The sequence below is a fragment of the Enhydra lutris genome, unplaced genomic scaffold, assembly GCF_002288905.1.
Source record: "Enhydra lutris kenyoni isolate GAN:26980312 unplaced genomic scaffold, ASM228890v2 scaffoldscaffold22, whole genome shotgun sequence".
Taxonomy (NCBI): domain Eukaryota; kingdom Metazoa; phylum Chordata; class Mammalia; order Carnivora; family Mustelidae; genus Enhydra; species Enhydra lutris.
In genome coordinates, this window is record NW_019154106.1 from 6,441,147 (window position 1) to 6,563,042 (window position 121,896).

A 121,896-nucleotide genomic window follows, 5' to 3' on the forward strand; every position below is an offset into this window, starting at 1 on the left:
CGCGGTGCTCCAAGCCGGCGGGCACCTCCGAGGGACCAGAGGAGCAGCCGAGCCGAAGGCTAAACCAGAGCGAGGCCTCACGAGAGGGACGACGAGCTCAAGGAAGCGTGTGACCCCTTGTTGGCTTGTCCTGAAACTGTCACCAATAGCTGTCCGCTAAGGCAACTGCTGGCCTTTTCCAAGACAACTTAAAGCATCCTTCTCTTCTACTTAGTGTTCGCTTTCGTTCAACACAAACCCACGAACCACCCGTGAGCCTGGCGTGCACCTGGGCCTCGGTGGGGGCAGGACACAGGGTCTGACTCCATGGGAGCCACCGGTCGCCCTGCCCGCGATTCGGGGCTCCAGCACATCCCGGCATCCTTCGGAGCTCACCTCCCTGGGAAACGGCACACGGGACAAGTCTCCATGCAGACCGAGCGCAGGGCGGCACCCCCGCGCAGTCCTCGGCCCAGGGCCGAGATGTGTGTAGCAACGGAGGCTGGGAGAGACCAGGGTGACTGAGGCGCCAACAACACCTCCACTTCTCACCTAAAGCCAGCCATGCGGGAGACAAGGTACGACCGACCTCTCACAACCCGCCAGGACCCGTATGACAAAGCCAAGGGTGGTGAGGAGAGGGGGCAGGGAAAATAAACCGACTGGCTTCTTTGGCTGGCTGGGGCTCAGGGCGGGTGGAGGGCTGTCCTAGAGGATCTGGAGGGTTCTCTCCCTCTTTTAGTTATCCGTGTCCTCAGATGGCCGGGTCGTACTGAGCAGATGCCAGACTCGAAGCCACCTCGAGGAGTCTGGCTCACCTCTGAATGACAGGAGGATGAACGAATGAACGAACTCATTTAATCTTCACGGGACTTTCTATGAAACAGACGTATTTTGACTATACGAACACAGAATTAAGGCTCAGAGAGGTTTGGTGACTTGCTTGAGGTCACACAGCAAGCAGGGCCCACCTGAGGGCGTGTGTGGGTGCTCCTCCCGGCACCGCCTGCCCCTCCCTCCTGGGTCTAACCCTGGAATCGCACCAGGACGAAGGAGGAAAAAATAAGGAGGGAACTTTATTTAATATTAAAGTCAGGGAGGGGATCAGAAGGAAGATCGGCTTCACTTGGTGATGGTGTTCCTGCAGAGAGAAGAGGGGCATGAGTCTGGAAACCGCAGGCCTTCCCACCCGTCAGGCCCTGTGCTGTCCCCTGTCCCTGCCCGCTGCGCCTCGCCACTCACGCGTTCATGCTCTTGCCGCTGCCACTGAGCACGATATACGGCGTCTTCTGGGCCTTCTGCTTCTCCTGGAGCAAAGCCACCGTGCCCAGGGGGGTGTCGCTGGAGCTCATCTTCTTCAGGAGCTGCAGGAGGAGGGCCGATCAGCACAGGGCGGGAGCAGGCCCCAGGCCACCAGCCACTCCAATGCCAGCAGGTGTGGAAGCCACCCCCCGTGTCCCTGGGCACCCACCGCCTCCTCGTCCAGCTTCTTCATCCGCCGCTCTGTCTTCATCTTGCCCGAGCCTTTCCCGTGGAAGCGGTGGGACAGCTGCCGGAAAGCCTAGGGACATGGGCGGGACCGATGTCAGAGCCACCTGTGTCCAGGGGGCAGGGAAGGGGAAAGGACTCACCCAACCCGTGCTGGGCTGAGGGGTGGTGGGAAGGCGCTGGGAGAAGGCCCATGACCTTGGCACCTTCTAGGAGCTCCCTAGAGTCAGGGAGACAGGTTCTGGGACTGGATGTGCTGTGACAGGGGCGCTTGGGATCCTGAGTGGGACCTGCACATGGACACTGAGGCAGCCAGTGGGCTGGGGTTGGGGGGGGGGAGCACACCCAGCTGGGGACAGTGCCAGGAGCACGTGGGGCAGGGATGCGGGACAGCGAGCATGACTCAGCCCACAGCCCGGACGTCACCCCCAGAAAGGCAGCCCCAAGGGTAGGTCAGGCCATAGGGGGGCAAGTGGGCAAAGGAACCGGGCCTGTGACGGGGCCCACCGGGCCCACCAGAGACGGAAATGGGGGCACCGAGGTGCTCACACCTTGCCAGTCCCCCAGCGCCAGCGGTGGGTGGAACCAAGGACCCATGGCGCAGCTCTGCGTCACCTGGGAAGGCTGGGGCCCCGCGTCTCTGTGACTCCGTCACCCCCAGCCCCGCTCACCTCCTTGGGTGTGAGCTTCCGGCCTGTCTCGTCCACGTACTCGATCTTCACGTCGGGCTTGTACCCGTCCTTCTCCTTGAAGTCCTGGGTGAAGCCGCGGTACTCCTCCCGCCGGCTGTACTTGTCGTCGATGGCCCTGGGCCAAGAGATGGGGCGCTCAGGGCCGGCAGCTGCCCGCGCTGTCCCCGTGGGCTCCCCCAGCAGCCCCTCCCGCCGCCCGCAGCCTCCCCCGCCCGCCCCGCCACACTCACATCTTGTCCTCTATGCAGTACACGGCCGACGGCAGGGACTTGTTGGGTGCCTTTACCCGGGCCACCTTCTGCACCGTGGTCTCCAGCAGCCCTGGGGACAGGCGGCAATCAGACTCCGGCCACCACCCTCAGCGGGGGTTCTTGCCGGCCTCACTTCCAGCCACGGCCCCTGCCGCTTCCATGACCCAGTTCCCACCCCCCTACCCGGCCACACCGCGACCTGAAGAGCAAAGCCGTCACCAACAGGGTGACATGGAGCACAAAGGTCAGATGCGGCTATGACCACCCCAGGGTTGGGTGCAGAGGCTCAGCTCCTGGCCCCCGGGGGAGCAGCCCACGGTTCTGGGGGAGCGGTGGGAGCTGCCTAGCCCCTGCCCCGCTGATGCCCGCAGCCCCTCACCTTTGTTCTGACACAGCAGCAGGGCGGCCGCCAGCCCTCTGTTCACGATGGGCTCCTCGTCCAGGATGGTGGTGGACGAGGCAGAGAACTGGGGTGCAGCACACGGGGAGGAAGGTGGTCAGCGGCCGCATGGGCTCGTCTCACCCCCTCCGCCCCCTTGTCCCCGGCACACACAGCCACAGTCCTTCCCGGGCCCGGGCGCTGGGCCAGACTCGTCGCCGCCACACCGAGCTCTGCAGACCCCAGCCCAGCGTGGGACAGCCAGCCCCGCGGTCACGGTCCCCCAGCAAGGAAGGGGCAGGGCTGGGCGGGAGCGCCGTGGGCAGCCAAGCTGTCCTGCTCTTCCCCCCCACCGCCGCCGTGCCCCTCACATCCTGCTGCTGCTTCTCCTCGTCTAGGTTGACGGTGCTCCAGCCGATGTTCTCCTCCCCGTCCGACTCCGAGCCGCCGTTGGCGGAGCGCTCCTCGTCCCGTTCAAAGTCCTGGGGGTCAGAGACCAGGGTCAGCCCAGGGAGCCTCAGCGCCCCCCGCAGCCAGCCTAACCCGCCGGAGCACCGAGGCTTGTGACCAGTTATGGAGAAGCTGGCCAGGACCTGACAGGCAGGGGGGACCCCAAGCAAGACCAGAGGGGAGCTAGAGAGGAGGGGAAGGTGGGGAGGGGTGGGGAGGGGCGGAGCGGGGAGAGGCAGGCTGTCCGAGGACCCACCATGAGCTCCTCCTGCTCCTCCCGGTTGCCCGCCAGCCCGTAGGTGGGGATCTCGCCCAAGGTGCGGCAGAACTCCGACGTGGCATTGAACACGATGGCCCCCTTCCGCTCCGGGTCCTCGTCCTCCTCCCAGCCCCGCTGGCGGGACTCCAGCTTCTTCACAATCTCCACCACCTGGGGGAGGGAGCAGCTGTGGGCAAACCCAGAAGTTTCTGGGGAGGTGCCATCGAGACCCAGAAACCCCAAGTCCTCCCCCGACGGCAGGAAGACAAGCCCTCCGACCCACCGTCCACAGAGCACCTCCGACGGCTCCCCGCTTCCCGACTCCCAGCGGCTCTCTGCACCTTCACCCACCGCAGTCCTCGGCTCCAAAGCCGTCAGTGGCTTCCTGCCGCCCTTTAAATTAATCTCCAAATTCCACCTGGCCCTTCTCCAAAGCCCCAAAGCCTCACGTCTTCCTCCGGGACCGAAGCACACTGGGGCCTCTTGTCGCCCTGAGGCCACCCTCCCTTCACCCCCACAAACACCTGTTTCAGAACTCAAGGTAAGCCGCTTCCAGAACCCTGCCCTGAGGCCACAGGGTGGGAAGAATCTGCCTATGCGGCTCCCACAGGCTTCCAGCACCCGCCACACCTCTGCCTTGCTCCTCCTGTGGGCCACCCTCCTGCCCGGCGCGGCCCCACACGACTGTCCCGGCTGTCCCCTCGACTGCGCCATTCCCAGAAGCGTGCAGGAATGCCCAGGCTCTCCGCTCCCTCCGCCCCGCTGTCTCACTGCCGTCCGGACAGCAAGCTCCTCAGAGAAGTTTCCAGTTACCACAGCCGCTCAGCGCCCCTTCCTCCCATGTTATTACATTATGTGCATGTTTTCAGCGAATGGCTTCATAAACATAAACATAAAACGGTTCTACGGAGCGCACGTGTGTTATTAAAGACGGTGACAGCCACACACACCCAGGCACCCATCGCCCAGTCCGAGGAACGTGGTCCATACTCCTTCAAGCCTCACAATCTCCTCGCCCCTTATCTATGGTCATGATTCACTGGCTTCTCTTCTGTTTTTTCCACATAAAGTCCTATTATTTTGTTGTGCATTTTAAAAACATTATATATCTGAATCTGAATCCCCTACGATGTGATGTAAATATAAATAAATATATACGTATATGCATATGTATCTCACACACACACACACACACACACACACATACACACACACACACACACACACACACGTGCGGCTGGGTGGCTCGGTTGGTTAAGCGTCTGCCTTCAGTTCAGGTCATGATCCCCGGGTCCTAGGGTTGAGTCCCATACGGTGGGGGTGGGGGGGGGGGGGGCCCCCTGCTCAGCAGGGAGTCTGCTTCTACCTCCCCCCCCACCCCCCCGCTCATGCTCTCTCTCTAGCTGGCTTGCTCCCTCAAATAAATTAAATGTTTCAAAAAAAGAGAAAAGTCTATTTTCTAAAATCCATCTTGACCCGAGTGACTGCACTTCTTAGCTTTTCACTAAGGAACCACATTCCACGACAGGAACGTGTCCTCATCTAGTTCCCCCGCACGCCCTGCCCTCATCTAGTTCCTCCTACTTCCCGCCATCACAGACAAGGCGAACACAAGCCATCGGATGCCTGTCTCCCCCAGCACGCGGGCAGGTGTGTGTCCGCGGTACCCACGCAGGAGTGGGCATGCTGGGCCGGAGGGCACGCGCACTTGCCGCTCCAAGAATACTTCCAACGCCTTCCCGAGCTTGTCGGACCCCTCCGTGCTGCAAAGTGCATGTAAGAATTCTGGCCGCTCCAAATCCTGACACTTGTTATCGCCAGACTTTGACGTTCTTGTCCAGTGACGTGGGTATGACTTGGTCCGTCACTGACCTGGCTGGCTCTTCCTTGACCATTCACGAAGCCGGGCCTCACTGGGTGGTGGTCTGTTCTGTTTTGTTGTTTGTTTGTTTGTTTTAAAGATTTTATTTATTTATTTGACAGAGATCACAAGTAGGCAGAGAGGCAGGCAGAGAGAGATGGGGAAGCAGGCTCCCCGGTGAGTGGAGAACCCGATGCGGAGCTCGATCCCAGGACCCTAAGACCATGACCTGAGCGAAAGCAGAGGCTCAACCCACTGAGCCACCCTGGCGCCCCTGTTTTGCTTTTTAAAGAGTGCGCGTGCATGAGAGGGGCTGGGGGGCGGGTGGGGGAGGATAAAGCAGAGGGAGAGAGGATCTCAAGCAGATTCCACGCCCAGCACGGAGTCCGACTGAGGGCTCCTTCTCACAGCACTGAAATCACGACCTGAGCTGAAATCAAGAGTCAGACAAACCACTGAGCCACCCCGGCGCCCCCTCTCATGGGGTATTTTATCGACCATCTAACCTGCCACTTCTGTGAACGGCCCATTGAGGTCTACTGCCCCTTTTTCTGTTTTGCCAATTTGGGTTGTTTGGATATTCTTGGCACCAACCCATTGATAATTATATACACGTGGGCAAATGTCTTCTTCTGGTGACTTTTTAAAAAAAACTGAAGTTCTTAATTTCTCAGTAGTTATTGGTTTTCATCCTCATGGTTTATGCTTTACTTTCAGAATTTAAAAAAATTTTCGCTTGAAATAATCCAGTCACAAAAAAACCTTCTGTGATTGCCCTTATAGGTTGTCCCTAGAGGGGACTTTCTGTCCCAGCGACAGAAGTAGGACACTGGTGGCCAGGGGCAGGGGGGACGGGAGCCAGTGTTTAACAGGGACAGAGTTTCAGCAGTTTCAGCTTTTCAAGATGAGGAGAGCTCTGGGGGTGGCTGTGGGGATGGGTACACAGCACCAGGGGCGCATTTAACCCTTCAGGGGAATCAGACGTCTAAAAATGGTGAAGATGGTCAATTCTTTGTTCTGTGTATTGTAATGAAATTTGCAAAGAGAAAAAAAATCTTTCTCTGCCACAAAGTCACAAACATCATTTCCTTAACCTTGTTCTGGAACATTAATTTGTGACTTTTCAGTTCTTAATCTATCTGTAAGTACATCTTGTGTGAAGTACAAACCCAATTTCACTTTTTTCCAAATGGGTAAGTGTCCAGAAAGCACTTGCTGAACCGAGCGCCCATTCCCACCAGCGCAGCAGCTCTCCTACTCAGGAGTCCGTGCCTGGGCCTTCTACTCGGTCTTGGCCCTGTCAGTCCACCCTTAGGCCACTATTTTATCACCTCAATTACCACAACGACCTAAAGTGAGATCTGTCAGAGCAAAGCCCACCACTTTGTTATTGAAAGCATCTTGGATTTTTTTGGCCCTTTGGTCTTCCAAATAAATTCAAGAATTAGCTTTTCAGGTTCCACAAAAATCCTTTTGGGAATTTTCATTGGAATTGCATATAATCTCTTTACGGAGTCCTAGCCACAAACACGGACATTATGGACTGAACTGTGTCCTCCCAAAATCTGTATGTTGAAACGCTGCCTCCAGTGTGACTGTATTTGGAGATGAGCCTTTAAGAAGATGATGAAGATCAAAGGCGGTCATAAGGGCAGGCCCTAATCCAGTAGGTTGGTGTCCTCATAAGAGAAAGGGACACTGAAGGCTGCAGGCACCCAAGGGAAAGGCTGAGAGAGAACAGAGCAAGAAGACGGCCCCCCGCAAGCCTCAGGGGAAACCAAACCTACCGACGCCTTGATCTTGAACTTCCAGACTCCAGAACTTTGAGAACTAAACTTCTGTTGCTTAAGCCACCCAGTCTGTGGCATTGTGCACGGCGGCCCTAGCTGCCTAACACGACAGTCTGTTTATGTCTTCTTCACGGTCTTTGAAAGATGGACTGCAATTCTCCCCATACGGATCTCGCACATCTTATACTTTTAATTTTGTTGCAATCCTTAATTTAATCCTTTAATTTTGTAGCAAGCTTATCTCCATCCTGTTTTGCTTTGATAGCTTTACCCATAAAACTTCCCCATCCCTACTGCTTTCGTGAAAATGATTTTTTCCAAAATTATACTTTCTACCTCTTCCTTGTGTATGGAAACACCACCGGTTCCCGCCTGGTAATCTTATCCCCAGTGGCCCTGCTAGAGCCAGCGTGGTCTGATCGTCACTTCCCACCACGCCCCGGAGGCCACTTCAGACGAGGGCATCAGGGACCGCCATGCTGCCCGATCCAAATTCTCCGCGACACGTGTCACAAATGCTTACTTGCTTCCTCGAAAGAGCTTCTTGTCATGGGACTCCCAGGGTGACGTCCTGTCCTCTGCTGTCCTCACATGCTCTCCTTCTCCAGCTCTTTTCCTCTGTCCAGACTCACTGTCCCGGTGACTCCAGCCCATCCCGTGGCTTTAACTCCCATCTACGTGCTTACTGACGTCCGCCAGTACCTCCAGTCTCAGCCTCTCCCTTAAAGTTCAAACTCACACATCCAACTGCCTGTTCCGTATCATCACCGCTATTAAAAAAGCACCTTAAGGGGCGCCTGGGTGGCTCAGTGGGTTAAAGCCTCTGCCTTTGGCTCAGGTCATAATCCTGGGATCGAGCCCCGCATCAGGCTCTCTGCTCAGCAGGGAGCCTGCTTCCCTTCCTCTCTCTCTGCCTGCTTCTCTGTCTACTTGTGATCTCTGTCAAATAAATAAAATCTTAAAAAAAAAAAAAAAAGGCACTTTGAACTTAACCAAACCGAACGCTTGGTTAGCTCCCCCAACCTGCTCCTCCCCAAGCTCATCCCATCTCAGGAGCAGCCCTGTCTGTTCCTCACCTCAGCAAACGGACCGCTGTTCAAGTCAGAACTTTCGGGAGTCATCCCGAACGTCTCGTACCCACGCACGACCTTACACACGACCCACTGACAAACACTGTTGGTTCTACGCTCAAAATGCATTCCAGACACGGCCACTTCCCTGTCTCCACGCCTATCACCGCAGTCAACCGTCACTCCAACTGGAGGACGACAACAGCCTTCCCTGGCCTTCCTCAGAGACCGAACTCCACCTGCCAAGTCCACTGCAACGGCAAGCGTCTGCCCGACGTGGCCTATGACCTGCTCCTTCCCTGTCACTCTCCCCACAGCTCCTGCCACATCAGCCATGCAGGCCTCCGCCAACTTCCTGAGCCAGCGCGGTGGCTCCCGCCTCGGGGCCTCGGGGGCCAGGTGCTCCCTCATCTCGGAACTGGGCCCTTACATGGCTCTGAGGCTCACTGCATCTGATCTCAACTGTCACCTCTTCGGGGAGGCCCACCCTGACCAGCTGACTTAAAACGAGCGCGCTCCTTCGCTCCTCCTCTCCCCACTACCCTCTTCCTGTTTCTGCTCCCAGTGGTTCTCCCGCCGGACCTTGTCTTTGTCTTTCACGTCCCCTCAGTAGAACGAAAGCTCCATGAGGAAGGACTTCTGCGTTCTCGGCTATGGCCACCCGACTCTGACCCGCTTTACGGCAGGGGCAGACGGCGGGTCGCCCAGCACCAGCTCTTCTGATTCCCGCTGTCCTGGCTCGCAGCCGGGCCCGCTCACCGAGTGACCCCACTGCTGCTGCTGCTGCTGCTGCGACGGTAGAGCGGCCAAGACCCGGGGGGGCCGACTCCTCCGACGCCCCAGCCATCTGCCCGCGCCTGCCCAGAGGGACCGTCCCAAGTGGCTGCCCCAGTGTCCTCATGGCCTCCGTCTTGCGGACTCCACCGTGCCAAATCGGAACCACCTCTCAGGAGCTAGAGGACTCCCTAGCCCCCTCCTTACAAGCCCTTCTTGGCTTCTGTGCCGCCTTGACCTCGGGGACTGCTGCTTCTCCGCCACCTCTGCAGAAGCCCCTGCCACTTGACCCCACAGGCTGCCCCCGGGGCTCCCTGCTCCCACCTCTCGCTCTCCCAGTGTTGGGGGGGTGGGATGACAAGCATGGACCATGGAGTCAGGCTGTTCAATCCCCAGCTCTGCCCCTTACCAGCCACATAACCCTGGTCCCACTTGCCTAAGGCCTCTGTGCCTCAGTTTCCTCATCTGTAAAACGGAGAGAGCAGAACCTTCCTCACAGGTGCTGCTCTGAGCATGAACGAGGTGGCCCACAAGGCACGCAGGCAGGGCCCGGCTCCGGCTGGCACCCGCCGCAAGAATCATGACCACAAGGCCCCACCGGCCTCTGTTCACCTCACACCACCAGGCCACCCCTCCCAGGACACCTGCCGTCTCCGCTGCCCAAGTGCCCGGGCTGCCTGCCCACCTGCACCCTGAATCTCTGCGAGGTCAGCTCCTCGGTGTTATTTAAGTCTCAGCTCAAAGGTCGTCTGCCACAAGGTCTCCCCGGGATGGCGGACGCAGGCCAGCCCTCCAGCCACCTGCTCGGCCTTCCTGCGGCCGGGCTGCAGGCTCCAGGGGCCGTCGGGAGTGTGGTGTGTGCACGTGTGCACCTGCCGCCCACTGTCCAGCTGTCCTGCCGTCCTGCCCTCTGGCCGCAGCTAGAGCGGAGCACAGGGCGCCTCGCTGGCCGGCTCATCAGGGACTCCCCTGGCCCCGGGACAGCGCACTCTCGCGGCAGGCGTGCCACACCCAGCCACGGAAAAAAAGAAGACAGCGAAGGCTCCAACCCTGAAATATCTTGGAGCAAAAGTACTGCTTGAACTTAAACGGATCCACTGACAGCACGACGTTAAACAAAAAAGATGACCCAGACTAGAAGGCAGGCGCCACGCTCGGGGGACAGGTCACCAGAGACGCGCCTGTCCCGAAGGCCCCGGGGAGGGCCCGCCGCAGCCCTCACCTTCTCAGCGCTGTCCCGCAGCTGCTGCAGCTGCCGCAGGCGACGCCCCTTCTCCAGCTGCTTCTGCAGCTCCAGCTCCGCCTCATCCTCCTCCAGTACCTCCGGGGACCCGGACTGCGGCGCTCCAGCCTCCTCTGGAGGAAACACAGGAGACCCCTGCTCGGACCACCTCCTCGCCCTGGGGCACTCGGCCCGGTCCCTGCCGCCCACCCGCGGCTGCCCGGGCCCTCACCGTCATCACTGATGTCCATGTTCTCCACGCGGGTGTCATCGGACTGCGGGGGCTGAGGGGCTGGCTCCTTCTCCTCTTCCTCGGGGGCCTCCTCGTCTGCCTCGGGCACTCGGCGCCGGCCTCGGCCCCGCAGTCTGCGGAAAGGGACCTCTCCCATGAGTGCGGGCCCCTAGGCCAGTCCATCCCCGCACCGCAACCCTGTTTCCAAGCCCACCTGGAACCGAAGTCCCCATCCTGAGTCTGGTCTCCCAGAGGCAGCAAGTCATCGGCCCGCACGACCACCTCCTTCTCTTTCTTGCGGATCTTTTTCACTCTCCGTTTGGTCTTTTTAAAGGTCACCTGAGAGGAGGAGAGGAGAGATGAGACTTGAACTGGGAAAGTAGGTCCCCATGAGCCCCCAAGAATGAAGACTTAAAAAAATGTTTTCTTCACTAGAGGTGGGGGAGGAAGGGACGGATGGAGGAGTGGGGGAGAGGAAGAGGGAGAGAGAGTCTCTTAGGCAGGCTCCGTGCCCAGCATGGAGCCCCACGCAGGTCTCCATCCCCCAGCCTTGAAATCAAGACCTGAGCCGAAATTAAGAGCTGGACGCTTAACCAACTGAGCCGCCCGGGGATGCCAAGAAAGAAGGCTTCTCTGGCATTCCTCCAGGCCAGCCTCCAGCCACTTCGCACACATACACAAAGTGTGCAACCCGCGTTATCTCATCCCACTTGCAAGATGAGAAAAACCCCGGCACAGAGAGAACAAGTTCCTTGCCTGAGGTCACCCAGCTCCTAAATGGGAGAACCAGGATTGTGAACCTTCTCTTCAGGCTCCAGAGTCCTGCTCTTAATCACAAGGCCCAGCAATCTAGCCATGGGTCTACCTCTGTGTTCATAATCATCCCAAATACGAAATCCACACCCAGCCGTAACGTTACCAGTCAGCCACACCGTCACTAGTCCTCGCACCGGCCCTCAAGAGATGGCTGCTGCCACCCCCATTCCAAATCAGGTGCCTCAGGCTCACAGGTAAGGGACTCCCCGGGGCACAAGCTGGCGATGTTGCGGAGCTCGACTCAAGCTCAGAACCATCCGTCCCCGCAGTCCCTGTTCAGTGTATGGTCACTGTCCCCCCACAGCACCTCCCCACAGCTGCCATACACCACTGACCACGAGGACCAAGCCCCCACACTCGCCCTTCCTCCGTAGCGTCCCCGAGCTGCACATGACCCCAAAGAAGGAGGAATCCCCACCCCAATTACGAGGTGCGGGGGCAGGCCACGGGTCTCACCATCTCCTCAGGTGTGAGGTACTCGGAGGCCAGCCGGGGCCCCACAGTGCTCAGGGACTGGGCCTGCAGCCGCAACTTGGCCCGGATCTCCTCCAGCTCCCGCTCCCGCAGGCCATCAGCAGTGCCCCCCTGCTCCAAGCGGAACGAGTGTGGCCGCTCGCCCTCGAGCTCCTCGTCATACTTGGACAGGATAGAGCGGGGTTTTTGCTGCAAAACAAGAGATACTGGTTGGGACCCAGCTGGCTCCTGAAAAGCCATAATAGAGCCCCCATCTCGATGCCCCGCCTGCCTGTGCCAAGTCATCCACGCTCTCATCCTCTGCGTAGGGCAGGTAGTCGGGCTTCTTCTTCCGCAGCTCCACGTTCTTCTCTGCCCGCTCTTTGTCTAAGAGGTTCACGTTCACCAGCACATCCTCCTCCTCCTGCAGCACACCTGTGGACAGGGCAGGAGCAGCGGACCTTCAAGCTTGCCCTTGACGCAGCAGCGCCCACGCCCCCCACTGGAGCCTGGAGCTCAACCCACCTTTGTCCTTGAGGGTGAGGATCAGAGTCTCCCCTTCTCGGAAGGAATCGATAGCATGTTCCACGGTGAGGCCCTGTAGGTCCCGGGCACTGTACAGGTCCTACAGGGGAGGGGGACCGTCCAGCCAAGTCAGGAGCCCTGACCCGCACAGCCCTGGGATCCCAGCACCCGGGACAGCAGCGCTCCCATCCCCCGCCCCCAGCTACCGCAGGAGCCTCACCTGCCGCCTCTGCCCAAACTCCTCCTCCACCAGGGTGCTGACACCGAACTCCTGGTCCATCTCCTCCAGCAGTTTGGCCTGTGGGATGGGAAGGGGGTGACCTATGACCTCAGGCCATTCAGCATCACTGGAAGACACATGGGGCTTTACCAAGTGGGAGTGCAAAAAAGGGAAGGAAGGCCCTATGCGCCAGCTGCTAAGAATCCAGAGCAGATGCCAGTGACCATGGACCTCCGACCTCTCTGAGCCCGGTCCCCTCCCAAGGACAGGTCTCCAGCCCCACCAGCCAGCCAGGTTAAGAGGCACTAAGCGACCACCCCCAGCTGCCCAGGCGCTCACCCTCTTCTCTGCCAAGTCCTTCTCCTTCTGCAGCTGCCGGCTCCGCTCGATCCAGGCTGCGGTGTCATCCAGCCAGGGGTCGTCCTCCCCCAGTGTCTTTATCTTTCTGAAGAGAGGAGAAAGCAGTCTTCTGGGAGCCCCACTCCTGTTCCCTGCACCCAACTCCAGAGCTCCTGGGCGGCCTCCTCAGGGCCTTCCCTTGCCCACCCTGCTGACCCCCTTACCCCAGCTTTTGGTTCAGGAGACGCTTTTCTTTGGCGGCCGCCAGCTTCTCCCGTAGCTCTTCTCGCTGTCTCAAGGCCATGGGGTTGATGACATCGGCTGCCACGGGCTCCTCCTTGGTGCCCGCCTCTGGAAGGGGGGCCCAGACGTGAGGCTATGCCTGCCCATGGCTGGTGGGGAGAGGAGGGAGCCACTCACCCTGCCCCTTTCCAGTTCAAGGGGCCGGAAGGGGCCGGGTTGGGTGGAGCGAATCCTTCACGTCCCTCCTCCCACTTCAGCCCACATTTCCATGTCACCCCACACAGCATGATGGGATCCTCCACCGCTTACAAGCCTCACCCCTGCCCCCCCGCCGCAATCACGCTTTAAGAAACAAACCCAACACTTGCACAGCCCAGATCAGTCTGCGGCACCTGTGCACGTGTCTCGGCCTGGCTAACTCGGTGCAAGCACACGGCACCAGCCACCTGAACTTAAGAGAATCCCTATTCCCAGTCCCCCATCACGACTACAAGGAAAGGCCTCGTGCCTACCAGCAAGTACGTACGTACGTGTACACACACACACATACACAGCGACTATATGGTGCTAAACCTGAGCCATAACCCCACCCTCCTCAAAGACCCCTTCAGATGGTCTTTCGCCTCCACCCAAAGGCCCTCCCTCAGCCCCATCCACCGCCCCACACTCACCCTTCTTGACGGCATTGACCTCCAAGGGTTTCAGCCCCAACTTTGCCCGGAGTTTACTGAGGACAAGAAATAAGAGTGTTAAGAGCTGTCAACGAAATAGGGACATCGAAGGCATTTCTGGACAGACAGGGGGTGAAACCAGGATGGAACTGAGAGGTCCTAAGGGTCCCCAAAGCAGGGACTGACCCAGGCAGCCTAGGACGTTGGGATGGACACTGGCCTCCAAATCAGGGAACGTGGGCGCCGGCCCGGCCTGCCCCTCACCAGCACAAGGCCAGCTTTCCGCTTGGCTCTCGGCGTCCTCTTCTGTAACTCAAATGGTAATGCTCCAATTCCAGTGAGAATGCTTTGGTGGGTGAAAGACACCCCCCTCCCCGGAAAGCTGCCCCAGAAGCCCTCTGTCTTAGAATATAAAAGCAGAACATGAGCGAGAACCAACTTACTTGGTCTCCTCGATGCTGAGTGACGAGGCATCTCCCGAGCTAGGTCTGGAGCCGGCGGCTGGAACAAGAAGCAGGACTCAGGAGCCGCACGAGGGCCGGCGGGCCGCGTCTCTGGCTCCGGCTGCAGGCTCCCCCTCACCAGCTCCTGGGCCTTACTGGGACACCTGAACACAGCAGTCCTCCCCGACCCAAGCAGCTCCTCTTACGTCAGGCCTAGTCTCTTGAGACCCCGACTCTCTACGTAACCTTCCTCTCCTGAGCCAAAAGGTCCAGCCTTGCTGCATCGTCCACCTCGGCCTCCGCGCCACTTCCGTACGCTCCATTTTCAGCCTGCGCTGCCCTCCTCGGCCTAGCTCTGATCGACAAGATCCTGTCCAAATGCAGAGACCAAATGCCACCTCCTTCTCGAACTCCTGCTCAATTACTGATCAGAATGAATGGCTCTCCCGAGTGCCACAGCCCCATCACTCACTTTCAAGTCTGCTTCCCGCCACAGGTCGGTGACCATGTTAGGAGCAGGACTGTGTCCTCTGTGCAGTTCATCCAGTCAAGAGATACATTTACTGGTCCCTGATTTGTGATGGATGTTGAGGATGCTGAGATAAAGAAGCATTTCACACCTCCACTACCCACATCATGATCAGCAAATACTTCACGAAATGCCACAGACAGAGGCAGAACCCCATCAGCTGGGGCTCCCTCACCCAGCTGCCACCACGGGCTCCTCCTTCCTGCTTCCCCGCCCCACAACCTACCTCCTCCCCTATAGCTCATCTGGATGCTGTATCCCAGCCTCTCCAAGCTCTCTCCAAGGTCACCAGCCTTATTTCTAAATCCAGTGGATTCTTTTCTGTCTGATTTTCCTTCATTTTCTGTGGCGTGTGACACCATGAATTACTCCTTCTTTATCTCTGTTCCCATAGACCCCATGATACAAGATTCTGCGATTCCCTGCCTTTCTGGATACTGAACCACCAAGCATTTTTGTAGCATCGTGCTCCAACTACTACTAAAATGTTGGCATTTCTTAGGTTCTGCTGGCCACTCCTCACTCTCTCGGTGGGATTCATTCGCCACCTAAATACCCACGACTTCCACACGGCTCTATCCAGCCCCAACCCTGTACATCAAATGCAACATTCTCCAAAACTGAACTCTTTCCCCTCAAAAGTCTGCTTCTCTCCCAAAGTCCTCAAGGCCAACAGACAACAAAACCACCCACCCAGTTGCTCAACCCAAAATTCAAGGAGTCCTCCTTATTTCCTTCTTCCCACGCTCATCCAAGTGTTAAGCTCTCTTAATTCCCCCTTCAAAACAGTTCAGTCTGTTTAGGTCTCCCCACCCTACTGCTACTGCCTGGCTGCAAGCCACTATCAGCCCTCATGCGACCTCCAGTCTTGACTCCTCTTGAGCCGGTTCTCAATACAGTGATTTTTGCACAATACGATCAACTCATTCCTCAGTTCAAATCCATGGCTCCCGGCTACCCTCGAGACAAAATTCCAATTTCTATAGGGTCCTTTGTGGTCAGAACTGTTTCATAACTCTCCTACGAACCCTACACGATCTGCCCAATACCAGGTTTCTTTTTGGTTCTACACATGCTAGTACAACTTCATTCATTCATTCATTCACTCAATATTTATTGAGGGCCCGCGATGTGCCAATTTTGAGAAAACAGAAAAATCTCTGCCCTCGCGAAGCTTAGTAGACGAAGACAACCTTTAATCCCAAATAACCGTAGGAACACTCTTTAATAAGGGCTGACGAAGACAGCCTCGGGGTGTCTCGGCGGGCTGAACCCCCAGACCAGCCCGCCCGCTCTGGGACCCCCCCCCCCCCCCCAGCCCCCCCCCCCCCCCAGGCCCCGCCCCTCACCGGCCTCGTAGCCGTCATCGCGCTTCTCTCTCTTCACGCGCCGCTCAGAAGGTTCTGCTTGGCTGCGCTCCCGCCCGTGCGCGCCGCTGCGGGCCTCAGCTTCGGCCCCGCGCCGCCCGCCCCCGCGCTCGCCCCCACGCTCCCGGCTCCGCTTTCGACGTTCGCCGCCGCTGCTGCCGCCGCCGCCGCTCCGGTGCTTGTGTTTTTTGTGCTCCCGGTGCCGCGGCGGCTGCTCGGTGGCGCCTCCAGTGCTGGCCGCCGCCGTCGTCCCGGACGCCTCCTTCTCCCCGCGGTGCTTCTTTGACGACCCCATGGTGGCACGTCCGCCCCGAGCCCGGCCGCCGCCGAGCCCCGACGACGCAAAATGAGAACACTTCCGGGTCGCCCGGCAGCGGCTGTCGTGTTGCCGGAAACCAAGAGTGGCTGCTTCCGTCGTTCACCTCAGAGCCTGCCCCAAAGGTTCATGGGAAGGCCGGGATCGGGGCCCAACTGCGCAGTTGCGGCCGTCTTGGTCTGGGCGGTGGTCTTTAAGCGGGCAGCATGACTGCGCATGCGCCGCTGGGGGTGTGGACGCCGCCTCAGAGCTGCAGGTCTCTCAACTCTAAGCCCTTAAAGCCAGCAACCTGGAAGCTGGAAGCACTTCCTGGCGGCGGGACGCTCCGTACTCATGGTCTTGCAGTGGACGGCACCTGCCGCTCCCGTAGGCGTCCTCCTAGTGGTCTCCCCCCGGGTCGTGGCTCCATCGGGTGTGCGACGACACTTATGTTTTGAGACCCTCCCCCCAGACTTGCTGCTCTGCAGGCCAGCCTCCGAGCCCCTACAACCAGTACTGTCAGCAAATGCTGCCCTCCCTCCTTTATTGGATTTTTTTTTTGGGGGGGGGCTATTTATTTGAGAGAGTGCACAAGCCGGAGGGGCAGGGAGAGGGAGAGAAGCCCGGAGCTGGACCCTGACATCACGACCGGAGCCAAAACCAAGAGTGGGAGTTTTAACTGACTGCCACACCCAGGCACCCCCCGCCCTGCATTAGGTTTTTTTTTTTTTTAAAGATTTTATTTATTTATTTGACAGAGAGAGATCACAAGTAGATAGAGAGGCAGGCAGAGAGAGAGAGAGAGAAAAGCAGGCTCCCTGCCGAGCAGAGAGCCCGATGCGGGACTCGATCCCAGGACCCTGAGATCATGACCTGAGCGGAAGGCAGAGGCTTTAACCCACTGAGCCACCCAGGCGCCCCCTGCATTAGGTTTTTTAATCTGTACTCTGCACGTCCTGCAACTGAGTAGAAAATTCAGCATATCTGTGTATGTGAGCTGCCTACCTCCCTGGGGTGGGGGGGGGGTCTAACTTGAAGTTACTTGAAAGTTAAAATCCCAATTCACATAATCCCTCCTCATACCCCCACCCCACAGTTGCTAGGTCTGGAGGCCCCTGTGCAACCCATCTGTTACAGTGTGAGGTATGCACCCCTTTAAAGGTCCAAACTCCACCCCCCACCCGCCCCAGTTCTCAAAGACAGAGGCCATTAGGTCCTGTGTTCACTCTCCAATTCCTAGGACCCAGCCTATATGTTGGAAAAGGGGGTAGAGGAGTTGTGGCTGTTGCTGTGTGAGATGAGCCCCTCAGGGGCAGCTCCGGAACCGCACTCCTGGGTGATGGGACAAGCTAAGCCCGCTGCCCACCTGCTACCTCCCGCTCCCAACCTGCAGCCTCTCCCAGCAGCACCAGAAATTACACGCGGTATTTTCCATAAAGCATTTAATTGTTTTCTTAGGGGCTGGACTCTTGGTTTGGGCTTGGAGTGGAGTGCCTGTCAGGCTGGCTTCCAGTGCGCTCTGTCTTTGGGGTACTCTCAGAAGAGTGCTCCATTCTCGCCCGCATTGACCTTTGGCTCCTTAAAGACGGAGACACAGATAGAGACCATGAGCTCTAGCTCCCCATGCCCATGCCCAAGGACACCAGGCTTTGGGAGAGGAAAGGCCATTATTGCCCATGTGGGCTCAAATTTGCCTGCTATGCTGTGTGGACTCTGAGCAAGTGATTTCCCCTCCTCAAGCCTCAGTGTCCTTACGAATGAGCCTCAAAATCACTGCTGTGCACCAGGTTGTCCTAAAGCATAAGGGACACTATTTGCGGGGTGATTAGTGTGCCACTCATAACTGGGCCTTGGTGTGTGGTCACTCCGCTGGCCACTCTGTGGCTTACTTGCTCCTGTGTCTTCCAGGAAGCCCCTGCCCCTCGGGTCCTTAGTTTTTTTGTTGGGATCTGGAGAACATACCCTGATCCTGCCTTCCTGGGGGGACATGAAGGACAGGGCCTGGGGAAGGACTTGCTGGCTGCTAGAGCTAGGCAGAGTCCTTCAGGCCGAGTGGGGCAGACCAGGCCAGGACTGAGGCTTACATTTAAGGCGGATCAGTGTGGTTGCCCACGAGCTTTCTCAGCATTTTCCTGGGTGTCCAGCCCAGGCTGGAGGTGGGTAGGGAGACAGCTCAGGGAGACCCTATAGGGCCCAGAGTACTGGAAGTGGCATCCCTTCCCCTTGTACTGGGCACAGCCGGCTCTTTGGCTAGCTAGGTGGCCTCACCTGGGTTTCCTGGAGGTGCCCTCTGTGTCCCCCTTTCCTGCCTCAGCCAGCAGCTGCTCCTCATCCAGTCCCAGTGCTGACAGCACCTGGGAGAAGCGCCGGGTGACCGTGAGCCGGGCGTTGACCTGAGTGGAGAGAAGGGTTCCTGCTCTGCACCAAGGCTGCTGAGGACAAACGGTGCTGGGATACTGAGAGGGTCTCGGGGTCTCTAGATGGACAGTGGCCCAGGGCCCCGTCAGAGGGGAGCCACTCTCATCTTACAACCCTACCCGCTCATCCCACGAGAAGCACCGTTCCCAGGAAGGGAGCATGCTTGTCCCGGTGCTAGCCCTCACCTGCATGGCCTGCTGGAACAGGTAGGGCCGGGCCTGCACTCTGTGCTGGATGCCTCGCAGCTCTGCCTGATACTGAGCACAGCGCTGTCGCTCCTGCCGCCTGAGGGGAGGGAGACGGGCCTCTGGGCAGCTAACCGTGAGCACAAGCCATCCCCACCCTTAAGTGCACCCATCCTCACTGAGGATACCTCATCCTCCCCACCCTTACCTTGCAAAGCAATTTCACTCCCCTCCTTGCCCTGGATTCCTCCTGAGGTCAGGGGGGTGGAAATTATATGCTCCATTTTACCCATGATGAGCCCGAGGCCCAGCAGGGTTGAGGGACTTGGCCAAGGTCACACAGCTGGGAAGTGAGAGACTGAGCCCAAGTCCACAGGCCGTCCAACCAGGGCTCATCCAGGCTCCCAGCCACCCCCAAAGGAGAGGGGCCAGCACTGTCTTCGAAGCAAATGGGCATCTGCTTGCACAGCCCCTCCTCTCCCTGCGTTGACACCCTGAACTCTCTCACACTGCTCCTGTGAGCGAGAAACGGGGGCCGGGGACCGTGGGCCGTGGCTTAGGGCAAGACCCTGCTCTGGGCTCTGGGGTCAGTTTTTTCTGCACTGTGGCAGGGTTTAGACAACTTTGTCACCATTCTCTGTGGTTCTTGTAAGCACACAGCTTAGAAAATGGGGTGGAGGAACAACAGAATTATGTTGCAAAGGAAAGAACACTTCCTGAAAAGATCAGGGTTCCCCAGGGGAGGCACACATTCATTTACAAAAGCCTGGTTTGTGCGCTTGTCTGACATGCGTCTGCTCATCAAGTCCGATATCGGGGCAGCAAGAGGGACCTTCTGGCCACACTCCACAGGGGGCCAGGAATCCTGTGAAGCACGGGAGAGAGGTCTTGGGGTGTGGTGGCAGCACCCACACACAGAGAGGGAGGGGAGAAGCAGACAAGGCTCCAAGACCTCAAGCAGACGTGCAGGGGCCCCGTGGAAAAACACTGCCTTACTGGGCCAGGACCCTTGGCTCTGTGCCAGAAAAGGAACCCTCCTAGTCTTCAAAAAGTAGATGAACTTGAAAACCCATGGCCAGGAACAGAAGTTATTGCAAAACGGAGTCTTCAGCGTTCAAGAAGTAATTTCAGCAGTTACAAAAGGCGGGGGTGGGGAGCGAGCTGGCATTCAGCCTCCGTCTTGCCTATGATGTCATGCATATTTTTCCTTCTTGATTCTTGATGCTGTTTGTTAGCATTGAGAGGACGTCCATGTCTTGGAGCCCCAAGCAGAAAGGAAGCCTGTGACTGGATTTCAGCCCTGTCCAACATCTGTGAGGAAAAGGAAGGCACATAGCCTCCCTACCACAGGGCAACCTCTCTTGAGCCCGCCCCTGCCGGGCAGGGCAGAGCCTTTGCAGCTCAGAGAGAGCAAAAGTCACAGGATGTAAGGGCTGAGAGCCCCGTGGAAAACATCTGCGCTCAAATAGAAAATAAAAAAGGTGTGTGAGAAACACTCCACCTACTGACATCTGTCTCTTGGAGTTCTGAACCTTAGGCTTCCTGCCTTATTGAAAAAATAAACACACAAACCATGAACTTGAGGTCTGGCAAGGATTCCTTTAAAACACTCCTGACTTCTTAAGAGCCCTGGTTTTCTCATCTTCAAAGTTGGAGACGATAAGACTGAGCCTCAAAGAGGAGGTGATCAGAACCCTGTTGAGTCCTTGGTGGCCCAGCTGCAGGGCAGGGACCCTCTGGTCTCTTTGCAGTGCTCCACTCAACCTTGACCTAGCCCTTCTCCCAGGATGAAAGGCGATGAGAAGTGGAAAGGGCTACCCTGCTGCCAGCTGCCTCCAGTAGGTACTTAATGTCTGTGGCACTGGCGATCGTATTTGTGTTATCTGTCTCACTAGGTGGGCCTTTTGGACGAAGACGCTGGCACACTTTCTCTACAGTCCGGCCATTCGAGCACTTGGAGACAGGGTAGAGGGTGGCTAAGTGGCTGTCCAAGTTGGAATCCTAGTTTTGCAGCTCATTTGTGAACTTTGGTAAATTATTTGAGCTTTCTGAGCTCCATTTCCTCCTCTGTCGAATTATGGGACTGACGGTAATGCCCACTTTGTGGGCCTGTTTTATGAGTCTAAAAAAGATTTGCTTTTAAATACACATTTGCCTGGTTCTTTTTTTTTTAATTTTTTTAAATTTTTATTTTTTATAAACATATAATATATTTTTATCCCCAGGGTTACAGGTCTGTGAATCGCCAGGTTTATACACTTCACAGCACTCACCATAGCACATACCCTCCCCAATGTCCATGACCCTACCACCCTCTCCCTACCCCCCACACCCCCCCCAGCAACCCTCAGTTTGTTTTGTGAGATTAAGAGTCACTTATGGTTTGCCTGATTCTTTTTAATGGTCAATATATAGGAGGAGAATAAGAGAGGACCCCACCTGATGGCAAACCACGCCTATTGCCAAGAGTGAGATCAGAGGCACTGTTCCTGTGCTCTCTGAATGATTTCAGTAATATCTGCATTTTTTTAAGTAATATCTGCATTTTGATAATAAGCATGCCTGGCTTTTGAAATCGGAAGAACACCTGTAAGCCATTTTAACAGTGAGCTTCTGACAGCTGCAGGATTGGTACTGTTCATGGGATGAGTGACCTTGTCTCTGCCCCTTCTCCTCCCCTGCTTCATTGTCTTCATCAGTGGCCCGGCCCGCCTGCCAGGGCTGGAGGATGGTTGTGGAGACTCAGCCCCAAGGAAAGTGAGAGCTAGGTCTCTCCTTCGTCCTTCCTCCGGCATCTGATATCTTGCAGTGGCCTCCCTGCCCTCTCCCCACCAGGCCCTCCCAAGCCCCGGCTTCCTACCTCAGCTCCTCCAGCTTGCGCTGGGTGGCCCCCGGCCCCTGGCTCCCTCTGGGCGCATAGGCCGCCAGGCAGCGAGCCACCTGCTGCTGGACCCGCTGCTCCCGGGCCCTCCGCAGCTCGGCCTGCTGCTGCTCCTCCTGCTGCTGCCGCTCCCAGGCCTGCAGCAGGCTTCTTGGGTAGGGAGAGGGAAAGAAGAGGGTGGGAGAAATCTGGGGGGAGCAGTGGTCTCGTGGAGGCCAGGGGCAGGGAGAGGTGTATGGGGGCCTGAGGGAGGGATGGCAGGCCTGGGGGTTGGAGTTTGTCATGGAAGTCTGACATGATGAGGGCTGCATCGGGGGCTCAACCCTCAGGCCCACCTCAAGGCCTTTCCTTACTCTTCTGGAAGCCTCCTCCCACTCCAGCCAGCTGTGTACCCCAAACTGAACATCCTCAGCCCCGTGGGGCTTGGTGCCCCTGTGTCCTCACCCATACGGCTGACTTCTCCTGGCAAAGCAACTCTCCTGAGGACGGGGCCAGATCTTGTTCTTTCCTCTGACCCCCCATCTCTGGTAGGAGCTAGGTTCATGAGTTTTGGTTTGAGGGACAGACAGGCAGATGAATGGGTGGGAAACAGAAACAAAGTCGTGATGGGTCAGTGGATGGATGAATGGTTGAGTAGACACGTGGCTCCACCTGGAACATTCTGCCCCTAGCTCTGGTGGCCGGTTCCTTGTCTATGAGGTCCTTGCTCAGATGTCAGAGAGAGACTCCCTGACCACCCTTTCTACCTCCCAGGTATTTTCCATTTCTAGCTATACATTTTGTTCATTTCTTTATTAATTACCCTTCATTGCACATAAAGTGTATGTGAGAGTAGGGTTCCTTGCCCTGCTCTTTGCCACCAATGTCTCCCCAGCCCCTAGGGCAGTGCTTCACATAAAGAGAAATTCAGTGTTGGTGAATTCATGCATGATCCAATCACGGTTGGACAAATTGGAGGGTAGATGCGCTCATTCACTTGGCACGTATTTCTTGAGCACCAACTAGGTGCCATGTCCCATGTAGGGTGCCAGGGAGGCTATAACTGATAAGATCTGACACCTATCCTCTCAGAGAGCTCTAAACCTGTACACAAGGAGAGACAGGCACCCTGGCACCCCAGTGCAAGGCTGTGTGGCAAGAGCTGTGTCAGAGGCAAGAACAGGGGAGAGCTTCCTGGAGGGCATCTGACTTGGAAGTCGAAAGATGCATCGAGTTAGCTGGGTGAATGAGGGAGAGGGGCAGTCCTGAGAGAGGAGGGAGGGAGAGCATGGGGCATTCTAGCCCTTCTGACTGGCTGGTGTGGGAGATAGGAGCCTCCTTACCGAGAACTCTGGGCTTTGTTCTGAGTGCACTGGGAAGCATGGGAAGCAAGCAGGGGTGACAGAGTAAGAACTGAGGGGTGCTATAGAATGCGGCAATGGATTCTCACCTGCCATTTCTAACCAGTCACCAAGACCTGCTGAGCCAGCCCCCAGATATCTCGTACATGGATCCCCTCTCCATTCATGTGGCCAGTTGGTTCAGGCCTTTATCATCCCTCACCTAGACAACACAACAGTGCCCCTTCCCAGGCTTCCCCCTCTGCTTTCATTGTCTTTTGTCCAAGCCCCAAGTACAGCCGTTGTCTAACTCTGCTGCCCTCATGGCTGTCTTGCCCATCTGTCTCTTTTTCCAGCAGACTTTGACTTTCTTAGGGCTGAGGCCAAGTCTTTTTGTCTTTACCTCCTAAGCATCCATGAGTAGATATTCAACATATGTTGCATTAATCATTTAGTGAATAGGCTAATGGATGGATAGAAGATGGGAAATGGATGAAAAGTGGTTTGTGTCAATAGACACCTGGCCAAGCAGACAGATGTGGATGATGGATGGATGGATGATGGATGGATGATGGATGGATGGATGGGTGGGTGGATGGATGGATGGATGGGTGGGTGGGTGGATGGACGAATGGATGGATGGATGGGTAGGTAAATGGATGATGGGTAGGTAAATGGATGGACGGGTGAATGGATGGGTGAGTGGGTGGATGGATGAATGGGTAGATAGATGGGTGAATGGGTACAGGTGGGAGGGTGGATGGATGGTTGGATGAATGGATGGATGGATAGGTGGATGGGTGAATGGATGAGTGGGTAGATGCATGGACATATCCACAGAAGATTGGATGACTAGAAGATTAGAGAATGGATAAATGAAGGAGTGAATGATTCAGTGTCTCTGGAGAACTGGCTTCTCCACTACTCCCAGCCCTTTCTTCCCATCCTCCTTTTTCTTCCACCTTACCTTGTGGCCTCCTGTCGTTTGTGGAAGGTACGGTTAGGAAAGTTGGCAAACAGGAAAGTCTCCTCATCTTCCAAGGCATAGGTCTTCCCACTCCGATTGGAGGTCTGGACAGCAGTCCGCAGAGCCTTCCAGGGCTGCTTTTCATGGCCTATCCACAGTGGGACAAGTCAGAGAGTAGCCTCCCTCCCAAGTTACTGGGCAATCCCACCCAGAAGCTGGAGCACAGCACAACCCTCTCTTCCCAACTCAACCTCTCTTCCCAACTGTGTGGTTCCCTTGGGACCCAGGCATTGAGAGCCCATACTCACCACAGTCCAAGTCTTGCTGTAACTGCCTCTGCAGCTTCTCCAGGTCCCACGGCCCCTCCAGGTCCTTGGCCCTTGACTTCCTCCTCTGTGATCCTCTGAGGTTGGAGCTTGAGCTGTTCCCCTTGCCCTGCAGGTCACCCTCACTGGAGGCCTCCTTGCAAACGTTGGGCCCCTTTCTCTGAGAACCAGCCCTCCTTCTATAGGGGGCCCTGTGCTCCCCCTCCTCAGCCTCCTCTGTCACCTCTGCAAACCGCTCCTCTTCTAAGATCGAACCCCTCCTGAGGAGGTAGGGCAGTTCCCCAAGGCTCAAGCCCCTCTCTGCCTCCTCAGCACCCAGGGCTTCTAGCTCAGTGCCTTCCTCAGACTCGGATCCTGACCCTGACCTCTTCCCAGATGGCTGGAGGTCCCACTCACTGAGCCCCTCCCGTTCTTGGCTCTTCCCTTTGCCGGGAGAGATGGGGCTGCCACCGCGGGCCCTGAGCTGCTGGCTCCTCTCCAGGTTTGGCACTTCTGTCTTCCAGCAGAAGCCTTGGGCCTCTGGGAGGGTGGCTGTGGACTTGCACCTGGTCTTATACTTGAGAAGTGCTTGGGGCAAGGATGTAACTTGGTATCCAGGGACCGAGAAGGAGCTAGGCTGATGCAGAGCCCGGCTGTCAGTGGTGAAGCTCTCCCAGGCCCATTGGAAGGGGAAGGAGGGTTTCCGAGGAGAAGAAGGGATGAGACTGAGGAAGGAGAGGACAGGGAGCAGGGGTCAAGGTCAAGGCGCCGGCCCCCCATGGGGGACCCAGCATCCCACCCAGCCTGTCGCACAGCTGCTTACTCTTCAGCCTCAGCAGAGCCATGCCCTTTCTTGTTCCGGGCCTGTGGCCTCCGGTCCTTCTTTGTCATCTGCCCTGCGCTCCGAGACCTTGGCTGCTGGCCCAGAATCACACCATCGCCACTCCCAGTCCTCCCCTAGGTGAAGACAGGAGAGAAGGCCCAGCTCCGAGCAGCCTCCTGGACGGCTTCACACCTTCCCCAGGGGACCCTCCTCACCTGTGCCCCCTGGCTGGCCCGCCGGGCTCTTGTTACCACTAAAACTGACTGATCATTACTACTTCCAATATGCAAAGATGCTACTTACTGAGTACCTGTTGGGTGCGTGGCATTTTCATGGGTCACCTCACTTAACTTTCCCAAGGACCCTCTGTTCCACTGTTATCCCTGTGAGATCTCATCTCATCCCAGATGAGAACACTGAAGCTCAGAGAGGTGACATCACTTGACCAAGGTCACCTGGCCAGTAAGTGGAGTCAGGATCAGAATACGTTGAGTCTGTCCCCAGAGCCCAGATTTGTCACCATCGTACAATGCTGCCTCTGGGTCTGGGATGGCTCCTCTGAATGCCCCGTGGGGACATGTCCCCATGGGACTGTCTAAGTCCAGGTGGCAGAAACTCATTATCTTTCCCGAAACCCTCCTCCTCCTGCAGGGATCCCCACGTCGCTCCACTGGGAGACTGGGAGCCTGGGAGTCACCCCTGGGTGTCTTCCTCGTCTTCACCCCGAACCCTTGAGGTGTCCCTATGGTCCCTGCCTGCCTTGGGCCTGGCTGTCTCTCACCTGGCCTCAGCTCCAGTCTCCCTCAGCCCTGGCCTCCACGCCCCCACACAGCCAGCCTGCCTCCAGGCAGTTGGAAGTGACCCCATGGGGCCTCCCTCACCTGCTCAGCCTGGGGGGTGTCTGACAGAAACTTGAGCAGCCCTATGGTTGTCCCTGGAGCCTGGAGCCGCGCGTCCTGCCCTGGTCTCGCCGAAGTGGTCCTGCTCAGCTGCTGGTGGGTGTTTCGCATATTGGTGTCCTGCCCCGTCCCCCACCCGCACCTGCCAGCCTTGGAACTGCCCGCCCCACCATCTCTATGGCAACCAGTTCTCGGCCAGTCTCAAGGGCGCTGGCTAAAGGCAGGCCAGGGAGGGCCAGCCAGGGCAGGCGAGGCCAAAAATGTACGTGGGGCCGATTCCTTCTGGGGTGGGGGAAAGTTCAGCAGGAGGCTAAGGAGTAGTCTAGGCTGGGAGTCCCGAGGCTTGGGGCCAAGCTTGGCCTCTACGGCACTCTTCACGCACCTGGTGTGAGTCCCCTGTCCTCACTCGGACTGTGTTTCCCCACCTCTCTGTGCAAGCGACCTCTAGACTTGACCATCTGGAAGGGTCCTCACGCCCTAAGAAGGTGGCCAGGTGGTGCCTAGGTGGGGCCTCTCCCTCCACCTACCTCCTGGGCTGCCACCCACCCCCAGCCCTGATGGAGGCCTTACAGTAGCCAAGCCGAACTCTCGCTTGGCCTCCCAGGTTCTGATTGGGCAAAAAAGGCCCGGAAGTTGAACACCACGCCCAGGGGGAAGCAGCAGGCAACCAGTGCCCAGAGAAGGCTCTGGAGGGAGTCAGAACTTTTTTTTAAATTTTTTTTGAAGATTGTATTTATTTATTTGAGAGAGAGAGCAAGGGAGAGTGAGCATGAGCAGGGGAGAGGTAGAGGGAGAAGGAGAAGCAGACTTGCCAACGAGGAGCCCAACATGGGGTTCAATCCCAGGACCCCAGTCTCACAACCTGAGCCACCCAGGCGCCCCAAGGGAGTCAGAGCATTTAAATCTTATCCCAAACTTCTAAGCATCACCAAAATGCCTTGACATGATAAATCCCCACGGGACGCCTAGGGCTGACCCGTGTGACCAGAAGCTTAGCGATGTAGGGCCAAGCTGAGGCCCTAAAGACGGAGCAGCAGGGCTGGAGGCCTGGCTTGGCCGCTCACCAGCTCTGTGACCTTGGCAAGTCACCTCTCTCTGCTGCAAACCTGGCAATCATAGGTCCATGCCATAGGGTTGTTGCAAGGATTAAATGAAATCATCAAGGCAGTGCACTGAGCAAATGTTTGTAATGATTATTGTAATGATTACTTCTAACAATAACGGACCGTTACTGGGAGGCAGCAGCCCACAGTGGTTAAGAAAACAGAGGAGGCACTGATGTTCAGATCCCAGCCCAACTTGTGCCTCTGTGTCCTCTAGGACAGCGTAGGGCTGGGTATAATGGCGCCTACCTCCTGGGGTCACGTTCACAGATACATCGATAGACAGATGCACGTACATAGATACATTCATTCATAGATGCAGATCCACAGAGAACATTCCCACAGCTCGTCCTAACTGCTATGAAGAGCTGTTGCTTCTTAGGCAATGGTGCAGCCCCAGTGAGACCAGTAAAGGAAGCAGATCCCACCAGATTCCCTACCTACAGGCATGTTCTTCCCCGAGCTTTGTTTCTGTGGACTCTCCTCTGCTCTCAGACCCCAGCCCAGCTGACTTCCCGGATGAATTCTGGGCCACTCCTTCCCAGGCAGGGAGCAAGTATGGGACTGTAAGGTCGGTATTTTCATGAGATGTGTGCAGACCTCTTCCCTTCTCTAGACACTCTCACTTGTCAAGGGAGCTCCTTCAGTCTGACACAAGCCATCCTTCACCTTGCATCCACCCCCAAGTTTATACATGTCAGCCCTGACTTGTCTCACAAGGTCCAGACGCCTGTCCACCAGCCGCTTGACCTGCCCCTTGGATGATGAGTGAGCATCTTGGCTTGGCATGTTGAAAGTAAGTCTTTCCCCATCTTGGCCAACGTCATATCCATCTTTCCTGTCACTCGGACCAAAGCCCCTGCAGCATCCTGGATTCCTCTCTCACTCCACACGCCATGCGCTAGCAAACCCTGCTGGTACCGTCTTCAGAAATCATGCAGAATCCAACCACTTCCCCCCACCGCCTCCAGGAACACATTCCCCCAGACCCCCACTGGCTCTCATCTGGATCACTACCATGGTCCCTTCACTTGGCTTCTCCTCTTACCCAATTCTATTCTTTACTCAGCAGCCGGAATGATCCTGTTAAGACCAAAGCCTGTCATGCCTTTGTTCAAAACTTTCAGATGGATCCGGTCTCTGATAGAGTAAAAGCCGAAGTCCCATGGCCGCCTAGGTCCTGCTTGATTGTCTGCCCCACTGCCTCCATCACGCGCTCTGGTCCAACCACACTGCTCCTTGAGCATACCAGCTGGTGCCACCTCAGGGCCTTTGCACTTGCTGTTGCTGCTTCCTGAAATTCTCTCTTTCCAGAATCCCTGTGGCTCGCTCTCCCACTTCCTTCAGGTTTCTGCTAATATGTTCCCTGCCAAAGACTGCCTAAGTGGCACTCTGCCCTTACTCTCCTTCACTTCAAATATATTCATATATTGCCTTCATATATATTCACTTATTGGCTGCCCAAGGATGGTTCCAGCAGTTGGCCCCCTCTCTCCTCAGCCACCTTCCACACTTTTCAGAATCACTTCTGTCAAAGCAAATGTGCTATCATTTCTCTCTTGACCTCACTTCTCCTTCCCCAGCACTGCCCCCATTTCTCCATTCCCCTTTGCAGCAAAACCTCCTGACGGGGTTGACCTGAGCCCTCTCCGTCTTAGCCAAGTGGTTATCTATCCTCCCAGTTCTCGAGCCAAACCCTGGACTCTTCTTCTCTTCTCCATCCTATCCGGCAGTTAATCCTCCTCAAAGTGGATTCAGGATTGGAAGACTTGCCCCCATCTGAGCTCACACCACTCTCAACCCTTATCCAAACTTACCATTTTACTATTTTTAAGTGTGCCATTCGGTGGTATGATTATATTTATGAAATGTTGCCCAACCCTCACCACTATCAATCTCTGGAACACTTTTTATGAAAAGAATGAAACTCAGGGTCGCCGGGTGGCTCAGATGGTTAAGCGTCTGCTTCCAGCTCAGGTCATGATCTCCAGGGTCCTGGGATCGAGCCCCACATCTCCCAGCTCAGCGGGGAGAGCCTGCTTCTCCCTCTCCCTCTGTCTCTCCCCCTGCTTGTACTATCTCTCTCTCTCTCTCTCTCTCTCTCTCAAATGAGTAAACAAAATCTTTAAAATAAAATGAGGGGCACCTGGGTGGCTCAGTGGGTTAAAGCCTCCACCTTCCGCCCAGGTCATGATCCCAGGGTCCTGGGATCAAGCCCTGCATTGGGCTTTCTGCTCAGCAGGAAGCCTACTTCCTCCTCTCTCTCTGCCTGCCTCTCTGCCTACTTGTAATCTCTGTCTGTCAAATAAATAAATAAATAAATAAATCTTAAAAAAAAAAAAAAAAGAAACTCTATACCCATTAGATAATAACTCCCCATCTCCCCGGTCCCTGGCAGCCACCATTCTATTTTCTGTCTCTCTGTCTTTGGCTATTCTAGGGACCTCCTATAAGTGGGATCATAGAACATTTGTCCTTTTCAAACTGGCTTCTTCCACTTAGTATAAAATCCTCAGGATTCACCCATGTTGTAGCATATGTCAGAATTTCCTTTTTAAGGCTGAATAATATTCCACGAATGTATTTTTTAAAAAGATTTTATTTGCTTATTTGACAGAGAAAGAGACAGCGAGAGAGGGAACACAAGCAGTGGGAGTGGGAGAGGGAGAAGCAGGCTGATGTGGGGCTCGAAGTTCTGGGCTCGATTTCATGACCTGAGCCAAAGGCAGATGTGTAACGACTGAGCCACCAGGCACCCCATCCACGAGTGTATTTACCACTCATGGGTTTACCCATTCACCTGCTGATGGGCGTTTGGGTTGCTTCCAGCTTTCAGCTGCTGTGAACGGTGCTCCCGTGACAAGGATGTAGAGACATCTCTCCGGGTGCCTGCTCCCCATTCTCCCGGGGAGGCGGGGGGGAACTCAGACGTGGAAATGCTGGGTTAGACGGAAATTCTATGTTTAATTTTTTGAGGGATCATCATACTGTTTTCCATAGTTGATCCCGCCGTTTCCTACATTCCCACCAGCAGTGCCCAAGGGGACCAATTTTTCTATATCCTTGCCAACACTTGCTACATTCTTTTTGTGTCGGTGTTTTTGTTTGGGTTTTTTTTTTTTTTTTTTGGTGGATTTTTTTTGTTCGTTTGCTTGTTTTTTGTTGATAGAAGCCTCCGTGTCAATGAGACCTGTGGTGGTCTTGAAAACTCAAGCCCCAAGTCCTGCAGTGGCCTGTGGGGCCTACGCACATGGCCCCACTCCCCTGTCTCTCCTGCTTCATTCTCTAGTGCTCACCCCACCCACCCCCTTTGCTTCTCCCACGGTCTCACCTCGGCCCTGGCCCTTCCCTCTCCCTGGATGCCCTCCCTGAAGATACCTGTGTGGCTCAGTCCTTCACCTTCTTGCAAGGTAGTGCTCAAATGTCAACTTTTCAGAGACCCCGCTCGGACCACCCTATTTAGGACCACAGCCTGCCCCGTAAACGCACACTCGCCCCTTCTCCCTCAGCTTTTTCCCACGGCACTAGTCGCTTTCTCATCTTCCCCTCCTGCTTTGGGTGATGTCTTTATAAGAGGAGAGCAGGGCGCCTGGGTGGCTCAGGTGATTAAGTGTCTGCCTTCGGCTCAGGTCATGATCCCAGCGTCCTGGGATCGAGTCCTGTGTCAGGCTCCTTGCTCTGTGGGGAGTCTGCTCCTCCTACTCGTTCTGTCAATCTCTCTCTCTCTCTCTCAAATAAATAAATAAAATCTTAAAATGGAAAAAAGAAAAGAGGAGATCAGGACACAGACACACCCAGAGGAAAGCCCGTGTGAGGACACAGAGGACGGTGGCCACCCACCAGCCAAGGAGAGAAGACTTAGAAGAAACCAAACCTGCCAGTATCTGGACCTTGGACTTCTGGCCTCCAGATTTGTGAGAAAATAGATTCCTACTGGTTAAGCTTCTGCCATCTCTAGTGCTTTGTCATGGCAGCCCCAGCAAGTGAATACACCTTCGACTGAATCAGCTTCCTTGCTTGTCCGTCCTTCCCAGCAGCTCTAGGCTCCCTAAGGGTCCTCGTGTTTGTTCACGGCTGTATCCTCGGCACCTGGCGCAGAGCCCACACATCCGGGACCCTCCATAACCGGTTTGTGAGCGACAGGATGAACAAAAACACTCTGCGGGGTGCGGGCCTCTCAGAAACCTTGCGGGAAGAATTTACAAATGTTTTCAGGTCCTTGCCTCTCATGAACCTTCCTTTGGCTTCCAGATTGGGCTCTAAGAGCTGCTTATTAGGTGATGTGAATGCAACGTAATCTTTCAGTAACTGACAGACACGGACACCAGCATCTTTTTTTTTTAATTAAAAATTTTTAAAATTTCATTTATTTATTTTTTTGTGATCACTATATACCCAGTCTGGGGCTCACACTCATGACCCTGAGATCAAGACTTGCCTGCTCTCCTGACTGAACCAACCAGGGGCCCCACACATTTCCTTTATTTTATTTTTTAAAAGGCTTTATTTGTCAGAGAAAGAGAGAGAGAGTGTGTGTAGAAGCAGGCAGAGTGGCAGGCAGAGGCCGAGAGAGAAGCAGGCTCCCTGCTGAGCAAGGAGCCTGATGCGGGACTCGATCCCAGGACCCTGGGATCATGACCTGAGCCAAAGGCAGCGGCTTAACCAACTGAGCCACCCAGGTGTCCCTTATTTTATTTTTAAAGTAGATTCTATGTGCAGCGTGGAGCCCAAACTCACAGCCTCGAGGTCAAGAGTCACATGTTGTGGGCTCCATCCCAGGCCCCTGGGATCATGACCTGAGCCGAAGGCAGACATTTAACTGACTGAGCCACCCAGATGCCCTTAGGAAATTTCACCCAAAGCTGTCCCCCCAACCCTGACTTCAGCCATAACCTCTGGCATGGGGAGCTTCCCTGCTCTGCACCCAGAATGCCTTTCTCCACATAGTCTCCATCACCCCCATTACCATCAGGCACTCCCTCCCACCAAGCTGGCCCTGGCCTGGCTCCCTACCCCCAGTGTCTTCTGCCCCTTGAGACTGGAGGGCTTGCTTCACTCTTGGATCATGGGCAGCCGCTCCCTGTGCAGCTGTCACCAAGACAGCAGTGGCTGCCCCATGCGTCACCTTTCCACTTCCATTTCCCTGGGCACAGTTGGACTCCAACCCTTGGATCTTTCCAAATTTCTGGGAACCAAGTTTTCTGAGCCCCTCTCAAAGCCCCTCCCAGGACCCTGAGATCATGACCTAGGCCGAAGGCAGAGGCTTTAACCTAGTGAGCCACCCAGGCACCCCTGAGCACTATGTTTTTAAAAGCTATGTGCTGATTCTGACTGTCACCTGGTGTTCCATAGTTTGCCAAGGTTGCCTCCTGTTTCCATGAAGGACACCGCAGCCAACGCCCTCGTACATTTCTCTTTGAACACCTGCGCATGAATTTCTGTGGCTTATTTGCCAAGGATCGAAAGTGTAGAGTCTTGGAAGAACTGTATACCTCATTTCATAGTGCTCTCGAGAGACTCTACCAACTTACAGGCCTACAGAAATGACCAAAGATTTCTGTCTGCCCATACCCTCATCAAACATTGGTATGATTCGTTTTTTGAATTTCCACTCAACTGGTGGTCATAAAATGGTACCTCATCGTAATTTTAATTGAATCACACGATTACTTCTTAGACCACATCGTCTTCAGTTTCTTGCCATTTTCAGCCAAACCTTCGGTGAGTTGCCTGTTCATATGGATCGCCTATTTCTCTATTGCGTTTCTTGTCTTTTCTTTATTGACTGGCAGGCGTTCTTTATTCGATAGATTGCAACTACCTATCTGTCAATGTTAGCTCTGACGGTCTTTGTGGAATAGAAATCCTTAATTCTGATGTAGTTGGATCCATAAATGTCTGAATAGAGGTTTGTATTTTGCATGTCTTAAGAATTCCTTTCCCAGGGCACCCAGGTAGCTCAGTCGTTAGGCATCTGCCTTCAGCTCAGGTCATGATCTCGGGGTCCTGGGATCGAGCCCTGAGTCAGGCTCCCTGCTCAGCAGGGACCCTGCTTCTCCCTCTCCCACTCCCCTTGCTTGTGTTTCCTCTCTCGCTGTCTCTTTCTCTGTCAAATAAGTAAATAAAATCTTTAAAAAAAAAGATTTTATGTATTTATTTGACAGAGAGATCAGAAGTAGGCAGAGAGGCAGGCAGAGAGAGAGGAGGAAGCAGGCTCCCTGCTGAGCAGAGAGCCCAATGTGGGGCTCGATCCCAGGACCCTGGGATCATGACCTGAGCCTAAGGCAGAGGCTTTATTTAACCCACTGAGCCACCCAGGTGCCCCAAATAAAATCTTTGGGGGGGAAAAAAAAAAGAAGGAGAAGAAGTCCTTTCCCTACCCCTAGGTGGGGCATTCTCCTATATTTTATCCAAGTAGATCATAGTTGAACATCTGTGTTCAGAGTGAAATACTCTATACTTTCCTTTTCTGACACTGTCCCTAGCTAGTTTGGGAGTCATATGAGGAACTGGGCAGCTTTCTCTCATTCTTTGTCTTTTGGAACAACTGATACATGATAAGGACCATTTGTCCCTGGAAAGTCTGCAGAAGGTCCATGTGAAAGCGTCTTAGGACTCTTTTGTGTTGGTGTCTTAGATGATACTTTTCCTTACTGGTTACTGATCTATTGAAATTTTTGATAATTTTTGTGCTAACTTTGACATTTTGTATTTCTCTGGAAAGGAATTCACTTTGATTGTCTTTATATTGAGTAATATCCGACTATTTGTAACATTCTTTGATATTTCATTTTTTTAAGTTTTTATTCATTTAGGTAATCTCTAGATCCAACGTGGAACTCAAACTCACAACCCTAAGGTCAAGAGTCACACGCTCTACCAACTGAGCCAGCTAAGTGCCTACTGATATTTGTATTTTAAACTTTTGTGGGGCTCAGGGATCAGATCATACGGGGCCTGGTGGCCATGGGAAGGACTCTAGATTTGTCTTAAACATGATGGGAAGTGTGACAGGATATTGGAAAAACCCATTTTGCCATTTTGGGTGGGGGTGGAGGTGGTGAGCAGAAGGAGAAGGAGAGGAAGAATCTTAGGTAGGCTCCACGCCCTGCGCGGAGCCCAACTCGGGGCTTAATCTCAGAACCCTGAGCTCATGACCTGAGCTGAAATCAAGAGTCGGATGCTTAACTGACTGAGCCACCCAGGCACCCCTTCATTTTGTCATTCCTGAAAGACCAGGGCCACCTCAAGAGTACAAAGGGATAGAGTGGATCCTGAAAGGGAACCCTTTCGAGGAGATAGATTTGGGAAGGGAGGCCCAAAACTGCCCTCAGGGTGGGGACCAGGGCCTGCCTTCTAATCTCCGAGTCCAGGGAGAAGGGCTTTAAGGAAGCTTCCTGGAGAGCTCAGCAGGGGCTCCCTGAAGCCATGGCAGTCTGGGGGTCAGGGTCATGTGAGACTTCAAAGAGGCTGTGGAACCACAGAGGGACCTGGCCTGCGGCCAGGGAGCAGGAGTCCTATCCAGAGGGCTTCTGTCATCTGACAGGGGCACCCGATGGAGCTGGGTGTGTGCCAGGCCGAAGAAAACTGGAACCAACCAAAAGAGAGTCCCTGCCCACTTTCCAGGGGTTACAATCGCGGAGGTGGCCTGGAAAGGAGCTGTGAAGGACCTGCAGGGCGAGAGCCCATTTCCAAGAGCTGCCATGCATGCGGCAACGGGCAACCGGCTGTCTTACCCAGAACCAACCAGGGAAGAGCTCTCTGCAATCCTCGTCTCTCCCTCCTCTCTGTGCTCCAACTGCAGCTGGTTCTCACGCTGGGGGAGCGGGAGGGAAGGGAGAGGGGCTGACCTGACTTCTCCCCAGCCTCATCGGCTCAGCAGGGGGCCATAACGGCTGGGGAGGGGAAAACTACATCACCAAGGTTGGAGACTTGGCTACGGCACAAAGCTGGGCCGTCTAACAGAACTTTCTGAAGGACTTCAGGGGGTCATAAGACTGTAAGCAAACAAGGCACAGAAAGTCATGACTTCATTTGTGGGCAGAGAGAGAAGTGCTCTTATGAGCTTTAGAGGGACAGTGGGAAACAGAAATAATCTTTAATTATATCCCATGAATCTTGTTTGGTGAAAGTAGCCCTCAAGTAGAGGGTTTTGAGAGGGGAACTGACGTGAGCTCATTCACGTTTTTATTTATTTTTTTAAAGATTTTATTTATTTATTTGACAGACAGAGATCACAAGTAGGCAGGGGGGCGGGGAGTGCGGAGAAGCAGGCTCCCTGCTGAGCAGAGAGCCTAATGCGGGGCTCGATCCCAGGACCCTGGGATCATGACCTGAGCCAAAGGCAGAGGCTTTAACCCACTGAGCCACCCAGGCGCCCCGTGATTCACGTTTTTAAAAGGTCCCTCTGACTGCTGGAGAGGTTGGGCAAGGGGGCCAGGATGGAACGGGGGACTGTCATCCAGGAAAGGTACTGGAAGTCTTGTGCCCGGAGAGGCAGGGGAGGAGAGGAGAGGTCTGGAGTCTACACCTGGGTCTGCCAGCATTTAGAGGTTGGGAGAGGTCAAGGAGACACGGCCATGGAGCCCAGACAAGAGCCCAGTGGGGAAGAAGTGGAGGGAGTGAGGGATCTTAGCCAAGTGAAGAAAGTGTTTCAAAGAGAAGGGAGTGACTAACTGTGACTAGAGCCACTGAAAGTTCAAGGCAAGGCTAACAGAATTAACGACTAAACTTGGCAACCTTACTTGTTCCCTAGGACCCTACTCTGAGAACCAGACGCAGGAGGCTCATTACAGACTTTGCCTGCTGGAATGTGGTTGGGGTCGGCCTCGGCCACACCACCCAGTACCCCCAGTACCTCGTCACAGAGCCCCATCTGAAACTTTTCCTTTAGTCTAGGACAAACTTTCTTTTCCCTGAAGAACTTAAAGGCGCTCCCCTCTCTTCTCCTTCGAGTTGAGGGGGCTGGGGAAGCTAAGTGACTATACCTCCCATCTTGCTCTGGCTGCCAGGAAGCTCAGAGATGAACATGATATGCAGTTAATAGGGCCAAGAGCATTTTATGAGCTTCGTCTTTATTTGTTTATATTCTTTTTTTAAAAAGATTTTATTTATTTGACAGAGAGAGAGAGAGAGACAGCAAGAGAGGGAACACAACTGGGGGAATGGGAGAGGGAGAAGCAGGCTTCCCGCCGAGCAGGGAGCCAGACATGGGGCTCGATCCCAGGACCCTAGGATGATGACCTGAGCTGAAGGCAGACACTTAACGACTGAGCCACCCAGGCACCCCTATTTATTTATATTCTTCATCTTGATCTTCATGTTCTCTTTTATAGTCTGTTTTCACATTTTTGACTTACCATGTCTACTTTTATCTTCCTGCTTCTTGTTGGAAACTACCTCACATGTTTTGAGTATGAGGTAAGTGTGTGAATTAATTCCGCTCACTCAGCAAGTGTCTAGAGCTGATTTTACTTGTCAGGTCCCTTTGATTTGCGACTGACAGAACTATATTAAGACAAAAAAATAAATAAAATAAATGACCGGTTTATTTTACTAACTCATAAAAAGGGCAAGGGTAAGCCTGAGCTTACTCGGTTTTGTCTGGATGGTGGGACTCAGGTCCCCTTGCCTGTGTGTGTGTGTGTGTGTGTGTGTGTGTGTGTGTGTGTGTGTGTGACTCTCCCCATTTCTTTTCCATTTCCCTCTCTCTGTCACCTTTATTCTCTCTGATGGGAATGTAGGATTCAGAGAGTGCCAGGTTGCTGTCTTTGGACCTTTGCCCAGTGTGAAAAGAAGACTCTTCTTGGGTAGAAAAATCCCAGGGATGGGGCGCCTGGGTGGCTCAGTCATTAAGCAACTGCCTTCCACTCAGGTTGTGATTCCAGGGTCCTGGGATCAAGCCCCACATCAGGCTCCCTGCTCAGCAGGAAGCCTGCTTTCCCCTCTCCTTCTGATGCTCCCCCCACTTGTATTTCCTCTCTCGCTGTTTCTCTCTCTCTCTCTTTCTGTTAAATGAATAAATAAAATCTTTAAAAAGAGAGAGAGAAACAGAAAGAAAAATCCCAGAGAAAGGCTCTGATATGTCCTGCATCGAGTCTCATGGCCATCTTTGCACCAATCACAGGAACCCAGTGGGAAGGGGAGACTGACCAGCATTTCTGGCATTACCCCCGGGTTGGAGTGTGGGGAGGAATTCTCTGAGGTGGGGATGTGATCTGAGGTGGCCTGAAGGAAGACAGACAGGGCAGATCAAACACCCACCACATGTGTACCATATGCCAGGCAACTAGGAGGGATGCAGACATGAATAAAACAAGCCCTCTGCCCTTGAGATGGTCCCAGTCCAACAGGGGAGGTAAAACTCGCACTGACAATTATGATAAGATCAGAAATGGGAAGAACCTTGGAAGAGCAACAGACAAAGGACTTGGAGTATTCCAAGGAGGGCGAGGGACTGCTGATTCTGGCCATGAGGAAGTAAGTTGGAGCAAAATGATCTTTTTGCCACAGACAACTAAGAAACTGGACAAACATAAGAAACAACTACTTTCAGATATTAGAAACCCGGTAACACACAAGACTGTAATCCATGAGACAAGGGAAGCTGGTGAGCCTTACCATTACCTGGGTCATCGACATGTGCTGTCTGCCTAGAGGGGAACCCCCACTGCGTGCAGGGAGGGGACCCCAAACAGGGTCCATCAGTCTCGCTGATTAAGGAGTCAGAGGCCAGACTTTGGACAGGCAAAAGGCAGCTAGAATTTCTGAGATAGAACATTTAAGAGGAGGTACCTATGTAGAAAAAGAGCCCCAGACCCTGTCAAGGGATCTCCTGAAGCTTTAGGAAGGATTCTAGTCTGCACATGGCACAAGGTGAAACCCCACAAAACTGGACCAGAACACATTTCAAGAGAAAAACAATTACTGCAGAGCTGAAGACAAATAATTCCCAGAGCGCACATAGAATTAGAAAGCTTGGTAAGAAGATTCTTGCCAGTCACAGTAAAGAAATCTCACTGAATACATAGAAAATTCAGTAAAGAACCAGATGGGCCATGCCTTAGAGGTAGACTTAAATCAACCCTTAATGAAAGCTACCCTAGACCCACTATAAAAGAGCTTGAAATCAATCTTGAAACGATCAAACCTAACCTTCAAGTAACTCATTTACCAGAAAAAGTCCAATACTCTTCAAAGGGATTCAATAAAATCCAGATTAATAATGTAAAGTTCACAATGTTTGGCATCCAAAAAAAAAATAAAAAAATGTAAAAAAAGGGGGGGGGGGAAATGTGATTAATAACCAGGAGAAAATCTGACCACAAAAACAAACCCAGAAGATGGCAATACCATGTAAACTGATTCAACTCAGTCCCCATCAGGATCTCAGCTACCTTTGGCAGATATTGACAAGCTGATCCTAAAGTTTTGTGGAAAGTCAAGGGGCCCAGAAGAGCCAAACAATCTTGGAAAAGAAGAACAAAGGTGTTAAGACTCACCTTCTCCAATTTTAATACTACTATAATCAAGACAGCATGGTACTAGCATTAGGACAGACACAGAGATCAATGGAGTAGAATTGAAAATTCAGAAATAAGAGCTCTTACACTGATGGTCAGTTGATTTTCAACAAGGGTGCCATGACCATTCAATGGGAAGAGAAGAGTTTTTTTAAGAGATGATACTAGGATTGCCAGATTTTCACATGCAAAAGAGTGAAGTTGGACCCCTACCTCACACCATATATGAAAATTAACTCAAAATGAATCCCAAACTTAAATGTAAAAGCTAAAACTATAAAATTCTTGGGGGAAAAAAAAACCCATATGAATGACCCTTGGATTAGGCAATTGTTTATAACTTAACAGCATTAAAAGCACAAGTAATAAAAAGAAAAAAATAAATTAGATTTCATCAAAATTAAAAACTTCTGTGCTTCAAAGGACACCATCAAGGAAGTGAAAAGGGAACCCGCAAGATGGGAGAAAATATTTGCAAATCATGTATTTGATAGAGGACTTGTACTCAAAATACATAAAGAACTCTTAAAATTCAGCAATAAATAGGCAAACAACCCGATATAAAAATGGGCAAAACAAGCACACAAACAAACGAAAAACAGAAACAGACTCGTGAAAACAGGGAACAAACTGGTGGTTGCCAGAGGGGAAGGAGTAGAGGAATGAACAAAATGGGCAAAGGGGATTCAGAGATACCAAGTTCCAGTTATAAAATAAATAAGTCACAAGGATGAAAATTATAGCACAGGGAGTATCATCAATAATACTGTAATAACGCCGTATGGTGACAGATGGTAACTACGCCGACCATGGTGAGCATTGTGTAAAATATAGACTTGTCAATTCACTGTGTTGTAAACTAATGTACACCTGAAACTCATATAACACTGTATGTCTATTATACTTCAAGGGGGAAAAAACACATTAAAAAATGGGTAAAGGTTTTGAATTGCCATTTCTCCAAAGAATATAGACAAATAGCCAATGAGCCCATACAAAGATGTCCAGCATCATTGGCTACAAGAGAAAAGAAAAAAGAAATGCAGAAAGTAACAGGTGGGGATTTGGAGAAACCGACACCTTGTGCTTGGTTGGTGGGAAGGTGAGAGGGTGCGGCTGCCATGGGAGAGAGTACGGTGCTGCCTTGGAAACTCACAGAGCTACCATGTGACTCAGAAATATCCCGTCGGCTCTTATAACCCAAAGAATTGAAAGAAGGGACTGGAATAGATATTTGTACGCCCGTGTTCATGACACCATTATTCACAGTAACCAAAAGCTAGGAACAACCCAAATGCCCCTCCATGAATGAATGCATAAATAAAATGTGGTGTATAGATTAATGGGATATTATTCAACCTTTAAAAAAAGAAATTCTGACCCATGCCACAGTATGGATGAACCTTGAAGATATTGTGCTAAGTGAAATAAACCAGACACATAAGGGTAAATGTCGTGTGATCCCATGTGTGAGCTAAGATACCTAGAAGAGTCAAAGCCAGAGACAATGAAGAGAACACTGGTCACCAGGGCCTGGGGATAAGCAGAAATGGGGAGCTGGTGCTGAATGGGGCCTGAGTTCCAATTTGGAAAGATTGACGTGATTCTGGAGCTCTAGGGTGGTGACGGTCACACAGCACCGTGGAAGAGGAAGTACATAATGGCACTGCACTGTACGCTTCAAAGTGTGGTAAATTGTACGTGTATTTTGGTACAATAAAAAAAAAAGCACACAAATTGTGTACACATGCCAACTAAAAAGAAGAGATGATCAGATTGCATTAAAAATGCAAGATTCAATCTTATTCTGCCTGCCAGAAACCCACTCTAAATGTCAAGACACAGATGGGTTCAAGTGGAAAAGGATGGGAGAAGGTATATCATGCAAACACTGACCCAGGACCGAAAGGAAGGAGAGACTGCTTTCAGCCAGGCCCCCAGGAAGGCCTCCCGGAGGAGGTGACATTTGAGCTGAGCTTTAAAGGCTTTGTAGTTTAGGGACTGAGAAGGCTGAGTTGAGTGTGTGTGTGTGTGTGTGTGTGTGTGTGTGTCGCGCGCGTGTGTGGTGAGATGAGTGGCACACAGGGAGTTAATTATACTGGCAGAAGGAGGTGAGCTGGGTTTGACAGTTTAGTGTGGTTAGATAATTATTTTGGGAGGAGAGGAAGAATTTTCCAGTCATGAGTGCAGTAGTATTCAAACCCAGGGAGACAGGCAGCCAGAAGATTAAAACCAAGCTTACAAAGGTGAACCTGGACTCACAGTGGGGAAAAACACAGCACTGAGGGTTCTCAACCCTGGAGGCCCATTAGAACCATCTGGGAAGCTTTTATTTATTTTTTTTAAAGATTGTGTTTATTTACTTATCAGAGAGAATACAAGCAGGGGAAGCCCCAAGTAGAGGGAGAAGCAGCCTCCCTGCTCAGCAGGGAGCCTGATGTGGGGCTCGATCCCAGGACCCTGGGATCATGACCTGAGCTGACGGCAGACACTCAGCTGACTGAGCCACCCAGGCATCAAATGTACCAACACCTGGGGCCTCCCAGCCAGTTAGATCAGAATCTCCACAGATGGGCCCCAGGTATGGGTCACCTTCAGAGCTCTCCAGCAATTCCAAGAGCAATAAGGGGTGAGACCCCCCGCACCACCAAAGGTTAAGTACACTGGGTTTGCTCCCCGCCAAATGCTAGCGCCTAGAACTGAGCCTGGCACGGAACAGACGGTCAGCGGATCTCTATACATGTCAGTTAATCCTAACGACAACCCCGCGACATAGGGAAAATGATGATGCCCGGTTCATAATAAGGAAACTGAGGCACAGAGATGTCAGGTCACAAGGTAATGTGACTACAAGGCTGATGAACATTGTGCTATGAAATACAGATAGCGTCACAGAGCCCAAACTCTTACGGGGTGTTCTACTCCCTTAGGGGTGTGGATCCCGAGAAACGTCCTATGGAGGCCCCTACAACCAACATCATATTCTCCCCCACCTGCCCCCCAAGTGACCGGCTTCCCTGCAAAGTCAGATGTGGCTCGGGGTGGGGAGGGGACAGGCAGGGGCAGAGAACCCAGGAGGCAGAAACCGAACTTGAAGCACTTAGAGGAAGGGGAAAGTGAACCCTGCCTGGGTACCAGAGCCACAGCAGAGACTTGGCGGCTGGAAACCCGCAGGGCGCCCTTCACAGGAACAAGGAAGGGGGAAGGACCCAGTGGCCAGGGCCACACCTCTGAGTGCCTGGAACCGTGAGCCCACTCACACCCCATCTGTCTCCCTTCCCTTCTCCCCGCTTTCTTCCCCTTCCCGGCACCTACTACCCAGCCCTTAGATATCGTACTTTTGCTTTTGGTGGGCAATTACACCATCCCCACCTGGAGCAGAAGTCCCCCTGGGAACAGGTTGCCTATTTTTGGTGGTGGGGTATAGAGGTGGTGGTCGATTTAATATCATTAAACAAAACAAAACATAAAAAACAATCACCCGGAAGCCCCTTTTCCTGGTGGAAGTACTCATTCCACCCCTATAGCGTCTTGCCCGATCATCTAGCTGTTGACACAGACACAGCCTTACACGTTTCCAATGAGTGTTATTATTTACATCACGATTCAGGATCCCGGGGTGGGGGGTCACCATGTACCCAGGCCCCCCATCGCCACCCTGGGAGAAGGATGGAGGACAGAGGAGGGGTGGGCGGAGCCTGTTGAGATGTTCCCAGGACACGTGCCTTCTGCTGGTCCCAGGTTGACACCCAGGATTCAGGGAGGGGACTTGCTCGAACACGGAGACATCACCCCCTTTCTCAGTCACTGCGGTGGACATCCAGGTAGTCCCGCCAGCAGTTCCTGGTCTGGTTCTACTTGGGGAAGCGGCTTCCCCAAAAAGGCAAGTTGAGTAGTTCTTGATTTTGGTCTTGATGTCTTCTGATGCTGAGTCCCAAAGACACCCCTGAAGCAGCTCGCAGCTCAATGTGACCCTCGGCAAAGACTCCGGAATCAGACCCGAAACCACAGGCGGTCAAAGCTTTTGTGTGTTTGGGGCCCCTGGGTGGCTCAGTCAGTTGAGCCTCTGCCTTCGGCTCAGGTCATGATCCCTAGGGTCCTGACTCCTTGTTCAGCGGTTTCTCCCCCCCGCCGCCCTTCCACTCTGCTTGTGCGATCTCTCTCTCTCTCTCTAATAAGTAAATAAAACAAAATAAAAAAATAATAAAATGGTTTAAAAAAAATCTTTTGTGTTTCTCTCCCGAGCCCAGAACAGGGTTTGGCACAGAACAGGGGCTCAGAAATAACTTGTTGAGTGAGTGAATGATAAAATGATAAAATGATAAAAACATACATGATCCCATAAACACGCAGGGCCACTGTTTTCCTGTCCTTATGAGACCCTGTCTAGGGAGATAAGTGGGGTTTAGCCCATTTTGGAAAATGACAACTGGCAATATCTTCTGTTTTTATTTAAACTTGGGAACATTGACTGGAGCAGACCATGCTCCTTGGTTTCGGGCACTCAGCGCATCACCAGTGTCCCAAAAAAGCCTCCCTTTGAAATAAACTTTCCTTTCAACCCATCCCCAATCCTATCCCAGCATCCCACAGCCACTCCTCCACCTTGTGTTTGACACTCGCCCTTCCAATCTGCTTTCTCGGTGTCGACCTCCAAATGCATCAGAGACGGGAGGCACCATTTACTTCGTGCTCACTGTGTGTTGGGCACTTTGCTAAGCACTTAATCTATCAAATCTCACATCATCATCACGTGCCCCTGAAGGAGTTGCTACTGTGGTCTCCACTTTACAGATGGGGAAACTGAAGCACAGAGACCTTCCGCCTGCTGCCGCAGGTCACCGCGTAATTGACAGAAATATACAAGACTGTCCTGCTTCTGTGTTTTCAGTTTCCATAAACAAGGTTCTGCTGAGGATCTTGTCCTGTGTTTTTCTGTTTTTCACGCAACACTCTGTGTGTAAGCCTTGTCCACACTGCTCTCTGACATTTAGCCTCTGGCTCTTCGCCACCTCAAACCGTCCCGAGGACACATCAGTTTTCGAGAGCTTTTACCCAGGAGTGGACCTGCTGGACAGGGGGTGGGGGGGGCACACAGGTGTCAAAATGCCCTTTCGAACATCCTGACTCCCACCAAAAGCACCGGACTTCCATTTACCAGCTCCCCACCAGCATCCCTGTTCATGAGGCTTCCTATTCTCGCTGGTCTGGAAGGTGCCTTGTGGGATCTCGAGTTTTCCTTTGCAGCTTTCCGATTACCGGGGCAGGTGCAGAGATCCTTGTCTTTCCTTTTTTTTTTTTTTTTTTTTTAATGACATTTGAACATACACATGCACACAAAATAGCAAGGAACATGATTTCAGAATAGAGTTCACTCTGATGAAAGAAGTGAGGTCCACCCAACTCCCGCCCCACTCCCCAGTTACGAGGAGTCCCCCAAGGGAGTCCAGAGCCCCCCACCATTCTCCCAAAGGCTCTGCCCAGGGAGAAGAGGGACCAGGCCCCTGGTAGAGCATCTGGGTCACAGGTGTCATCCCCCTGCCATTGTGCCCACGGCCTGGGGGCCTGGGACGGTAGGAACTTGGTTCCCTTCATATCCTGGAGCCAAACCTATTGTACCTGAGAAAGGATGGCCCTCGGGTAAGAGGAGGAGGCAGGCCATTAACTCCCACTTCCCCACTCACCAGGCCCCTGAGCCCTGCACAGGGCGCGTGTGGCTAAGTGCTCCTACTGTGCCCACACCACTACCTTCTTCCCCTTCAGGAAGCTTCTGAGGCCTCCTAACAGGCTGCCGCAAAAACACCCCTCAGCCAAGGCAGCCCAAATACAGGGCTGGTGGCTCCTAAGTCAGGCTCCTGGGCAGTGGGCAAGGTCGTGGGAGCCGGGGGAAGCCCATAGGGACACCGGACCCAATCAAATCACAATCCCCCAGGGCTTTGCCCTCGCTGTCCCTCCACCTGGAGCCCTCTCCTTGGTTTTCTACTCTAATCTCACCTTGTCCCCTAAAGCCTATATGGGACGGCTGGGGCCACCCTTCCTGCCCCCGGACTCCCGCCTCCTCCCTTACTGTGCTTCCTTCTCCCCAGGGCGCGCCCCGCCATCTGACATACTCTATGTCTTCCTCATTGTCTCTCCCCCCGCATCAGAAATAAACCCAGAGAACATACATAATCATCACTACCTAGCAGGCCACGGGCTCCCAAGAGATAGATGAAATTGATACGAGGTCATCCTACAAACACACATCTGAAATGTGTGGCTTTAATGTACTTTTACATACAAACACCACCCAGTTCGAGCAGGGAAACATTTCCAGAGGGCTGCTTTGCACCCCCTCCCAGCCCCTCTCCTCCCCCCTCCGTGGTAGCATCACGCTGAATCCCACTGTCTGCCCTGGAACGTCATTTAAATGAATGATCATCACACGGAGTCCTGTGTTTGGCTTCTTTGGCTCAAAAGAACGTCCATGCGATCGGCCCATGCTGTTGCGTGCGATGGTGATTAGGGCTTTTCTGTGGCTCTTCTATTGCCCAATATTCCATCATTTCCTTCATCACACTCTTGCTGCTGGGCATGTGGGTTATCTTGGCCGGGAGCTACAAACATTCCCGTATGTCTGTTGGTGGACACCTGCCTAGGAACGGAACCATGCGTGCGGGGAAGCATAGGTCAGTGGACTCGAGGAGGAGCTGCCCAACCGTTTTCTAAGGTGGTTGCACCATCTGAGATTCCCACCAGCAGTGTGAGCTCTGGGGCCACTAGCTTCCACGCCAGCCCCCAGCGACAGCACGCTCTTTGTTTCCTGCTCCCAGTGGGTGACTACGGCCTCTCCTGTCCCTGCTGCATGAGGATGTGGGGTGATCAAGGAACCTCTGCTGAACGTTTGGCTCCTCGGGTACACTCTAGAGGAGGCCTCTCTGTTTGGCAAGGGGGGTGGGTCTGTACCTTGCACCTGAGGGGGGACAGCCCCTGGCGGCCACGCTGTCTCAGGAGCAGCTGCCCGTTTCACACCCTGGTCACACTTAATACCCCAGGGTGGGGCCAAGGCTGGGCTGACACATTCAGATAGGACTTGGCCCAATGCCCAAGGTCCCCCCAGTGGAAAGAGAGAATGAAGGGAGAAGATCACCCGGGCCCAGACAGAGCCCTGCAGGTGGAATGTCAGCAAGCTGCTGGCCCCTGGTGCCCAGGGGTGCCCGCCGGGCACAGCCATCTTTCCCCTTCCCAGGATGCACCAAGGGGCCAGGCCCAGTCAAGGATATCGTCTCCCCGGGGCCCCTGCCCTCACTCAGGAAGCAGCACTCCTAACACATTGTGAGCGCTGGGTTAGGCCCTTCCCAAAGACCTGTGAGCAGAACCAGCCAGTCAGACACACTGGTGGCTAGACCACTTTTCCTAGCCCCCCTCAGGTGGGACCTTGTGACAGTTCCCGTAGAAAGAGGCAATGGGGCCACTTCCAACCCTGGTGCAAAACACCTCTGTGGGCTACGAGCTTGTCCCTTGAAACTCATGGGTTGAGAACGGTGGGGCCCCAAGATGGAAGGGGCCTGGGTCCTGAAGTCCCTCTTGAAGAAACACTGCCGTTGATCAGATCAATCTCCTTAAGAGTCTCATGTGAGCCAACAATAAAGTTCACTGCCTTTGACCGTATGTATTTTAAGTCAGCCGCTTGCTCTAATAACTAGTGTATGTAGTATAGCATGATAACTAACATAGATAACCCACAGCCCCACTTTACAGAGGAGAAAACTGACATACAGAGAAGCTATAGAACTCGCTTGAGGCTAGCACATGGAGAAGTCAGGATTCGAACCCACAGCCTGGCTCCAGAGGTTACGCCCCTCAGCCCACCGCCCCCGCTGAAGCAGCAGGGCCGACAACACAGAGGCTCCTGGGCGTCTCCCCCTCACCTGGGCCTCCTTAAGTCTTTTGCCTGGAAGGCTGCTCCCAGCGTCCTGGGCTTCTTGCCTTCTCCAGTCGTTCCCAGCCTCTCCGTTCTGGAACCTTCTCAGTTCAGAACCTCATCTCCAGCCGTGGCCCAGCCACCGGTTCCAAAGGCGTCTTCCTCTCCCACCTACACGCATCACACCTGCATGGCACGCCCTCGGCTCTGCAGACCCCGGTGTCCAGCTTGCCCGGACTGGGCCCAGCTGGCTGCCAGGAAGACTGCTTCCGCTCCCGGGCCGCTGGAAACCACTTCCCATTCGTGGTCCCTGCCACCAGAGCTCTTGCAGTCACAGGTGACCGAAAGCCAACTGTCTTTGAGGGAGGACAATGTTTATTGGCTCACGTGACTAGGAAGTCTAAGGTGGACGGGGTTCAGGCAAGACTGGGTCCTGGTGTCTCTCTGAGGTTCCTGGGTCTCCAGCGCTGGCTTCCTTCTCAGTCAGAATCACCCGCCGGCAGCGCCCAACCTACGTTCGGTCAGCTTTGCTACCCCAGCGTGGCCGCTGTCACCCTCACCAGGACTCCGGAAAGGGCTCCCTGCTGCCTCCCGCTGCCATGGCAAAGCTGCCGTCTTGTCAAGACCCTTCCCCAACAGTCCCACCTTGAGTCCCGAGGCTCAGGGCCGCTGGCTGGCCTGCTAGGGCCACGACCCAGCCTCCACCCCTCACAGGGGCCAGAGTGTGCGCTGCAATGTCCCCACCCCTCCGCCTCAGGGAGAGGGGACAGCTGCACTCACTATAGAGTGAGCACGAGAGAGATGCTCCTCAAAAGATGGCAGGACAGGACCAGGGTGACCCCCTGGCTCCGGGCGCCCGGGCCCATCCACGCCTGCCACTCAGCCTCCTGCACCCCAAAGAAGTCAGACCCTGTTGCACCAAAACTGAATACCTCGGTGTCCCTGCCAAACCCACTCAGCGTCCTCCCCCTCGCCCTGGTCAGACGGGGGTCAGCCTTAGGCAAGCTCCCCTCACTGCCTCAGTCTCCCTCCCATCCTTCAGTCCCCTCCCTCACTACGGCCTGTGTTTCTGCTAACTTAGAAAACAAAACCCAAAACCGTTTCTCTGTCCTCGTTCTGAGCCATGGCTCTGGCCTCTGCTTCTCAGCCCTAAGCCCGCTTCCCCTCGCTTCGGCTTCTCACCTCCTGCTCCCGGCTGTCAGCCACGACCAAGCGTTCCCTAAAACCTGCGAGCTGCTGGGACAGCTGACCTCTCCCTCCTCCCAGACACACCTGGACGGGCACCACCTGTGGCTCCCAAGGGCGCTGGGTGTGGCTTTGGTGGCCTGCCCAGGCCCTCCCCTCTCTCCCTGGGGCGGGGTCGCCTCCTCTCAAGGCTCACACGTCTGTCTCCAGGCCCCCAACATCCCATGACCCATTTGATGTCTCCCCTTGGCAGCTTCACAGGCGCCCGAAACTCACCACAGCCCAACTTGTGATCCTGACCCTAATCTCGCTCTTTCTCTGTGTCCTCCAGCTGGAAAAGGGCCCCTGCCCAAGTCGCTACAGAAAGCAAGCTGGCAGTCCCTAAGGGTTCCCTCCCTCTCAGCCCCACAGCCAGTGAGCTCGTGGCACCCGTGAGTCTACTGACGACACACACCTCGAGTCTGCCCTTTGGCCGCCGTGTCTCCCAACAGCCTCACCAGCCCTGGCTCCCTGAAGGCACACGTCTGCCTTGGGGACCCCACGGTCCCAGGCTCTGCTCAGAAATGGGGGCGGACTGACTACCTGGGTCACTGTCCTGCTCGAAAGGGGATCTCTGAGCCCTCAACAGTCCGACCTACCTCTGCTCCCACGGCCCTTCCCACGTGCCCTTCATTGCACCAGGCACCGAGCTCTGTGGTCTACAAGGCCTTTTCCCATTATTTGTCCAATTTGTCCCTCTGCAGCAGTCCAGAAGGCGCAGAAGAGGCTCAGAGAAAGACAGGAACCTCGCCAGGGTCCCACGGCACAATGGAACAGGTCGTCCCCCAGAGTAACCAGCACCCCCGGCTCCGGCCTTACACCACCACTCTGCCCACCTTCCTTCCGCCAGCACCCCTGCTCCCGCCCTGGCCGAACCGTGGCCTCTGGACCCTCCTTTCACTCAGCAGCTGCCCTGCCCGCCACCGCTCTTGGCCTCAGCTCAGCAACAGAGAAAGCAGTTGGATGGACAGGAAGGTGGCCACGGAGCCCTGGACGCAGGCTGGGACAGACACGGGTGTTCCCTTTCATTATTAATTTTTTAATAAATTTAAGAACAGCTCTATCTTCTCTCCTCCCCCCAGAGCAACTAAAACCAACTAAAAGGGGGCATGGCCTGGGGGGCAGAGGGCGCTAGGAGTCATAGTCCTCTTCGTCCTCTGCGTCAGGTGCCGGGGGGCCCGGGGGGGCTGGGGGCAGAGGCAGAGTCGAGGTGAAGGGCATGAAGGGTGTCGGGGGGCTGCAGGGCAGAAAGCAGGAGAGAAAGATCAGGCCCCTCTCCGGTGCCCATTTCTGCCCGCTGAGCCCTGCCTCACCCCCGCCAGCATGGAGCCCATGGCCCTGTGTACCAGGGGGTGGCCAAGCCCAGAGAAGGGAAGGACCTAGAACAGGTCACATGTTCAGTGGGGCTGGGTGCGGGTCAGGAAGGAGACCTTCCGAGAGCAGTCTCCTGCATTTAAGCCCTCCTCAGTTCCTCCCCTCCTGTCCTCCAGATCTGCCACGAGGACAAAAAGGACATGTCAGCCTTGTGGAGTCTGCTAGCCCCCCTCTCTTGCCACTGAGGTGCTTACCTCTGAAAGTGGGCAGGGGGATGGCTGGCCTGGGCTGGAGCCTGTGATGTCTCCTCTTCCCCATCAGTGTCTGTGTCATCAGAGTCATCCTGGGAGCAAGGCAAGGGGCAGAGATGACAAGAAAAGCATGAGCTCATCACTGGAGAGCCTAGACCCTCAGGAGTGGCAAGGACAGAAGACTGAGCTCTACAGCCTAACCTTTACGGGCCCAATTTACAAAAGAGCATAGGTGAGGACGGGACCAGGTGTCCAGCCAACAAGGCCTGACAGAAAACTGCCCTCTCCACACCACAGGGTAGGGCAGGGGGCTGGGGAGGCCTCACTCACCTCCTGCTCCGAGTCCGTCCCCGACAGCTTCTTGTCCTTGCTTTTGCTTCCCATCCCACCATTCTTCCGGCCACCGCTGCCAGGCTTCCGGCCCCTTCGGGAAGGGACAGTCCATCTGCCCAGAGATCTCAGAACTCCCTGACCACCCCCAACCACCCCCAACCCGGGTGGCCTTGGCCTTCCTTGCCTGGACACCTGGCCCTGGCTCCCCACCTGCGGGTACCCTTGTCCCCGTCCATGTGGTTGTCTTCCCCGTCTCCCTGCATGTCAGGCACAGAAGCCACCAGGTCCTTCAAGAAGTCAAACTGCTGCTCCAGCTCAATGCACTGCTTCCTGGAAGTGGTGGGGAGAAGACGGCATTCAGGTGGGGCCCAGATGTCTGGGCCCTCAGCAAGGGACAGTAAGGGTCTTTGGATGTCAGGAGAACGGAGCCTGGAAAACCTCCACCCCATCTCCACTAAGGGACCTTCCGATTAGGCTAGACCACCCAGCCCCTCCTCCCCCAGTTCAAACCCACCAGCGTCTGAGGCACTGCTGGTCTCCCAGCAGCCTCCCACCTCCCCTAAGTGTGTGAACTCCTAGGGCAGGATCCCACTGGGCCCGACCAGCTCCGGGCCACTCACAGGTGGGATGTGGTCATGGTCTTGGCATTTCGGGACTGGGTCACCTGGCAAGCCTTCTTCAACAGGGACTCCAGGAACAGCTCAAGCGCCCGCGCTGAGGAGCGTCAAGGAGAATACGGGTGGGGGATCCCCAGCCTAAAGAAGGCGACCCCGGGCTTCCTCCCTACCCCACGTCCCTCAACCTGGCCAGGCCCCGACAGGATACAGATGATGACAGGCACCGCCGCTGCCACCTTCCCGATCTCTTCGTCAGTTTGCATGATCTTCTTGATCCGCGCCTGGGAAGGGGGCAGAAAACTCGGACCCTGTCACCTCCGTCCCAGAAAGGGGTGCTGGGAAGGGGGGATGAGAGAGGGTATCCGGGAGAAAGGGGGCGGGGGGGCCCCGACGCCAAGAGAGCACGGAAGGGGGCGGGGCGTCCGTGCCCCCGAACACCGCGACGCGCCCGCCCCCCCACCCACCCCGGCTTGGGCCCGAGCCTCCCGGGAGCCCGGCCTGCTTGCCCGGGCCCGGCCACGTGCTCACCGGCGGGAACCGCGCGTTATACTTTTTCTTCTTGCTCGGCATCTCAGGGCCTCTCTCGCCGCACCCGGCCCAGCGCCGCCGCCCGCAGCTTCCCGGCCCCCGGGCCTGCTCGCCACCCGCCTGCCGCGGTTCCCCCGGGTCCTGGTGCCGCCTGCTCCGCCCCCGCCGCTCCCCACGAGGTCCTAGCGCCGCCGGTCAGCACGCCGCTCTCAGGGCGGGAGAGCCTTCCCCTTGGAGCCTCCCCGGCGGTGCGCGTCGATCCCGGACGGGACCGCCACTCCCGCCGGCCCCCCAAGCTTAGGAGAACGAACGTTAGCCCCGCCCCCGGATCCCGGCCCCGCCCCCGGGGTCAGCCCCTCCCCTCTCAGGCCCCGCCCCGCGGCGCGGCCGACCGGCCCGGTGGCCCCGCCCCGTGCTGCGCTTGTCTATAAAGTTGTTGTTGAGACAGCGGGCGCTAAGATGGCGGCGGCGGCGGCAGCCGCGGCGGGGGCGGGGCGCGGCGGTGGCGGCGGCGGCGGCGGCAGCGGCGGCGATGCAGAGCCCCGGCAGGAGCGGAACCGGGCGCGGGGCTGGGCCGGCGCGGAGCGCGGCGAAGGCCGGAGGTGACGGCGGGGATGCGGGACGGGGCAGGGCTGGGCGGAGGCGCGGCTCGGGCTGTGGGCGCTAATGGCGGCGGGCGCGGCTGGCCCGAGGCTGGCGCATTCCTAGGCTCTAACAAGCTTGGGTTCCAGTCCGGCTGCCGCCCCGTTGGCCTTGGACCGGGCACTGCTCTTTCTGAGCCTCAGCGTGCTTGTCTTCAGGTGGACCCGACAGCGCCATCCTCGAGGGTCTGGCCCTACTGGGCCTGCCTCGATGCTGCGCGAACGTGCGCTTCTTTGCTTCCCTCGTTAAATCCCAGCGCTCCGGATTCCTGCCAGTTATTGACAGGGCCAGGAGGTGTAGCTGGGCTGTTTGCTCCCCAACCTGAATTCACATTTCGGCTCTGTCACTCATTGCAGGTGTGACCTTGGGTAAGTCACTTCTTTCTCAGCCTCAGTTTTTGGTCTGTGCATCAGGGAGAGTGATAATGAGCTGAGCAACAGCCTTTATGGAGCCCTTATTCCACCTGGGGCGTTTAAGGCTCGACAGCTCTAGGGGACAGGAACAGTTGTCAGCTGTAGAGATGAGGTAACTGAGGCATGGGACCTTAAGTCTCACCCAAGGCCACAGAGTTTAGCTCATTGGCCGCACCTGCTAGGGCCCAGCCAAGCTGTAGATGTGTCCTGGACCTGTGCTAACTCGGTTCCTCTATAGCAGGATGGAGCCCGGTGAAGAGATGGAGGAGGAAGACTCTCCAGGCGGCCGTGAGGATGGCTTCACTGCTGAGCACCTGGCCGCGGAGGCCATGGCAGCGGACATGGACCCCTGGCTGGTGTTTGATGCCCGCACCACACCTGCCGCCGAGCTGGATGCCTGGTTGGCCAAGTACCCACCCTCCCAAGTTACTCGCTATGGGGACCCTGGCTCGCCCAACTCTGAGCCTGTGGGCTGGATTGCGGCATATGGGCAGGGCTACGTCCCCAACTCGGGTGATGTGCAGGGCCTACAGGCAGCCTGGGGAGCTCTGCAGACCAGTGGGCGGCCCATCACACCGAGTACCCTGCGCCAGCTGGCCATCACCCATCACGTGCTCTCTGGCAAGTGGCTGATACACCTGGCACCTGGCTTCAAGCTGGACCACGCCTGGGCCGGCATTGCTCGGGCTGTGGTCGAGGGCCGGCTTCAGGTGGCCAAGGTGAGCCCACGGGCCAGGGAGGGGGGGCGCCAAGTCATCTGTGTTTACACGGATGACTTCACGGACCGCTTGGGTGTGCTAGAGGCGGATGCGGCCATCCGTGCAGCAGGCATCAAGTGTCTGCTCACCTACAAGCCTGACGTCTACACCTACCTGGGCATCTACCGGGCCAACCGCTGGCACCTCTGCCCCACTCTCTACGAGAGTCGTTTTCAGCTGGGGGGCAGTACCCGTGGCTCCCGTGTGCTGGACCGCGCCAACAATGTGGAACTGACCTAATTCGGCCAGTCAGGGGAGACCACCTTCTGCCCCCCTTGCCCCCCCCCCCGCTAGGGATGGATTCTCCCGTCTTCCTCCTCTTTGTCCCACGGAATTTGAGCCCCCTAGCTCTGAGGACTGCGTCAGTCAGTCGGTCAACCGGGAACTGCCTGCATCTTCGATCCCCTTGAACTCTTGCCCTCTGTTCAGGGCTGACTCAAGTCCCCGCCAGCTGGAGGCTCTGGCTCCCTGAGGGCCGGACCCTCAGCCTCTCTTTTCACTGCTGCTCCCCTCTGTCATCCAGGACCACAGACTGGGTACAGATTCCCAGGAGGAGAGCCTGCCCCGGCCACCCTCATCCCCAGCTGTACCTCTCCTGAAACCTTTCCTTCTCCTCCCTCACAAGAGACAAAAATGAGTGCTTCCGGTCCCTCTTGGAGCCTTCACAGTCCAGGGGGCAAGGGCCCGGCGGGCTTAAGCATGCTATTTCGGGGGGGGGGGGGGAGGGTAATTGTACCCACTCAGCCCTTGGCAGAGAGAGGGGATGCCAGGGCCATGGACATGGGGCCTGCCCCTCCCCTGTCACCTTAAACAGCCTGCACCACCTTCCTTCCTTCCTTCCTTCCTTTACTATTTTGACATGTGCCTGCTCCTGGCATTTCAATAAAACCCAGTTTGGGTCTGTGTCTTGAGTGTTTTTTAAAATACTGGTTGCCTGCTTTGGTTTCTGAGGAGAGGCCCGGCCAAGCGAGACTTCTTCTCAGCCCTACCTGGGAACCCCTAACTGCTCCCCAGTAATAAGATTCATCTCCCTGCCAAGGCTGGGAACCTCCCTGAGAGCCTCTGCAAAACCAGTCCTTCTTCTCCTCCATCCCAAGAATCAGAATCGGTTTCTTAGTGGTTTCCCATAAATCTAGGGGCTTGACCCAGCAAAGTCTGAGGGGCTACTACTGGGCCCTACTGGGTGTATTTGTGTCAGTTAAAGAAGGGTACTCTCTTGGTTCTAGCATTTCTAGGTTAAGGAATACAGCCCGGTGAGTGGAGGATGGGCTAGATTTCGACAGCCTAGGTTGGACTTCTTACGCAGTAAGCAGCCTGCACAGCTGTAAGGAACTCTGGACATTCTCACGTTTTGCCTCACTTCTCCCACCCTGACTATCCTGGGCCACTGGGCAGTTTGCAAAGCACTTCATATGTCTTATTTAAGTCTCGTAAGCTGCTTAGGAGATGTGGGTCCCATTGTGTGGTCAAGGAAATAGAGGCCAAGAGGGAAAAGGAATTCTCCAGGGTCGTGTGGTGAGCTGAGCAGAGGAGGACTTAGCCCCCGGCCTATGCCTCCTCCTTGGACTGTTACCCAGGGCCTCGCCCACTGTGAGTTCTTCACAACCCCCAAGGCACAGTCATTCACATGATCGTGGGCAGCACCACTCGGTTGAGGCTACTGTAGTCTGGGAGCCTGGCCTTGGCCTTGGTTGGGGGCCAAGATTTCTGGCAAGGAGCCCCTTGGGACGCTGCTCTCGTGCCGTGCCGGAGCTGACTCAGCCTCCAGCAGCCTCACCAAATTGGAATTTGGAGCAGGGGAGCGGAGATGCCACCGGGCTGACTGGGTGGAAGTGGGTGAGTCATGAGATGCTGCCTCAGCCCCCTCCCCAGCTTCCTCCTCACCCCGAGTTTCCCCAGCCCTGAGTTGCCTCAGCCCAGCCCTGGGCAGTCCCAGGTGGTCTCTGATTTGGAGCCCCGTTACCCTGCCTCCCTCAGACAAGCAATGCTTTGCGCTTGACCAAATTGGGCCAAGGCTCCGGGGGGTCCTGCCAGGCCCTGATGGGTCCCACAAAGCAGCCCAGGTGGTATCAACAGCACCTGATGGTCCTTCCCTAACATTTCCTAAGCATCTCGCAAACTCTCCCTCTCTCTTCCATCCTCATGGCCTTGCCTTAGCCCAGTCCTCACTCTCCCTCCCACCACCGCAGTTTGCCTCCGTTGCCCCATTCTCTCCGACTGACCCCGTCTATCCCCCTGCAGCCAGCTCTCCTGCAGAGCTACCTGTGCCCCTCTCCTACTCAAAGCCCTTCCATGGTTCCCCATAGCCTGCAATCTGGAGTCCACTCTCCCGAGGCAGCCATGACCCTAGACCCCTGCCGAGCCCCAGCTCTCCTCAGGTACCCCTTCCCGCCTGTGCTCACCCCACTGGAACCAACTGGCACTTCCTTCACCCCTTGGCATGCAGCCGTGGGTCTCAGGCTGTTCCTTCTGCTTGAACACCTGTCGTTCAGCAAGGATTGGGAGGTTACTTATGTAATCACCCATTTGATGCTATCTTCCACTGGCCCCCAAGCCGCGTGCCCAGACTGGGGGTCTCAGTGAAAGCAAGAACAGCATCTAAGGGGCGCCTGGGGGGCTCAGTGGGTTAAAGCCTCTGCTTTCGGCTCGGGTCATGATCCCAGGGTCCTGGGATCGAGCCCCACATCGGGCTCTCTGCTCAGCAAGGAGCCTGCTTCCCTTCCTCTCTCTCTGCCTGCCTCTCTGTCTACCTGTGATCTCTGTCAAATAAATTAAAAAAAAAAAAAAAAAAGAACAGCATCTAAAATCTCAGCCCTGTCCCAAGAGCCTAGCACAGTGCTTGACCAGAGCAACCTCTCCATAAATCAACTAAAATCCGAATCCAGATTTCAATCTGAATCCAGCCTTGCCTGTTCCCCCGGACTCCTCTCCTCCACTCTCTGCTTCACTCTTCTCCCTCCAGAAGCAAACAGCTACCCGTTTTCTTGCAGTCATGCTGGGCATTCTCGCTTCAGTGCCTTGCTCATGCCCTCCATTTGGTGTGCCTGACCCTCCCATGCTTTCTTGGCTAAACACACCTCACACCTACCAGCCCCTCCTCCCAGAGATTTCTCCTCCATCATTCACCCACACCTCAGGCTCCCGTAACACCCACCCCACTGCGGCTCTCATCTGTGTGTGGGGGGACCCCCCCCCCACAAGGACAATGGCTCCACTTTGTCCCGCATGGGGTCTGCAGGGTCCAGCATAGGACCTGGCCGAGCACAAGTGCCAGATACACATCGAATAAGTGAATGAATGAATGAAAGTCACTCTCTGTCTCCGAGCCTGTTTCCTCATTCCGTTCATAACAAGAGCCAGGCACTGTGCTGAATGTTTTCCTCTATCCTCTCCTCAAAGTCTCACGTCGCTCTGTTATTACTGCCGTTTTGCCGTCGAGGAAACTGAGGCCCAAAGTGGTTCAGTGATTGGTTCCAGGTTACAAAGCCATAAGGGGCAGAGCTAAGGTTTGAATCCAGGCCATTCTACCCTGACGGCATGGCGGAGCCGCCACTGCAGGAAAGCTCCACCGGAATGAGGGGCTGCTAAGGCAAACAAGCCCCAGCCAGGACTTAGGATCCGACTTGTAAAGCACACAAAGTGGGTTCTCAGAACTGCCGGGGAGAACAGACTGGGCCAAGACTTAATATTCCTATTTGACTGATGGAGAAACTGAGACCCAGAGAGTACAATGACTAAGCCTACCTGAGCGGGAAGGCTCTCCCATCTCCCAGGCCTAGGGGAAGGACCGCTCCCCTACCAGGCCAGGACCTCCCCAAGATCCCCCCCTCGGGCTGGCAGGGGATTCTGCCCTGTTTGGAGCAAAGAAACAGCCCAGGCCCAGGGTGGGCTAGGCTGAGTAAACTTGGACAAACCCCTATGCTCAGCCCTCTTTTATAAAACCGCATAAAGGGGGCGCCTGGGTGGCTCAGTTGGTTAAGCGACTGCCTTCAGCTCAGGTCATGATCCTGGAGTCCCGGGATCGAGTCCCGCATCAGGCTCCCAGCTCCACGGGGAGTCTGCTTCTCCCTCTGACCTTCTCCTCGCTCATGCTCTCTCTCACTGTCTCTCTCTTCTCTCAAATAAATAAATAAAATGTTTAAAAAAAAAAACCACATAAAGGATGACTGAGGCCCGGGAAAGGAGACCCCCCCACACACACACAATCTACCTCCTCCCACTCACAAGTCCTGTGTACCCCAAACACCAGGTAGGAGGCTCTAGTGGGGCTGGCCGGGGGATGGGGAGGCTATCTACCCGACCCCTGATTTCAGTTGGGGTAGGGGCTGAGCCAGGAAAGACAGGAAACAGCTGAGTTGGGAGAAAGTTTCAGCCCAGGTTTTGGTGAGGTCTGGGGGATTTTCCCAGCAGGGCAACTACACCCCACTCCTGCCTGCTGGGAGGGGCCCTGGCAGGGACGAGGCTTGGGTCACAAAGCTGATTCATCCAGGGAGGGAAACTCCCCACTTCTCTGACGCGCATCCCCCAGACACTGAGGGGGTAAACTGAGGGCACACAGCCCAGCAACCCACTGAACCCATTCTCCCTTGTGACCCCCCCCCGCCCCCCACCAGACAGAGGGACAGGGTCAGCAGGCAGTGGGGTAGGGGACGAGGGGCAGCTTCCCAAGGAATGACCTCAGAGACTGGAACCAAAGCAATGGCCAGACAAGGGGTGCCTCTCACCCCCTTCCCTCCCCCATTTGTTTAGTTGAGGACGCTGGGGCTCAGATAGTAAGAACAAATGGGCACATGACCTAGTCGGTACCTGGCGCTCCTCCAAGCAGTTTGCACACATTAATGCATTTTGGTCCTCACAGCCCTCATTTTACCGAGGAGGGAACTGCAGCCAGAAGAGGTAAAGTAACTTGGCCACGGTCAAGGTTAGAAACGCTCTAGCAGCCTCCACAACTCCCCAAAGTGCTCCTACGTACCCCTGCGGCAGGGAGCTCAGTGACTGAGATGTCACTGAGCAGCTCTGGCTCCTGGGGACTCTAGAGGACAGACATGTCACCCACTGGGCCCTGGCTCTTCCCAGGCTAAAAAGAGAAAGCTTGTCCTGCATGGGGGAAAAAAATCAGCCAAACCCCCAGAGGCCAGGAGAGGGCAGAGAAGAATTCCCGCCAAAATCTTCCTCTCTTAGGGCTTTGACTCCTTTCCAAACCCCCATCCTTTCCTCCAGAGCCAGAGCCTCCCTTTCTGGCCTGCCAGCCTCACTCCCCTCCCCGCCGCTGCACAGACACGCTCACGCAGGAACACACAGGCGCTGGCTTGTGTGCTTGGAGCCCAACCTCTAGACCCCTGCCCCTCAGCCCCAGCAGGCTGTGGTCCTGCTGGGTGTCAGAGGGGCCCTGAGAGTTGTGGCTTTATGAGGCATGGCCAAAGGCCCTCCATAGGCAAGTTCTGCCCCATCTGGCTCCCACTCACAGGCCGCGTGACTCACCCCCCTTGCCCCCCATGACTCAGTTTACATGGGTGCCCAGAGGTCCTCCCAGCGAGGGTGGGGTGGTTTATTGGCCCAGCCTAGGTCTGCCAGCCTTTTATCCCAGGATGAGCGTTTCATCCACCTCCTGGCCTGGAGCAGGGACTGGCACCCTGGAGCCCAGGGGTGGGGGTAAGCCCCAGGTCCCAGAGGGTGAGGAGAGCCCAAGAACTTGGTGACAGGTCCTAACTACCCGGGGCTTAGGTCTGCAGGGAGCAGGAGCTGCTCCAAGAAACCTAAGGGCTAGGCTGAGCAGGCAGAGCAGTTCTGAGTACTGACAGCAGGACCCTTGATGCCCCCCATGCAGACGGGATGGTCCACGTGGCACAAAACTTGACAGCAAGAAATTGCGATCATGCCCTGAACCCTTCTACAAGAAACCAGTCCTCTGCTAAGTGCCATCCACATCTAATCTCATTTACTCCCCAACAACCCTGAAAAGCAGGTACAATCATTATATTATTTTCACAAAGAGGAAAGTGAGGGCATAGGGAAATTAAGAGAATGGCCTGGATCACACAGCCAGAAAGTGGGCTGGGGCTCAAACCCTGGCCACCTGACTCCAGAGCTCTTGTGGTTGTCCTCTGCTGCTTCCCCAAGCTGTGCGGGTTGGAACAGGGATGAGGGACCCGGGGGTCTGTCCTGCCCTCCCCCTCCCCCAGGTGGATCTCCACAGAAACTTCTGGTTCCAGGGCCCACAGGGTGTCAATTACTCATCTGTAAGAAGAGAAAACTGAGGGTCCCAGAGGAAAAGGAGCTGGTCTGAGGTTGCAGAACAGATCGGAGATGCAGGCGGTGGGGACCAGGTCTTTGATGCTCTCCAGGATGCCCTGGGCTGGAGAGGTAGCTGGTGGGGGAGGGAACCCCAGGACAAGAGTGGGGACATGGTAGCCCTGTCCCTGACTCCTGCTTAATCTTAATCCAGCCCTTTCCTTCTCTGGAACCTCAGGGTCCTCCTCTGCTTCATGGGGCTGAGTCTGCGGCAAGGTGGCATGAGCCTCAAAGGACAGCAGAGGGACAGGCACTTGTGTGTGCTCCATGGGCACCTGGGGAATGGATAGGGTGATACCCAGGCCCTGGACACAGCAGCCCAGCCCTCCTCATACCTCACCCTCTTCCTGGCCCCGGGGCCCACCGCATGACTGGCTCTGACCTTGAGAGTCTAGAGAGCCAGGCCCAGAAGGCCTCCCCAGAAGGGACTCCAGCCCCCTCTACCCTGGATTCCAGCCTCAGAGAACAGGGCACAATTCACTTCCCTGTTCAAACACCACTCAATTGTCCCCCTGTCTTCCAGCCCAAGTTGAATTCCTCAGGCAGGCGGGCATTCAAGGACCCTGGCTTTGGCCTCGCTCTGCCCACCCTTCCCGCTCACAGCCCAACACAGATTCCACCACGCGCTCTGGATCTCAGAGCCCTCCGCCCCCCCACCCAGGCTTTTGTGCCCACCGACTCCAACCCCAGGAACAGCTGCCCCAGCTTCAGATACACCTCTGCCGGGAAGCCCGCCCTCCCCCAGTGGGAAAGAATCCTTCGTTCCTGGGGGTTCCTCTCCGGCCCCTGGTGCTCTCCCGCTCCTGCCCCCAGCATTGCCCACCTACTGCCCAGGTGGAAACAGCCCAGGCTATTTTCCAGCTGTTTTCCTCAGTGTCTGATCACCTCTTGAAGCTGTCGGTGCCCTGGGGCCAAGACCAAGTCTTTAATCATCTCTACCTCCCCCACAGCTGGCTCCACTTGACTTTATATTCAGTTCATTCAGGAGAATGGATACAGAAACTGGTCCATCATGCAATGGGGTCGCACCCAGCCATCAAAAGGAGTGAACTACTGCGCCACGCATCCGGGGGAGTCTCGGCATAATGGCGCAAGACAGACGGCGGCCAGAAAAGAGCTCACATGAGGAACTCAACCTAGGTCAGGGACTCACCGAAGGCCTCCTGAGGAAGCGGTGGAGAAATGGAGACCTGCAGAATGCGAGAGGCTTGGCCGGGTTGGGGTGGGGTGGGGTGAGGAAGGGCATCTTGGGCCCAGGGGACGGCCTATGTGAGGGCAAGAGGCTCTGTTCAGCAGCAAGTTTGGGGCACATCGGGTAAGTGGGTAGAGCCTAGGCAGGCAGCCTACCTCTGGAAGGACCTGGAATGCCATGTTAAGGGTTCTGCCCAGTTTCAAAGGGCGGACTAACAAGGCAGTGAAGAGAGTGAGGAGGGCGAGGCGGGAAGGACTAACAGGCACTAGAGACTGACTACTTGGGTTCAAATCCCGGCTGCACCATTTCCTCACTGCGTGGCTTTTAGCAAGTTGCTTAATTTCCCCTGGGCCTCCATTCTTTAATCTGTAAAATGGGTATAACATCATTAGCTATCTCTACAGGATGGTTGTGAGGATTAATACATTACTTTAAACAGTTCGTAAGAACTCAATGAGTGTGAGCCACTAGTGTTATCCTCATGGCCCTACAAACCCCACAATCAACCTAAAAGAACAGCAGGCTTCTTTCCAGGCCTCAGTCCTCCTGCATAGAATTCAAAAGGTACCAGTGTTCAGAAGGGTCCAAGTCTGAGAGCGAAATGGTCAGAATATTAAAAGAGTCCCTCAGGTTGCCAGGGTGGGAAATGGAGAGGAAGGAGCCTGGCTGGAGGCTGTGGAGAGTGTCCAGGAGAGAGAGGATGGGGCCAGAACCAAGGGAAAGAAATGTCGAAGTGAACTAAAATGTCACCTCCAGGTGGGGGGCGGCTGCAACTCTTATCCACTGCTGGTGGCGGGTAAAATGGTCCAACCACTCTGGAAAGACTGTTGGAGAAAATCGAAGGCAAATGTCCATGTACCCTGTGACCCAATAATTCCACCCCTGGGCACTTATCCTGGAGAACAGAGTGTGATCGGCCACCAAAGGACACATCCATTTATACGAAGAACAGGCAAAAGTCATCGATGATGCTAGAAGTCAGAATAGCGGTACCCATGGGTGGGGAGTGGAGACTGAGGGGGGTGGGGTGGGCACAAGGAGCTTGGAAGCTGCTAGAAATGTCCTCTATCGTGACGAGGGCAGTAGCTACACGGGGTTACATACATGAGCTGAACATATTGGATAAGCACACTTCACTAGATGTGTATCAAACCTCAGTTCAGCCAGGAACCTAAATATAAGAACAGAATTATAAAACAATTAGAAGAAAACATAGGGATACATGTTCAAATTTGGCAGTGGATTCATAGCTCTGACCCTGGAAGAATGAGCAACAAAAGAAAAAACAATTGGATTTCATAAAAATTTTAAAAACTTTTGTGCAGGGGCACCTGGGTGGCTCAGTGAGTTAAAGCCTCTGCCTTTGGCTCAGGTCATGGTCTCAGGGTCCTGGGATCGAGCCCCGCATCGGGCTCTCTGCTCATCAGGGAGCCTGCTTCCTTCTCTCTCCCTGCCTGCCTCTCTGACTACTTGTAATCTCTGTCTATCAAATAAATAAATAAAATCTTAAAAAAAAAAACTTTTGTGCATTAAAAGACATTATGAAAAATGTGAAAAGACAACCTACAGACTGGGAGAAAATAGCTGCAGATCATATTTTTGGTAAGGGTTTGCTAGCCAGAATAGAGGAAGAACTCTTATAATGCAACAACCACAAAAAAAAAAAAAAAAAAAAAAAAAAAAAAAAAAAAAAACAAACAAACAAAACACCAACTAGGGGTGTCTGGCTGGCTCAGTCAGTAGAACATGGGATTCTTCATCTTGGGGTTATGACTTTGAGCCCCACATTGGTCATGGAGCCAACTTAAAAAAAATAGAAATGGACAAAGGATTCGAATAGACATTTGTTCCTAAAATGTATATAAATAGCAAAAAAGCACATGAAAAAATATTCATCATTAAGGGACATGATCTGTTATTAAGGAAATGCAAATTAAAACACAAGATACCAGGGGCACCTGGGTGGCTCATTTAGCCTCTGCCTTTGGCTCAGGTCATGATCCTTGTCCTGGGATCGAGCCCCACATCAGGCTCTCTGCTCAGTGGGGAGTCTGCTTCCCTCTCTCACTCTGCCTGCCTCTCTGCCTACTTGTGATCTCTGTTTGTTAAATAAATAAATAAAATCTTAAAAAAAAAAAGATACCATGTCACACCCTCTAGGATGTCTTTCATTTCAAAAACGGAAATAATAAATGTTGGCAAAGATGTGGGCAAATTAGAAGCTTAATATACCCGCCAGTATGAATGTAAAATGGTGCAACCACTTTGTAAAACAGTCTGGCAGTTTTTCACGAGGTGAAACAGAGAATTACCATATGAGCCAGCAGTTCTACTCTTAGATACATTCCCAAGATCAATGAGACATCTGTCCACACAAAAACTTGTACACAAATGTCTATAGCACCATTAGTCATAATATCCAAAAAGGAGAAACATTCAAATATCCATCAACTTATGAATAAATAAATAGTGGTATATCCATACAATAGAATATTATTCAGCAATAAAAAAAAGAACAGTGTATTGACACATACTACAACATAAATGAGCCTGGAAAACATTATGCTAAGTGAAAGAAACCGGATGCAGAAGGTCACATATTGTACGATTCCATTTATATGAAATGTACAAAATGGGCAAATCCACAGAGACAGAAAGAGGATTTGTGGTTCCCAGGAGATGGGGATTGGGAGTGATTTCTTTTTTTTTTTTTAAAGGATTTCATTTATTTATTTAACAAAGAAGGAGATCACAAGGAAGCAGAGAGGTAGGCAGAGAGAGAGAAGGGGAGGCAGGCTCCTCACTGAGCAGAGAGCCCGAAGCGGGGTTCAATCCCAGTCCTTGAGACCATGACCTGAGCTGAAGGCAGAGGCTCAACCCACTGAGCCACCCAGACACCCTGGGACTGATTTTTTCATGGGGATGGGATGATTTTCGGGATAATAAAATAAGTTTGAAAACTAGGAAGAAGTGGTGGTTGCACAACATTGTGTGTGCACAGAATTCTATTGAAGTCTACACTCAAAATGGTTAATTGTATGTTATGTAAATTTCAACCCCGTTTATAAAATAAATAAACTTTGCTTTAAAAAGTGAATGGAGGGCTCTTCCTCCCAGCGGCCTGGGGTGACCTCTGAACATGGTTCGCTATTCGCTTGACCTGGAAAAGCCTACGAAATCATGCAAGTCAAGAGGTTCAAATCTCCGTGTTCACTTTAAGAACACACGTGAGACTGCCCAGGCCATCAAGGGTATGCATATCTGAAAAGCCACCAAGTATCTGAAAGACGTCACTTTGCAGAAGCAGTGTGTGCCATTCCATCGCTATAATGGTGGAGTTGGTAAGTGTGCCCAGGCCAAACAGTGGGGCTGGACACAAGGTCGGTGGCCCAAGAAGAGTGCTGAATTTTTACTGCACATGCTTAAAAACGCAGAGAGTAACGCTGAATTTAAGGGTTTAGATGTTGATTCTCTGGTCATTGAGCACATTCAGGTGAACAAAGCCCCCAAGATGCGGCGTAGGACTTAAGGGCTCATGGTCAGATTAACCCATACATGAGCTCTCCCTGCCACATTGAGATGATCCTTACTGAAAAAGAGCAGACTGTTTCTAAACCAGAAGAGGAGGTTGCACAGAAGAAAAAAGATATCCCAGAAGAAACTGAAGAAACAAAAACTTATGGCCCGGGAGTAAATTTGCACAGAATAAATGCAAATTTTTAAAAAAAAGTGAATGGAGGGGCACAGGGTGGCTCAGTTGGTTAAGCAGCTGCCTTCAGCTCAGGTCATGATCCCAGGGTCCTAGGATCGAGTCCCACATTGGGCTCCCTGCTTAGCGAGGAGCCCGTTTCTCCCTCTCCCTCTATCCCCCTCCCTGCTTGTTTTCTCTCTCTCTCTTTGAAATAAATAAAATCTTGAAGAAAAAAAAGTGAATGGAGGGGCGCCTGGGTGACAGTGGGTGAAGTGTCCGACTCTTGATTTCAGTTCAGGTCATGATCTCAGGGTCCTGGGATTGAGCCCGAGCCGGGCTCCATGCTCAGTGGGAAGTCAGCTGGAGGATTTCTCTCTCTCTCCCTCTGCCCCCCCCCCACAATCTCTCTTCCTCCCCCTCAAATAAATAAACACATCTTTAAAAAAATAATAAGTGAGTGGAAAATGAAACACATAAACATCACCTCCTACAGCCTGGGGGGCACTGACAGAGCTTGCTGGGTGCCAAGCACACTCATCCATTACCTCCTTTTCCTCACTGCAGCCCCAAGAGATGGGCATTCTCTGGGGCTCAGAGAAGGAGGTGGCTGAGCCAGGCTCGCACAGGGTGCCAGGGGACAGTGCCCTGCTGTCTCAGACCTCCGGGCCCCTAGACTCCTGCAATCACAGTGGCCCCTTGGGAATCACGCCTGGCCTCCCTGGGTGGGAGCTGGTGAGGTCAGGGGCCAGGAACGTTACTGCAGCCACGAAGCAGGAGTTAATGACTGAGGAGCTTGGAATGTGCTGCCTCTGAAAGGACCTCCTTGTGGCTCCACCAACGGTTAGAGCAGGAAGGGACTTTCAGAAAACCATGTAATCACACACACACACACATGCGCACACACACACACACACACACACACACACACACACACACACACACTGATTTGAGATCGGAGGCCTTGCTCTGTCCCTGTCCCCAGGATGCTGGGCAAGTGGGACAGGGTGGTGTTTCTGGATCAGGCGGATGTACGCCATCAAGGCTGACCTGCGTCAGTCCTCACATGTGCCACCACTTGGCCGCCTTTGTCACCTTGACCCATCCAACCTGGGCTCAGCCAAAGAGTTCAAACATCAGTTAGTGTGTGTGTGTGCTGTGTGATTGCCTTATCCTATGATCAGAACCCCAAGGGCTCCTGCTTCTGGAACTTTGTATTAACACGTGTATTTGTTTTTGCTATTCGTCAAGTTCTTACTATATGCAGGGCTAAACATGTGATATTATTTTATTTCTATTCTTGAACAACCCTGAGATGTAGTCATCATTATGTTTCCATTTTACAGAGGCTCTGAGAGATGGTGTGTCTCATCGAGGTCATATAGCTGGTGAGCAGCCAAACCGGAATTCAAACTCCAGAACCTGGAACTGTCTGATTCCAGTAGGCATGTTCTTTTCCACGGATCACACTGGCTCAAATCTCTCTCTCTCTCTCTCCCTCTGTCTCTCTCACCTCTATATTTCTCAGTCTGGTAAACTGCTGTTGGCTTCTTTTCTTTTTAGAGAAAGACAAGCCTTGAGTAGAACAAGGGCAAGGGAGAGGCACCAAGCTGGGAACCACCTTCTGAGTGCACAGCACGTTACAGCTTACAAAGCACTTTCACATTTATGATCTCATTTGATCCTATAGCAACCCCATGAGGTCAGCAGGAGGCTCAATTATTCCCACTGGGACTGGGACTCAAAGGGAAGGTGACCCACCCAGGGTCATAGAGACAGAAAATGGTAGCTCTGGGACTGGAAGCCCAGGGCCAAGCTGGCTTTGTGTCTCTGCAGTCAAATGCTCTACCACTGAGCTATACCCCCTGGCTTTGTGTCTCTGAGTCCTGAGTGCACCCACAGTCAGTGCACCCACCCACAGTGCACCCACCCTGGCCTCAGTCCCCAAGGAAGGGCAGCCCAGGACCCTGTTTTTCTCCAAACTCTTCCTTCCTTGATGACAAAACTAGAGCTGGCCAAACGGAGGTAGCCGTGGAAAGCATGAGAGCCCAGCTCTCTTTCTGTAGTTGTGGGACACTGGCAGCTCCTTACTCCCGTTGGGCCTTAGTTTTCCCATCTGTAGAATGGGAGGAAGCCCAGAAGCTTTGGGGTGGTCCTCTCAGCACTGACATTCTGCACTGGTGAAAAAAGTGTCTGGGAGGACTTGGAGAAATCTTGCCTGAGTGTGGGCTTGGAGCTCCCACGGCCCTGATTCGGCAACCTGCTTCAGCCCCTCGCTTTATGACATTAGGCACTTCTTTTCAACATACCTCAGCCTTAGTTCCCCCATCTGTAAAATGGGGAGGACCATGGTACCTACTCCCCACGGTGTTGGCTTTAGTTGTTGAAATTTGGCACATCTCCAAATAAGGCTGGTGACCACAGAGCCCCCAAGGAGCGGTGACAGTATTTTAAAAAGATGGCATTTAACAGACCATAGGACAAATGCGTCCCATGCCCGACTCTGCAGCCTCTTAACCTCTTAGGGAGGCTCTGAATCAAAACTTGTTATAACTTCTGAAATTATCCCAGGAGTAGCACAATCGAGTCACCTTGTATTTGTGGGTAGTTCAAACCATTAACTTGTCCATCGTAAACGTTTAAAATAGACCACCCTTTTGGTAACCCTGGTTTATCATTTACCCACTTTTTAGTATACCTGAACCTTAAAACAATGCCAGCAGGTGTGAAGCCTTGGACGGCAGTTAAGTACGAAGTAAGCACCCCGTAAATAAAATAATAACCAGCCCAATCACATTTATAATCCACTTTACTGTTTGCAGACCCCTTTCTCATTCATCAATCCAACCTCCCACCCGCCACAAGGTGTGATTCTTTCGTGCCATCTGACGAATGCCAACACTAAGGCCGGATCCGGCGCTGAGTGGGCTCCGCGGCGCGCGCCTGGGCATGGGAAGGCGGGCCCAAAGCCTGGGCTCGCGTACGGAGCGCGGCGCCCAGCCGCTTACAGGTGCGTAAATCCGCGGGGAATCCTCGGCTCCACCTGGGCGCGGCGAGGAAATTGCACCATGTATGGGCAACTACGTCAGAAGGGGCTGACCCGCCGCTGTCCTGGGGGACTCCAGGTCCGTCCCTTTCCCCACGACAGGGCGGTCACTGGACTGTAGGAGGCGTAGACAAATTCAGAGCGGACTGGCAAAAGGCGGAGCGTCTGGGGAGGTGGAGCCCTGAGGTGTCCAGCGCCGTTGAAAATCGCCCGCTCCCCCCTCCCAATCGAAGTGGTTCAGCCCGAGAACTTTTCATTCATAAAAAGAAAAGACTCCGCGAGGAGCAAGTGAGTCAGAACCGAAGCCGGCGACGCGGACCCCACAAAGCAGCCAGCCAGGGCATGTTCCGAGACTTCGGGGAACCCGGACCGAGCTCCGGGGCCGGCGGTGCGTACGGCGGCCCTGCGCAGCCCCCCACTTCAGGCCAGCAGGTGAGAGGGACCCGATGCCTGGGGTTCCCGGGTGGACAGCGCCTGGGACACTGCGGTCGACTCCGCACACTCTGGGACTGGGGCCGCGAACAGGAGTAGGGACTGGATCTGGGGTCCTGGCCATGGCCGTGGCCGCGGATTCTCCCGCGTCTAGAGACACGTTTCCCCCACAGCCCAGGGGAACGCGCGTGGCAGGCGCGACAAAGATCTGCGAACGTCCCCTCTGTCTTGCCCCCTTTGCCTTCGCTGTCTACTATCTATCTGTCCTGTTGTCTCTGTTACCTTCTTTCTTTCCTCCCGTCCACGACTGATTTCTTCGTCCTGTCCGCGTCAGAAAGGCGCCCCTTAGTCCGGGATTAGTCCCAGCTCGGACAGGAGCAGAGGGTCTGATCCATCGCGGACTAAATCCCCCGGGATCCGGAGTCTAAGCTGACGCCGATAAGTCCTCACAGAGGAGGGGGGCGACATCCAGCGGCAGGCTACCTCCGACAGACCGGGAATCCTCGACACTGTCTGTGACCGTCTCTGTGTCCGTTTGTCTGTCTGTACCCTGTCGCCAAGTCCCTATTCCTTTCTGAGCCTGGTGGGCTCCGGGAGACTGGTTCTCCGCCCCTAATTTACAGGCTGGGGCCGGAGGAGGCTGCGAGATGCTGGGAAGTGCGCAGGGTCTTGCAGCGGGCAGCTCCCGCGTCTCCCGACTCTCGGCACCAAACGACGCCCCGCTGCAGGCTGGGGGGACTTGGGTGGCTGCAGGTGCCCACTTCCTGTCGAGGGGCAGCGCGCACGTGTCGCTAGGGGAGGGAAGGAGCGGCGTCCGTTCCGCCGAGTCACAGCGGCCCAGTCACGGTGGCTGACTCACCCGGGGCGCCCCTCCCTTCCTGGCCCGCAGCAGCCCGGGGCCCGACTACCTCGGGAACGGGAGATGCCCCGGGCAGTGCCTCAGTCCCGGAACTGGGGTCACCGGGCCACTGGGCCCGCATCGCTGGGCAGGGGACACCACTGTCTGGACTTGCCTGGGCTTGTGGCGCGCTTCCCGGAGGCCTGGGTGCGAAGGCCCAGACCCAAGTCCTCCCCAACACTGAATCCCCATCTCAACCCTTTTCTCAGATTTCTGGCTGAAGGAAAATCTTGGCAGGTAATACACGGAACGCTTACAGTGCAGCCCACATGGTTCGGGGAGGTTTCATTGAATCTAAGAATTCACTGAGTTGAGAACCCACCATTATTTTGTGCCAGTAAATTTTCCTAAAGCTGCCAAGTGAACTGTGATTTCAGAGCTACTAAAGGGCATCTCTTAGCATCAATGAGATGCCATAATCCTCACCTACAACCATATTAAAAACAAGGCACATGGAGGTTAAATAGCTTGCCCCGAGTCATGGCCAGTAAGGGGCTGAGCTAAGAGCTAACTGGGACAGCCTCAACCCAGGCCAGTGGTTCTTGCCCACCACAGCCCCATGCACAGGGCACCGGCCACTTCCCAGGCCCTGTCACGCCCATTCTCTCACCCAGCCAGCCTTGGAGATAGGAGCCAGAATTCTCCTCTTTGTACAGATGGGATTCAGGCAGAATACAGGAGTACGCCTGGGCCCAAACTTCACTTCCCACTTACTGGCTATGTGTCTGTGGACAACTGTCTTCCTGTCTGAAAATGAAGACACTGTTGTGCAAATTAGATGAGTCAGTAATTTGTCAAGTTGGTTGGGATGGTGCCTGGAATCCATACTTTATAAGCATTGGTTCTGATAGGGAAATGAAAGCACAGCAAGGTTATGAGACTTGCCCGAAGTCACACAGCTCATAAGCAGAGACTTGTCACCAAGTCAGTCTCTCTGTCAGGCTGTGCTCTTTCCGGTCTCTCAGAACCAACAGCTGCACTGAGGGTGGACGGCGGTGTGGTTTCTGTCCAGCAGCGGCACCTCACTCTACACAGACCTCATCCCTGGCTTTCCATCTTCCATCCCTCAGAAGTTCCACCTTGTGCCAAGCGTCAATGCTGTGAGTGGCAGTCAGGAGCTGCAGTGGATGGTGCAGCCTCACTTCCTCGGACCCAGCAGCTACCCCAGGCCTCTGGCCTACTCCCCGTACAACCCCCCACAGCCCCGGCCAGGAGTCATCCGGGCACTAGGGCCACCTCCAGGGGTACGACGCCGGCCCTGTGAACAGGTACGTAGCAGAGGCATTGCGCTGGTGCTAATGCCCACAGGGGTGCTGAGGGGCAGAGGACAAGTTCTTGGCAGAAAGGACACAGGCGTAGAAAGGGGGGAGGTGGGGAGGTTAAGTCCACTGGTGACTCCTGGTCAAGGCAGAAAGTAATAGGAGCCCCTGGGGTGATCCAGAGGGCAAAGAGGTCACTTCTAGATCAGGGAAAGCTTTCTGGAGCCTAGAAGGATGGGTAGGATTTGCATAGATAGAGATGAAGGAAAAGACATTCCGGGTAGAGAGGTTGGCAGGAGCAAGAACAGGGATGAAGATGAGAATGTAAGGTGTACGCGTGGAGCAACAGATGGAGAAGCGGGTGGACGGGAGAGGGTCTCTACCCGCTGACATGGATGGTGATGGTGAGCGCATGCTGTCTACGGAGCTGGGGAGAGAACAGAAAGGGGAAGGTTCCCTGCAGCTACTCTCTGGGTGTAAGTCTCCCTGTCTCATTTAATCTTTGCAAAAAGCCTCTGGGGAATGCACTCTGGTTTTCTCCATTTTACAGCTGGGAAATGAAGGCACACCGAGGTAGTCACTTGTCCAGATCATGCAAGTAGTGAGCAATGAGACAGGTCTTTCCAATTCTAAAGTGAGATCTTAACCATCAAGCCACACTGTCTCATCCAGAGCTAACAGGCTCGAAGCAGAGTGAGCTGGGGACTCTTGGCTCCCCAACCAGGGCTCCTGCCTTCACAGTGCTAAAAAAAATAAAATAAAATACAGTTCCTTGCCAAAATAAATAAGAGATAGAGGGTCTTTAAGGGTGTGGCTCCTCCTTCGTTTTGGTATATGAGACTGTAGTGGAGTGAGGCTTGTGCATTAAGGAGCTTGACCTGAGGTCAGGATCTTGGAAAGATGTGCAGTTAAGACAGACCTTTTTGACCAACTGGAGAAGAGGGCCACGCTGTGAGCCCAAAGCAGGCTCCTGGACTTCTTCAGCCCTGTGCTTATGGGGCTTTTAGTTTCTGGGACTCCTAGACTGGGGCTGTGAGCTCTAAGTGGGGTTCTTTTGGGGGAGGTGGTCTCCATCAGCCGCCCTCTTAATGTGGAACAGAGTGAGTGGGTTTTAATTTCTGCTCTGGGACCATAAACGAGTTATTCATCCTCTCCAGGCTTCAGTTCCTTACATGGAAAGTTTGGTTAAGAATCTGTGTAAAGCTGTTCACCAGCATATAATAGGTTCCTAAAAAAAGACAACTTACTCAGTGGCAACACTCACCAACCTCTCCTAGTGCTCACAGCCTCTGGGGAAGAGGACACTTGGTTATCTAGAGACTGAAAAGAATGAGGGTCCTTTTAAAAAGAGCGGCTGGGCCCCAGGGGCTCAGAGTAAGAAAGGCCACTTCTGGGTGGGAAATGAGAGTGAAAGCTTCTTGAAAGAGTGGGGGTATCTCAGTTGAGTCCTGAGAGATGGAGAGGGGTAAAGGTTTGTGGAATGTGTGGGTGTGAGGGGGTGGGCATTCTGAGAGTAATCAGAGGAGGCAAAAAGCTGGGTGCGAGGAGGAAATCTGATTAATTCAATCTCACTAAAGCGCGAGTGCGGGGAACCTGTCCCGGTGCTGTGTGGTCCCTGAAGCGCGGTGGGGGAGGGGGACTGCACTGCCATACCGTCGGCCAGGGTCCTAGCCCTGGGCCACCCCACAAGGCGGGTGCCGGGCGACCAGTGGCCCAGGGTCTACCTCAGTACTCCCTCTACCCATCCAGATCAGCCCGGAGGAGGAGGAGCGCCGTCGAGTGAGGCGCGAGCGCAATAAGCTGGCGGCGGCCAAGTGCAGGAACCGGAGGAAGGAACTGACCGACTTCCTGCAGGCGGTGAGGACCGGCCGGCGCGGAGGGTGTCCAGGCCCCGATCCACCGAACCTCCGAGGGGCGCGGCTCCCCAGAGCCTGAGGGGTCCCAGAGGGCACCGGGATATGAAGGCCCCTTCCCCCAGGCTCCCGTCCAAGCAGTCCTTCGGAGAAAACCATGAGGAAAAAGCGATTAAAAATTAGTTACAGCCCATCTCACTCCCATCAGAGGGAGAGGAGGGTTAAAGCTTCGGCAGACAACCTCCTTCTAAGATGCTCCCGGGCCTGATGGGAGCCGAGCCCATTTTTCTCCCAAGGACTCATGGGAGTTGTAGTCCAGACTCTCTGGAGACCCATCCCCACCCCCAATTACCACCACCTCCCGAGGCTACTCGGTATTCAGCCCTTATCTTCTAACTCCTCTCCTAACCCTCCGCAGGAGACCGATAAACTGGAGGACGAGAAGTCCGGTCTGCAGCGAGAGATTGAGGAGCTGCAGAAGCAGAAGGAGCGCCTGGAGCTGGTGCTCGAAGCCCACCGCCCTATCTGCAAAATCCCGGAAGGGGCCACGGAGTGCGACACTGGCGGCGCGGGCGGTACCGGCGGCACCAGCGGCCCCCCAGCACCTTCCCGCCCTGTACCTTGTATCTCTCTTTCCTCGGGGCCCGTGCTTGAACCCGAAGCATTGCACACCCCCACGCTCATGACCACACCCTCCCTGACTCCTTTCACCCCTAGTCCGGTCTTCACCTACCCCAGCACCCCTGAGCCCTGCGCCTCAGCCCATCGCAGGAGTAGCAGCAGCAGCGGGGACCCATCCTCTGACCCTCTGGGCTCCCCTACCCTCCTTGCCTTATGAGGCACCCCAGCCCCCCTACCGGCGGGTGCCACTCTAGCCAACGTCTCCCCACCCACTGGTCCAGCTGGTCTGGACTGTATCCCGTGCCCATTCCCAGCAGGCTCTTCTCCATCCCTCCAGATGACACTGGGCATATTCTGCGTCCTCGTTGAGCCAGCTTGGGGCCAACCAAAGCTACCCACTGTTTTTCCAGAGCTGGCTTCTCTAGCACAATTTGCACTAAATCAGAAACAAAATATTTCCCATTTGTGCGAGGGAACTCCTGGCAACCAAAAAGGACTTTGTAGAGCCCTTGAGGTCCTCTAGAGCCCCAAGCCCTTCCAGACAACACCTACAGTCATCACCCTCTTCCTCTAGTCCACCCAATCCTGCTCTTCACAGGTGATACTCTACCAGCCTAGAACACTAACGAACTCACCCAGCCCCACACTGCCAGCAGCATCAAGTGATCGAACGAGGGCATTCTGCTGGCCCCTCCTGAATGGCAGGAGAGTGCCAGAGTCTTCTGTGATGAGCCAACCTGCAGCCCCCCAGCTCTGAGAAGACTTCAGCTCCAGGGAATCCAAGCCTCCACAAGGAAGGCAGCTGCTATTTATTTTCCTACATAGAGTATTTTTATACAAACCTACCAAAATGGAATAAAAGGCTTGAAGTTCTGGCCTGGTCTCATTGAACCCAGAGGCGAAAAGGAAAACATTTGGAATCAGAAGCCCTAGGTTCCGGTCTCACCTCTACGGACTTACTGCATGAGTTTGGACAAATTATTTGATATTTCTGGACCTCAGTTGTCTTATCTGACGAATGAGATTACATCTGCGCTGCCTCATCTCCAGGACTGAGGGGAGAAAGAGAGAGCTGTTGGGTGCAAGCCAAAAGGATTATCTTCTTCCTCCTGATGGAGGCCCACAGCGCTCCTGCGCGGACCATAGGAGGGCGCTGTTACGCCCCTTCCAGCCTCGGGGGAGGCTGCCGACTGGGTTCTAGGCCCCCAACACCTGCTTCCTGCCCCATTGTCTTGGACAGGAAGGAGCCGGGAAGGGAGCTGGAGCCACTTCAGGGGCCGGATCACGGCCTGTCCCGAGGCCTAATGGGGGGAGCCAGGGGCTTACCACGGTCCCACATCCCGCCCCAGGCTTGAGGTCCTGGGAGAGTCAGCCGCCTTAGTTCTGCAGCCCCTCCGGATGGCAATGGTACCCTGTCTCAACGTCCCCGCCCTCGTTCCCACCCCGGCGAGTCCCAAACAGACGCTGCCCGGGCCACGGGCTCTGCTTCCGTTCCAGTTTATTAGCCCCCACCCCGCCCCCAGCAAGTCCCTCCGCTCCAGCCTCCAGTTCCCCTGCTGCCCCACCAGCGAAAGCGAGGGGCCCTCCTTAGTGCCAGAGTTTCCAAATCCATGCCAGAGGCCCCTCGTACTCAGGCGGCACGGCGTCCAGGTCCCGAGGTCCACCGCAGTCCCGGCGCTTGGGAAGCAGTCTGGTCGGGCGTCGACGTGAAGGAAGCTGAGCGCTCAGTCATCTGGGGAGCAGGCGAGGGGCAACTGGTCGGGACTGCCCACGCTGCCGGTGCTGGAGCTTCCATCGCCCAGGTCGCGGGGCCCGCAGGGAGGCAAGGCGAGCTCGGGTGTCGGCCCGGCGCTTGAGCCCCCAGCGCCGCCGGGGCCGCCTCGGGGGCCCCACTCCTCGCCGAGAGCCAGGCAGAGCTCCTTAAGCGCCAGGTTCTCCCGCAGCAGCTCCTCCTGGCGGCCCTCCAGCTCGGCCAGCTTCTGCCAACAACCGCCCAAGTCCTCGCGCACAGCTCGGGATGCTTGGGTCCCGAAGAGCTGCCACTGGCGCGCGGCACGCCGCCCGCGCTGGCGCTCGGAGTCCAGGAAGCAGCAGAGGTCGCGCAGCTCACGGTTCTCGGCCTGTAAGCGCCGGTTGAGCTGCTTGAGCTCGCGGATCTCGCCCAGGTGACCCTGCAGCTGCCGATTCACCTCCTGCATGAGGCGGCCGCGCTGCACCAGAGCCGCCAGACGCGCCGCCTCCTCCCGCCGCAGGCGCCGCACCAGCTCTTCCTTGCCCAGCGCCGCCATCTCCTCGTCCGTCAGCTCCTCCAGGCCGCCCGCCTCGGCCTCCATGGCTGCTCAGGCCTCTGGAGCATCGCCTGCCCGCCGCCGCGGCCCAGGAGCCCACGTCGAGCTCTGCGCTCTCGCGGTTGAGCTCCGGCTCCGCGGGCGGCAGGCTGTGCCTGTGTAGCGTAGGCTGCAGCAGCCGCCCGGGGGTGGGCACGCGGCGGGGCGCGCGCCGGGGCGGGGCCGTGTGACGTTAAGGAAGGACAGCCAATCCACGGAAGGCTCCCCGGAAAGAGGCGGGATTTGAGCGCAGAATACAGAGAAAGAGAGATCCCCTTCCCCGCCCACTCCAGACCGCTGTGTTACAGACCCTTTTGCGCCGTGGGTCTGAGCGCCACTACCCTCCGCGACAGGTAACCCCAAACTAGGCGCTTGGTACTTCCCAGTTCCAAACTGCCTCAAGTTCTCGCCTAGGCCTCTCAGCTCCTTCTGAGAACCAAGACTCCGACGTCGGCCACAGACTCATGCCCACTCCCCGACGGAACCCAGACGGTTCTTGTTACCAACTTTCCTTAGTTCATACTGGAGATTCTCCGCTCAATGAACATCGCTCCCAGCCCTTCGGAACCCTGAGCCCAAACGTGCCTGACTCATCCTCAGCCTACACGCTATTGGAACGTTTCCTGCCCTGGGGGGAGGTGCATATAGGGATTCATTTATTCAATAAACTTTTATTGTATGCAAAGCCCAGACAGAAATAAACTTGACTAAGATTCTGATCCTGTCCTCAAGGGATCTTAATTTATTTTTTAAAGATTTTATTTATTTATTTATTTGAGAAAGGGTGAGAGACAAAGAGAGCACGAGCAGGAGAGGGGGAGAGGGAGAGAGAGAAGCAGACTCCCCGCTAAGCAGGGAGCCTGATCCAGGACTCAATCCCAGGACCTCTGGGATCATGACCTAAGCCGAAGGCAGAGGTTTAACCGACTGAGCCACCCAGGCCCAAATGGGGTCGTAATTTACCGGAGGAGACAAGCTCTGTAAAACCAGAAGTAAATGAGGGATGGGCATGGTCTGAGGGATCTCCATCCCCCAAAAAAGGTTTCCCCAAAGGGGTGGTAATCTGAGGGGCCCCGAAAGACATATAGGGCATTGCCAAGTAAAGAGAAAGCTAGTTCAGGGAGCAGGAATAGCATGGTGAAAGATGCTGGGGGCCTAGCTGCTTTAGGGACGGTGAAAGTAGCTGGATGTTTTCGAAAGGTAGTTGTGTGGAGAAAATGCTAAAGGGAGGGAGAGAAGCTAAAAAGGTAGTTGGCTGGAGCGTTGCCACAGGCCAATAGGATTTTAAGCAGAGGAGTACCATTTTAAAACGTGCATTAAAGAATTATTCAGGCTGCTCTGTGTGGGATGGATCATGGGGAAGAGATGTAGGCAGAGAGATAAGTAAGAACAGTGTGTCAATGGGCAAGGTAGAGCTCTGCAGGAGGACTGGGCTGGGACAGTGCCAGTAGGGGTGGAGAGGACAAAACATCCTAGAAATATTCAGGAGGCAAATCAGCAGAACTGAACGTGAAGAATGAGGACTCCGGGAGAAAGTCCAGGGTTCTGGCCTGAGAACTGGGTGAATGTTGGGACTGTCACTGAGATAGGAACGCAGGAAAGAAACAGACTGGAAAGAGGGCGGTCTAGCTTTTGAGGGGCCTGTAGGGTAGACTGCTTAGAAAGAGGAGCATATAGGCAGTCCTCCTGACGTGGACTCCAGCCAGAGCTCTGAGCTGCAGAGTAAGAGAGTTCATTATTAGTGCGGGGAGGGTGGAGGGAGGTGTTAGGGAGTGAGGGAGTTAAAACCATGGGAGCAGGTGCCCTACGCCCAGATGAGGTTCTCAGCCGCAGAATGGAGTGAGAGGCTTCCAGCAAGGGCCCTTGGAGATTAAGTCAAACATATTTTTTGCAGAGAAAAGATTTAGGACAGAAATCTGTGAAACCCCTACATTTAAGATACACATCAAAGTAGGGAGGAGAAAGTGGGAGAAAAGCCAGAAGGAAGTGTGGGGGAAGGTTGCCGGCGCAGGGGAGACTGTCCGTCGGCCTCGACTCCCGAAGTCTTCCTGCAAACTGGGCCAGGATGAGAGTGAGGGTTGGTAGGACGGGGCGGGGGGGGGGGGGGGGGGGCGGGGACAAGGAGCCTGGGATTGCCCCTCCCGCTAGGAGGAGGTGCTACTCCTCTTGGCCGCTTCTGCCCCTACCCTCTCTGTCCCGGAAGTGGTCCTTCTCTGGCTCCGGGTGCCCGGAGCCGAATCTCGGCGCTCCCGGAAGTAGCCTGCAGGCGGCGCGCCCGGCCCGGGCAGTGCTCGCTCCGAACGGGGCGCTGCGGCTGCACCCGGGTCCGGGCGTCGCCATGACCAGCGAGCTGGACATCTTCGTGGGGAACACGACCCTCATCGACGAGGACGTGTATCGCCTCTGGCTGGATGGTTACTCGGGTGTGTGGGGGGCGTCTGCGGGGCGGGTCAGGAGGAGCGGTTGTTTGGGATGGGAGAGGGGGCGGGGCCAGGACTCAGGTAGTTTGGGGGAAGTGGGCAGGAGTGAGGGATGTTTAGTAGGAGTCGGACTTGGGATCCCCCGAGGGCCTGGGGGTTCGCGGAGCGGGGCTTAAAGCTAGCGCCCACTCCCCAGTGAGCGACGCGGTGGCCCTGAGGGTGCGCTCGGGAATCCTGGAGCAGACGGGCGCCACGGCAGCGGTGCTGCAGAGCGACACCATGGACCACTACCGTACTTTCCACATGCTCGAGCGCCTGCTGCACGCACCGCCTAAGCTGTTGCACCAGCTCATCTTCCAGATCCCGCCCTCCCGACAGGCGCTGCTCATCGAGAGGTGGGACGCCAACCTGTCTGACCATATACCCATTTTGCAGGGCGAAACCGAGGCCCGGGTTGGGACGGGACGTAATTACACACGGTCTGAGAAAGTTGTGACTGGGAGGAGCCAAACATAGGTCCTGCCGGCCCCCCCCCCCCCCCGTTTCCCTCCTATGTGGAAAGTCAGTGGTGTCCTCTGCCTCCACGCAGGTACTATGCTTTTGACGAGGCCTTTGTGCGGGAGGTCCTGGGCAAGAAGCTGTCCAAGGGCACCAAGAAAGACCTGGACGACATCAGCACCAAAACAGGCATCACCCTCAAGAGCTGCAGGAGACAAGTGGGCGCCGCACCCCCGTCCCCCAAAACAACATCCCATGTCTTCACTCCAACCCTTTGGTCGTTGCCCCAGCTCCATTCTCCTTTCCCATCTCTGACTGTGGCAGGGGCTTTATACCCAGTCTCTTGTCCCTTGTTTTGCTCTTCCAAAGCATCTCCTACTCCCTGGCAGGAGCTGCTCTTTCAGAAGCTCAGATCCGACCACAGCTTTCCCCTCTTCCTGAACTTTAATCGGCTTTCCCACTCCATCCTGGGTAGTAGCCACACCTCTTGGCCTTGACCTTCATGCTCTTCTGTGATCTGGTCTCTTGCCAGCCTTCTCAGCTTATATTTCTCCAGCACCTGGCTTTCTTTTTGTTCCTGCCACTCCTCCCTGGAGGGTGTACTATTCTTGGTCTCATCTGCCCCCTTGAAATACAAAGCAGAGGGTCAGATTGGACATTCTCCACAAGGCTTTTTGGTGGCCCAGAAGGGAGAAGCAACCTTTCTGGGCCTTTAGTATTTCTTCTCTCTGTCCTTTGTGTACTCCTTCTGTACAGCTTAGCATTTGCTCTTTTTTCTTTTTTTTTTTTTTTTACTTCCTGGATCTTAGCCGGGGGGGTCAGTTCCAGCATGAGCTCATGAAGGGCTGGAAAGCATGATATAAAATAAGGGGAATTCAGAGGTAGGAGTGAGTAAACATTTATCCAGGGCAAGATGCTTGAATCGGTAACAGGTATTAGCAGTTAATCGTTTACTGAAGAATACCACATGCTGGGGCGCCTGGGCGGCTCACTGGGTTAAGCCTCTCCCTTTGGCTCAGGTCATGATCCTGGGGTCCTGGGATCGAGTCCTGCATTGGACTCTCTCTCTGCTCAGGAGGGAGCCTGCTTCCCTTCCTCTCTCTCTGCCTGCCTCTCTGCCTACTTGTGATCTTGTCTGTCAAATGGATAAATAAAATCTTTAAAAAAAAAAAAAAAAGAATACTACACGCTAAGTCAGCATCTGTTGACTGGTTAGATGCATAGGTGAGGGAGGGATGTTCAGTAATCGCTTTATCAGATGACCAGCCTCTGACCAGTCTTCCCTCCCTCCTCCCCTAACTGCCCTGCAGTTTGACAACTTTAAGCGAGTCTTCAAGGTGGTGGAGGAGATGCGGGGCTCCCTGGTGGACAACATTCAGCAACACTTCCTCCTGTCTGACCGGTTGGCCAGGTGAGGGGCCAGCCAAGGAGCCAGCCATCTCCCCTTCCTGCTCGCTCCTTCCTTGGGCCACGAGGCAGGTCCACCTTCCCCACCCCCACCCACTTGACCCCCTGGCTGTATTGGGCAGTGGCTCTCCTATTCCCGGTCTGTGCTTTGGATCAGACTGGCTGTTTACCAGGGGGGCTGTCGCATGTAAAGCCTGTGGTGCAGCCCCTGGGGCTTAGGAAGCGCTCAGTAAATGGTAACTGTTATCCTCAGGTCTCCCCCCGCCCCCCTTAGGAGACCTGGGCTGAAACCTTCTCTGTACACATACAGGGAGGCCCAGAGAGAAGTGGCTTGAAGCACGTCACATAGTGAGCTGGGGCAGAGACAGGCCAGAAATCAGATGCCCCGGCCAATGTCACAGGTGCGAGCTGCTCCCTAAAAAGGAATTTGAAACCCTGACAGGCCCACTCTCCCATCTTTGCAGGGACTACGCGGCCATCGTCTTCTTTGCCAACAACCGCTTCGAGACAGGGAAGAAAAAACTGCAGTATCTGAGCTTTGGCGACTTTGCCTACTGTGCTGAGCTCATGATCCAGAACTGGACCCTCGGAGCCGTCGGTGAGGCCCCCACTCACCCAGCTGCCCAGACACCTCCCCACCCTCCCAGGGCCTGTGTCCCCACCAGCAGTTTCTCCTGCAGGCCCTGGTTTCCAGCGACCTTTCTTCACGCAGCCATTGCTACTCATAGTCCCGTGTCCCCCTGCACAGCTCATCCACAGACAGAGTGCCCGCCACTGATTTGTGGCCTGGGGCAAGTGACTCTGCCTTTCTGACACTTCCTTTTCTGTCTCATGGGGGTGTGCTGAGGGGGCAGGTGTGGAAGGCTTGGGACATCACTGGAGGCGTTTTTACCCCTACCACAATTCCCTTGCTGGGCCTTCCCCAGACTCCCAGGTGGATGACATGGATATGGATCTAGACAAGGAGTTTCTCCAGGATTTGAAGGAGCTCAAAATGCTTGTGGCTGACAAGGACCTTCTGGACCTACACAAGAGGTGACCCTGGGGGGTCCTCTGGCCGGGGCGCGAGTGGGGGCCCAGGCACCTCCAGACTTACCCTGTCTCCCTGCAGCCTGGTGTGTACTGCCCTTCGGGGAAAGCTTGGTGTCTTCTCTGAGATGGAAGCCAACTTCAAGGTCTGTGGCCCAATCCGGCCTCTGTCCCTTGGACGTCTTCAGCCTCACTGCACTGTCCCCAGCTCTGCTCATGCCGGAGATTGACTGGCGGGTAGCCCTGCTCCTCCCCCTACCCACCTCGGGCAGCGGGGAACACACTGGGGAGTTGTTGGCTTGAGGGAGGGAGGTAGATTTGGGGAGGGGCCTGTCCCTTCCACTAGCCTCTGGGCTCAGCCTGCAGCCTCTGGGACAGAAGGCAGAACTCCCAGGCTATCTGCCCCACAGAATCTGTCCCGGGGACTGGTGAATGTGGCTGCCAAGCTGACTCACAATAAGGATGTCCGAGACCTGTTTGTGGACCTCGTGGAGAAGGTGAGCTGTCCTGCCCTGCTGCCCTCTGATCCCCAGCCTGGCCTGTCCCTGGGCTGTACTGGTACTAGATATTTCCTTGGGCCCACAGTTCGTGGAACCCTGCCGTTCTGACCACTGGCCACTGAGTGATGTGCGGCTCTTCTTGAATCAATATTCGGCGTCCGTCCACTCCCTGGATGGCTTCCGGTGAGAGAGCCCAGGCTTCCTTTCCAGCTTGGCCTTGCTGTAGCCAGCCTCCTGCCAGGGCCTAGCCCTCCTACAGACTCAGGGTTCTGTCTTTTGCCCTAGGGGTGGAAGTCTCTGTGTGGGCCACCCCACCTAGAAACTGGGACCTGACCTTGGGCAGGGTCCTGAACCTCTCCACACCTCAGTTTCCCCCGTAGAATGGGAGGATGATGATGATAATGAGCGTAAGAGCAGTGTGAGGAGGGAGGGAGCGCTTAGGTGTATGAAGCTCTTGGAGCAGCATCTGTGGTGGGAACTCAGGCGATGGCCACTGTCACTGTTTCCGTTGCAGGCACCAGGCCCTCTGGGACCGCTACATGGGCACCCTCCGTGGCTGCCTCCTGCGCCTCTATCATGACTGAGGTCCCCTCCCGCCGCCCTGCCCGAACTGACAATAAAGCTGCCACGACTTTGGAGGAGCCTGTGCACAGGAGTGTGCGTGGGCGCGCGCACACCTGTCTCAGTATCCCGGTGACTGTGCATAGGGATGTTTGGGGACAGGGGCCCCACAGAGCCTAGGATGTGTCAGAGTGTGGGGTGTCTGCTCTGCCGACCCATTTCCCCACCCCAGCTGAGTTCACGTGCAAGGCAAGGAGCTCATCTTGGTTTATTCAAGCCATAGCAAGATCAGGAGGATGGGCAAAAGCCTTGGGTGGGGCCAACGAGGAGGCAGCGGGCATAGTGGGAGAGGGCTGAGGCTCGGCGGCACAGGCTCAGCGAGGGCAGGACACTGGGGCCTTCTTCCCCTGTAGGTCCACGCGGGCTGTGAGCGGGAACTTGGTGATGCCGCACGTATTACTCCCACGATGCAGCCGGAAATAGCCCTAGGAAGTCAAGGGGACATGGGGCCAGAAGTAGGGGAGAGGCCTGACCTGCCCTGTCCCCTCAGGAAGATCACACTCACCTCCTCACCCCATTCAGCACCCCAGGAGTTCTTCAGGATCCAGTATGGGATTGGGCGGTGAGGATGAAGCCGGGAATGGCCTCCCTTTGCCCTCCTCCTCTCCGTTGAGTTGGTCTTCCCAAAACCCACAAGCAGGACAGAATGGTTCACAAGGTAGGGGTCACAGGTGGCAGGTGTGGCCTTGATCACACCCTTCTTGTATTGCTGCAAAGGCAGAGGAGCTCAGTCTGGGGCCACCTCCCCTAGGTGCCCCTCCCCCCTTCCTGACCCTCTCCCACCTGCAGTAGCTTCATGTTGATGGTCACGGTGATGGGGCCATGGGTGGCCAGGTACTGGGCGATCGCTGAGGGGCAGAAGGTGCCATTAGGCCCTGCTTCCCATGTGCCCCCTGCTCTTGGCTCTTGGTTCTCCCCGCCTCCCGACCCCCACCACTCTGTGCCTCCATCTCTGTCTCTAGCCCAGTCTTTTTGCCTCTATCCTGGTCTGTCTGTCTGTCCCTGTCATCCTGCCCCCAGGCCTGCCCATGTCCCCCCTCTGCCGCACTCTGCTCATTGTTCTGCAGCATGATGAAGTCCTGGATCCAGGCCACCTTCTTGTAGTTATTGGCCAGACACTTATGGCGTTTGAGGCTCCCCCGGAATGGGTAGTCCTTTTCGCTGGCCAGCCCACCTGGAGATAAGCAAGGCCAGGGCGGAGGCTCAGGGCCTGAACATCCCTCCCCCGCCAGCCCCACCCCTGCCCCCCAAAGCTGACTAGAGAGGCACTCACTGTTGTTGAGGACAGTTATGAACGCGTCCCATACGAAGCCACCCTTGCAGCCATCCCCGCAGCGGTTGCAGTCGAGCAGCTCTGGTACAAGAAAGGATGGCGTGGGCTGACTGCACCCTCCATTCTCTCCCCCATCACATGCCCCCCTCTTTCAGCCATACCCTGCACGGAGACTTGCACAGATCGGTTGTATCTGATGCACCACAGGGCCTCGATGTTGCCCGCGGCGGCCATGGCCCAGCAGCAGTTGCAGTTTCCCTGGCCGGGAGGGGGGCAGTGGGAAAGTGTCCGGGCCTCACCCCCCCCACCCCCCCACCCCCGCTCCCGTGCCACTGAGGCTGGACTGGGCCAGATGGGGGTGGATACCTGCTGCTTGATGGGTGACTTGACGCCCTTCAACTTGCGCCAGTCGCAGCTAGGGGGCACTGACTCCACCATCACTTCAGACCCCACCTTTATGCCCACACCAGGAGTCTCTCCAGGTGTTATCTTCTGGTGCCCATGGAGCTGCTCAAACTCCTCCTCTGGGGGATGGACAGGGCCACCAGGGTCACAGTGTTGACCCCTTTCCCCCATACTGTGCCTTTTCCGCTCTAGCCATCCACACTCGGGGTTATTTGAGTCCCCATAACACCCAGGGAGGCAGGCGCCCAAGAGGGTATCAAGGCCCAGAGAGAAGCCAAGTTTCTTCCTGGGACACATTCCCCTGCACTTGCTGCCTCCACCCTGAGCTGGACTAGGACTCAGACCCGGCCCTGCTTTTGTGATTTGGGGCAAGCCAGCAGGCCTCTGGTCCTCAGAGTCCCTCTCTCTGGGAAGTGAAAGCCGAAGTTCAGCCCTGTGCATCGGCCAGTATCCCCGGAGAAGTCTCGGCCTCCCCACCTACCACCTAGGGTCCAGGAAGCATCCAGCACCTGTGAGGTCACTGAATGGAGTCATCCCAAACTCGGCCGTGCCCAAGTCTTCTGCCTCCATCTTCCGAGCCTGGGCGAGGTTGTGTGCAAAGATCTCCAGGCGACGAGCATACTCTGAAGCAAAAGGTGGTGGTTCTCAGCAGCCTCCCAAGCCCCCAGAGGCAGGAAGTGGCTGCTGGCTGAGCACCCTCCCACTCACACCCACCCAGGTGAACACTGGCTCCTTTCTTGTGGCCACTGCAGGCCCCACTGCAGACAACTGGGCCAAGGAAGTGGCTCCCCAGCCCCTCTAGGGTTGGGTTTTCCCCAGAGGCAGTAAAGGGGACATCTGCCCACCCACAGGGAAGACAAGTAAAGGGTCTGAAGGCAGAGTGACTCAGAAGGGAAAGGTGGTCAGAGACTGGCTTCCTGCCAGGTCGTTCTCTGCCCCCTCCCACACCTGCCCCACACCTCTGATGGCAGGGTCTGAGCTGGAACTTGATGAAGGTGGGGAAGGATAGGGGCTTATGGGTTCATGACATGGGCAGCCTGGGCTGGAACTTAAGCCCAGACCCCCCCCCCCACCCGCCCGCTGCCCCGTGAAGATGAGACCCAGAGGGCAGGAGCAGGGCTGGGACCTCATGGACATGGTGAGTGAGTCCCCAGCTTGGGGACAAGATGAGTATCTTTGGTGTTTCTGAATGAACTCATGAGTAGATGGTAGTTGGCCTGCTGCGTGGAGTGACAAGAAAATGGCTGTGGAAGTGGGAGATTCTCTGGGACTGGGGTAGACCCCAGTAGCTGCTTCCTGCCCTCCAACTTCATAGCAAAGAATGATCATGGCCCTCTTTGTACATTTAGGAAACCAGGGAGGATACCCCTAGCCCTACCAGTTGTCTTGCTGAATGGCTTTGGCCCAGCCCATTCCCCACCCTGAATCTTGGTTCCTCATTTATTAAATGGGAGAAGGGGAGGGGGTAAACTGGGGATGTACATGCCCTGTGATACCTTTGGGGTTTGAGTAACTCCGGTCGTATTGGGCGCGGAACAACTCGAAGACCTGTTTCAGCTTCAGCAAGTCGGGATCTAGGTCCTGAGAAGGAACCAAGGGGATGGGGTGGAGGGGGGGTTGTAGAGAGCAGGTGAGGAGTCATTGCTGGGACCAGACCTCGCCTTCCAGCCTTTCAGGGCTCAGGCTAGGGGACCAGTTGCTTAGCCTGCTCTGTCCCCGTGTTAGCTTGGGCCCCATCGTGTCAGTCCCCTCTCCAGCCTCAGTTGCTCTCTCTGAGAAATGGGAATAAAGCCAGTTGTTTCTGAGAGGGTGAGCCCCAGGTAGGAGCCTTGCAGAGGGAGGAGCATAGGAAGCAAGGAGAGCGGCACTTACCTTCTCCCAGAGGGAGTCCTTGATGTCTTGAGCCAGGCCTGCCACCAACAGGGCCAGGAGACAGGAGAGGTAGACGGTTGGTGCCATGGTGTAGGCCATCGTGCTGTAGGCGAGAGAGTGCGGGGAGCAGGAAGCTGTGCTAACCAAGCTGGAGGGGCTGAGAGGGCGGAGCTGGAGAAACCACCACGGAGAAACCAGGCTGCGAGAGGGAGGTGGACCCCTGGATCACAAGAGCTGCCTCCGGCCTTCAGGCTTTTGTCCTCTACAGCCCTCAGCCCACCTGTTGCCCACTACGCCTTGTTCTTCAGTCCGCAGAGCTCGTCTGCCCACCCTGTCCTGGGCAAGTCTAGGGATACAGATGAATCAGTCAGTCCTTAAGGAAACAGGAATAGACAGATCCAAAGTGAGCCGTTGCCATGTGTGGCCGTCAGTGTCACGAAGTCCAAGGAATACAGGGGCCCTCAGGCTTCGAACCCTGGGTGGGGCTGAAGGGTAGTCATTGCCCCCTGGGGGAAGCACTCTTACTCATCCTGGGGAACGAAGTCAGCTCAAGGGTCATCCTCCAAGAAGCCTACCCTGCTCCCTGTCCTCTGGTGGAACCTGTGGCCCCTCGAGCGCCTGCTGTGCCTCTGCCCACTTGGTTTCTGTGTCTAAGCCACACTAGAAGCATCTGACGCACCTGCGTCCGCAGCACCCAGGCCAGCACTGGGCCCGGAGCAGCCTTGATGTGTGTCTGTAGACCTCACAATTGGTTGTCATGGTTGTTTTGTTTTGTTTAGTTTTTTTTTTTTTTTTATGATTTTTTAATTTATTTGACAGCACAAGTAGGGGGAGCCGGGGGCAGAGGGAAAAGGAGAAGCAGGCTCCCCGCTGAGCTAGGAGCCAGCATGGGGCTCGATCCTGGGATCGTGACCTGAGCCAAAGGCAGATGCTTAACTATCTGAACCACCCAGGTGCCAGGGTTGTCACGGGTTTTCAATAGTAAAGTTCAGAGGCTGGGGCACAGTAAGCGGCAGCTACTGCCGCTCCCTGTTCCTCGTTCTTCTCACAGTATGGCAGTGGGGGTGAGTGGTTTGGGCGGGCCTGAGGGGCCAGACTGACTGCAGAAGGGATGAGGACAGGGAAAGTCAGGGTACTGGAGGTCAGGAGAAGCACTGCAAGGAGGCAATGCCAAGTGGTGGACGTACGCGTGCCTGATAGTGCCAAGACTCAAAAATGGAGTTGCCAACTGTGTACCCAGTCATTCCCCTCCGGGCCTCCCACCCTCATCTCTAAGTGGCAACAATTCCTTTGCGAGGAACGACTGTGGGCACCTTTGACCCCAGCTGACACAGAAGAGGTATTCAAATGGTGGGTCCTGGGCAGAGAGCCAGGGGAGTCTTGGAAGCAGAGTGACTTGAGTTCAGATCCTGTCCTTAGCACTTTGGCTGTTTCTGGACAAATCTCAGCCTCTTTTTTTTTTTTTTTTTAAGATTTTATTTATTTATTTGACAGAGAGAGATCACAAGCAGGCAGAGAGGCAGGCAGAGAGAGAGGAGGAAGCAGGCTCCCCGCTGAGCAGAAAGCCCGATATGGGGCTCGATCCCAGGACTCCGAGATCATGACCTGAGCCGAAGGCAGCGGCTTAACCCACTGAGCCACCCAGGCGCCCCAAATCTCAGCCTCTTTTACCCGTGAAACAGGGTGATAACAGCACCCCTTCACTGGCTTGGCAGGAGGATTTCATGAGTTGCATGCTGGTACCTGGGAAGGTTACACCTTGACAACCAAGAACTATTATTTTTATTATTATTTTTTAAATAACAGCTTTATTGAAACATAATTTACAGGACATAAAATTCAGCCTTTTAAAAGTATACAATTCAGACACCTGGGTGGCTCAGCTAGTAAAGCAACTGCTTTCAGCTCAGGTCATGATCCTGGAGTCCCAGGATTGAGTCCCACATCAGGATCCCTGCTCAGCAGGGAGTCTGCTTCTCCCTCTGACCCTCTCCCCTCTCTCAAATAAATAAATAAAATCTCTTAAAAAAACAAAAGTATACAATTCACTGGAGCTCAGTCAAAGAGCACGCGATTGTGATCTTGAGGTTGTGAGTTTGAGCCCCCATGTGAGATAACTTAAGTAAAAAAAAACAAAAAACAAACCCTTGATACAATTCAGTAGTTTTAGTGTATTTGCACGACTGGACAATCCTCACCGCCATCTGATTTCAGAGTATTTTCATCACTCCAAAAGAAACCCCATGTCCATTAGGAGCCGCCCTCTAGTCCCCCGCCTTCCCCTGGCAAACACTAATCTAATTGGTCTCCTAGGTTTGTCTATTCTAGATGTGTCTTGTAAGTGGAATATGACGATGTTTGTGTCTGGCTTCTTCCACCTAGGGTAATATTTTCAAGATTCATCCTCATTTAGGCACACATCAGTACTTCATTCCTTTTTATGGCTGAATAATATTCCATCACATTACCATATTTTGTTTATCCATTCATCATCAATTAATGGACATTAGATTGTTTCTACATTTTGGTTCTTACGAACAGTGTTGCTATGAATGATGTATATGAATCTTTTCCAGTGGACATATGTTTTCAATTCCCTTGGGTATATAAAGAAGAGTGAAATTTCTGGGTCATGGGTAACATTTTGAGGTCCTGCCAAACTGTTTCAAAGAGGACCATTCCCACCCACAGTGTATGAGGGCTCCAATTTCGCCATATCCTCGCCAACACTTGTTATTGACTATCTTTTTGGTTTTAAAGAGCTATTATTTTTTAGCACCCTAGCCCCTGTGGCCCCCAGGATCTGGGGAGGGAGGGGCGTGCACTCTCCGATTTACCTTGAACCCCAAGGGCTAGACCTTAGGACCCATGTGCCCCCATCAGTACACCCTCTCCCTGGGTAGAGCTGCACTGGGGGCGACCGTGAAGATAAACAACGGTGGGATACGGAAGAGACCGCTCAGCAGTTCCCGCACTTCGTCTGCCCCCAGGCAGGAGATCCCGGGACACGCGGCCCTTTCCCGTCTGGCCCCGCCCTGAGACGTGGGCAGGAAGAGGCCCCGCCCCTTCCTGGGAGCCAACTCCGCCCAAACTCCTCCCCGAAAGGCGCGCCTTCTGCTCGAGAGAGAAGGCAGACACCCCGAGGTTGGGGGGTGGGGGTGGGGACCCGTTTGGGAGGAGGGCGGGTAAGGCACTGGCACCGGACCCTGGCGTCCTGTACGCGCAAGCTCAGCCCTGCCTGCCTTCTCCGGGGCTTCCATTCATTCTGGGCCAGAAGGCAACTGCGGACCCCGTTCCCAAACTGTTGTAGTTTCGCGGACCGACTGTTGGGAGGAAGCCCATCTTCCAGTGAAGGGACCACCTGGCTGACAGCCCTAGGGATGGAGGCGAGAAGGGACAGAGTTGGACAGTTTTGGGCCTGGGAACGTCTTGTCCTCTGGCGAGGGTGTGGGGACCCTGAATGAAATTTTGATAGTCCCAGAGTGACCGTCCGGGTGCACAGAATAAGATTCTGGGGGGCGGAGGGCGAGGATCTAGAAGCCCCAGGATTAGGTGGGGTCCAGGTGCCCAGGATGACATTCTGGGAGGCGCAGAGTGTGGAGGCCCCAGCATTAACATGTGGTTGCCCAGGGTGGAATTCTAGGAGCCCAGATTAGGTTGGGTCCAGGTGCGCAGGATGACATACAGGGGTGCGCAAAGTGAGGGCCTAGGGGCTCCGGGATGAGTCTGGGGCCCTGGCATCAAGGCCATACCCCCAGGATGGGGAGCTAGGGGGACCCTGGCCCTGCGCCGGGAGGCGGCTCCGGGCAGCGCCGCGGGGGACCGGGTGGGGGCCTGCGGCTGGCCGGGGGCGGAGAAGCGGGGGGTCGGGGTCCCTCCCCCTGGCGCGGGCTCAGGAATCCGCAGAGGGGCGGGCGGAGGCGCCGGGGTGGGCCGCGCCGCCGCGGGCGGGCGGACGGGCGGGGGGCGCTTCCTGGGGCCGCGCGTCCAGGGAGCTGCGCTGTCCGCCCGTCCGTCTGTCCGCAGGCACTGCGGGAACCACCGAGCCGCCGGAGACGCGGGCCGCGGGGGCGTCGCGGGCTCAAGTGAGTGGCGGTCCGTTGGGGGAGGGCGCGAGCCGGAGTCTCGGCGGAGTCGGCGTCAGCGCAGAGCCGAGAGGCCCGCGCTCCTCGGCCCGCGCCACTGGGGGACCGGGCGGGGGCGGGGCGGCTCGGGACGGGTGGGCCCCGAACCCCGGCCTGCGGGAGGAGTGGGCCCTCGGCCCTGGGAAGCTCCGGGACTCCAAGCCCGGTCCCGAGCGGGAGGCGGCTGGGGCCGGGGTTCTGAGTCCTGGTACGGGGAATGGGGGGGAGGTGCGTGGCAGAAGCGTCCTGACCCCCCCCTTCCCCTACTACCCCTCCACCACCACCACCTCCCAGCCCCAGGATGCTCCCCTTCGCCTCCTGCCTCCCCGGGTCTCTACTGCTCTGGGCGCTGTTGCTGCTGCTTTTGGGGGCAGCGTCTCCCCAGGATTCGGAGGAGCCCGACAGCTACACGGTGGGGACAGTGGGGCCGCTGGCCTGGGATGGGCTGGGTAGGGACACAGAGACCAGGATCCCGGGGTGGCTGCTGCGGGGGAAGACTCTCCCCTCCCCTGCTTGGTGAAGCGGCTGAGGGCCATTGTTTGGAGCAGGCTGGGAGGGTGTCCAGGCTCAGGCCCTGATCCTGGCCCGATCATTTGAAGGGGACTGGGGATGACTGCTGGTCATCTCTGGTCCCTTTGTAGGAATGCACAGATGGCTATGAGTGGGACCCCGACAGCCAGCACTGCCGGGGTGAGTGTGCTTGGGGGACTGACCCACCCCCAGGAACTGGGAAAGGGATTGGCACCTTAGTTCCAAGAACAGCATTGGGGAGCCCTGACCTGTCCTCTGCCCAGCTTCGCTTGGCAGAGGCCAGCTCTGATTCTCTGGGGGCCATCTCAGCTAGGGATGGAGAAGCCATGCAGGCCCCTCCCTCTCCGAGAAACCCAGGACACCCTGCCCCCACCCCTCAGTAGGCGGGAGAGCAACAGGGCACTGCCCAGAGACGCTGGGTCTTGGATACCTCTGACTACTCTCCTATCAAGCTTTGTCCCATCATGTCCTGGGAGGGCAGTGTCTGTGGGGTGGGGGAAAAGAGGCCTGCACGTCACTCTTGGGCTGAGCCAGGGCCAGGGCTTTGGGGAGGAGTAGAGACCCTCTTAGGGACAAGAGTATGGGGGTGCCTATGTGAGCAAGCAGGCCTCGGGGAGGGGTCCTGAGCAGGCTACCTTAGCTGAGAGAGGAAAGGCCTTGCCTGGGCCACACAGCTTATAGAAGGCCGAGCTGGGCTCCTGCCTGCCACCCACTTCACAGCCAGCCCGAGAGACTGGCTGTGCCCAGCAGGCGCCTTTCTGCAGATGTCAACGAGTGCCTGACCATCCCTGAGGCCTGCAAGGGGGAGATGAAATGCATCAACCACTATGGGGGCTACTTGTGCCTGCCCCGCTCAGCTGCCGTCATCAATGACCTGCATGGCGAGGGACCGCCACCACCAGTGCCTCCCGCTGAACACCCCAACCCCTGCCTACCAGGCTACGAACCTGACGAGCAAGAGCGCTGTGTGGGTGAGTGAGGATCCCCTTGGCTCCAGGGCTTTCAGTCCTCCCACCAGGCGTCACTGCGTCTTAACGACTCAGACCACAGTTGCTCCCTTGCTTAAAGGCAGGGGCTAGCCGGATTGCCCTCCAGGTCCTCACTTCGTGTGGGGCCTGCCGCCGGTGGTCCCAGCTCCTGTCCCACTGCTCCAGCCAGCACCTGGAGCCTCCTTTCTCAGTTGCTGGAGACCCACTGCCAGAGCTCTCCTTCTCAGCTTCTGCCCCCTTCCCCTCTTCCTGATCTGTACCCCACCCCCGGCTGCCATGAGCCTTGGAGGAAGGCCCTGGAGTCAGCACTCCTGGGAGTCTGGGCAGGGTCCTCTCCTGGTGGCTCCCAGGCTGACGGACGGCCCCCGATCTGTGTCCTCCCCGTGAGGAGGTGTCAGTCACGTTGGGTGGTGCATGGGCTCCCGGGCGGGGGCTGAGTGGTGTCTCCTACAGACGTGGACGAGTGTGCCCAGGCCTTGCACGACTGCCGCCCCAGCCAGGATTGCCATAACCTGCCCGGCTCCTACCAGTGCACCTGCCCTGATGGCTACCGCAAGATTGGGCCTGAATGTGTGGGTGAGTCCGGAAAGAGCGTCTCTAGTCCCTGCCCCATGCCCTTGGCCCGGCTCTCACCCTTGCACCAGACCCCCTGTGCCGGCCCACCGTCAGGCTCGGCCCTCATCCCCTGCCACCTCTGCCTTCCCGTCACTGGTCATGGGACTGGGAGGGTCTGTGAGTGAGTACCCGCCGACCAGTGCCCTCTGCCCCCTCCCCGACCTCCCTCCTAGATATAGACGAGTGCCGCTACCGCTACTGCCAGCACCGCTGCGTCAACCTGCCCGGCTCCTTCCGCTGCCAGTGCGAGCCGGGCTTCCAGCTGGGGCCCAACAACCGCTCCTGTGTAGGTGAGGCTGGGCCAGGCTAGGCTCCTCGGTCCCCGGGCGGGGCGGGACGGGGGCGCCGGAGCTCTCTTTCTGACCGGCCTGGGGACAGTGGGCGCTCTGGGCAGCATTTTGGCTTCCATCCTTCCTGGTTTTTTTGCCCCTGAACCCCCAGATGTGAACGAGTGTGACATGGGGGCTCCATGTGAGCAGCGCTGCTTCAATTCCTATGGGACCTTCCTGTGTCGCTGCAACCAGGGCTATGAGCTTCATCGGGACGGCTTCTCCTGCAATGGTGAGAGCTCCCCGCACCGTCCTCGTGGGGCTTCTCCGAGGGGCTCCCAGGCCCCGTGTCGTGCTGTGTTTCTTTCCTGCCACACAGCCCTCCATTTGATGTCTCCCTGTCCCGCCCGTTCCGCACCCACATACCTCCTCTGTATTCCGTGCCTGGCTGATTGCCTGGTACCTGCATACTGGCCTATCAGAACTCCCAGCCTGGGGTGGGGTTGGGGGGAAGGCACGGGGTGGGAGGAACACGAGGGAGCACGGAAGCTCATTGGGGAGGCTGACAAAGGATGTGGGTGCTCCCCTCTTTGGGAGTCAAGTGGACGTGCATTCAAATTCTGGACTAAGGCCTGCCACTCTTTTGAGCCCATTTTTTTCGGTAAAGTGGATTGTCTTGAGGATGAGGCGGGACATAACAAGACAGGCTTCATCAGGCCCCAAGCCACAATGTTTTAAAGTGAACTAGCGTTTGTTGAGAACCTTCCCTGTGTGGCCCATTTCCCTTACATACTTGGCCTTGTTTAATCCTGCCAGCAATCCTGTGATGAAAGTATGAGTTTTTCCTTCCTTGGCAAAACAAGGATGGTAGTATCTCTCCTGAGGTTTGGGGGTAGGGTTGCTAAAAAAAAAAGTTGTATGCATAAAGTCCTTTAATGAAGAGAAGTTAAGTGACTCAGCCAAGGTCACACAGCTAGGGTGAGGTGGCACCAGGGGTCCACTCTGGACTTCTTACTCCTTGTCAGCCAGCCAGGAACTCTGTTTATGTTATGTTTTGCTGCTGTACGGGCCCCACTGGTGCCTGGCTCCGTGCTAGGCCGCATGAGGGGACCCAGAACGGGACCCGTGGCTCCTGCCTGTGAGCTCGTGGTTGGTGGGAGGGGACTGTGTGCTTAGGCTGGTTGTGGGTTGCAGGAATTTGGCAAGTTACTGGAAACTGTAACAGGCTGGGCCCTCAAGGCACATCTAGTCTAACCCACTCATTTTATTGACAGGGACTTTGAGGTTTCCCAGACTCGGTCAGGACTTAAAGCCAAGCCTCTAGATTCGCAGTGCTTCCATTCAGGACTGTCCGGCGGTGCTGGGGCAAAGAGCTCTGGGAGCTGGGCGGTCTGGGCGGAGCCTCCTTTGACTCCTCTGTCCCCGTACTGAGCTTTGAAGGTTTTGTCTCACCACCCCTCCGTCTTTCCATACCGAGCCCAACACAGGGCCGGGCTCTCTGTATAAACCTTTGTGGGACTGAACTGGGAGGACTGCCCTTGGTCCAGAGCCCTCATCCACACTGTCCCTCAGATATCGATGAGTGCAGCTACTCCAGTTACCTCTGCCAGTACCGCTGTGTCAATGAACCTGGCCGCTTCTCCTGCCACTGCCCGCAGGGCTATCAGCTGCTGGCCACGCGCCTCTGCCAAGGTATGGGTGGCCCCAGTGGGGCGGGGAGGGTGGTATCAGGGGCTGGTGGCCTGACATCTAGGTTCCAGCCCCCTTTCCCCTGACACAGACATTGATGAGTGTGAGTCGGGCGCACACCAGTGCTCTGAGGCCCAAACCTGTGTCAACTTCCATGGGGGCTACCGCTGCGTGGACACCAACCGCTGCGTGGAGCCCTATGTCCAGGTGTCTGACAAGTGAGTCATCGCGATGCCAGACCCCCCCCCTTTGAAAACTGCAACTCCCAGAGGGCTCTGCGGCTGACGGGCCACCGTTTGGCCTGGCCAGTGCCTCAAGGGTCTATGGGAATTGTAGTCCTTCATGAGTAAACCATGCAAACTGTTCTGACAAGAGTGGGAGGATCCTTTGGGGGATCCCTGTTTGTAGGGTGGGACCAGATTCGGGATATGGGCTGGGACCTCATTTGTGTCTCCATTTCGGGGTCTCTAGTCGCTGCCTCTGTCCGGCCTCCAACCCTCTGTGCCGTGAGCAGCCCTCCTCCATCGTGCATCGCTATATGAGCATCACCTCGGAGCGCAGTGTGCCCGCGGATGTGTTCCAGATCCAAGCGACCTCGGTCTACCCTGGCGCCTACAATGCCTTTCAGATCCGTGCAGGAAACTCACAGGGGGACTTCTACATTAGGGTAAGGCTTTCCCCTAACTGCACCCATCAACTAACATGCGTAATCCAAAACTGAATTCCAGGCAACCTAAGTGAAAGAGTCCCCTATACCACCATGCCCCGCCTCTTCTCTCAAAACCCCGCCCCCCGGGGAGGTGGAATTTCTGTAGAAAGGTAGGGGTATTCTAAATTCCCTCGGTACAAACTACAGGTTGTTAAATGCAATTCTGACCAGGCACTTGGACACTGGGGTTTGAGTCCCTGCACTGGTTTCCGTATGTGACCTCAATTTCTTCACCCTTAGAACAAGGCACTGGCATGGGACATGCCATTGGGACAAGGCACATGCCTGTCCAGGTAACAGACACAGCAGAGTCTGGGGAAGGCAAGCAAATGGAGCTGGGCCTTGGAGAGAGAGGCAGCAGGGGTTGGTGTGGGGTCTGGGGTCCAAGAACCCAGCTGGCTGCTGGCGGAGCTGTTAGGAAGGAGGGGTCCAGGCCTGATTCACAATGAAAGGGGTCCGAGGGTTTATCTGATATCAGTCCTTGTTTTCTCTTTCTGAAATTGGATGCTCTGAAGGGAAGTCTGCCTGCTCCAGGTCACCAAAGGCCCCATCACTCCCAAGAGTCTTTCTTCTGGCCTTGAACCATCAGTTGGCTTTGGTCAGACAAAAGAACTAGATGGAAAGTGTGGGAAGAGCACCAGTGGGAGATTTCTGAGGGCGGGAGCCTGGGTGCCCAGAGCCAAGATGTCATGGGTATCACAGAGTCAGATGGGAGCCTGAGATCACGGCCTGACCGGCTCTCTACTTCACAGCCATCTGCTTGTGGGTTCAAGATATGGGACAGGGAGGTGATGCCAGGACAGGGTCCCGGCGTGTAGGTTGACGTGATCTACGTGTCCCCCCACCCACTGTGCCCTGCAGCAAATCAACAATGTCAGCGCCATGCTGGTCCTCGCCCGGCCTGTGACGGGCCCCCGGGAGTACGTGCTGGACCTCGAGATGGTCACCATGAACTCCCTCATGAGCTACCGGGCCAGTTCTGTACTGAGACTCACCGTCTTCGTGGGGGCCTACACTTTCTGAGGAGTGGGTGGGGGGACCCTCAGGGAGGGAGAGGCTTCCTGCAGCCGGAGAGCCTGGGGCTCAGGGATGTCTGTGCTCGCTGCAAGGGCAGATGCTGTTGTGAAGAGTAGAAAGAGAAAGGCAATAAAGGGAGAAAGAAGGAGTCCTGGTGGCTGAGGTGGGTGGGGAACATCGTAGTGAACCCTGGATGGGGGAAGGGGCCCGGCTGTGGGAGGCGGGCCAGTCACCCAAAATGGGGGGGGATGTCTCTTTCAGGCTCAGGGGCCCCACAGAGAGGAGCTGGGAACTGCATCCCCAAGGCCAGGATTGGCCGACCATGCACATTAGAACCACTATGAGAAGGGAGGTAATAAGGCTGCAGACTTCAGGACCCAGCCCAGGAACTGGGGTTTGACTGGTTTGCGGGGGACCTGGGAAACTCCACTGTAGACAATGGAGGCCTTGGGTTTTACTCCCAGCTTGGCCTCAAACTATCAATTTGGCTAAACCCTGGTAGCTTCTAGTGCCTCAGTTTTCCAATCCATAAAATGAGGCAGTTAAACCATGAGCACTTTCCAGACATTTCTTTTCCAAAATACAGAACATGTTACTGAAGGAAATGTTATTTGATCGGGGAACTCTGAAGACATAAACTAGATTCAAAGTTGCAACGCCTCACTGACTCCATCTCCCTGGTAGTCTCAATGCTCCCCCAGGGAACCCCAGGGTCCCGAGGAGCTCAGTTTAAAAACCAGTGGACCTGCTGGTCTCCCCAGTTCCTGCCTGGATACTTCACAAGGCCCGTGGGGCCCAGCATCATCCCCATAAATACAGAAAGCTGCAAATACTTATATTTTTATTGTGGCCAAATAGATTCGGATTAAAAAGCTGGCTAGCCTGTGAAGGTGGGGGGTGGGGTTGTGCGGGCAGGCAGAGTCGGCCCTCGTGGCATAGCTCAGGTCAGGGGGCCGTAGCAGCAGTAGAGCTGGGACAAGGTCCTGCTCAGAGCGGGCCCCAGATTCCTGCACAAAGAGGCAGGGGAGGGTCAGGCCATGGGCCAGAGCACCCCAGCCCTAACCCCTCCCCCCGGTTCTTTTCCTTGCTGTCACCTCTGCAGTTGGCCACACTTGATGGTGCTCAGCAGCATCTCCTGTTCCTTGGGGGTGGCACAGGCGTCATAGGCGGCCAGTAGGCTGGAGGTGGGGTGGGGTGTTTGAGTTTCTAAAGCTTGACAATAGGGGATAGCTGGCCTGCTCCGGGCGGCTAGGCCACCATCGTGGGAGCCAGACAGAAGGAGTCAGGACTGTTGCCATACTTCCTGAGTCTGGCATTCAAGGCCCTCTTCCATCCAGCTCACCCTCCCTTCATGGAGCTGCAAATGTTCTCACTTGACCCCATCTTTATGGCCCAACCCCCTCCTCTAGAAGCCGCCTCTGCTGCACCCGGCGGAAAGTGTCCATCTCTCCTGGAGCCTCCCCTAGGTGCCTGAAATACCATCTGGTCCTAGCGGGCTCGGTCTGCCTTACTACCTGATCTCTGGGAACTCAGTCGGGTCTGTCCATCTCTGGGTCTGTCCAGCCCTGGCACAGCCAGACCCCACCACAAGGCACTGGTAGAGCCAGGTAGGGTAGGGGCGGAGGACCCCCGCCCCCCAAGAGCTCTGCGGGGGCCTACCTGGCGGGGGTGCTGTACTTGTCTACTATGGCTGCTGCCTTCTCCCCACTCACTCCGCGCACCTGCATCAGCTGCCGGGCGAAGACCTCGCGCACGGACTGGGCCTAGGAGGGGGGAGGACAGGGTCAGGAGTGGCCCAGGGCTGGGCCACATGAGGAGGAGTGGGCCGAGGCAGTACCTTGTTCTTGATGGCACCTGCGTTGAAGTCACTGAAGGTGAGGAGTGAGCACAGAGGATTTGGGGAGGGCCCCAGCCTTGATTCAGAGGCCTCGGAGGCTCCCCAGGGGCGACTGCTGAGGGTACGGCCCTGAGGGGAGAGGAAATTGAGGCCCAGACAGAGCTCTAGGGGACCACCCCCGGCCAGTCCTTGCCCAATCCTAGGCCTCAATGGGCCAGCCCGAACACCAGGCATCTTGCTCATTTCATTTCCTCAGGGGAGCCCAGGGCCCAGGGACTGGGGGGGGACAGGGACAGGGGCACCCGCTCACCTGGTACAGTCTCTGGAGGCCCCGTGTCAACAGGGCCAGGTAGGCAGCTGACTCCTTGAGGTCTGCCGTGCGCTTCACAAAGAAGCCATCGATGACCTGGGAGAGAGGAGCCCACCCAGGAGAGGAAGGGGCTTCCCGGCTGGAGCCATGGACTATGGGGTCCCCGCCAGCCTGGCCTGGCCCTCCGGGCTCACCTGAGTGTTGGTGACAGCCTGCAGCAGAGTGCTCTCGGGAAGGCTGAGGTGGTCTGCTGAGCCGTGCTCCTCTACCAGGTACACTCGGTGGCCCAGGCCACAGCGCTTTAACCGGAACTGGGGAGGGACACAAGGTGGGGGGGGGTCAGGTTCCAGCTGTCAATTGTGTCACACTCAAAATCGTCACCAGTCCACCTCTTCATCTTCCCTAGCTTTTCTGCCTGTCTCGGGGCCTCCACCTTTGCTCACACTGTTACCATTGTCGGGAAGAGCCTCCCATCATCTCTGAATGACGGGCGTTCTCCCACGCACTCGGCCCACACACGGCCTCTCTGTGCAACCAGCCCAGCAGCCAGTACCCAGACTGAGCCGCTTTGCTTCCACTCCTGGGGGTCTGGGTCTTGTTTATCCTGGACCGTGGGCATTGGCCGCCCCAAGCGCTCTGGAATATGTTCCTCAGTCCAGCCCAGTCACCCTGTGCACCTACTGTGCGCCCACAGGGGCCCGAGAGCTCTGATCTTGGAGCTGGCTGGGTGCAGCTTTAATGGGGGTATGGGTATGGGAGCTCTGCCTTGAAGCCAAACACCCCCGGGCTTCAGAGGGGCCCTAGAGCCGATAGGGAATGGGGGGCATGGCGAGGCCATTCTAGGAACCTTCTGCTCACGGAAGCGGCCATCTATGATGCTGCTACACAGGTCATCCAGCCGCTTGCGTTCCACGATGTGGTCCAGGACGAGCTCCCCAGGTCTTGCTGCCAGGAGACCAAGAAGGGTTCTGTTGGCTCCTATCCCCGCACCCCCCAACCCCCCAGGGCCCTGCCTCAGATACCTGCCCTTCGGTCCACACCCGTACCTGGGTCTCTGGGCCTGGTCTCTTGAGCCACCCACACGAAGTCCCCGACGTGCAGCTTGCGCACCATGTGGGGCACACGCAGACGCTGTAGCTCGAGGAGCAGCTCTGGCCTGTGCCCCGCCCTGGAGTTGTGAGACAGGCGGCCTAGATCAGGGCAGGCCCCTGCCACCCACCCCCCCAGCATCGCCTCCTTTGCTCCTCCGCCCCCAGCCCCCTCACCTCTTGGCTTCGCCGGTGTCCACACACAACAGCACCCTGTACTCTCCAGGCTCAAGCTCCAGGGGCGGCTGCTGGACACTCCCTTCACTGGCGCCACTACAAGGGGGAGGGGGGCGTCAGCGTGTCTGAGGCCAGGACACCGGAGCCAGGCAGCCCCCCAACACTGCCGCCCCCTGCAACCCAAGTGGGTGCGGCAGCTCAGCTGGAGATGATGGAGAGAGAGCTGGCCTTGTTTCTGGGAGACCTCTGCCCCACCCCACCCCCCGACCATGACCCCCCTTCTCCCTCCTCCTCACAGTTTAGCAGAGGCCGCTCCTGGCACTTCTGGCTCCTCCCCAGGGGGCTCCTCTGGCCTGATATCTATGTCCAGTGATCTCAGGCCCTCTGACTCAGCCAGCTTCCGAGCGAGCTCCAGACCCTCCGCCGTCAGCGAGTACCTGATGAACACAGATCTCCCTTCTTCACTCACACCTGGCACGCCCTCCTGCCTGGCCCCAAACAAGTCACCCTGGCGACCCCTGCCCAAACAAGTCACCCGTGGGCTGTGTTCTCCTTCCTCAGATAGCCTTCTTGGGACTTGCCCAGGGACATGTCTCGGTCTGCAACAAGCACATCTCGGACACCCTGTCCCTCCTCTCCAGAGTGCTGCTCTTGCGTCTCTCCCCAACTAAATTCTAAGACGTGTCCAAATGCTGGGTCCTCAGCAAAGGCATTCTGCTCTTCCAGTAAAACCTGTGGCACCTCTCCTTCCCCCTGCCTAGTGCCTGGTCTCTCGGGTCCTCTTGGTACTCTCATGATATGGGCTCCTGCAAGTAAGGTCCTCCTTTCCCATACCCAACTCAACAGCACAAGGCCTGCGATTTGCTGGGTGACGGCAGGGCCCCACTCAGAACGTCATGCCTGTTCTCCCCCCAATGCCCAACACACACCTCCTGTCTCCCCCTGTAGTTGACCCCACCTGGCTGGCCGGTGTGACCTGAGAACGAGGTTTCTGTGCAGGAGGGAGCGGAGGGCTGGCCAGGGTCGAGTATTCCCAGGGGCCACCTGTCCATAGGGGAAGAGAGACCCTTAGAAAGCTCCTGGTGGTACCATAAGTCCAACTCTCTGGGCTCCAAGCCACCACCTGCTCCCAAGAAGGGAAGTCCCTGGTGGGCTTAGGGTCTGACCCGCCACCACTCGGCTCCATCCTTTCCCTGCTCAGGGCTCACCCTGGGGGCTTTCTGGGCACACCCCTGCAGCAGCTCCTCCTTGGCTAGGAAGCCGTGGCCACTAGGATTCTGTAACCAAGGCAGAAATGTAACTCAGATAGGGTCAGTGCTAGGGCCGACCTCCTCCAGGAGCCTCAGGCCCCAGTGCCTGGGTGCTCCTGCCTCCCGGGCTGGCCACGGGCTCACCAGGTGCTCCCTGTAGAGCAGCAGCAGGATCTCGCGGGCACCTGAGTGCCGAGCCGGCCAGTAGCTGCCTGAGCCCCCTGCTTTGGGCTGGGCTGGAAGCTGAAAGAATCACCGTGGCTTTGAACATGGAAACCAATCAGCCATTGTGGACTGAATCCCTGGCAGGGCCGAGGTTCAGGTCCTGTCTCAGCAGGCTACACAGCCCCGAATGAGTCCCTCAGCCGCCCCTCAGTTTCCCTGTCTGGAAATTGGGTCAGATGATGGTACGACTTGTAAGGCTGGGATGAGATGGTAGGAAGGTTGGGGGGGGGGGGTGGGCATGGGGTGAGGGGTGTAATCTGCCTGACCCAGCCCCAGTTTTACCACTGGTTGGGGAACAGAGGTGGTAAGGCAAGAAAAGCCAATAATAGCAATCGTCATGACTTACTGGGCTTGGCCTAAATAGTCTGATTCTGGAACTCTCACCTGACTCTATTATCATTCAGTATCTCTATCTACAGAGAAGAGAACTAAGCACCAGCGTAAGTCATTTGCCCAAAGCCAGGCATCACTGGTGGCAGAAGTGGACCCAGGCATAAGGTTCCCCCAGCCAGAAAATCTTACTCCTGGTGCTCCCACTTTCCTTTTCACTCCCCTTGCCCACGTCTCACTGGCATGGAAGCATCCTGGACTGTGGCAAAGGGTCCTTCCCGGGCTGGACTCTTCCCTCCAGATGAAATTGGGGCATGGTCACCTGCGGCAACGGAAGAGAGTCAATGCCATGGAACCCAGCAGGAGGGAAGGTCTGGGACACTGCCAGCTCATGTAGTAGGCGACAGGGGTGAGGTTCTGCTAGCCAGCCACTAACCTGAGGTCAAACAGCAACTTGGACATGAGTGGGGAACCTGAAGCTAACCCAGGTGGTTACGGAGGCTACGCCTGGGGGGAGGCTCAGGGGACCACCGACCCTGACTCTAGCGCTCACCGCCTGATGCTTCGTGCTGCTGCAGCCGCTGGTCCAGCATATGGCAGAGTCTGTCTCCGAAGTGCTGTAGGATCTTAGCTTCCTTGCCGCTGCGCAGAGGCAGTGGGTACCGCCTGAGGGAGCGCAGCGCCTGGCGGGGGCAGGGGTACCGTACCAGGTCAGGGCGGGCCTGGCTGGCTGGCTCCGCCCGCACCTGCCCGCACCTGTCCATCTCGAGCCCGGACGCACCTTCTGAAACACGAATTGCGTGCGGCGGCCCCTACTGGCTGCCTCGTCCCGCCATTCGGTTAGCCAGCGTACGAAGAGCGGGTTGGGGCAAACCCGCAGCGGGCGTTTCCGGCCCAGGCGGACCGGCGCTGCCATGAGCCTCAGGGAGGGTCCTCTGGCGCCTCGCGCCGACCCGACTGGGACGCCGCCAGTTCTGAAGACGGGATTCGAACACCTGACTCGGGAGGGTGAGGGCGGGACCTCTCCAATCACGTGGCCCCACGCAGGGCACTAACTAGGGAAGAGCCTCCTGCTGCCCTCCCCGCCCCCGCACTACTCTAAGCGGTTGGTGCCGAGCGCTTTCTCTGCGACCTTTCACCCTCTCGCCCCTCCCGTCCCAAACCAGTCAAAAGGACGGGCCCCACCCATACCCTCCCGCCCCCAGCCTTGTCCCGCCCCTTCCTCCCAACCCAGTTCCGAGAGCTGGGGTGGCGGGGTGGGGGTGGGGGGTGTCCTCTTTGTGCGGAGACAGAAAGGCCGACAGCGCCTCGGTGTGGCTGGGAGGGCTGGCTGGGGGTGGTGAACCTGAGGCTGTCCGTTTCAGTCTCACCTTTGCCGGGGATGCTGGAGAGGGACTGAGCTTCTGAAAAGCCCAAGAGGTGGGGGCCGGGGCGGGGTGCAAATGAGTGCAGGTATATTTATAGGACGGACATCTAGAAAGCAGTACTGGGGATGAAGATACAAAGGTAATGTAGGAGGAGCTAAGGACCCTCCGAAGAAAACGAGATCCCCAGCTGGGGTGGGGGGAGCGAGGCGTGGAGATCTAGCAATGGAGGAGGGGAGCGAAGTCGGGGATATTCAGGGAAAGCCAAAGCTAGGAGGACGGAGGGGAACAGAGGACAAGTAGAAGGGGGACATATAGGAGGTGCTGCGCCTCACGGTGGGGGGAGGGGGCGGCCTGAGATAGGTACGTGGTTAGATTCAAGGGAGCAGACTGGAGGTAGAGCCAGAACGAAGGTTGAAAGGGAGAACACATAGTCATTTTTGTGACTCATTGGAGGTGGGAGACCCTCAAGGAAGTTTAGGTTTAGGATTATGCAGAAGGGTCCCAAGTTGAGGAACAGGTACGGCTCGAGGATCTCTCCAGGGAGTTAAGTTCTCCCCCAGCTGTTTTACGGAAGTCGCGAGGAGCTGGGGTCGGGCCTTCGAGGAGTGGAGAGGCGGGCACCACAGCCCCAGGCCCGCCCCTTCAGACTCCGCCCAACCGCGAACCCGGCTCCCCCCACCCTCCCAGCCAGCTCCGAACTCTCGCCTCCCTCCCGAGGCTGCCTTATAAGGAGCCTCCGTCGGGCGTTCGAGTTGGCCCCACCCCCTCGAGTCTCTTGTCCTAATAAGGACATCTAGGGCATCCCGTGGCTAGGGGCGGGCGGGAGCATGTCTCCAGGGTAACTCCGAAGTCTCTCTCCCCCTTCTCGTTACTCTTGGAAACTCCGAGGCTTGAAAAAAGTGGAGACAGTCTCCTTTTCTGGCAGGGTCGCTTACCGGGCTGGAGATCGGGCGGCGGCCTCCACCTGGGGCTCCCGGGAACTCGGTTGGTGGGCGGTGCAGCGGGATGTCCCTGACTACAATCCCCGGCATGCCCTGCGAGGTGCCCCACTCCCGGTCTTGAAGACCGGGCTTCCAGCTCTTCATTAACACTCTTTATTCTGCTGATGGGATCAATACCCTTAGTTCCCTTGTTTGCCACTCTGTAGTCTTTCCGCAGAGCCTAAGACTAAGGCCTAAGGTCGTCGTTCGAGGCCAACGAAAACTCACCGTAGTCCCCACCCGTTTCTTTTTTTGAAACTCAGGCTAACACAGAGCTGTGTCTTAATTTTTCCGGGTTTTAAATTAACTGTATACCTGGCTTACAACGCGAGAACGTGATTCAAATCTGGTTTAATATATATGTTTTCTTTTCACTCTCTCTAGTAAAAGGCACACGATCTTTGAATTGATCGCACGACCCCCTGCCCTTCTCCCTTTGTTTCGTGAACTTGCCAGACGTCTTTAAAACAAGGACAAAGCTCTATTTTCAAAGACTTCCTTGTAGCCTTTCTCTTGTGTGTTTTCTCTTATTCTAATTTTATTTAAGTTGCATATGGCCTTTTCTCAGGAGACGAGTGGGTTTGTATATAAAAGGTGCATACGAAGGTTGAAGACCCTTTGAATTTGCGATTCTCCTTGCTCTATCTAGGACAGGATTCCAGGCCAATAAACAGTTGCTTCAATTCAGAAATTTTCAGACCATAACCTGCCAAGATGGATTTTAGGAAACAGTTCCGCCGCGGGTGACCAGCGGCGGGGTCGAGAGCTCATTTTCGGGTCACATTACCTAGCGCGGGGGGCCTTTGCTCAGCGGAGCGTTTCCTGGAAAATTCGACCAATGGGCGCGCTCTCCGTGCCATAGCCACAGTCCCTCTCGGCTGTCTCGGACTACGTTTCCCAGCATGTAATGTGGCGCTGGGAGGCCGGCTGGCTAAAAAGACTCTGTTACCCAGTGAGCCCGGGGACGGCGCAGGACCCTCGGACTTCATCTCCCGTCGGCCCGTGGGGGGAGCGCCGGAAGCCCGCCCCGCCCCTCATTGTGCGGCTCGTACTAAACGGAAGGGGCCGGGAGAGGCCGCGTTCAGTCGGATCCCGGCAGCAGCTGCAGCGGCTCTCACCTCTCCTGACTCTCCTTGCTATCTCCTTTTCGCTTCCGGAAACATGGTGAGCAGCAGGCCATGGCGACTGAGGGGAGGCGGCTGCGAATCGGTCGTCCACGCGCGGGGGAGGGAACGGTGGAGCGACGTCGGCACCCCCTCCCCCAGCGCCCCGGGCGGGATGAGGGTCTCGGGCTGAGGGGCGGGCGGTGTTGGGACGCGCGTGCGCGCCCGCGGACGCTGGGGAGGGCTGGCTCGGCCGTCGCTCGCGCGCCCCCTGGACTCCCTTCCCCTCCCCCACCGCGCTGCTGCGCCCGCGCGGACACCGGCTGTGGGGGAGGGGGTCCGCGGCGCGCGCGCGCCCGCCCCTCGCGGAGCAGCCGCTGGCGCGCGCTGAGCCAAATCGATTCACGGGGGCGCGCGTTCGACGGGAGCACGCGACGTCGGAACCCGGCCCGGGGGCGGCGAAGGAAAAGCGCGCGAGCGGTCTCAGCGCGCGCGCCCCACCCAAGCGCTGTTCCTGTCTCCGCGTCACCCTCCCTCGGCTGGCGGGTCTGTAGAGAGCAGGTGGCAGGGATGTCTGCGCCCAGGAGGGGCGGGGGCGGAGGGCCAAGGGGATGCGGGGGCGGAGGGGTCCGGGTGCTGACGTTGGGGATTAGGGGCTTGCACCGCGCGACCCGGAGCCACGGGTTTGCACCGCGGAGATCACGGCCCTGCGAGGGAGCCCACAAAGCCATCTGGGTTCTCCGCTCTGTATATCCGGCAGAGGCTGGAACGGCACGGTCCGCCGGCGCGTGCGCACACGCTCAGGCCCCGCCGCTGGGCCCGAAGCCCTGGACAAGCGGGGCCTTCGGCTTTCCCGGATGGGGCCTGAGGGTGGAGCCGAGTTTAGGGAAGTGACCCAGGCAGGCACCGCCCGGAAACCACCCCGCCCCCTGTGTTCGGCCCCAGGGCTACGAGAACTGAAGGTTGTGTAACTTGTCCAGGCTCCGGCCGGCTGCGGAGGGGGCTGATAGGCCGGTCGGAAAAGGCGATTCCTCGGGGTTGAGGCCCTGGGGGTGCTCCTACCTTCGGGTACTGCTTTCTCCCGGAGGGGGCCTGGCCGGGCGAGCGCTTTTCCCCGCCTACTCCGGAAGCGGCTGGTCACGTGGCCGGCTTCCTCTGCAGTTCCCGGCGCGGGGGGCGCCGCAGATTTCACTGTGGGCAGTAGCCCCCCTCCAGGCTAGGGTGCCCCTCCTCCAACACGACCCAGAGTAGACGTTTAAAGAGCTCTCGAGCGCCGCGGTATTTGGTTTTGACCTGCTAACTTATGTCAGCGGTCTTCGGGTCCTACATTTTCCTCGGAGGACGGGGAGTTAATGGGTTAGGGTTTTAATTAGGGACTGTGATTCTTGCTTTGGTTGAAGATGATTCCAGCAAAGAGGATGGTTTGTGAACAACTGCACTGACTAGTTCTGATGGACTTAACGAGAACTGTTAAACTCCTTGGTGTCCTGTCTACCATTGTTGGGTCCTCGTTCTCCCTCCAGAAGAGGTGGCTCTAACCTGGGTGCCTGGGTCTCCCTTTCCTACCTGTGAAGTTTTGAGTCAGCACTATTATCCAGAAGCTGAGATGGAGTACTGTGAGTAAGAAAGGAGCCTGTGGATTCTTTTAATTCTGGGCTGACGTCAAAGCCAAGGTTCTGCTTCTTACAGGTTCTCGGTTTCTGGACTGTAAGATGTTGGGTGAGGAGGAATGATGTTGAATTAGATGATAAGAGGTTTCCTGTATGGCTGCCGTTCTGGGGTTGTGTCTCATTTGGTCCTTGGATGGTGGCTTTGTGGGGTGGCAAATATTGACACTTGTCTTGGGAAGGAGTAATGCTCTCTTGGTTGAGGACTTGTTGGCATCCGAGATGGATCTCTTAAGATTGCAGAGGAGATCTTAAGATCTTTCAAGGGGGAGTCCCAAAGTCTTTCTTTCTTTCTTTTTTTTTTTTTTTTAAGATTTTATTTATTTACTTGACAGAGATCACAAGTAGGCAGAGAGGCAGGTAGAGAGAGAGGAAGGGAAGCAGGCTCCCGGCTGAGCAGAAAGCGGGATGCGGGGGCTCCATCCCAGGACCCTGGGATCATGACCTGAGCTGAAGGCAGAGGCTTTAACCCACTGAGCCACCCAGGTGCCCCCCAAAGTATTTCCTTTCTGAAGTATATGTGGCTCGTCCCCTAGGCCTCCGGCGTGGCGGTCTCCGATGGTGTCATCAAAGTGTTCAATGACATGAAGGTGCGCAAGTCCTCGACACCAGAGGAGGTGAAGAAGCGCAAGAAGGCAGTGCTCTTCTGCCTGAGTGAGGACAAGAAGAACATCATCTTGGAGGAGGGCAAGGAGATCCTGGTGGGTGATGTGGGCCAGACTGTAGACGACCCCTATGCCACCTTTGTCAAGATGTTGCCAGACAAGGACTGCCGCTATGCCCTCTACGACGCAACCTATGAGACCAAGGAGAGCAAGAAGGAGGACCTGGTGTTTATCTTCTGGTGAGCTTCCCTGCGGGCGCTTCTTTCTGTGGCCTCCCTAGCTCTGCCTCACCCTGCTTTCTCAGCATGGGACCTCTGTGTTTGGCGGGGAGGACATTGTAACAAACACTCGTCAGTAGGGAACTTGAGCAAAGCCCGAGTGCTTGAAGTCCTCTCTAACTTGAGGGCACTTCCAGACTTGGAGAGAGAAGTTTGTTGCATATTCTCTGTCGTTTCCCTCCAGGGCACCTGAGTCTGCACCCCTCAAGAGCAAAATGATTTATGCCAGCTCCAAGGATGCCATCAAGAAAAAGCTGACGGGTAAGGGCCAGCATGGGTGCCGCGTACCTTTTCGTTCAGGCTTTGGCTGCAGAGCAGGGTGAAAGGCATGGTATATGAGATGCCTCCCCCCTCCTCTTCCCTGCCTGCTGGAAGGTAACCTTGTCCCTTCCATCTGTTCTGATTGGCTCCTTCCCAGCCCCAACTTCCCCTCCCCCAACGCATCCTGCTCACAGATGCTCCCTTTCTTCCTCACAGGAATCAAGCATGAATTACAAGCAAACTGCTACGAGGAGGTCAAGGACCGCTGCACCCTGGCAGAGAAACTGGGGGGCAGTGCCGTCATCTCCCTGGAGGGCAAGCCTTTGTGAGCCCCCTCCAGCCCCCTGCCTGGAGCATCTGGCAGCCCCAGACCCTGCCCATGGGGGTTGCAGGCTGCCCCCTTCCTGCCAGACCGGAGGGGCTGGGGGGATCCCAGCAGGGGGAGGGCAATCCCTTCACCCCAGTTGCCAAACAGCCCCCCTCACCCCCTGGACCTTCCTCTTCCCTCTATCCCTGACGGTTCTGGCCTTCCCAAACCGCTTCTGATCTTCTGATTCCTCTTGGGTTGAAGCAGACCAAGTTCCCCCCAGGCACCCCAGTTTGGGGGGGGCCTGTATTTTTTTTAACGACACCCCAATTCCCCACCTGTTCCTCCCTTTTCCCATGCTGCCAACTTCTAACCGCAATAGTGACTCCGTGCTTGTCTGTTTAGTTCTGTGTATAAATGGAATGTTGTGGAGATGACCCCTCCTTGCGCCGCCTGGTTCCCCTCCCCTTTTCCCCTGGTCTTGGCCACCCGTGGAAGCAGGACCAGTAAGGGACCTTCAATTAAAAAAAAACCAACACACACACAACAATAAAAAGGCTCACTAATGGGATGTTTGTTTCAGGCTTGGGGCCCAGGGGACCTTGCAGGGGAAGGTATGCTGAGATAATGAGCAGTGTCTCTTCTCTATACGCAGCCTCCATCCACCCCCTTCATTTGGTCACAGCACCTGGCTGAGCTGTCCTCTGACAGTTGTCGCTCATAGGTGGTATCACTGGTTGGGCCCAAACTGTTGGGGTCTTAGCTGAACTGGGGTGTGTCTGCTGCCGTCTGCAGGAGCCCTTCGGGCAGAATGGGCTTCATACCTGAACACTGTCCTGTAGCCTCTTCCCTGGGTAGGCAGCTGGGCAGTGAGGCCTGTTCAACCCCAGGCTCAGGCCTGCCCAGTGTGGGCTGTGAGATTGCGAGTTACAAAGTGCCTCTTGAGCTGTTCTGTCTTCAGGGTTCTCTCTGGTTTTCCTCTGACTTCTTTCGTGGATGGCTGACTCATCTATGAGGGCTGGGTCCAGCGGCTGCTGTGAGTCAGAAGCCAAGTTGAGCATTTGGCCTTCTGGAGATGTGACTGGAGTCCGGGGTGGGGCCAGGTCAGGTGGAGCCCGGGACTTCAGACCCAAGTCTCCTGGGCCCCACCTCCCTGTGTTTAACCAAGAGGGTGTTGGCTGGAACCCCAAGCCTTTTGCTAGCATTGCTGCAGGCTCTCTGTACTTTGGGTTTTCACCAGCCGGGGAGGTAAAGGTATCCTATAAACGTCACCCCAAGGGTGGGCATGCAGACTTATTACATGGACGCGTGCACACCCAAACTGGGGGGAAAAGAAAAAAGCCTGTTAAAGCTGGTTCCTTAGTTCTCTGGAGTTTGCCAGTGTCTCTTTTTAAGTGGGAAGCAGGAAGGGTAGTTACTTTTGGCACTGGTTGGGGGGGTGGGGTTCCCAGGGTCTGGTGTCCATAGTGCCCTGGTTACATTCCTGGTGGGCCCTGGAGCTGTGGGAAGTAAGGACTAAGCAGGCTTCCTTGCTACAAAAAGCAGGCTTTTATTTGTGAACAGGCTGGGGACAAATGGACTCAGGGGGCTTGTGGGGAGGGGGAGATTGGAGACCGGGTGGGTGGGGGCTGTCCCCCAGACTCCAGGAGTGGAGGGAGGTCCAGACCCCTGGCCTCCCTGAGGTCGGGGTTCTTACCTGTGGCCAAGTACAGTACCCATGATGCCCTAGCTTCCTCTTGGGTGGGAGTGGGGCTTGGGCTTGCCCTGGGAGATCTAGGGGCCTGGCTAGTGGCTGCTGTGGTGGGGGAGGTGGAATGTTGGGGGAAATCTGGGGGACTCTTGCCACCAAAGGCCCTGAAGTAGGCTGTAGCTGCTCTAAGGCTCCCCCTTGAGGGCGATAAGGGTGTTCCGGAGAAGCAGGGTGCTGGCCTGCATAGGAGAGAGGACCTTGATGTCCCCCACCACTGCCACCCTGCTTCGTGATAGAAGGGGCTGTTCTTCCCACACTCGGAAGTCATGCCCCCCTCCCTCTTGCGTTCCTGTCCTCAGCAACAATGGCGGCCGTTTACTGAGGGCACATTGATGATGGGAAGGGAAGGGTCCCGGTCCAAGGTGAAACATGACCCCGAAAGTCCACGGGGGGCTCCCAGACCACCTCTCCCCAATACATGCTTGCCAGTACTTGGTGAGAACCTAGAGGTCTGGGAGGGAGGTGGCAAGAGGGCACAGTGAGGGTGGAGGGCTCACCTTGGCGTGTTTGAGCTCCAGCTCTGCCAGCTCTATAAGGTTCTTGCGGAAGGAGGAGACGCGGCGGGACTTGAAATCCATGAGCTCTGGAGGGGAGGGAGGAAAAATGGGGACCCTGGGAGAGTAGGAAGCCCAGTGGCAGGGGCTCTGGGGCCATGGGGCTTACCCTGCTTGGCTGAGTCAGAGAGGCGTTCAAAGCGTTGGCAACACAGCTGCTGGTGGCTCTCGGCAGTCCGCACCTCCCGGTTCCTAGTGCGCGCTTTGTCCAGTGCCTTGTTGGCATTCTCATAGTCAGCCAGGGCTCGCAGCCGCCGGTACAGCAGGTCCTGGGGCCAGCAGGAGCACAGGCTCGCCGATGCCCACAGCCTCGTCTGCCTGCCCTCCCCTGTTGGTCCAGGCCTGCTGTCCTCCAGCCCCAAGGTTTGTGCTGGGGACCTATCTTACCTTGGCTGCCTGTGAGTCTCGCATGTAATATCTCAGCATGTCTGAGAGCTTGAGGTCCTCATCAGATGCCACTCGGCCCTCCAGCTTCTGTATCAGGAAGTTTGGAGGCTGGGGAGGGAGCTCGCAGAGGAGCAGCTAAGGGCTGGGGTGCTGCTGCTCCTCTCAACAGCCCACAGAGTCACTTGATGACCACTCCAGGTCAAACCCTGATGTTCAGGGGAGCAAGCCAGGGAAAACTTGACCGAGGAGTGGCATCTGATCCGGATCTTGGGGGCTGAGTAGGAATCAGACAACAGCCAAAGGCTCTGCAGGTGTGCAAGCCTCGTACGTGTTCAGGGAACCATGAGGTCAGTGGGAGTGCTCAGATGGCAGTGGCTGGATCCCAAAAGGCCTAAAAAGCAAACTAAGGACCTTGGACTTTGTGTTTGGGGCAGTTTCTGGGAAGGGCAGGGTCCCCGAAGGTCCCTGAGCAGGGAGGAGATATGATCCCGCAGACAGTCTTAGAAAGCTTGGCACACTGCAGCTGACTCCTGGAGGAGAGTTCAGGAAGTGTGTGTCTGGGGCAGGATGCTGGCAATGCGGGGCAACGTCCCAGAGGCACGTGGCCCATCCTCGTACACGGCTTGCCAGGCCTGCTTCCCACCCCCACCCCCATCACTGCATACACACTTCAGACTGGATCCCTGTCTCCTCTCCTGCTCATTAAACTAGGGTTTGACTGAGGGTGAGTCCGGGGTATCACTGGGCCCAAGTTATCACCAAATGTTCCGAAATGATCCTCGAGCTTTGCCCTTTTCTAGGAAGAGGCTATTGAGTCCCTGCAAAGGATCATTGATTGGGTGCCCTTCCAATACACAAGGCAGGACTCACCCTTAGTCGTTCAAAGAGCTCTGCCAATTTGAGGAAACTCCTAGGAGGCAGTGGGGAAGAGTTAGGGCAGGAGTCTTGAGAGGGTGTTGCTTAAAGCCTCCCTGCCCTTAGCGCTATCCTTGCTGATACCCTGCAGTGGGGAAATCTCCCTGTCGTGTTTCCCAAATCCCAGCAGTAACTTCACCTCCCACCTACGCTGATAGGTCGTTTCCACAGTGACCCCTCGCAGGCAGGCCCGGTATTACAGGCATAGACAGAGGCAGGAAGGGCTAGAGGGAGTCCTCACGTCTTTAGCTGGTTGACTTCCTGTGTTCCCAGACTGTTCAGTGCAGCAGAGATAGGGATAAAATCGTCTGCCAGGCCTGTTGGGGAACAGCCCTCCATCAGACCCCCTCGATCTGCACATCAAGCCCCAGCACCAGTGTTTGTGTCTTGGAGAGACACAGGACGTTTCCTGTTCTCTTCTCTCCCCATAGGGAGTAGGCATGCCAGGGGGAAGGGGCAGGGAACCCAGGGCCCCTTGGGCCCTGCGTACACTTGTGGGAGTGCATGACACGGTCTGCCCGCAGGCAGGCGTCCCGGATGCGGGTGTGGTACTCCAGCAGGAAGGTCCTCTCGTGCTCAAAGAAGTCATCCACCTCCTAAGAGAGCCAGACAGGAGCCTTTACACTGAGTCAGCAGGAACATGGTGGCCATGGACTCGCAGGGGCAGCACGATTTCCCTCTAGGCCGTGCCCCACCGGTGGTTTCCCTCCCGCAGCCACCCTGGGCCTCAGTGTTTGCTGTGGACTGAAGCCCTGGGTTGAATCCACAGAGGGGTCCCAGGGGTCACCTTGAGCCCTGACATGCTGGTGATGAGGGCTTCATCTGCAGACTTCACGATATTCCTCAGAAATCCCCCAAGAAGCTCCTTCCTATTCTTTCCTCGGACACTCAGCTGAGGCACACAGGGGAGAGTATGGTGCTGGGGTGGGTGCTCGCACCTCCCACCCCAGGCTCATGTCACTCTTGGAGCTGATGAGAAGGAGGCTTGAGCCCACCTAACGCCCTCCCCGCCCAACCCCCAAGGGTGACCCAAGGGTGTGCTCTGGCTCAGCTCACATCCTGGCCATATTCCAAAAAGACAAAGAAGTTGTGGTCTCGACGCAGGGTCGGGTGGGCCGCAAGGCGTTGCAGAAAGACCTCGTGCATTGCAACTGTCTTCTTAAAGAGAGCTAGGTACTCCCTGCGGAAATCAGCAGGCAGCTCAAGGGCCCTCCTTGGCTCTGATCATCCCACCCCCTTCCCCTCAGGAGCCCTGGGGTCAGAGTTCAGGGTCTCTAACTAACCACAGGGGATGAAATCCGGGGACTCTCAGGACAGGGCTGGGCCTGGAGCTCAAGGAAAGGAAGTAGCACTCACGCTTCTAGCTCCTGCTTCATTTTGGCAAATTCTTCCCGCGTGATGGAGCTGTCCCCCTCACCCAACTTCTGCAGCTTTTCCCTTGAAGCCTCGAAGTCTGGCCTTGGAGGGGCTGGGGGGATCTGCTCGAAGGACGGACAGAGCGGGCAGGTCTCTCATGGCTGAGAAGGCCATCACCCACCCCCAGAAGCGTCGCTCAGTCTTCCAGGCCCACCCAAGCACCCAGACCTGCCCCTCACGGCCCCAGCCTGCCCGGCCCTTCCTCACGATGAGGCCGGCGTACTCCTCGTTTTCCACATAGGCGTCGTGTAGCCAGATGAACTCCTCGTGCTGTCGCACGACTGAGAACTCCGTCTGGGCGAAGTGAGGGAGGCAGCTCTGGAAGCCGGGAAGCATGTCTGAGGTGTCTCTCCTCCCCTCCCAAACCCTGCACCCGCCAGGCATCCTGGGCACCCACTCTCGGGCTTCCCCAATCCCACATCCCAGGTGAGGCCCAAGGTGGGCCTCAGTGGCTCAGCCATCCATGATTTCCGTCGGGATGACGGACAGGGGATGGTTAGGACTCGGGGCCAGAGGCAAAAGGCAACTGGAGAGGAGACAAGATGCCTGCTTTCTCGGAGAGGCAGGGGGCAGGAGCCAGGTTGAGGAACAGGGCCCAAAGTCGACATTGGCATCTGCCCCTCACCCCCAAGGCAAGCGAAACCGGGGGAAGCGGGCTCCTCGAGCTCCCGAGGCTGCCGCCTCAAATCCCCCTTGCTCCTCTGGCAGCCTCACCTTGGTCTGAACGGTGAATTTCACCTTGTCCCGCTCGCTCACGGCATCAGAGATCTCCACCTGCAAGGTACTGTCTCCCTGCAGGTCCACTGATACAGAGGAGGGCTGCCGGGGAGGGGAGGTCTCTGACACAACTGACCATAGCCCCTGACCGCATTTTCCGGCAGACTCCGGGTCCTCCTGCACAGCCCGCCTCAGCAGCATTGCCTCTTCAATGCCCTGGGGTCACCAGCTAGAGGGATCCCAGGGAGTCACTGCTCGGGGCTCTACAATCACTACAACACTTTCCCACACTTCCTTCCTCAGAAGCCGGCCGGCTTCTCCCTGCTCTGCAGATACGGAAACTGAGAGCACCAGAGAGGTGAAATAAGTTGTCCCAAATCACCAGTGGCCGGGCCAGATTTGAACCTAGTTTCTCAAATCCCAAACCCCAAGTACTTTCTCAGCTACCAGCTCACCTCTTCCCCCGCTGGTTACTGAATTCAGGCACCCCGACCAGTGAGCCCTCGGACTACGAGTTCATTCTTGCATTGAGCTTTTCCACACACAGTTATTAAACACCTACTCGGTCTACACCACTGTGCCCGGTGAAGGAAGCCACTGTACCTTCAAGCGCGGCTCACCAGTACATAGACTGTCACCAGCCCACCGCTCACGTCCCCTCGCTCTCTACTGTTGGTAGTCATTTAGATTATTTCAAGGCTGGCCTATTATGGATAAAGCTGCCTTGAACATTCTTCCATGTGTCTTCTATGGGACAGGCATGTGTTTAAATCTTTCGCAGACACTACCAGTTTCTCAAGGTGATTATTCAAATTTATATTCCTGCCAGCATTGTATGAAAATTCCAGTGGCACCACACCCTCGCCAGTACTGAGAATTGTTAGTCTTTTTCATGTTAGCCATACTGGTGGGGGCAGGGTATTTGCAGATTGTGGCTTTAACTTGTATTCCCTGGTGAGGAATGATGTTGAATACCATTTTATGTATCCATCACCTGTTTGGAGATCTTTTGTAAAGTGCCTATTCAAGTCTTTTGCTCCTCCCCTCCCTCCTCTTAAAAATTGGATTGTCTTTTTCTTATTGATTTGTAGGGACTCTTTATATACCCTGGAGACAAGTCCTTTGTCAGTTACATGTGTTGTCAATATCTCCTCTTCTTTGGGTTGCCTTTTCTCTCTTAATGACCTATAATATTACTAGCTCCAATATGTCAGTCTTTTCTTTTATGATGAAGGATTTTTGCGTACCCTTGAAGAAAATTTTGCCTACCCCCAGGTCATGAAGATATTCTCCTATTTTTTTTTCTTCTAGAAATTAATAGTGTAAGCTTTTATATTTAGGTCTATGATCCACCTTCACTTCATTTTGTATACAATGTAAGGTATGGGTTATGACTCATTTTTGTCATAAAACAGCCAGTCATTTTAGCACTATTTGTTAAAAAAACAACAACTATCTTTTGAGTATTGATTTGCTCTGGTACAAATCTTTTTTTGGTAGAAAATAAATTGACTTCATAAGTTTTATAGGTTCTGTACTATCTGTTCTGTTTCTCTGATCCATACATCTGTACTTTTGATATTTTCACACTGTCTTGATTACTGTAATTGACAAACTTGAAATCAGATAGAATTAACAAACCTGTTCTTTTTCAAAATCATTCTGGCTATTACAGATCTTTGCATTTCTGTTTAAGTTGTGGACTCAGCTTGTTAATTTACACCCAAAAAATTTGCCAGGATTTCGATTGAGATTAAATTGAATCTATAGGTCAATTTGGGAAGGAAAGACATTTTTATAATTTTGAATCTTCCAATCCATCAACATTAAATATATTTCCAATTATTTAAATCTTCTTTAATGTTTCTCAGTAATGTTTTGTAGTGTTCTCTGTAAAGGGTTTGCACATCTTTGTTAGATTTATTCCTAGGTATTTTATGATGTTTTTTATTGTTGTTGCTATTTGAAATATTTTACTTTTTTTTTAATAGACTTTTTTTTAAAAGATTTTATTTATTTATTTGACAGACAGAGATCACAAGGAGGCAGAGAGGCAGGCAGAGAGAGGAAGGGAAGCAGGCTCCCTGCCAAGCAGAGAACCCAATGCGGGGCTCGATCCCAGGACCCTGGGATCATGACCTGAGCCGAAGGCAGGGAGGGGCTTTAACCCATTGAGCCACCCAGGCGCCCCTATTTGAAATATTTTTAAAAGATTCATTCCCTGGGCGCCTGGGTGGCTCAGTGGGTTAAGCCGCTGCCTTTGGCTCAGGTCATGATCTCAGGGTCCTGGGATCGAGTCCCACATCGGGCTCTCTGCTCAGCAGGGAGCCTACTTCCCTCTCTCTCTCTGCCTGCCTCTCTGTCTACTTGTGATCTCTGTCTGTCAAATAAATAAATAAAATCTTAAAAAAAAAAGATTCATTCCCTAGTTATTTATTGCTAGTATGTAGAAACACACAATTGATTTTTCTATATTTACTTTATGTCCAAGAACCTTGCTATATTTACTTACTACTTTTAATAGTTTGTAGATTATTTTGGATTTCCTCCAGATAAAATCCTATAACATAAAATAATGACAGTTTTAGTTTTTCCTTTCCAAACTTTATGCCTTTTATTTCTTTTTCTTGCCTTATTGCACTTGCTAGGACCTCTAGTACAATGCAGAAGTGGTGATATGTGAAAAAGGAAATCCTTGACTTGTTCCTGATCTCAGAGGGAATGCATTTAAAATGTAATCCTGGGGGCACCTGGGTGGCTCAGTGGGTTAAGCCTCTGCCTTTGGCTCAGGTCATGATCTCAGGGTCCTGGAATCAAGCCCTGCATTGGGCTCTCTGCCCAGCAGGGAGCTTGCTTCCCCCTCTCTCTCTGCCTGCCTCTCTGCCTACTTGTAATCTCTCTCTCTCTCTCTCTCTCTCTCAAAAATAAATAAATAAATAAATAAATAAAATCTTTAAAAATATATATATATAATCCTGAAGATGATTAATCCTGAATCAGATTAATGAGACTCCCTTCTATGCCTAGTTTGGTAAGATTTTTATCTATGTTTCCCCCCTTTATTGAGATATCAAATGGGTTTTCCTGTCATTCTGTAATGTCCTGAATTTCATTGATTGATCATCATATATTGTACCACCCTGCATTCCTGGAACAAGGCCTTCATCATGAAGTATTACCTTTTTGTTTTTTAGTTTCTTTTTTTTTTTAAGATTTTATTTATTTATCAGAGAGAGAGTGAGCGAGAGCGAACACATGCAGGCAGAGACAGAGGGAGAAGCAGGCTCCCTGCTGAGCAAGGAGCCCGATGTGGGACTCGATCCCAGGACACTGGGATCATGACCCGAGCCGAAGGCAGCCGCTTAACCAACTGAGCCACCCAGGCGTCCCTCTTTTTTTGTTTTTTTTTTTTTTTAAGATTTTATTTACTTATTTATTTGAGAGAGAGAGAGAGCCCATGCAAGCAAGTGATTGGGGGGAGAGGCAAAGGGAGGGAAACAAGCAGAGTCTGTGCTGAGTGTGGAGTCCAATGCAGGGCTCAACCCCATGACCCTGAGATCATGACTTAAGCTGAAATCAAGAGCTGGATGCTTAACCAACTGAGCTCCCCAGGTGCCCTGAAGTATCATATTTTTATATACTGCTTATTTAACTTGATGATATTTTGTTTGTGATTTTTCCATTTATGTTCACAAGACAGATTAAACTGTATTTTTCCTCTCTTTTAATGTTTTTGATAGGATTTTTTGTGGTAAAACATACATAACACAAAATTTACCATTTTAACCATTTTAAAGTGTACAGTTTATTGATATTAAGGATATTCATGGTGTTGTTCAATTATCACCATCATCTACCTCTTCCTGACAGGTTTTTGTATTGAGGTTATATTGTCCTCCTAAAGTAAGTTGAATTGTGCTTTCTATTTCTGTTTTTGGAATAACTTACATGAGAATGTTACTAGCTTTCCTTTAAGGCTTCAAGCAATTCACACGTGGAATTTTATTGCTTAGAGAGGTATTTTTGGAAAAGTTTTTAATTATAAATTTACTTCCTATAATAAATATAGGACTATTGAAATTCTCTACTTCTTGTTTCAGGTTTGGTAAGTTGCATTTTTCAAGTAGTTTGTCCATTTTGTTTAAATTCTCTCATTTGTTGGCATAAGCTTGTTCTTAAATACTTTATTTATTTATGAAAATTTTATTTATTTGAGAGAGAGAGAGAGAGATAAATGGGGGAGGGGCAGAGGCTGATGGAGAAGCAGACTCCCCATTGAGCAGGGAGCCCCATGCGGGTCTCAATTCCAGGACCCTGGGATCAAGACCTGAGTCAAAGGCAGACACTTAACCTTAACTGACTGAGCCACCCAGGTGGTGCCCTTCTTACTGTCTTTTTAATGACTGAAACTTCTTTATCAATATGTACTTTATCATTCCTGATATTGGTAATTAATATTTTCTCCCTTCCTCCCTCTCGGTCTCGTTCTTTCTCTCTCTCATCAGTCTTGCTAGATGCTTATTATTTTTTAAATATTTTCAAAAAACTATTTTTGGCATTGTTGTATTTCTGTACATTTATATTTATCTTCTATTAATTGATTTCTGCTCTTTATTATTTCCTTCCTTTTACTTTCTTGGGAGTTTAACTTGTTCTTCTTTTTCTATTTCTTAAGATTGAAATGTAGATCATTGTGATGCCTGGGAGCCTCAGTTGGTTAAGTCTCTGCCTTTGGATCAGATCATGATCCCATGGTCCTCCCTTGGATGGAGTCTCACCTTGGGCTCCTTGCTCAGCAGGGAGCCTGCTTCTCCCTCTGCCTGCCACTCCCCCTGCTTGTGCTCTCTCTCTCTGACCAATAAAATCTTTCAAAAACAAAACAAGGGGTGCCTGGGTGGCTCAGTGGGTTAAGCCTCTGCCTTTGGTTCAGGTCATGATCTCAGGGTCCTGGGATTGGGCCCCACATAGGGCTCTCTGCTCAGCAGGGAGCCTGCTTCCCTCTCTCTCTCTGTCTGCCTCTCTGCCTACTTGTGATTTCTTCTGTCAAATAAATAAATAAAATCTTTAAAAAAAAAACAAAAAAAGAAATGTAGATCACTGACTTTTTTCAATCTTTCTTTTTTTCTAAAATATGCATTTGGAGGTATAAGTTTCCCCCCGGGTACTTCTTCAGCTGTATCTCCAGTTTTGATTATCATATTTTCAAAACCATTTCTTTAAAAATTTTTCTAATTTTCATTGTAATTTCTTCTTTGACCTATGAGTTACTTAGAAGCACGCTGCTTACTTTTCAAGTATTTTGGAATCTAGTTATCTTTTTGTTTTGATTCCCCGTTAATTCTACCAGGACAGAGATCTCATTCTATGATTTCAAAGTTTCAAAACTTGGTACTTGCAATATAGCCCAACACATAATGTATTTTGGTGAATGTTTCAAGTGCACTCAAAAAGAATGTGTTTCCTGCAGTTGTTGGGTATAGAGCTCTAATTAAACCAATTAGATCAAGTTGATTAATCATGGTATTTTATTATTTTATTTATTTATTTGACAGAGAGAGAGAGAGAGCACAAGCAGGGGGAGTGGCAGGGAGAGGGAGATGGAGAAGCAGGCTCCCCACTGGACAAGGAGCCCCATGTGGGCTGGACCCCAGGACCCTGGTATCATGACCTGAGCTGAAGGTAGACGCTTAACTGACGGAGCCACCCAGGCGCCCCTAATCATGGTATTTTTTTTAAATTATGATATTTTAAATCTTCAAAATCCTTACTGATTTTTTTTTTTTTTGGTCTGCTTGTTCTACAGTTGAGAGAGTTGTGTTAAACCTCGTTGTAATTGTGAGTTTGTCTATTTCTCTTTCTAATTCTGTCATCTTTTCCTTTGCACATTTTGAAATGATGCTATTAGTTGCGTATAAATTTAGGACTTTTTTTTTTAGAAAGTCAATTTTTTTTCCTTTTAAAGATTTTATTTATTTATTTGACAGACAGAGATCACAAGTAGACAGAGAGGCGGGCAGAGAGAGAGGAGGAAGCAGGCTCCCTGCCGAGCAGAGAGCCCGATGCGGGGCTCAATCCCAGGACCCTGGGATCATGACCTGAGCCGAAGGCAGAGGCTTTAACCCACCGAGCCACCCAGGCGCCCCAATTTAGGACTGTTTTATCTTCCTGTTGAATTGACACTTTAACTATTAAAAAATGTCCCTCTTTATTTCTAATACTTCTTATCTCACAGTCTACTTTGTCTGAAATTAATATAGCTATGCCAGCATTCTTTTAGGTCCTTACAGTTAAAGTATGTCTCTTAAAAAAAAAAGAGAGAGAGAGAGCTATCTATTTATTTATTTTAGAGAGAGTATACATGTTGGGGGGTGGGTACAGAGGGAGAGGAGAGAGAATCTTAGGCAGATTCCCTACTGAGCATGGAGCCCAGGGCCATCCCACCATCCCTGAAATCACGACCAGAGCTGAAATCAAAAGTCAGACACTTAACCGACTAAGACACCCAGGCACCCCTAAAAGTATGTGTCATTTGACAGAATATAGTTGTCTTTTAAAAATCCAATCTGAGGGGCGCCTCGGTGGTGTCAGAATCTTGGTCTCAGCTCTGGTCTTGATCTGGGGTTGTGAGTTCAAGTCCCATGCTGGGCTCCATGCTGGGCATGAAGCCTATTTTTTAAAAAATCCAATCTGAAAAAAAGTCCACTCTCAATATTTTTTTTAAGTAACCTTACACTCCAGGTGGGGCTCCAAGTCTCAACCCTGAGATCAAAAGTTGTATGTTCTACCAACTGAACCAGCTAGGCACCCCCTGAATATGTTTTTAATTGGAGTGTTTGGTCTGTTCATAATTACTGTAATTATTAACATAAACTATAAACCTACCATCTTGCTTTTTGTTTTTTTTCTTTTTCTCATCTTTTTTTTTGTTGCTTTATTCTTTTTTCCTTGTCTTCTGTTTGATTAGTCAACTATTTTTATATTATTTCATTTTCTCTTTTATCGTATTTTTATTTACATCTTCATTTAGTATTCTTTCCATTTCTTTCTATTTAAAGGAGACTCTTAGAGAAAGCAATGCTTATTCTAGAGGACAGGATCTAATACTGGACTTTCAGAGAGTCTGGTACCTACAAAGTTTGGGGATGGACCCATCGGTTTGATAGCCTAGTAAACATCCCATATGATAACAGTAACAACAACAAAACAACACCAACAACATAATAGCTAACATTTACACTTGAGCTTCCTATAGGCCAGGTACTGATCTAAGCATTTTATGTATATTAATTAATTTAGCCATGAATATGAACATAAACATTGAAACGGGTATTTTTTGCTCTATACTTTGTGTCTCTCAGCCCCCTCACCTCTCCAAACTCCCTTGAACCCCACTCCTCACTTGGCTTCTCTGATATCCCCAGGGCAGCCTTCCCCTTTGTCCAACTGCAACCCGCCCCCTCCACATACGCACACACACACACACACACAATCTGACTCATTGGTACAATGGGGTCCTAAGTCTCCTGTCTCCCTCCTGCTGCCTTAGTATCTCTGCTCTAACGTGTACTGTTTGGTAACTGCTTGAGGGAGATGGGATTTCAAGGATGGACCACAGCTACTCCATCCTTATCCTCGGCCACCGCCCACTATGTACACGCATCCAGTTCTGGAAAGTGTGCACCTCTGTGAGCCCAATGATGCTCAATAACTATTTGTTGAATGAAGTCAAGAGGGAAAAATGAAGAATTAATGATCTTACGATTATATGAACACAGGTACACAAATGAAGCCGTTAGTGCTGAACTGGATCCCTCCCCCCCTTGGCAAAGGAGAAGGGTACTCTTCCCAATCCCTAACATCCCTCCTTCCTCTTCTTCCCGTCAAGCCATAATCGTGAGCTGGTCCGGGGGAGGGGAGGAATGGCAGTGACAGGTCCCTTTCCATCTGTCATGACAAAGGTAAACCCTGCCCCCTTTGGCATCCTCACCAGGCCCCATGCAGGTGCCACAGTGGCGCCCCACCCCCCTCACCCCTTGCTCAGGTCTCTCTAGCTCACGCGTGCGCGCGAACACATGCACACACGTCCCACTCCCTGATTGGGCATCACTGGGTATCATGGAGTGAGGTGGGGGGGAGGGGATTCGCATCCTTTCTTTACCTTGCTCTCCTTTCCAGCCTCTTGCCGCCCTTCCATCACCCTTCTTCTTGGCCGCAGCACACAAGTATTCCGCGGCCGGCCACTGCCCGCGCGCTCCCGCAGCTTCGTCCCCCGGTAGCTCGCGCGAGGCACGCGACCCTATCAGCTGACGGAGACACGCTCCCCTCCCTGCTAGGAGTCACCTGGAATCGGGCGTGGTTTCCACCCGCTCCTCTGCAGCTCCGCCTTTTGATTGGCTACCAGGTCCACCGTGAGCGACCCCATTGGCTACAACGCCTGTCGTTACCTTGCTTGGCTCCACCTTTTAAGGGGAAGCACGTAACCCAGGGCCGGGAACAGGCGACAGCATGGGGCCTGGGGTCGGGGGTTCTGGGGTTACAGTGGTGTCGAGCCACGTCAGCATCCCCCCACTCGCCCCCAGGCTGGCAGTCTGTCGTCTGCCGCAGCTCCGGACCGTGCCTTCCAACCGCCTCGCGCGCTCTGCGCGTGCGCACTAGCCTCGTCGCGCGCCCTCCGGGCGGTGGGCGAAGCGACAAGCCAGTGGGCAGGGTGGGAGGCTGGGAAGGTGGGGTGGGGGGGATGGGGAGGAGGGGTGGGATGGTGGACCAGGGATAAGGATGTGGGTTAGTGTCTTTGGGGAAAGGGGTTCCGTTAGAATTTCCGCTCTGGGGCATGAGGGGTCCGCGGGCCAAGCCGCACAGAGTCATGAGGAGACGCCGCAAGGCCCGGCGCCGGAGCGCCCGAGGCCGGGCCCGGGTCCACGGGTGGTCGCACCTGGACCCGGGAAGCAGAGGGGCACAGATGCTGCGAGAAAATGTGTGGGTGCCCTGGAACGGGCTCATTGTGATCGGGAAGAGAATGGAGCTCCTGGGTAGAAATACCCAAAAGCCTCCAGTGGGCGACCCAAAGCTTGACCCTCAGCACTGGAGACCGGAAGAAGTGGGAAAAGTGGTCTTGAAAGCGAAGTCAGGCCAGAGTCCGGAAAGGATGGATATGAAGTTACTGCACAGTGTGGCAAGTTCATTACAGGCTCCAGCAGGTTTGGGGAAAAACAGCCCAAAGGAGATGGGGGGGAAACAAGAAATTAGAGACAAAATAGGCGCTGAATCTGAGAGTGCAGGGACTACAGCAGGGTCTAGGAGAGGGTCTGGCTTTAAAGAGAGGTTGAAATTTAGTGGGGTGGGGATCAGAGGAGAGGACTTGAGATCCGGACCACATACACCAGAGCAGAATGAGGAGGAGCTGAGGTCGAGTGGAGAGAAGCTGAGTGGAGAGCAGCTGAGATCAAGTGGAGAGAAGCTGAGTGGAGAGCAGCTGAGTGGAGAGAAGCCTAGGTCAAGTGGAGAGCAGCTGAGTGGAGAAAAGCCTAGGTCAAGTGGAGAGCAGCTGAGTGGAGAGAAGTTGACATCAAGCGAGAAGCTGAGTCTGAGTGAAGAGAAGCTGAGGTCAAGTGGAGAGAAGGAGGGCTCCAGGGAAGAGAAGCCAGAAAATAGCGGAGAGGATTTGAGATCCGCTGGAGATAAACTGAAGTCAAGTGCAAACAAGCTGGAGGGTTCAGGGATGGAGAGTGTAACTGAAGAGACAACTGAAAGAGTGGTAGAAGTGACTAATGATGAAAAACAGATGAAAGTTACCGATGCTGAGATGGAAAATCCTTTTGAAAGGGTGGAAGGGAGTGATGAGGAGCTACAAGGGACTGAGGAAGCAGTGGGAGTTGAGAAGGATGTCTTGGGTGGAGTGAATGATCCTGCTGAGGAATCTGTTTCTATCGAAGAGAAAGAGGTTATAGATGAAGATGATGATGAGTGAGGCCAATGAAGGACTGGAGATAGCGAAGGAAACAGAGGCAGCGGAAGTGGTGCAAGTCAAGGAGGAGAAATTAGAGC

The 121,896-nt window shown here is 55.0% G+C and overlaps 12 protein-coding genes and 1 pseudogene across 28 annotated transcripts; 6 read left to right on the forward strand and 7 right to left on the reverse strand.

The window, feature by feature from the left end:
• Positions 1 to 1,036: 1,036 nt before the first annotated feature.
• On the reverse strand, positions 1,037 to 16,376 carry LOC111149837 (SART1, U4/U6.U5 tri-snRNP-associated protein 1). The gene is made up of 20 exons (XM_022507131.1): positions 16,036 to 16,376; positions 14,158 to 14,215; positions 13,715 to 13,770; positions 13,025 to 13,151; positions 12,801 to 12,906; positions 12,462 to 12,539; positions 12,242 to 12,341; positions 12,009 to 12,151; positions 11,720 to 11,926; positions 10,662 to 10,786; positions 10,448 to 10,581; positions 10,216 to 10,349; positions 3,496 to 3,669; positions 3,161 to 3,271; positions 2,790 to 2,877; positions 2,390 to 2,480; positions 2,139 to 2,274; positions 1,451 to 1,540; positions 1,222 to 1,343; positions 1,037 to 1,120 (listed from the first exon to the last, which is right to left on the reverse strand). The coding sequence occupies exons 1-20, from the start codon at positions 16,346 to 16,348 to the stop codon at positions 1,102 to 1,104; spliced, it is 2,412 nt and encodes an 803-aa protein (XP_022362839.1). The 5' UTR covers positions 16,349 to 16,376; the 3' UTR covers positions 1,037 to 1,101.
• A 1,254-nt stretch (positions 16,377 to 17,630) lies between these two features.
• On the reverse strand, positions 17,631 to 26,265 carry LOC111150125 (testis specific 10 interacting protein). Its single transcript, XM_022507498.1, has 8 exons — positions 26,128 to 26,265; positions 25,247 to 25,380; positions 24,427 to 25,148; positions 24,119 to 24,266; positions 21,812 to 21,982; positions 18,952 to 19,051; positions 18,617 to 18,741; positions 17,631 to 17,926 (listed from the first exon to the last, which is right to left on the reverse strand). The coding sequence occupies exons 1-8, from the start codon at positions 26,254 to 26,256 to the stop codon at positions 17,803 to 17,805; spliced, it is 1,653 nt and encodes a 550-aa protein (XP_022363206.1). The 5' UTR covers positions 26,257 to 26,265; the 3' UTR covers positions 17,631 to 17,802.
• An 18,735-nt stretch (positions 26,266 to 45,000) lies between these two features.
• LOC111150144 (DR1 associated protein 1) lies at positions 45,001 to 51,252 on the reverse strand. 3 transcript variants are annotated; one of them, XR_002640791.1, is made up of 8 exons: positions 50,941 to 51,252; positions 50,621 to 50,693; positions 50,416 to 50,509; positions 50,006 to 50,125; positions 49,793 to 49,907; positions 49,466 to 49,554; positions 46,681 to 49,134; positions 45,001 to 45,404 (listed from the first exon to the last, which is right to left on the reverse strand). XR_002640791.1 is itself a non-coding variant. In XM_022507529.1 (7 exons), the coding sequence occupies exons 1-7, from the start codon at positions 50,980 to 50,982 to the stop codon at positions 49,029 to 49,031; spliced, it is 639 nt and encodes a 212-aa protein (XP_022363237.1). In that variant the 5' UTR covers positions 50,983 to 51,252; the 3' UTR covers positions 45,001 to 49,028. The 3 variants fall into 3 exon arrangements, 2 of the variants coding, with proteins under 2 accessions (XP_022363237.1, XP_022363238.1); XM_022507529.1 differs by having other exon boundaries at positions 45,001 to 49,134; XM_022507530.1 differs by having other exon boundaries at positions 45,001 to 49,134; positions 49,793 to 49,886; positions 50,941 to 51,251.
• Positions 51,253 to 51,399: 147 nt separating this feature from the next.
• On the forward strand, positions 51,400 to 53,656 carry LOC111149796 (chromosome unknown C11orf68 homolog). 3 transcript variants are annotated; one of them, XM_022507065.1, is made up of 2 exons: positions 51,400 to 51,542; positions 52,237 to 53,656. In XM_022507065.1, the coding sequence occupies exons 1-2, from the start codon at positions 51,400 to 51,402 to the stop codon at positions 52,991 to 52,993; spliced, it is 900 nt and encodes a 299-aa protein (XP_022362773.1). In that variant the 3' UTR covers positions 52,994 to 53,656. The 3 variants fall into 3 exon arrangements, with proteins under 3 accessions (XP_022362773.1, XP_022362775.1, XP_022362774.1); XM_022507067.1 differs by having other exon boundaries at positions 51,482 to 51,542; positions 52,234 to 53,656; XM_022507066.1 differs by lacking the exon at positions 51,400 to 51,542 and adding an exon at positions 51,630 to 51,950 and having other exon boundaries at positions 52,234 to 53,656.
• Positions 53,657 to 63,362: 9,706 nt separating this feature from the next.
• On the forward strand, positions 63,363 to 63,953 carry LOC111149827 (annotated as a pseudogene).
• Positions 63,954 to 67,312: 3,359 nt separating this feature from the next.
• LOC111149724 (FOS like 1, AP-1 transcription factor subunit) lies at positions 67,313 to 72,810 on the forward strand. 5 transcript variants are annotated; one of them, XM_022506960.1, is made up of 4 exons: positions 67,313 to 67,402; positions 69,371 to 69,568; positions 71,309 to 71,416; positions 71,831 to 72,810. In XM_022506960.1, exons 1-4 carry the CDS (start codon positions 67,313 to 67,315, stop codon positions 72,248 to 72,250), a joined length of 816 nt encoding a protein of 271 aa, XP_022362668.1. In that variant the 3' UTR covers positions 72,251 to 72,810. The 5 variants fall into 5 exon arrangements, with proteins under 5 accessions (XP_022362668.1, XP_022362669.1, XP_022362671.1 ...); XM_022506961.1 differs by lacking the exon at positions 71,309 to 71,416; XM_022506963.1 differs by lacking the exon at positions 69,371 to 69,568.
• LOC111149726 (coiled-coil domain containing 85B) lies at positions 72,805 to 74,523 on the reverse strand. The gene has a single exon (XM_022506966.1). It carries the CDS (start codon positions 74,364 to 74,366, stop codon positions 73,758 to 73,760), a length of 609 nt encoding a protein of 202 aa, XP_022362674.1. The 5' UTR covers positions 74,367 to 74,523; the 3' UTR covers positions 72,805 to 73,757.
• Positions 74,524 to 76,578: 2,055 nt separating this feature from the next.
• On the forward strand, positions 76,579 to 80,888 carry LOC111150041 (FGF1 intracellular binding protein). 2 transcript variants are annotated; one of them, XM_022507361.1, is made up of 10 exons: positions 76,579 to 76,783; positions 76,977 to 77,175; positions 77,370 to 77,496; positions 78,589 to 78,689; positions 79,150 to 79,283; positions 79,612 to 79,720; positions 79,797 to 79,860; positions 80,125 to 80,211; positions 80,300 to 80,397; positions 80,729 to 80,888. In XM_022507361.1, the coding sequence occupies exons 1-10, from the start codon at positions 76,699 to 76,701 to the stop codon at positions 80,796 to 80,798; spliced, it is 1,074 nt and encodes a 357-aa protein (XP_022363069.1). In that variant the 5' UTR covers positions 76,579 to 76,698; the 3' UTR covers positions 80,799 to 80,888. The 2 variants fall into 2 exon arrangements, with proteins under 2 accessions (XP_022363069.1, XP_022363068.1); XM_022507360.1 differs by having other exon boundaries at positions 76,612 to 76,783; positions 79,150 to 79,295; positions 79,603 to 79,720.
• A 136-nt stretch (positions 80,889 to 81,024) lies between these two features.
• Positions 81,025 to 84,628, reverse strand: LOC111150040 (cathepsin W). The gene is made up of 10 exons (XM_022507359.1): positions 84,386 to 84,628; positions 84,010 to 84,094; positions 83,023 to 83,136; positions 82,475 to 82,632; positions 82,270 to 82,366; positions 82,109 to 82,189; positions 81,884 to 82,009; positions 81,619 to 81,683; positions 81,341 to 81,544; positions 81,025 to 81,260 (listed from the first exon to the last, which is right to left on the reverse strand). Exons 1-10 carry the CDS (start codon positions 84,482 to 84,484, stop codon positions 81,150 to 81,152), a joined length of 1,140 nt encoding a protein of 379 aa, XP_022363067.1. The 5' UTR covers positions 84,485 to 84,628; the 3' UTR covers positions 81,025 to 81,149.
• Positions 84,629 to 87,959: 3,331 nt separating this feature from the next.
• Positions 87,960 to 94,476, forward strand: LOC111149698 (EGF containing fibulin like extracellular matrix protein 2). 2 transcript variants are annotated; one of them, XM_022506919.1, is made up of 12 exons: positions 87,960 to 88,052; positions 88,412 to 88,470; positions 88,804 to 88,921; positions 89,151 to 89,199; positions 89,805 to 90,011; positions 90,483 to 90,605; positions 90,818 to 90,934; positions 91,086 to 91,205; positions 92,486 to 92,605; positions 92,694 to 92,820; positions 93,074 to 93,269; positions 94,173 to 94,476. In XM_022506919.1, the coding sequence occupies exons 3-12, from the start codon at positions 88,811 to 88,813 to the stop codon at positions 94,332 to 94,334; spliced, it is 1,332 nt and encodes a 443-aa protein (XP_022362627.1). In that variant the 5' UTR covers positions 87,960 to 88,052; positions 88,412 to 88,470; positions 88,804 to 88,810; the 3' UTR covers positions 94,335 to 94,476. The 2 variants fall into 2 exon arrangements, with proteins under 2 accessions (XP_022362627.1, XP_022362628.1); XM_022506920.1 differs by lacking the exon at positions 87,960 to 88,052 and having other exon boundaries at positions 88,367 to 88,470.
• Positions 94,477 to 95,152: 676 nt separating this feature from the next.
• Positions 95,153 to 100,706, reverse strand: LOC111150168 (MUS81 structure-specific endonuclease subunit). 4 transcript variants are annotated; one of them, XM_022507564.1, is made up of 16 exons: positions 100,327 to 100,706; positions 100,099 to 100,228; positions 99,785 to 99,867; positions 99,135 to 99,233; positions 98,949 to 99,017; positions 98,699 to 98,784; positions 98,037 to 98,177; positions 97,741 to 97,836; positions 97,522 to 97,643; positions 97,323 to 97,420; positions 96,670 to 96,786; positions 96,476 to 96,571; positions 96,166 to 96,294; positions 95,988 to 96,091; positions 95,423 to 95,506; positions 95,153 to 95,335 (listed from the first exon to the last, which is right to left on the reverse strand). In XM_022507564.1, exons 1-16 carry the CDS (start codon positions 100,459 to 100,461, stop codon positions 95,269 to 95,271), a joined length of 1,656 nt encoding a protein of 551 aa, XP_022363272.1. In that variant the 5' UTR covers positions 100,462 to 100,706; the 3' UTR covers positions 95,153 to 95,268. The 4 variants fall into 4 exon arrangements, with proteins under 4 accessions (XP_022363272.1, XP_022363273.1, XP_022363271.1 ...); XM_022507565.1 differs by having other exon boundaries at positions 97,516 to 97,643; XM_022507563.1 differs by having other exon boundaries at positions 96,476 to 96,786; positions 97,334 to 97,420.
• A 1,900-nt stretch (positions 100,707 to 102,606) lies between these two features.
• LOC111149455 (cofilin 1) lies at positions 102,607 to 106,657 on the forward strand. The gene is made up of 5 exons (XM_022506544.1): positions 102,607 to 102,635; positions 102,846 to 103,056; positions 105,199 to 105,506; positions 105,730 to 105,806; positions 106,023 to 106,657. Exons 1-5 carry the CDS (start codon positions 102,607 to 102,609, stop codon positions 106,133 to 106,135), a joined length of 738 nt encoding a protein of 245 aa, XP_022362252.1. The 3' UTR covers positions 106,136 to 106,657.
• An 87-nt stretch (positions 106,658 to 106,744) lies between these two features.
• Positions 106,745 to 120,214, reverse strand: LOC111149454 (sorting nexin 32). Of its 4 annotated transcripts, none has more exons than XM_022506541.1 (13): positions 120,011 to 120,214; positions 111,850 to 111,954; positions 111,343 to 111,453; positions 111,076 to 111,197; positions 110,776 to 110,899; positions 110,507 to 110,611; positions 110,210 to 110,315; positions 109,961 to 110,036; positions 109,675 to 109,714; positions 108,805 to 108,891; positions 108,527 to 108,686; positions 108,361 to 108,446; positions 106,745 to 107,147 (listed from the first exon to the last, which is right to left on the reverse strand). In XM_022506541.1, the coding sequence occupies exons 1-13, from the start codon at positions 120,044 to 120,046 to the stop codon at positions 106,932 to 106,934; spliced, it is 1,374 nt and encodes a 457-aa protein (XP_022362249.1). In that variant the 5' UTR covers positions 120,047 to 120,214; the 3' UTR covers positions 106,745 to 106,931. The 4 variants fall into 4 exon arrangements, with proteins under 4 accessions (XP_022362249.1, XP_022362248.1, XP_022362251.1 ...); XM_022506543.1 differs by lacking the exon at positions 106,745 to 107,147 and adding an exon at positions 107,843 to 108,042; XM_022506540.1 differs by lacking the exon at positions 120,011 to 120,214 and having other exon boundaries at positions 111,850 to 112,177.
• Positions 120,215 to 121,896: the final 1,682 nt, after the last annotated feature.

What these genes read in the sequence shown, in the direction of transcription:
- LOC111150040 (XM_022507359.1), bottom strand. Translation starts at nt 84,484, where the DNA reads ATGGCCTACACCATGGCACCAACCGTCTACCTCTCCTGTCTCCTGGCC. An exon ending in GCTGCAGAACAATGAGCAGA is followed by an intron (nt 81,684 to 81,883) that starts GTGCGGCAGAGG and finishes TCTGCCCCTCAG; the next exon opens with CGATCGCCCAGTACCTGGCC. An exon ending in GTGCTGAATGGGGTGAGGAG is followed by an intron (nt 81,261 to 81,340) that starts GTGAGTGTGATC and finishes TTGACTTCCTAG; the next exon opens with GGCTATTTCCGGCTGCATCG.
- LOC111149837 (XM_022507131.1), bottom strand. Translation starts at nt 16,348, where the DNA reads ATGGGGTCGTCAAAGAAGCACCGCGGGGAGAAGGAGGCGTCCGGGACG. An exon ending in CCTCACCCTCAAGGACAAAG is followed by an intron (nt 12,152 to 12,241) that starts GTGGGTTGAGCT and finishes CCCTGTCCACAG; the next exon opens with GTGTGCTGCAGGAGGAGGAG. An exon ending in TGCGGGACAGCGCTGAGAAG is followed by an intron (nt 3,670 to 10,215) that starts GTGAGGGCTGCG and finishes TCCCTCCCCCAG; the next exon opens with GTGGTGGAGATTGTGAAGAA.
- LOC111149455 (XM_022506544.1), top strand. Translation starts at nt 102,607, where the DNA reads ATGGATTTTAGGAAACAGTTCCGCCGCGG. An exon ending in AGGAAACAGTTCCGCCGCGG is followed by an intron (nt 102,636 to 102,845) that starts GTGACCAGCGGC and finishes TCTGTTACCCAG; the next exon opens with TGAGCCCGGGGACGGCGCAG. An exon ending in CATCAAGAAAAAGCTGACGG is followed by an intron (nt 105,807 to 106,022) that starts GTAAGGGCCAGC and finishes TCTTCCTCACAG; the next exon opens with GAATCAAGCATGAATTACAA.
- LOC111150125 (XM_022507498.1), bottom strand. Translation starts at nt 26,256, where the DNA reads ATGCGAAACACCCACCAGCAGCTGAGCAGGACCACTTCGGCGAGACCA. An exon ending in GGCTCTGCTGAGGCTGAAGA is followed by an intron (nt 25,149 to 25,246) that starts GTAAGCAGCTGT and finishes CTCCTTCCTCAG; the next exon opens with TCTCATCCCTTCTTCTCCTC. An exon ending in TGTTCCAGCAGGCCATGCAG is followed by an intron (nt 18,742 to 18,951) that starts GTGAGGGCTAGC and finishes CTCTCCACTCAG; the next exon opens with GTCAACGCCCGGCTCACGGT.
- LOC111149724 (XM_022506960.1), top strand. Translation starts at nt 67,313, where the DNA reads ATGTTCCGAGACTTCGGGGAACCCGGACCGAGCTCCGGGGCCGGCGGT. An exon ending in CCCCCACTTCAGGCCAGCAG is followed by an intron (nt 67,403 to 69,370) that starts GTGAGAGGGACC and finishes TCCATCCCTCAG; the next exon opens with AAGTTCCACCTTGTGCCAAG. An exon ending in TGACCGACTTCCTGCAGGCG is followed by an intron (nt 71,417 to 71,830) that starts GTGAGGACCGGC and finishes AACCCTCCGCAG; the next exon opens with GAGACCGATAAACTGGAGGA.
- LOC111150168 (XM_022507563.1), bottom strand. Translation starts at nt 100,461, where the DNA reads ATGGCAGCGCCGGTCCGCCTGGGCCGGAAACGCCCGCTGCGGGTTTGC. An exon ending in GACACCGGCGAAGCCAAGAG is followed by an intron (nt 97,644 to 97,740) that starts GTGAGGGGGCTG and finishes TCACAACTCCAG; the next exon opens with GGCGGGGCACAGGCCAGAGC. An exon ending in CATCATAGATGGCCGCTTCC is followed by an intron (nt 96,787 to 97,333) that starts GTGAGCAGAAGG and finishes GTCCCTCCCCAG; the next exon opens with TTCCGGTTAAAGCGCTGTGG.
- LOC111149698 (XM_022506919.1), top strand. Translation starts at nt 88,811, where the DNA reads ATGCTCCCCTTCGCCTCCTGCCTCCCCGGGTCTCTACTGCTCTGGGCG. An exon ending in GGCCACGCGCCTCTGCCAAG is followed by an intron (nt 92,606 to 92,693) that starts GTATGGGTGGCC and finishes CCCCTGACACAG; the next exon opens with ACATTGATGAGTGTGAGTCG. An exon ending in TATGTCCAGGTGTCTGACAA is followed by an intron (nt 92,821 to 93,073) that starts GTGAGTCATCGC and finishes CGGGGTCTCTAG; the next exon opens with TCGCTGCCTCTGTCCGGCCT.
- LOC111149726 (XM_022506966.1), bottom strand. Translation starts at nt 74,366, where the DNA reads ATGGAGGCCGAGGCGGGCGGCCTGGAGGAGCTGACGGACGAGGAGATG.
- LOC111149454 (XM_022506540.1), bottom strand. Translation starts at nt 112,053, where the DNA reads ATGCTGCTGAGGCGGGCTGTGCAGGAGGACCCGGAGTCTGCCGGAAAA. An exon ending in AGGAGTACGCCGGCCTCATC is followed by an intron (nt 111,198 to 111,342) that starts GTGAGGAAGGGC and finishes TCCTTCGAGCAG; the next exon opens with ATCCCCCCAGCCCCTCCAAG. An exon ending in GAGACTCACAGGCAGCCAAG is followed by an intron (nt 108,687 to 108,804) that starts GTAAGATAGGTC and finishes TGCTGGCCCCAG; the next exon opens with GACCTGCTGTACCGGCGGCT.
- LOC111149796 (XM_022507065.1), top strand. Translation starts at nt 51,400, where the DNA reads ATGGCGGCGGCGGCGGCAGCCGCGGCGGGGGCGGGGCGCGGCGGTGGC. An exon ending in GAGCGCGGCGAAGGCCGGAG is followed by an intron (nt 51,543 to 52,236) that starts GTGACGGCGGGG and finishes CCTCTATAGCAG; the next exon opens with GATGGAGCCCGGTGAAGAGA.
- LOC111150144 (XM_022507529.1), bottom strand. Translation starts at nt 50,982, where the DNA reads ATGCCGAGCAAGAAGAAAAAGTATAACGCGCGGTTCCCGCCG. An exon ending in ACCATGACCACATCCCACCT is followed by an intron (nt 50,126 to 50,415) that starts GTGAGTGGCCCG and finishes CACCACTTCCAG; the next exon opens with GAAGCAGTGCATTGAGCTGG. An exon ending in GGGGACAAGGGTACCCGCAG is followed by an intron (nt 49,908 to 50,005) that starts GTGGGGAGCCAG and finishes ATCTCTGGGCAG; the next exon opens with ATGGACTGTCCCTTCCCGAA.
- LOC111150041 (XM_022507360.1), top strand. Translation starts at nt 76,699, where the DNA reads ATGACCAGCGAGCTGGACATCTTCGTGGGGAACACGACCCTCATCGAC. An exon ending in CAGGCGCTGCTCATCGAGAG is followed by an intron (nt 77,176 to 77,369) that starts GTGGGACGCCAA and finishes GCCTCCACGCAG; the next exon opens with GTACTATGCTTTTGACGAGG. An exon ending in CTTCTGGACCTACACAAGAG is followed by an intron (nt 79,721 to 79,796) that starts GTGACCCTGGGG and finishes GTCTCCCTGCAG; the next exon opens with CCTGGTGTGTACTGCCCTTC.